The sequence below is a fragment of the Schistocerca piceifrons genome, chromosome 6 (genome assembly GCF_021461385.2).
Source record: "Schistocerca piceifrons isolate TAMUIC-IGC-003096 chromosome 6, iqSchPice1.1, whole genome shotgun sequence".
Classification (NCBI taxonomy): Eukaryota; Metazoa; Arthropoda; class Insecta; order Orthoptera; family Acrididae; genus Schistocerca; species Schistocerca piceifrons.
Genome location: NC_060143.1, coordinates 514427116 through 514571294, shown reverse-complemented (window position 1 = coordinate 514571294; position 144179 = coordinate 514427116).

Sequence of the window (144179 nt, the reverse complement as noted above, 5' to 3'; positions counted from 1 at the left end):
CGTTCACGCCTGTCGCGACACCACTGGAGGCGGGCTGCACGATGTTGGGGCGTGAGCGGAAGACGGCCTAACGGTGTGCGGGACCGTAGCCCAGCTTCATGGAGACGGTTGCGAATGGTCCTCGCCGATACCCCAGGAGCAACAGTGTCCCTAATTTGCTGGGAAGTGGGGGTGCGGTCCCCTACGGCACTGCGTAGGATCCTACGGTCTTGGCGTGCATCCGTGCGTCGCTGCGGTCCGGTCCCAGGTCGACGGGCACGTGCACCTTCCGCCGACCACTGGCGACAACATCGATGTACTGTGGAGACCTCACGCCCCACGTGTTGAGCAATTCGGCGGTACGTCCACCCGGCCTCCCGCATGCCCACTATACGCCCTCGCTCAAAGTCCGTCAACTGCACATACGGTTCACGTCCACGCTGTCGCGGCATGCTACCAGTGTTAAAGACTGCGATGGATCTCCGTATGCCACGGCAAACTGGCTGACACTGACGGCGGCGGTGCACAAATGCTGCGCAGCTAGCGCCATTCGACGGCCAACACCGCGGTTCCTGGTGTGTCCGCTGTGCCGTGCGTGTGATCATTGCTTGTACAGCCCTCTCGCAGTGTCCGGAGCAAGTATGGTGGGTCTGACACACCGGTGTCAATGTGTTCTTTTTTCCATTTCCAGGAGTATATATCAGCGCTATATTTTACACATTACTAGAGTAAAACAAATAATTAGTACCCTGATGTGACAAATGACGCTGGATTATAAAATGGAAATTGGGCTAGGATACATCTGTGACTAGCAGATAAGAAGCTAGAAAATGTAATTTTCAAGTAAGATAGCATATTGGCCACTATAGTTAAGGTTAAATAATAGGGAAATCCAGAGTGTGTGGGCACGGACCTCCCAAAAACTTTACTGCAGATTGATCAAGGAAAGACAAACACAGAGACAAAAATATTGACCTTCTTAGGGGACTGAAACAGAAGAATGGATATAAGTGGATTTTAATTGATGTTTACATAAATATACGTAATCCAAGCAATTTTCAATGCTAATATTACACTTGACGCCAGTATGGGATAAGTTCCAACCACTTGAGAAAAACCAGAAAAGAACTTTAGTGAAGGGCAGGACGCAAACTTCATACGTTTGTAGCATGTACTGGTGCTATGACAGAAGTATGTAATTGAATGAGGAGAAACAAATATATGTGGCAGCATGACAAGACTTCAGCTTTAGCGAACACTATTTTTAATAAATAGGTGTGATTAATGCAGCAAGCCACGAAAAGCGAGTTACCGTAAACCTAATGAACGTGGACGACAAACATAAGTGATACAGGTGTGTTAGTGGAGAACACAGACACGAGAATCTAGTGGGAGACTATCAAACGATACAGACTTACATGTAAAACTATCTACGTGAGGATGTCATTATTAAGAAAGAATAAAGAAAGGAAAGTTAAATAATCTTCAGTATTGTATATTTGTTTATTGTACAGTTTTTATTATTATTGATGTTGGTATTAAGATTTGAAACTACCAGTAGTAATTACAGTGAAGTTCCACTCTGGGTCATGTGAAAACGAAGTTCCCCCCGCCCCTCCCCCCACCCACAGTGATCTCGCGGTAAAAACAGTAATTAAAGTTTGAAATTTGAGAATGTTTCGGGTACTTGACGATGCTCCAAAATTTTGATGTAAAGTAACCAAACGGTAAAGCGCATTTACAATGAGGAACAAGGGTACTGTAACTTCACAAGGCGTGCTTTCCAGACGACCCGCGTATACACACGATTCACGTTTCGGTATGCTAGAAACACAAGGCAGTCTCAAGTAACACGCTTTTGTTTACGCCCTGTATAATAGTGAATGGGAGTAAAACAATAAATAATTGTACTGTAAATAAATCAGTATGCCGTTGCTGATGTTGTCAAACAAGTAAGGATTTGGCTCATGAGCGAGGGCAGTATGAAGGAAGGTGGTTATAAAGTTGAATTAAAAAATGACTATAAACAGATTGACTACATTCGGCTATCACAAATATAGTAGCACAAATACAGTGCAATGAAAACTTTGGTTTACGGAAGTTTTTTTACCGTTGTGTAGGAAAAGTTGTTACGGACTTGCAACGGTTGACAGTGAAAGTGTCTAAAGGTAGTATGGTGCATGCAGTGAAACATTAAGCTATGTTACCGGGATCTGGTAGTAACGAAGTGATTCTGGACTTCTTCAAGAACCTCGCTACTCATCCATGTAGTGTGGGTTCCGGTGTACGTAAAACCACTATGAAAGAAAGCATTCGGCAACCCACGCTCACAGCACAAGAACGGTTACGAAGTATGCTGCACTGCTCACCTGTTGTGGGTAAGAAAACCAGTTGCTACGATGTGTTACCGTACCCACTGTTGGGTAAGCAATCACGCACGCGCCAGCATTCTTGCTGTCCAACGGACATGCGAATTAGAAAATAAAAAACGAACTTCACTAATCTCACTAAAAGGTCATGAGTTAAGGCAAAAAGGAGAAATCTCAAGACACTCCACTCCGGATCTATGATTACCGAGAAAGAAATGATAATGTAAACAGCCGGCCGAAGTGGCCGCGCGGTTCTGGCGCTGCAGTCTGAAACCGCGAGACCGCTACGGTCGCAGGTTAGAATCCTGCCCCGGGCATGGATGTGTGTGATGTCCTTAGGTTAGTTAGGTTTAACTAGTTCTAAGTTCTAGGGGACTAATGACCTGAGCAGTTGAGTCCCATAGTGCTCAGAGCCATTTGAACCATTTTTTTTTTGATAATGTAATAAAATGGGACGTAGTATTTTTATGTATATGTATACGTTGTTGTTGTTGTGGTCTTCAGTCCAGAGACTGGTTTGATGCAGCTCTCCATGTTACTCTATCCTGTGCAAGCTTCTTCATCTCCCAGTACCTACTGCAACCTACATCCTTCTGAATCTGCTTAGTGTATTCATCTCTTGGTCTCCCTCTACGATTTTTACACTCCACACTGCCCTCCAGTACTAAATTGGTGATCTCTTGATGCCTCAGAACATGTCCTACCAACCGGTCCGTTCTTCTAGTCAAGTTGTGCCACAAACTCCTCTTCTCCCCAATTCTGTTCAATACTTCCTCATTAGTTTTGTGATCTACCCATCCAATCTTCAGCATTCTTCTGTAGCACCACATTTCGAAAGCTTCTATTCTCTTCTTGTCTAAAGTATTTACCGTCCATGTTTCACTTCCATACATGGCAACACTCCATACAAATACTTCCAGAACGACTTCCTGACACTTAAATCAATACTCGATGTTAACAAATTTCTCTTCTTCAAAAACGCTATCCTTGCCACTGCCAGTCTACATTTTATATCCTCTCTACTTCGACCATCATCAGTTATTTTACTCCCCAAATAGCAAAACTCCTTTACTACTTTACGTGTCTCATTTCCTAATCCAAATCCCTCAGAATCACTCGATTTAATTCGACTACATTCCATTATCCTCGTTTTGCTTTTGTTGATGTTCATCTTATATCCTCCTTTCAAGACAGTGTCCATTCCGTTCAACTGCTCTTGCAAGTCCTTTGCTGGCTCTGACAGAATTACAATGTCATCGGCGAACCTCAAAGCTTTTATTTCTTCTCCAATGAGTTTAATACCTTCTCCGAACTTTTCTTCTCTTTCCTTTACTGCTTGCTCAATATACAGATGGAAAATCATCGGGGATAGGCTACAACCCAGTCTCACTGTCTTCCCAACCACTGCTTCCCTTGTCCCTCGACTCTTATAAGTGCCATCGGCTTTCTGTACAAATTGTAAATAGGTTTTCGCTCCCTGTATTTTACCCCTGCCACCTTCAGAATTTGAAAGAGAGTATTCCAGTCAACATTGTCAAAAGCTTTCTCTATGTCTACAAATGCTAGAAACGTAGGTTCGCCTTTCCTTAATCTATCTTCTAAGATAAGTTATAGGGTCAGTATTGCCTCACGTGTTCCAATATTTCTACGGAATCCAAATTGATCTTCCCTGAGGTCGGCTTCTACTAGTTTTTCCATTCGTCTGTACAGAATTCGCGTTTGTATTTGGCAGCTGTGACTTATTAATCTGATAGTTCGTTAATTTTCACATCTGCCAACACCTGCCCTCTTTGGGATTGGAGTTATTATATTCTTCTTGAAGTCTGAGGGAATCTCGCCTGTCTCATACATCTTGCTCACGAGATGGTAGAGTTTTGTCAGGACTGGCTCTCCCATTTCATCTTCATCTACATCCTCTTCCGTTTCCATAATATTGTCCTCAAGAAGATCGCCCCTGTATTGACCGTCTATACACTCCTTCCACCCTTTCCCTTCTTTGCTTAGAACTGGGTTTACATCTGAGCTCTTGATATTCATGCAAGTGGTTCTCTTTTCTCCAAAGCTCTCTTTAATTTTCCTGTAGGCAGTACCTATCTTACCCCTCGTGAGATAAGCCTATACATCCTTACATTTGTTCTCTAGCCATCCCTGCTTGGCCATTTTGCACTTCATGTCGATATCATTTTTGAGGCGTTTGTGTTCCCTTTTTGCCTGCTACATTTACTGCATTTTTTGGTATTTTCTCCTTTCATCAATTAAATTCAGTATCTCTTCTGTTACCCAAGGATTTCTACTAGCCCTCATCTTTTTACCTACTTGATCCTCTGCTGCTTTCAGTATTTCATCCCTCAAAGCAACCCATTCTTCTTCTACTGTATTTCTTTCCCCCATTCCTGTCAATGGTTCCCTTATGCTCTCCCTGAAACTCTGTACAACCTCTGGTTCTTTCAGTTTATCCAGGTCCCATCTTCTTATACTCCCACCTTCTTGCAGTTTCTTCAGTTTTAATGTACAGTTCATAACCAATAGATTGTGGTCAGAGTCCACATCTGCCCCTGGAAATGTCTTACAATTTAAAACCTGGTTCCTAAATCTCTGTCTTACCATTATATAATCTATCTCTCAGTATCTCCAGGATTCTTCAATGTATACAACCTTCTTTCATGATTCTTGAACCAAGTGTTAGCTATGATTAAGTTATGCTCTGTGCAAAACTCTACCAGGCGGCTTCTCTTTCATTTCTAAGCCCCAATCCATATTCATCTACTATGTTTCCTTCTCTCTCTTCTCCTACTCTCGAATTCCAGTCACCCATGACTATTAAATTTTCTTCTCCCTACACTACCTGAATAATTTCTTTTATCTCATCATACATTTCTTCAATTTCTTCATCATCTGCAAAGCTAGTTGGCATATAAACTTGTACTACTGTAGTAGGCGTGGGCTTCGTTTCTATCTTGGCCACAATAATGCGTTCACTACGCTGTTTGTAGTACCTTACCCGCACTCCTATTTTTTATTCATTATTAAACCTACTCCTGCATTACCCCTATTTGATTTTGTGTTTATAACCCTGTATTCACCTGACGAAAAGACTTGTTCCTGCTGCCACTGAACTTCACTAATTCCCACTATGTCTAACTTTAACCTATCCATTTCCCTTGTATACATGTCTATATGTATGTAGAATGTTGTCTGATTTCTGTTAAACTATTTGTTGATGTGGATTGTCATTTGAGAAAGAGGTGGACACTCCTCGAAAGCCGGCCGCTGTGCCCAAGCGGTTCTAATCGCTTCAGTCTGGAGCCGCGCTGCTGCTATGGTCTCAGGTTCGAATCCTGCGTCGGGCATGGATGTGTGTGATATCTTTAGGTTAGTTAGATTTAAGTAGTTCTAAGTTCTAGAGGACTGATGACCTCCGATGTTATGTCCCATAGTGGTCAGAGCCATTTTTTTTTTTTTTTTTGAACTCCTCGAAAGCAACGGACACCAAGTAGGGTCTCTGGGACGAAACACCTACACTTTTAAGGCCTTTTCACGGATGGATCAAAGAGCAGTCCAAATACTTTAACATCCAACAAGTCACACGAACCGGTGTATGAATCTTGGCTTGTACCTTTTCTCGTTTGCGTTTCAAGTACTAGGAACTGTGACGACTACAGTGAGGTTCGTTCAATTCACTAGTGAGAAATCTCTTGCGGGATTTAAGTCTGCTACGTCCACATGAAGAACCATGCAGCGGGTGGCGCTCGTCGAAAATCTGTTTAAATTTTTCTGTATATTCGAGCGCAATTCTTCGGGATTCAGGAGATGAGAATCCAGCTGCTTTGTATATTTTCCCAATTGGAGTGGGTTTCATGCATCCTGTTGTTAGCCTGCATGTTTCATTGAGGACTGTTGTGACTTTTTTGGTATGTGTGGATCGAGACCATACAGGGCATGCATATTCTGCCGTGGAGATGCAAAGTGCTTGGGCAGTTGTTCGTAATACAGTCAGACTAGCTCCCCATTTACTATTCGTCAGTTTACTTAAAATATTGTTCCTGGCAGCAACTTTTTGGCAGGTTTTTTCACAGTGATATCTGTACGTCAGTGATCTATCCAGCACCGGCCGCGGTGGTCTAGCGGTTCTAGGCGCTCAGTCCGAAACCGCGCGACTGCTACATTCGCAGGTTCGAATCCTGCCTCGGGCATGGATGTGTGTGATGTCCTTAGGTTAGTTAGGTTTAAGTAGTTCTAAGTTCTAGGGGACTGATGACCACAGATGTTAAGTCCCATAGTGCTCAGAGCCAATTGAACCATTTTTTCTATCTATCCAGCAAAACACCAAGGTATGTTTGTTTCTGCGTATGGTCCAGTTTGTTGCCATTCCAGGTGACGTTCAGCTTCCTGTTTGCCTGTTTTGTGCGGAGGTGGAAAGCGCTAACCTGTGTCTTAGATGGATTTGGTTTGAGGGAGTTCTCTTTATAGTATTCAGACATTACGTGTAGCGAGCTTTCTAATTTCCCTTCTACTTCCTCAAAGCTATTTCCTTGCGCTGTAATGGGTAGATCATCGGCACACAAGAAATGGGTAGTGCGTTCCGGTGTTGGTTGATCATTGGTGTATAGGTTAAATAGTAGAGGGGCCAGCACACTGCCCTGGGCGGGACCGTTCTTTTGTCGACGCCATCGGCTTTTTTTCCGTCCAGCATTACATAGAACTGTCTGTTCACAATTTTTCACCTTGTTCTAGTTTCAACCAGTCACCTATTTGTCGCCTGTATTTATTGATATGAGATCTCCTAATTTTGTTTTTATCTTTTCTGTAGGCTACAGAGCGACATATTACGCTGCTGCCAGCCCCCCCCCCCCCCCCCCTCCTCTGACGGGGGTGGGGAGTGGGGATTCAAAATCCAATAAATGGAAAAAAAGGAGATCAGTTCTGTTCCGACTGCGCACTTGCGTTGTTCATCGAATGTATCGTTGTCCGTTCCTGATCCTGCCACTTTTAGGCTCTCGATTTGGTTCACTTTTCGGACTTCCATACCATCGTATCCGCCTGTAGCTATCATTGTTATCTTTGTTGTTGTCCATAACTGTTGTCTTCTTGTGGTCTTGGGTACTCATTGCCGGCCCCCTCGTCCTGTCAGCCTGCGTCTCCTGGTATTGTCGGATTCCGGGTATTAGAAGTGGCGACGAGGTAAAAGATTAACGGTGCATCATGGTCGCAAAACTTGTACAGTTTGTGGAACACTAACAGCTGCTCCTGCAGCAGCAATTGCAACAGCAATTCCAGCAGCCGTTCAAGCAACAAATGGACCTTTTTCGTCAGGAAATTCAGGTGCAGCCGTCTGTTCACAACCCGTCCCAACCGTGGTCACCGCGCATACTGAGTTCCATCCACCTTCGTTTAACAATACCAAGCAGGATTGGGACACGTATTTTCAGCGGCTGAAATAGCGTTTCGCCGCTTTTCGGGTTTCTGATGGCGCTCCCCAAAGGTCGGTCTTCCTGTCTTGCGATTTCACAGAGACATTTTTCTTGCTCGAGAAGTTGTCTCCTCTTTCAAACCTTGTTGCACTCACTTTCGAGGAATTGTGTTTGTTGCTGTCCGACCTATTATTCGCAATAGTTCCATGTGGTCTCATCGCGCCTCGAGTCAATCAGTACCACAAGCAAGTGGGCCAGTCGTATCGCTCGTGGGTGACGGATTTGCAAGTTATCAATCGTTGTGATTTTACCTGTGCCAAACAGTCTTGAAAAACCTCATATGCCGATTCCCTGGTCCGTCACGTAGTGGTCCAATTGGCTCTCCTTACAGAAGTTAGCACTGCAGACCTCAAGCTCGAGAATCCTTCCTTGAACGACATATTGAAAATCGCGCACTCTTTCGAGATCGCGCAGGCAGCAAATGAACATCTCATGGGCCTTCCCCAGATTGCTGCGGTTCAACCTCCGCAGAGGGGATGCAATTCTCGCAAGCCTTCTACCCGACGTCGGCATCGTGATGCATCACTTTCGAAAGTGTCAGTGGCCTCTGAACAGCCAGTCCTGCCACATCGGCGAATCTAGCGGAGTCTGCCTCCTTGTCCTGACTTTTGTGACGCCCTGGTCGTTGGCCGCACTGCACCTGTTGTGGCAAAGTGGGACATCTGCGAATTGTCTGTCGTCCGCCGAGGCATCACTCCAACCCCACGTCTAACTTCGTCACGGAACAGTGCACGAACTTCAGGCCACCATTCCCCACATCAATCCTTGCGCACCCAAGTTATTTATTGATCTCACGATTTATCGTCAGGACGTTCGTTTCCGACAGGGGAGCAACGGTTAGCCTGGTCAGTCTTCCGACATACGCTCGTCTGGGTTACCCTGCGACGGCCCCGCCCTCTCGTAACTTGATTGCATGTGGTGAAACCTCTATTTCCCTCAGAGGCCAATTCATCGCTACGGCCACATGCAATATTGTTACACTGCCACTAACGCTGCATGTTGTTAACAGTCATTCCGCTGGCAACATTTTCGACCTGGACGTTTTCTCGCTGTTTGGGTTCTCCATCAGAGACGAAGTCGCCTCCGACACGGTTCCCTTGCAGAAACTTTGTGATCTACGTAAATCATTGAGCCTGGCTTGGGGTGTGCCACAAATTTTGAGGCATATATTTCATTACGTCCAGGTGCTGTGCTCTGTTTCTGTCGATCACGTTCTCTCAAATCTCCTTAGGGACGGGCGTTAAGCTCGAACTCAATCGTCTTCACGATGCTGGGGTCACAGAACCGGTCAAAACTAGTGGTTGGCTGACACTCCTGGTCGTCGTTAAGAAACCTCAAGGTTTCCTGCAAACGGTGGAGATTTTAGGTCAATGGTCAATGCTAAGCTCTGATGGAAACCTACCCCATACCACGTCAAGATGACCTCCTCTCCAAGCCTGTTGGACGTGAACGTTTTTTGTAAAATAGACATTGCTGATGTTTACTTGCAGATTCCACTAGATGAGGATTTACAGAGCATTGTTGTCATCAGTTCGCCTTTTGGCCTACACAAATATAAGCATTTGCCTTTTGGGATTTCTTCTGCTTCAGCTATCTTCCAGCGATACCTGTAACAGTTAACCATGCCCATCCCAGCTTCTACCAATTACCTTGATGACTTAATTGTTATGGGAACTACACGCCAAGACATCCTGCATACCGTGCGTACTCTCTTTACTAGGAACAAGTGGACTGCCTTGGCCACTTGCTCACCAAGGAGGAGATTCAGCCCACTGATACTAATATTTCTGCTAATGACTCTCTGCCACATACCCAAAACCTCCAGGAGTTGCAGGGTTTTCTGGGGAAAGTAAATTATCATTCTAAGTTCCTTCTGGAGGCAGCACACATTACGCAACTAGCTGCGGAAGAAATTCAGTTTCAGTGGTCTACGACCTGTGAGTAGCCCTTCACACAGCTGAAGCGCATGTTACATTCGTCATCCTGCCTTACCCCCTTTCGCCATCCCGCCCCCTTGTTTTGGTGGCGGACGCTTGTTCCATATGGCATTGGTGCAGTACTGACACACCGTAATGACGATGGTACGGAGCAACCCATTGCCTGTTATCCAAAACACTGACACCTGCTCAACTCAATTACTCCCAGATCGAGAAAGAGGCACTGGCGATCATCTTTGCCGTGAAGGAATTCCATGTGTCCCTATTTGGGTCATGGTTTACCTTAGTTATAGACCATAAAACACTCGTAGCATTTTTTGGGTCACGCTCTCGGCTTCCAGAACGGACGGCCCAAAGCCTCCAGCGTTGGGCTATTTTCCTTAAAGCCTACAATTACACCATCTAGTACAAGCACATTGCACAACATGGAAATGGGGATACCCTCTCACATTTACCCTCAGGAGCAGGTCCGCCGTTTGACCACCTAGAGCTCTGCGTTTTCATTTCGACATGGAACGACAACACACCATGGATCGGGTTCCAATTACCGCTACCCATGTTGCACCGACTGACGCTTGTGTTGTTCATCACGTGAATCATTGTCGGTTCATGATCCTGCTACATCTAGGCTCTCGATTTCCTTCATTCTTTGATCTTGCATACTGCCGTATTCGTCTGTAGCTGTCGTTGTTGCCCATAGCTGTTGTCCTCATGTGGTTTTAGCGACTCACCGTCGGGCCCTCAGAGGGTCGGCCTGCAGGTCCCGGTCGCGTCGGATTCCGATTACTAGAGTAGCCTTTCAGAATTTAGCGTCATCCTTGTCAATGCTGTAGCAGTTACACTGGTCGGACAAGATGAACTCTTTTAGAGTGCTTCACAGAGCACCGACGGCACATTAAACATCACGATCTCGAAAAATTTGCTGTTGCTGAAGGCATTCTCATGAACAAACATATGGTTATGTTTGACGAAACAGAAATCTCGTCTTAGGCATAAAACTACATTCTGTCATCAAAGAAGCCGTTGAGATCACAATGGGCAACAATATCAACCGGAACATTGGTTATGCTCTTTGTGGTACATGGAAATGAGCGCTCAATGCTGACGGACTACGCACAAGCCCCATAGGACAAAAAATTAGTCACCCTAACCTAAACTAACATGCGTATCATTTAACAGCGTGTAATTCTGCTTTTGGATTTGATAACCGCCTGAATTCGTATAGGAAGTGAGTCTACAAGGTCGCATCGAGTTTTAAGCCACTCGCTGACGATTTCATCGCGCTATTACACCAAATTCTGGGATGCTGATGGCGTTTCAGAAGCTGTTCCAATATGCTCCATAGATTTTCTATGGGGTTCAAGTCAGGTGATTTTGCTGGCCAGTCGTGACGTAATAGGGAAGGAGAGTGTTCAGAAAACTAGCCACATCTTCTCCAGTCGAGTGACCTTTGCTTATGTCGGCTTCATGCGCCTATGTGAGGAATAGCTTATTGTGAGGTAACCTACTCCAAATGTTCATTGCATTCAGTTCCCGTCGCAATGTTCTCTCTCATTAATAGGTTGGGATGGACTTCATTCATGGCTTGTAGCAATTCCTGCCGGACATACGTTTGCCAGCCGGCCGCTGTGGCCTAGTGATTCTAGGCGCTTCAGTCTGGAACCGCGTGACCGCTACGGTCGCAGGTTCGAATCCTTCCTAGGCATAGATGTGTGTGATGTCCTTATGTTAGTTAGGTTTAAGTAGTTCTAAGTTCTATGGGACTGATGAGCTCAGACGTTAAGTCCCATAGTGCTCAGAGCCATTTGAACATTTTTTGAACACGTTTGCCTTGACGGGGCATCCTCAACTGTTTTCCATCTTCAATGATGAAATACAACAGTAAAAATTATTTATTTCTAAAAAGGAAGACACTAGCCGGTTTCAATTCATATGTCCCTTCACAGGTTCATTTTAAAATGTGAGTTCACAAAGCATGCATAACTAAGGTTAAAAATAGGAACCATGTATGACTCGCCTCTAAGCCTGGACATTGTCCTTCTCCACTTTCTGGCAGAGCTAGGTTTGAAGAGGATATTCTCTTGGGTGCCATGTACTAGAGATGCACTGTCTAGTTTCGAAGCGATTTATAACCAGAAGCAGTCAGGATCTTTTTCCGACCACAATTCTGACGTCGTGTTTCGTGGCCACATGTGTTACACCACTGCTCGCAGACACTTTGAACGGGTCCAGGAACTTCACAATCCGTACGGCGACGGGCACAGCCTTTCACGATTGCCCCCTTCGCGCCACTCTGTCACGTCCTTCCATTTAGCCATGTTTACGAACAACGTGCTCTTGAAACAATGTGTCACTGATCGCTACAGCCTTTTGCTCACGCAGAGGCAGTGGGGACGCTGTTGAGCACGTGACTCATTCGCTGCACCATCTGTAAATGCTTAACGATTCGTCTGTGCTCGAGCACTGAAGTGACAAATATTTTGTCCGTTTCAATTATCCAGTATGTAACAAATTCAGTAATGCTACCAGGATTTCTCCATCATAGAAATCGACATAATTTGTGGTAGTGCGAGAGTTGCTCAGAAAGCAATGTACCGCATTCATTTTCTCAGCCGAGAAGAAAGCTACGAATGCGAAACGTTAGGTATGCATTATCTGAAGTCTCCTGAGTGAGCGCACAAAGTTTCCGTCACTTCCGCCAGATAGCGTAGCGGCAGGACAGTTTCAAATTGATCTCTGTATATGATGTACGTTATAAGCAGCATGCTGTCAATGAATTTCTCACTGCAGAGAATGTCTATGGAGCATTTGCTGCGGACAGATGTGCAGTTAGTCGCTGGACACGGAGGATGAGATCATCAGAAGGCGGTTCGGCAGAGCTCCACGATTTGCAGCGGTCGGAAAGACCATCCACGGCTGTCGCACCTGACATGTTGCAGCGAGCTGATGTTGTCATTCCACTTGTTTAAAAGGTGCCATTCGTGGAAGACATATTGAGAACGATGAGGAGCTGAATCACACAGTGAAGCACTGGCTCCGCCACCAGGGCAAAAATTGGCACCAGCTTGGCATACACGTCCTTGTTTCGCGCTGGAGGAAGGCCATAGAACAGGATGGAAGTTATATGGAAAAATAGGGTGTGTAGATAAATCACCATTGTCTCATGTGTGTGTTCCTCATTATGCTCAATAAATGATTGTAGAAGGAAAAAAAAATGAGGTGCATTTCTTTCCGGGCAACCCTCGTATACGTAAGTTCCATAACTTCGCCATGCCTTCATGATACCACTGGATCAAAAAATAACAATAGGGCCTCCAGATATCTCCTGACAGAGCCTCCGAGGAAGCAATTAGTGCCGCTACGTTCTCAGATATGAACCTCTTAAGTTGTTGAGTGTATTGTCTTATGATACTTCCCTAACTTATGGCTTATTTACAATTTTCCAAAGCCTTTCGATTGCTAATCAAATTTTTAAAATTTTTATTGCTTGACGTCGCCGAGAAATAATTGCAAGGTGACGCGCAGCATGCCCCGTTCAGTTTGGAAGGAAAACAAGGCATAAAAAAACAAATCTGTGCTCTGTACTTGTCGCAGAGAAATAGCGAAGCATCGTAGACCAATTATGGAAGGAAAGGGACGAAACTAATTTGATTACAGACCCCTAAAGCTGGAATTCATCGCATCACTAAAGAATAAAGTGAGCTAACTATTATTGGCATTTTTTGAAAAGTCGGAACTTGGTACCGAGTCAGGACGCCACTCATTGTGGACAGTGATTTTCGTCCGAAGGCCGGTAGGTATAGATTTAACGTCCCATAGACGACGATATCTATACCAGGAGTAAGAACTATCTACATAAAGACCTTTAATCTCTTACCTTGGTCCCAAAAGAGTCCGTTATTCAGAACACACTTTTTCAATAAATTGCCAGCAACCATTAAAAACTTGGTTTTAGGTAAAGCACATTTTAAACAGATAGGCAACTTCTTCTAGGCTATAGATGAATATCTTAGCAATGATTGTTAGACCTGCTTAAGTAAAAATGTCTCTTAGATTTCAGTTTTAGCAGCAACAGTCAAGATTAAATATTTTGTTTACGTTAGATTTATTAAAAGTGCATAACTCTGCTTCATTCTCACAGTGTATTAATTCCGTAAATATTAGTAGTTCCAGTTTTCCGTAAAGTATTCACCTGTTTAGACAATATCTTGACAAACGACCAGGGCAATGAGAATTATAGTCAAACGTTTAATTCTTTTTTTATGTTTTATCTTTGACTTGTTCCACATCCACGAGAATCTGTCTGGAACGAAAACTGAATCTAATCTAATCTAACCTAATCTTATGTAAACAGCACAGTCCTGGGTCGCAGGTTCGAATCCTGCCTCGTTCATGGATGTGTGTGATGTCCTTAGGTTAGTTAGGTTTAAGCAGTTCTAAGGGGCTGATGACCTCAGATGTTAAGTCGCATAGTGCTTAGAGCCATTTGAACCATTTGATTGTACGAGGACGGGGAAGAAAATCGACTAGTCCGACATTTGCAGTATATAATTACGGAAAATCATGGAAATCCCAGATCTGAATGACCAGATGGGATTCGAAGATCAGTTCTTCAAGCTTTTTTACTTTTCATAGTGCACGTCTCTGTCTCACTAACGAATTGACATCTTTTCACTGACTCATTTCCAAAGCAATGTTCCGAGTTATAGTCCTCGTCACAGCCGAAAAGGACGAAAAACATCTGACTCAAATCTAACATTGTTTATCTAAGAAAATTACGAGTAGAGTGATCAAATGCGTTAAATAGATTGTAAGAAACAAGAATTGTTTTTGTTCTTCAATCGAAATTGCTAGACAGTAGAATTATTCAGGCAGCAGCTCATCCCTGTGCTCGTGAGGCTCTTAAAATTAATGGAAGAATTTTGCCCTTGTCAACACCAACATCCAGACTGCAGCAAAATTCATGCTCGAGCCGCTTCGGCTGGAGTGATTGCAGCCCCTTCGCTCTTTCATAGCAGCTCGGCGAGTAGTGGGGGAAAGCCGGAAGCATTTAACGACCGGCATCCGCGCCCATTACAGGTATTATCCGCCGGTTATCGGAACGCTGGGTTATCGCAGCGCTGCCCCAGAGCATTGCGAAGCGTCGTGCGCCCACGGGTAGACTACCCGCCGCGCGCCGTGCTCAGTGGTTCTACCGACAACGCTGTCCCTCGAGCTCGGCCAGAGCAATTTTCCGCGCCATTAAGCGGGCCCTGCGAGCACAGCCGTCTCTGCGATTCGCCGCTGCCACCTCCGCCCCTCTCTTGGATCTCTCTGAGCACCGCCGCCTCCCTGACGACGGACACCGACCCCCTTAATCACGGCCGCTCCCGGGGAGCCAGCTCAGAGCGCTCGGAAAACTGCATTAAGCCTCGCAAATGAAGCTCCCGGGACGGTGTTTTCGGCACTCATAAAAATCGACGGCCTCGCATTCAGAGGACGTAAACTACTCGACAAGCCAAAAGGGAAAAGATTAGTCTTTGGTCGACTGGCACGACCAGGTCAGGAAAAGCTATAGGCATCGATTCCACCTTATTTAATAAAACTGTAAACAGTTTAAAATGTCGTAATGATGGTGTGCGACAAGGACATAATTTTAGTCCTGCACTTTTTAATTTATTCACGACCCTTTTATTCAATGGATAACCGACGTCACCCAAGGCACTGGAAAAGGATCATGTAAGTGAATAAACACAATCGTTGTTGAGGACCAAATAATTTTACGAAAGGACAATATATTGTCTGGAGCATATAAGCTATACTAAAATTCCTCACAGAAAGACTAATATTAAAGCTTCCAAAGTAAAAGCCATATCAAATTCCAAAGCTGTGCTAAAGGTTAGTGTTTACGAGTCCACCGTTTCACCTTTTTAGAGCCTGACGTAAGCTACTAACAGAAAATCACGTAGAGAATAAATTAAATAAATATCAGTTGATGTGTTGAACAACACAGAAACATTCGGCAGAAAGGTGCTGAGAGAAACAAAACAAAATTTATTAATTAATGGGTACGTGTCTTTTAACATATTCTGGAGACTGTTTAAATAACGGAAACAAGACCAAACGCGTACACGAGGCACAGCAATGAAATATATACGACGTTCGAAATACAGAGATCTGGAAGATCAGGTAAGAAATAAATGCTTCAAAGTTGTGGTGGGATTTTATTCAGTTAACTGATTTATAATACAAAAGAGAGAAAAATGCCTAGAACGTATCGATAGGTTCATAGAAGTAAGACAACAAAAAACTGAACTGTTTCGGTATGAACCATAAGGAAAACGAAATTCCGCAAGATCATGGAAAAGATGGTCGAGATGGAAACAGGCGATGAGCCTACCCCTTGAAAGACAGAAAAAGAATGTATCAACAGAGATACAGAAAGAATAAATGTGTAAAAATTATGTAAGAAAGAAAGAAAATGTCGTATGGCGTTGTTGGCCGAGAGACCCCGAGAGTTAGCTTCGGCACACCATAGGGCTTTCTTGTAATATATCAAGCTGTCGTGGAGCAGTGATTAGTAGTGTGCTTCAGGACTTCACCTGAGATTGCTGCTCCATTTTCCTGAGCTGTATTTCGACGACCTACACAGTCATCTTCTTCAGGGACAGAAAAATTATGGAATCTATGGTAATCAAAATTTTCGAATATCTAATAAAGCGCAACGGAGTGATAGTGCTGCAAAACAGAGTACTAGAATATTGTTTTACGTAATTTAGTACTGTGAAAGTTCTCTGAGCTATAATCATGAATTTAAAGCGATGCATGTACGTTAGTCAGTCTTCTAGCTTGTACTGAAAAAGAGTCCTAATTTTAACATGGACTTAATAACTGTGAACAGTTCCCTGAATGTGATACGACCTGATTCGTTAATCTGCGAAATTACGTGCGATGTATGTCCTAGGTGCGCCTGTCCCGCACCTCCTGGTCTCGTGCAGCGACAGCTATCTTTTTGTATACATGTGCAGTACCTCTATGTGCAGTGTATTCACGTAAACAGAAGAATGAAGCTGTAATCTTGGGCATGACATGGTGTCGACGTCGGTTTTTTGGTAAGATTTTAGGAAAGTGTGGTTCACCTGTAAAGGCGACCGCGTGTAGAACACTAGTGCGACGCACTCTAGAGTAATCCTCGAGCGTTTGTAGTTCCCACCAGGTCGGTTAAAGGAAGACGAAGTAATTCAGAAGCGAGCTGTTACATTTGTTATCGGTAAATTACGTTGATGCTAGGGGAAAGACGATGTTCTTTTAGCGAAACACAGTGGAGAAAACTTAGAAGACTGGCACTTGAAGCTGAATGCCGAACGACTCTACTGCCGCCAACGTATATTTCGCATAAAGTCAACAAAGATAAACTGAAAGAAAATGGCTCTAAGCACTATGGGACTTAACATCTAACGTCATCAGTCCCCTAGACTTAGAACTACTAAAACCGAAGGACATCACACACATCCATGCCCGAGGCAGGATTCGAACCTGCGACCGTAACAGCAGCGCGGTTCCGTACTGAAGCGCCTAGAAACACTCGGCCACAGCGGCCGGCTAAACTGAGAGAAATTAAGGCTAATACGCAGGTACGTAGAGCATTATTTTTCTCTCTCTCTGTTTGCGAGTGGAACAGGAAATAAAATTATTACTAGTGTATAAGGTACTCTCCAGAATGGCTTCTGGACTATATGTGTAAATGTACATGAGGGGGGGAGGGAGAGAAAATTATTTACGATTGTGCAAAAACGTTACCAGCAATTGTTGTTCACATTTCATATTCAGGTGAAAAGGAACAGAAAAGGTTCTACTTGACATTAACGTAGGTACACCTGACCAATAGATGAAGGTAGACAATGCGTGACCATGCGTTACTAAACTGCAAGCTTCACAAACGTATACAACAGTCATGATTACAAGAGCACTGAGAAAATACATGCAACGTAGATGTGTGACTTTCTATGGAAAGAAGACGAGAAACAAGGCTGTTCACGTGGGCCTTAACAAGCGGTGGACTACCTGTCGGCAGTCAAGTTCAATCATATCCCCGATAGCCAACTATTTACAAACATGCAGTTACACAAAGCGTATGAGAAAAGTAATGAAACTGACAACACTGTGAGCGATATAGCAAAGCTGTGTCTTCATCCCTTCCAGATGGCCAGGACGAGTTTCAGCTTCGAGCAGCCATAACGTGATTTTTGAGGGCGCCCTCATTGAAGATGTGATTTTGGTGTCTGTTACAAAAATAGAACACTGTAATTTAGCTAACGTTATGCCATCAACTTTTATTTAATATTGGTGAATCCTCATGTGTGACCTTTAAAAAGATGAAACAGGCTTATGGGTAACATTTATTATCAAGAGTACAAGTTTCTCGCTGGCTCAAATCATTATTGCGAGACCGTGGTCACGTTGAAGATGAACCTCGCTCAGGGAGACCTTCAACTTGAGAAACAAATCTGATTACGATTTCGACAGTAAAGCATTTGTTCCTCCAGGATAAATTGTCAACCATGTGTTCTACAAAGGTATTCTTGAAAGACTATGACACCGACATTTAACAATAAGGATGACCGGTGACCTGTTAAGCACTTTCATCGTACGTCGAATTTTGTACACAGTATTGACAAGCGAAGGCTTTGTGTCAAAATGATGTCGAAAATCCTGACAACAAAGGCCAATCGAAGAAACGTATGCGTTCGTCTTCTTGAGACAATTGCCAATGGCCACAAATCGATCAGTCGTTGATCAAAGGTGATCAGTCCTGGATTCTTGAGTACGAACCTGAGAAAGAGCAGCAAAGTGAGGTGTGGCAGAATGAAACATCACCTCGACATGAGCAGTTCAAAGATAAAAACATCCTGAATAGCTTATTTGACGGTATGCATAAACAGCTTTTTCCTCTACGATTCGCTCTCATCCGAGTGTCTCACAAAGATGTTCTTAAAAGTCTCAGGAAGAGGGTGAATCGAGTGAGATCGGACATTGCAGACAAGTGGATGCTGAATCATGAGGACACCCCATGTCACACGACCACATCCATCATGGAATTTTTGACCTCAAAAGGCATTGCTGTTGTTTCACCGCACTACACCCCCCCCCCCCCCCTCACCCCTCATTCACCTCATCTGAGTCCTTGTGACATTTTTCATTATCCGAAATTGAAAAATATCTTTTAAGGACGACATTTTGGGACTCTGGAGAAAGTCAAAAGAATGTGATAGACTTTTTAAATGCCCTACCAGTTGAAGACTTTCAACGCTGCAATCAAAAGCGTGAACAACGACGCCGCCGTGTGTATCTGGCGAATGGAACTACTTTGGAAGGGACAATATTATTCTTTGAAAAAAAAAGCCTTCGACAGGTAAAAAATCAGTCTCATTGCTTGTCTCATTCACCACATAATTCAGTCATAATGTGACTTCAGTTTCACTCGATAATTAGCTCAAAGGATAAAGATTGTTGTGGAATGTACTGGGTCCGCAATACAGCCACACGCGCTCCTCTTCAGAGGTGGACAACAAAGCTTTAGTGCCCGTAAGTCAAACGAGAAGTACGTACTGTATGAAATGGTAATAAAAAATATCGTTACGCACTGCGCTGTTTGAGTCATGACCCATGTAATGCACTCGTGGATGGTTCCTTCCTATGCAGTGTCCAACATTAGAGCGCTTATTCACACAAAGACTTTACCAATGAATCTGTTAGTGGAGGATGACGTCGCACGTGTCTCCAGTCAAGTCCCAAGGACATCCCAGCTTTACGAAGATCGATTATGAGAGAAGCAAGAAAGGGTTTCATTTTTCAATAAGTGGCGTGAATTGAAGAGACTGGTGGTAAGTTTCGAACACACTGCCCACTTTCAAGAGTTCGCATTTTGAGATTCGCCAGCGACCTGGAACTGGAAAACGCTAAGAGACTGTGCGACTAAAGCAAAACACCAGGTTCCAGGAAGAACTCAAACAACTTAGTATCAATTGGATATCGGGCAGCTGGAGTCGAACTCGGCTATAAACAGTATCGCGAAACCGCCAATAATTCAGTCACATTGGAGTCCAGGCAGGAAGTACGCGTAATGACATAGGTTGCAGCACATGTAAAAGACAACTGAGTCGTTCTTCGAAATATTCTGAAAAATGTGAGCAACAGCTGCTAAACACCTGAGAGTACACCAATAATGGTTGTCTTTACTCTCACTCAATGGCCCATCTCTCATAGTACGAAAGGTTGCTTTCTCACTTTCGACTTCGTCGCGGCGATTCAGCCACGCGGTTCTAATGCTGCAGTGAACGACTAAAGCGCTTTTGAACCATATGTTTGTATCTTCACGCAAGTGAAGCAGAAGCTCTGTGGCAAGAGGTATCTGTGTGCTTGGGCGAGCCAGTTACGAAATGGATTCTGACGAGGAATTGTTGCTTTTCGCTTCATTTTTGAATAGGAAATACTGCCGCCACCGACGTCAACGATAGTACTGGATTCATCCTATGATAGTATTCGCGATAGTTTGTAAGAAACTGAGAGAAATCTTTGTAAAATTCTCTATCTACTTCACAATGATTGTGACATCTTTTGAAGAGCTATGTATTGTGCTAAGAGCTAATCTGACCGACAGAAAATACGCAAATGATAGTTTATCACCAGAGGAGACGCTAATGATTACTTTAAGGTAAATAAAATGATTATTTTACATATAAATTTATTTCTAAAGGAAAATTTTCCAAAAATTTGTTCCAATGTATTATATTAAAATACAATGAACCAATTTTCCAAATATTTACGCTACCCAGAATATATGTCAGTGATGTCTGATCAACCACATGATACACCTGAAAGTATGGCATGAATTGGATGGAATAACAGTTATGGGTGCATCTGAATATACAGGTTCCGGCATGCATGAAGCGAACTGCAAATTAGAATTTTGTAGTGACTTGTAAGAGCTGCTGTACTTTACCAAAAATTGCAATATTTCAAGTTTAGCGCCCGAAAAAAGAATGACAAAATAAAATGCTTATCAGGGTCATGTGCTTCAGGCTTTAATGTTGTTTTTCTATGATGTTTCCAGGAAGTACTTGAAACAGTCTCCTTCTCTTCCATACTTTGCCTCTTACGAGTCCTCCGGTAGAGATCTCTTCCGTAACAGTCACGAATGTTCTTTCACTTATTCTGTTACTGTGTTGCTGCAACAAAACAAAAGTCTCTTACTTGATGTACCTTACTGATGCTGCATTATTCCTTCAAATGTGATATTTCCATTAAATCTAAAATCGTGCAAGACACTTCTCAGGGGATATGGAATAACACACGAAGCATATGAATGTCACCTGCATCTGGAGGACAGCTGCATTAATATAGCAGAGAAGTTTTAAATGCTCGCTGATTTTCTTATCTTGCTACAAATTAACAGGAAGCTTGTAAGAATTGTTAAAACTGAGGACATGGCTCTTTATACCACAACTACAACCACCTTTATTCAGTGATGCTACTACCAGCTTGTCACAGAGACAGATTCATATGCAAAAAGTGGATACCTACAAAATTGCAAAAGTAATGACCTTTATAAAAGATCTAAAAATAGTATTTAAATTTACAAGAGCATCGACCTTTATCTGACTCAGGTGAGACTCTTCCATTCTGATTTTTTTTTAGATGAAGCAGCTGCTCTTGAAGACAACATGCAGCATCCAGACAGTGGAAAAAAAATTGCCAGAGAAACTAAAAGCTTACAAGTTATCGAGGGAACGCTGCTACTTACAGTGCACTTTTGAGATACTGTCCAAAAGTGGTGAATATTTCCTCGCACTTTAGATGTGAAGCCGCGTGGGACTAGCCGCGCGGTCTATGGCGCTGCAGTTATGACCTGTGCGGCTGGTCCCGGCGGAGGTTCGAGTCCTCCCTCGGGCATGGGTGTGTGTGCGTGTGTTTGTCCTTAGGATAATTTAGGTTAAGTAGTGTGTAAGCTTAGGGACTGATGACCTTAGCAGTTAAGACCCATAAGATTTCACACTTTTTTTTTTTTAATGTGAAGGACGACATCTGTGCACTAACAATTATAGCTTGTAGTTTAGGATAATTCTCATTTGTTGCAGAGTCTCAGTTGCATATTTTTAATTTGATTACATGTTTCGGTCCATTTGGATCATCTTCACATCTCATTAGTTGCATCAGTAACACGTATTGTCCACTCAGAGCCACATATCAAAGTATTAACTTGATATGAAGATGATCCAGAGGGATCTAAACGTGTAATCTAACTAAAATGTGCAGCTGTGGCGGAGTGATAAACGAGAATTATCTTAAATTTCAATACAGTTGTTGAAATATTTCAAACCAATTATCTTGGCTGTAGCGAGAACTTGTGTTCTGAGTAACTGTGTTCACAAAAGAGACATATGCAGGCTGGATGAAACTAGAAAGAATTGGTTTCGAAGACGTACGGAATAACGCACACACAAAAGGGCGTGATCGAGCATACACAAGCAACCGCTATGCCGCAAGTGCACAAGTTTGCAGTATATTTTGTTATCACTGATGGTGCTGCTCCTTGGCAAATGGGACAAGATACGGAATACAAATTATCGTAGGTAACAGACAAAATAATGGATACTATATTCGTTTTCCTCAGAGATAGCTTTATTTTCGAAGTCAGGAATAAGTGCTGTACACATCTCCTTCCGAATATTTCGTTTTTCGATCTTATGAGTGTAATCCTTATTTTCTGAATCCTAAATCACGGGACGACGTTCTACTTAAATAATGGAAAGTTCCGCCTCGAAAGTCATTTTTACAGCACAAAAGAAGACTTAAAATGAACGTGATTCAACAGTCATAAAGTGCTAACAAACGAGAAACTCAATACAACAACACGAGGCGGAAACTGCTCACCCCGAACTCCGCAAGCGCGCTGCTGGATCGCTACGTGTGAAACGATTGAACAACGACAAATCGCCGCGACCAGTCGTGAGGACCAAAGGGTGCAGAGCAGATCGCCCTGTCACATCACCAGACAAGTCGAGCTACCAAATTACCTGTGTTAAATTGGCATAAGAGTTGTGCCATAAGGGCGTCTGTTGATTGTAGGTTACCGTACCACGTTTGTGTTGGTGATGAGAGGACAGTGTGAAACCCATTGCCAGCACATAGCCTAGCCCTATCGGATTACTCCAGTGGGACCGCTATGATTGGTGTCCGAATCCGACGGTCGGATCAGCATCAAGAGTGTCACAGTTCCTCATTTCGAAAGACACTACGAAGAAGGTGCTGCAAACTGTACTAATTAGAAGCTGTAAGCCACGAGCAGCCCTCTTTTTGCTGGAACAGTACTAGCTTTGAATAGTTCTGCCTCGACCAAGATTCGAGCCATCTATTTACAAGTTGAGTCCACCTCAGCTCAAAAATGTGTACAACAAATAATAATTTACGGTAATGTAAATGAACGAAATCTGTTTGGAAATATCTTCGAAGGGATGTAAGATGAAATAGAGAAATTTAATAAGAGAAAAGCTTAAAGCAATAAGAGTATCATGTAGCAGAAAAAAATTAGGTAGATATCTAATTTCGCAGTTTAAGACACTACATGGCACATTAATTAGCAAGAATGAGGAAACTGAACAAAAATTATAAAAAAGAGACACACCTGGAATACGCTGTTTGAAATCCGGCAATTATCAGGGGTTGACGATTTAGTTTTTACAGATGACCTACACATATCGCTATTGACATGTGACATTATTATTTCTTTAAATTTTGTCATGTCTAACATAATAACTTCTCATAAATTGTCCGAGAAGTGAGCGTCTAAGTAATCAGATGCGCTAGAATGGAAACTTCGCGTTGAGGTAGTTGTTTGATAATTCCTTTACTATTTTCGCGAAGGCCTAACGGCCACAATAATACAACAATCTATTCACTCGAATTTTTGTCATCAATTAAATTCTGAAAAGATTGTTTACAGATACGTATACAGATATTCATCGTGATGGTATTTCAGTCAACGATGATTCACGTGAAGGCCCAGAGTCGGTTGTTGTAAAAGGGGACCAGTACTAAGCACAACATGATTAAAGAGAATCTGTATGTGAACTATTTTTGTCTTGATTCACTCTGAGGCATATCAAAGACTGTTACAATTTAATTTTGCATGGCACTTAGGTGTGCAAGAAACGTCAGATCCCAAACTATTTGATGTAAACTCGAAAACAAGGATCATGTCAATTGATGTAAGAGAGTGCTAAGAAAAAGGCGAGTGAGGAAACACAGAATAAGTGAGCAGCATTGTAACACGAGACGAAACATGTACATTTTAGTATGAGCAAATATTAAACAGCAATGACCTGGCTGGATGTTCCGAGATGAGTAAAAACCAGCGAAACTCGTTTGTTAATGCAGCACGTTTAAGAAAACAACCCCTTGTTTCTTTGTTTATCCACAATGTCAACGTAATTTCTTTAGAATATGGAAGAGAGGTTAATGCTGTATGGTATACAACATTCTGTTTGCCACAGGTCATAGCCGAAGCGAAGAAAAAAGAAATGTGCCTTCATTCTGCTTTCATGGCCAACTAGCTATAAGGTACGAATTTTGCAATTGATTTTAAACTAACGTCCCGATGAGCTAGAGACTATAAATATTAAACATACAGGTCATTCAGAATCAGATGACAACGCGGTATTAACTCGCTTTCTTGTCTGCTTACTCACCTAGGTCTCTCAGGTGTGGGAGTTGGATGAAATGTATTACAATGTCAAACATACAGGCTGCCCCGAGCGACTAACGTCTTGCGTGGTTTCTGCCAGAATACATTCAAGTCGACATTCGCGGAAGTCGGTAGTGGCCACTGGAGGGGACTCTACCCCTAAGTGCGCCAGTATCGCCTCTGCAGCGCTGACCTCACGGTGGTGCAGGGCCACGCCCACCTTTCGGGGCAATTAGTGGTTGGTTCTGAGCACTATGGGACTTAACATCTATGGTCATCAGTCCCCTAGAACTTAGAACTACTTAAACCTAACTAACCTAAGGACAGCACACAACACCCAGCCATCACGAGGCAGAGAAAATCCCTGACCCCGCCGGGAATCGAACCCGGGAACCCGGGCGTGGGAAGCGAGAACGCTACCGCACGACCACGAGATGCGGGCGCAATTAGTGGTGACGGCAGTATTAAAACCTAGTTCCGCCGCCGCTCTGCCTTCAGTCGTGTATTTGCAGCACTCTCGGACTGCTCTCATTACGCACCATAGGTTTAGACACAGATTTCGCTGTGCCTTTGCTTACCGCCATTGGATTACTCGCTTGAACATATGATTTTACAGTTTGGTCATCCACTGCTTGCATACCAGTACCGTACATTTTAGAAAGATTGTAAGACAATTTAAAAAGCTATTAATTCTTTTAAGGAATTTTTGGTAGCTGCGTTAGCTGTTAATAGTTATTTTAATACAGGATCATACAAGACCGATTTTGCCATGATTTAATCGCATGCATGAAACATATAAAGAAAGAAAAATGGTAATTACGCCAGAGTAATAAAGGAATACATATTCACACAACGAATTTAACATTGGGTCATTAAAAATAGATGATCCAAAAGCTTCAGATAGCATCAGAATTCTTACAAGCGCTCAAACTGGATGATTACAAAATGTAACATCCATACTCACATCTCCACCATGTGTCCATTGTTGACATCTGTTCAGTTTTCGTCACTGATCACCCTTTATGTAATTTACTGTTGAAATACAGGTTCATCCCGCATAGTTTTCTTGTGGGGTCTTATTAAAACTTTTTAGGTCCATACCCGAAGCTCCCAGTGCTCATGTACACCCCTGTGTCTGCCACCATCTGAATTTTGGGATGTTTACTTCTGTTACCATTCAGTTTAAACGCTTCTAATGATTCAAACGCTCCCCAAACGTTAGGAGACCATATGTATTTAACAACCCAATGTTAAATTAGTTATGTGAGGATTTGTTCCCATATCTTCCTGGTTTACTTTGTGGCCATTATTACAATTTCCAATTCTGTTCATATTTGTCATGGATGCGTACACCTGATGATGAGATTAAATCATCTTGAAACTCGCTTGTTTATGGTCCTGTGTCTTTAACCATATTCGACTAACTTATCGTCGGACAACGTCTCTTTGTACAACGCCAAATAGTTCCTTAGCGATACTACATGCTCGTTTCTTACGCGTAGACGTTTCACTTCGGTATAGGCAGATGGATTTACGAGGGTAATCCCAAAAGTAAGGTCTCCTATCTTTTTATAAGTACATAGACCTGTTTATTTCTACAATGGCTTACATCAGTTTACAGCTTGGACATTTAGCTATTTTTCGATGTAATCATCATTTCTGTCGATACATTTTTGTAGACGCTGTGGTAGTTTTTGTATGCCCATGTCATACCAGCTCGCCGCCATGCTGTTCAGAAAGTTATGAACCTCTTCTTTCTCAGGTGTAAATTGGTATGCCCAGGTTTCGTCATCCGTGAAAATGGAGTCCATAAAGTTGTCCCGTTCGGCTGCAAAGCGATGAAGAAATGCGCGGGAAGCATCAACTCGTTGCCGCATGTGGTCCTCAGTCAGCATGCGTGGCACCCATGTTGCGCACACCTTCCGGTAGTTCAATGTTTGTGTTAAAATTCTGTGAGAGGTGCTCCGGGAAACCTCAGGAACCAACGAGCAGAGATCATCCAGGGTGATCCGCCGATCTTCACGCATGCTTTGCTCAACCTTCAACACTGTCTCCTCAGAAAGTCACGGTCTCCCGCTCCTTTGTTCGTCGTGAATTTCGGTCCGACCAGCTGCAAACTCTCTACACCACTTATGAACATTTTTAACATCCATGCACGACTCACCATACACTTCCGTCAATTGGCGATGGATTTCAATCGGCGACAGTGCCCTTTGCGATCAAAAAGTGAATAACTGCGCGCAACCCGCACTTGGCGGTAACATCCAACGGGAGTTTTAATCTCAACGGCTGCCAAGCCAAGACTGAGTGCCTAAGCGCAGCGTGCCCATGTTTAGACACAGCGCGTGAAGCACTCTCCATAACAGTGTGACCAACTGCCACACAAACAGAGTTCTGTACTTCTAAAGAAATAGGAGACCTTACTTTTGGGATTACCCTCGTATATGTAGATAGATTGATAATGGAAAACTAAACAGCAGAGAGTTCATACTGCAGCTATTGGCAGTTTCAGTAGATGTCCAAGAGCCGTATCGCAATGGCGTCAGCCATGTTCTTCAGAAAACCTCTTTGCGACCAGGTAAAAGACGGGCTGTATGCAGCTTGCCTAATAGAGAGCCTTCTTCTAAATACACACAGCATATTAACCTTCAGAAAATAAACGTCTTCAGCAAATGCAGTCATTGATATCCTATTACCCTGAATTTTAATCCCAGTTTTGAACCTTCCTTTTACATTCTTCATCGTCTCTTCGATGTGTAGAATGAAAAGTAAGGGACATGGGCTATATCCTGGTCATACACTTAGAAAACTGAGCACTTCGTCTATGCTCTTCCATTCTTATTTTTTCTCTTCGTTCCATTTTTATTTTCAGAATTCTTCGGACTGGTTTGACGCAACATGCCATGAATTCTTCTCCTGTGCCAACCTTCTCATCTCAGAGCAGCACTTGCAACCTATGTCTTCAATTATTTGGTGCATGTATTCCAATCTGTGTCTTGCCTTAAGGTTACCTTCTATACCTCCCTCTACAACCAAGGAAGTTACTTCCCGATATCTTAACAGGTGTCTTCAGAAAATCTTATCATTGATATCCTTCCACACCGAATTTTATTCCCTCACTAGACTTCCGGCATAAGAAGTCAGCCTCATTCTGCCAACGGCCTTGTCAAAGAGGGCGGAGGAGCGGATAGAGGTTCAAGGCACTCTCTTGTCCTAGGGGTGGGAAATTGCCCCTAAATGCGGAAGTATCAGCAATGATCAACGACATGAGAATGCAGAAGGCAATGGAAACCACTGCATTAAAGACACGTAACGTGTATCCACAGGACATGTGGCCTGTAATTGAAGAAGTGTCATGATGATCTCTCCATTGGCAAAAGATTCCGGAATAGTCCCCCGTTCGGATCTCCGGGAGGGGACTGCCAAGGGGGAGGTTACCATGAGAAGGATGAATAATCTACGAAAGGATAACGTTCTACGAGTCGGGGCGTGGAATGTCAGAAGCTTGAACGTGGTAGGGAAACTAGAAAATCTGAAAAGGGAAATGCGAAGGCTCAATCTAGATATAGATATAGTCAGTGAAGTGAAGTGGAAGGAAGACAAGGATTTCTGGTCAGATGAGTATCGGGTAATATCAACAGCACCAGAAAATGGTATAACAGGTGCAGGATTCGTTATGAATAGGAAGGTAGGGCAGAGGGTGTGTTACTGTGAACAGTTCAGTGACTGGGTTGTTCTAATCAGAATCGACAGGAGACCAACACCGACAACGATATTTCAGGTATACATGCCGACGTCGCAAGCTGAAGATGAACAGATAGAGAAAGTGTATGATGATATTGAAAGGGTAATGCAGTAGGTAAAGGGGGACGAAAATGTAATAGTCATGGGCGATTGGAATGCAGTTGTAGGAGAAGGAGTAGAAGAAAAGGTTACAGGAGAATAGGGGCTTGGGACAAGGAATGAAAGAGGAGAAAGACTAATTGAGTTCTGTAACAAGTTTCAGCTAGTAATAGCGAATACCCTGTTCAAGAATCACAAGAGGAGGAGGTATACTTGGAAAAGGCCGGGAGATACGGGATGATTTCAATTAGATTACATCATGGTCAGACAGGGATTCCGAAATCAGATACTGGATTGTAAGGCATACCCAGGAGCAGATATAGACTCAGATCACAATATAGTAGTGATGAAGAGTAGGCTCAAGTTCAAGACATTAGTCAGGAAGAATCAATACGCAAAGAAGTGGGATACGGAAGAACTAAGGAATGACGAGATACGTCTCAAGTTCTCTAACGCTATAGATACAGCTATAAGGAATAGCGCAGTAGGCAGTACAGTGGAAGAGGAATGGACATCTCTAAAAAGGGCCATCACAGAAGTTGGGAAGGAAAACATAGGTACAAAGAAGGTAGCTGCGAAGAAACCATGGGTAACAGAAGAAATACTTCAGTTGATTGATGAAAGGAGGAAGTACAAACATGTTCCGCGAAAATCAGGAATACAGAAATACAAGTCGCTGCGGAATGAAATATATAGGAAGTGCAGGGAAGCTAAGACGAAATGGCTGCAGGAAAAATGTGAAGACATCGAAAAAGATATGATTGTCGGAAGGACAGACTCAGCATACAGGAAAGTCAAAACAACCTTTGGTGACATTAAAAGCAACGGTGGTAACATTAAGAGTGTAATGGGAATTCCACTGTTAAACGCAGAGGAGAGAGCAGATAGGTGGAAAGAATACATTGAAAGCCTCTATGAGGGTGAAGATTAGCCTGATGCGATAGAAGAAGAAACAGGAGTCGATTTAGAAGAGATAGGGGATCCAGTATTAGAATCGGAATTTAAAAGAGCTTTGGAGGACTTACGGTAAAATAAGGCAGAAAGGATAGATAACATTCCATCAGAATTTCTAAAGTTATTGGGGGAAGTGGCAACAAAACGACTATTCACGTTGGTGTGTAGAATATATGAGTCTGGCGATATACCATCTGACTTTCGGAAAAGCATTATCCACACAATTCCGAAGACGGCAAGAGCTGACAAGTGCGAGAATTATCGCAAAATCAGCTTAACAGCTCATGGATCGAAGCTGCTTACAAGAATAATATACAGAAGAATGGAAAAGAAAATTGAGAATGCGCTACGTGACGATCAGTTTGGCTTTAGGAGAAGTAAAGGGACGAGAGAGGCAATTCTGACGTTACGGCTTATAATGGAAGCAAGGCTAAAGAAAAATCACGACACTTTCATAGAGGATTTGTCGACCTGGAAAAAGCGTTCGTCCATATAAAATGGTGCAAGCTGTTCGAGATTCTGAAAAAAGTAGGGGTAAGCTATAGGGAGAGACGGGTCATATACAATATGTACAACAACCAAGAGGGAATAATAAGACTGGACGATCAAGAACGAAGTGCTCGTATTAAGAAGGGTGTAAGACAAGGCTGTAGCCTTTCACCCCTACTCTTCAATCTGTACATCGAGGAAGCAATGATGGAAATAAAAAAAAAGGTTCAGGAGTGGAATTAAAATACAAGGTGGAAGGATATCAATAATACGATTCGCTGATGACATTGCTATTCTGAGTGAAAGTGAAGAAGAATTAAATGATCTGCTGAACGGAATGAACAGTCTAATGAGTACACAGTATTGTTTCAGAGTAAATCTGAGGAAGACGAAGGTAATGAGAAGTAGTAGAAATGAGAACAGCGAGAAACTTAACATCAGGATTGATGGTCACGAAGTCAATGAAGTTAAGGAATTCTGCTACCTAGGCAGTAAAATAACCAATGACGGACGGAGCAAGGAGGACATCAAACGCAGACTCGCTATGGCAAAAAAGGCATTTCTGGCCAAGAGAAGTCTACTAATATCAAATACCGGCTTTAATTTGAGGAAGAAATTTCTGAGGATGTACGTCTGGAGTACAGCATTGTATGGTAGTGAAACATGGACTGTGGGAAAACCGGAACAGAAGAGAATCGAAGCATTTGAGATGTGGTGCTATAGACGAATGTTGAAAATTTGGTGGACTGATAAGGTAAGGAACGAGGAGGTTCTACGCAGAATCGGAGAGGAAAGGAATATGTGGAAAACACTGATAAGGAGAAGGGACAGGATGATAGGACATCTGCTAAGACATGAGGGAATGACTTCCATGGTACTAGAGGGAGCTGTAGAGGGCAAAAACTGTAGAGGAAGACAGAGATTGGAATACGTCAAGCAAATAATTGAGGACGTAGGTTGCAAGTGCTACTCTGTGTGAGATGAAGAGGTTAGCACAGGAAAGGAATTCGTGGCGGGCCGCATCACACCAGTCAGTAGATTGATGACAAAAAAAAAAAAACAATAAAAATCTTTGTTTTATTTCCGTCATAGCTTCTTCGATGTGTATATTGAACACAATTTTTTCTTCCGCTCTTATTGTTCCCTCTTGGTTCATGTACGTATTATTTACTACCCGTCATTCCCTATAGCGTACTCCTCAAAGAATTTCAAAACTCTTGCGTTATTTTGAATTGTCGAACACTTTTTCTAGGTCGACATATCATATGAACTTGTCTTAATTTTTTGTGTCGTGCTTACGACATCAATGGTAACATCACAAATGCCTCTCTGAAGCCTTTGCTTGTATTAAAGCCGAACTAATCATCATCTAACAAATACTTCGCTTGGTTTCTTCTCCACTCTCTCATACACTGAAGAGCCAAAGAAACTGGTACACCTACCTAATATCGTGTAGGACCCACGCGAGCACGCAGAAGTGCCGCAACCCGACGTGGCGCGGAAAATTTGGAAGTTTGTGATAAGTTCCTTAGGACTACTGAGCTCATTGGTCCCTAGGCTTACAGACTACTTAATCTAACTTAAACTAACTTACGCTAAGGACAACATACACATCCATGCCCGATGGAGGACGCGAACCAAAGCCGGGAGGGGGGGTGGGGGGGGGGGCGGGATGCCGCGCGAACCGCGGCAAGCCCCCCCCCCCCCCCCTCCAGACAGGGCGGCTACCCGGCGCAGCAGGACACAAGACATGGCATGGACCCGACTAATGTCTGAAGTAGTGCTGGAGGGAATTGACACCATGAATCCTACCAGGGATGTCCATAAATCTGTAAGAGTACGAGTGGGTAGAGATCTCTTCTGAACAGCACGTTACAAGGAATTCCAGATATTCTCAGTAACGTTCATATCTGGGGAGTTTGGTGGCCATCAGAAGTGTTTAAACTCAGAAGAGTGTTCCTGGAGCCACTCTGCAGCAATTCTAGAAGTTTAGGTTGTCGCATTGTACTGCTGTAATTGTCCAAGTACGTCGGAATGCACAATGGAAACGAATGGATGCAGGTGATCAGACAGGACGCTTCCGTACGTGTCACCTGTGAAAGTCGCACCTTCAAGCAACAGGGGTTCCGTTTCACTCCTACTACATACGCCCCACACCGTTACAGAAACTCCACCAGTTTTAACAGTCCCCTGCTGACATGCAGGGTCCGTGTATTCATGAGGTCCCCATACCTGCACACGTCTATCAGCTCGATACAATTTGAAACGAGACTCGTCCGACCAGGCAACATGTTTCGAGTCATCAACAGCTCAATGTCGGTGTTGACGGGCCCAAGCGCGGCTTAAGCATTGTGTTGTGCAGTCATCAAGGACACGCCAGTAGGCTTTCGGCTACGAAAGCCCATATCGATGATGTTTCGTTGAATGGTTCGTATGCTGACACTTTTTGATGACCTTGCACAGAAATATGCAGCAATTTGAGGAAGCGTTGCACTTCTGTTACGTTGAACGATTCTCTTCAGTCGTCGTTGGTCCCGTTCTTGCAGGATCTTTTTCCGGCCGCAGCGACGTCGGCGATTTGATGTTTTACCGGATTCCTGATATACACGGTACACTCGTGAAATGGTCATACGGGAAAATCAACACTTCATCGCTATCTCGGAGATGCTGTGCTCCATCGCTCGCGCGACGATTGTAATACCACGTTCAAACTAACCTAAATCTTGATTACCTGCCGTTGTAGCAGCAGTAACCGATCTAAGAACTGCGCCTGACAATTGTTGTCTTACATAGGCAGTGCCGACCGCAACGCCGTATTCTGCCTGGTTACAATTCTCTGTATATGAATACGCATACCTTTACCAGTTTCTTTGGCTCTTCATTGTATATTATTCTTGTCAACAACTTGGATCTGAGCTGTTAATTCTCGCACTCTTTGGGTCTTGCTATTTTTGGTATTGTGAATAGTCGTTTTGTTCCCACATCGAGCACTGATTTTAGCAATATCTGGGTAATGTTATCTATCCCTTCAGCCCTGTTTGAATATAAGTCCTCAAAGCTCTTTTAAATTTTGACTATAATACTGGATCCCCCGTCCCTTCCCTATAGACTCTTGTTCATTATTCTATCACTTCACCAGAAAGTTGGTTTTGGTATGTGTTTAATATTACCCATCCATACAGCATGCACCTATTTTCTTGAGACGTTTGAATATCTCGAACATCATGAATCACTTTTCACTGTCCGTTTTTCCTGTATCTGCAAATCCAGTAAAAGTGTCTTGACTTTTCTTCTACCTTCCACTGTGAAGTAGTGCATTGTGAGAACTGTAAATTGAATCGTCCTTTTCCATTCTTCTGTAAGTAAATATTGTCGGCAACTTGAATGCTTCAAATGTTAAACTTTTATTAGCGTGATTATTTTTTAACTTATCTGTCTTTGCTATATCTTTGATTGTGTAGATATTATTTTTCTGGAATGGTGTTTTTTTCTTCAAACTCACAGAGACAACGACTCAACTTTCAGAGTCGTATGGTTGCCACTTCCCTGATTTAAATATACCTGACTACGCCGAACTTCACAATTATCTATCTTTCAAGTGCTTCATCGTATCACCTTCAAGCTATTTCTCTACCGTTCCACTCTCGAACCGTGCGCGGGAGAATCCAACACTCAAATACCCTCATGTGAGTTATGATTTCTCTTATTTTATTAAAATGATCATTCCCTGTGTAGGTGGGCACCAATAAAATATTTTCGTATTCGGAAGAAAGTGTTGGTGACTTAAATTTCTTTAAAAGATTTACAGCAACGAAAAATACTTTTGATTTAATGATTGCCACCCCAACCCGTGTATCATATGTGTGACTCCTCTGGACCCTGTTTCGTGATAATACAGAAAGAGTTGCCCTTTTCTGGACTTTTTCGAAGACCTCTGTCAGTCTTATGTGATGGGGATCCCACGTCTCGCAGCAGTACTCCCGAAGGGGACGAACAAGCGTAGCATAGACAGTCTCTTTCGTAGACCAGTTGCATCTTCTAATTGTTCTGCCAATGATTTTACAAATTCCGATGGAATTATATCTATTCCTTACGCTTTATTTGACAGCAAATCTACCAAACTTTTGTTGGACTCTATATCGACTCCGATTTCTTCCTCTAACGCGTCATTAGTCATTTACTCCCCCTTGTATAGTTCTCCATGTACTCTTTTTACTTACGCTCTCTGTCCTCTTCGTTTGACACTGAAACTTCTTTTGCGCTCTTAGCGATGATGCTTTAGGTCTTTCATCAAATGAATTCGCAACTGCGAATAATGACTAACATCAGCTGTCGAATGGAATGATGACATTGAAAATTTGTGCCGGACCGGGATTCGAACCCGGATTTCCCGCTTATCGCGAGCGGTCACCTTCGGTTTTAATTTAATTGAGGGTTGTTTTGAATATCTGTATGCTGTATTACTTCATCTTACCCGAGTTTCTTCGCAGCTATCTTTCTTCTTCCTATATTTGCTGGCCCAAATTACGTGAACGCTGTTTTTAGTGATGTCCACTCTTCCATCTGAACTGCCTGATTCAAAAATCGTGTCACAGTATCTATTGCCATTGTGAACTTCAAAGGCAACTCATCAATCTTTAATCCCTCTGAACTCTTTCCACATTGATTCTTGAAAACAGTTCTTGTAAAATTCAGTCTACTCTTCATCATTACCAAATTTTGATCTCCTTTCGTGTAGGCTTACAGTGACATAACTGACTTCAGTTTCTCTCTCTGAGCCTGATGTGATCCGACTGTAATCTTGTCATGTCTCCAGGCCTTTTCCATAAATAAATATTTCAACTTGTGATTTTAAAACTATGTATCTGCTGGGATTAGGTGAATTTTACTGCAGATCTGAAGTACACTCACTACTCCCTTATTACTACTTAGTCTATATCCACCCGTGCTCTTTCATCTGTTCCTTCCCCTACTATTGCTTTTCCTCCTCCAATGACTGTTATCATCTTCTACATATTGAGGGTATTTTTAATCCGTCATTGCAACTACAAAGTATGTGATTTTTTCACCAGACGCGTTTCACTTTATTCATTCAAACCATCATCAAGTGGTCTGTAATTAGGTTATTTACATTTTGATTTGCTTTTTAGACAGAAAAACAGTTCGTTAAGAGTAGGTTGATTTTTGCTTACGGTGATTTTCGACTGATTTCCCACTTACATCGCGTAATCACCCGAAAAATCACTGTAAGTACAAATCAACCTATTCTTAACGAAGTGTATATCGATCTAAAAAGCAAGTCAAAACTTAAATAATTGCAGACCACTGATGATGCTTTACCTCAATAAAGCGAAACGCGTCTGGTGAAAAAAAATCATTCATTTTTGTAGTTGCAACGACGGATCACACAAATGAATAATCCTACGTACTGAATTACACGTTTAATATCCTCAAACACTTTTCTATCCTTTCATTTTCTGCTAGTGGCTTTGGCATGTACGCTATGTCATCAAACGCATCCATACTCCCCCAAAAACATGCGTTTTTCATATCAGGTGCATTGTGGTGCCACCCACGGCGAGGTACTCTATATTAGCAACCTCAGTAGTCATTACACATCAAGAGAGAGCAGAATGGGGTGCTCCAGGGAACTTACGGACTTCGAACCTGGTCAGGTGATTCTGTGTCACTTGTTTCACAATATGTACGCGAGATTTTCACACTCATAAACATCCCTAGGTCCACTGTTTCTGATGTGATAGTGAAGTGGAAACGTGAAGGGACACGTACAGCACAAAAGCGTACAGGCTGACCTCGTCTGTTGACTGACAGCGACCGCCGACATTTGAATAGTGTCGTAATGTATAATAGGCAGACATCTATCCAGACCATCACACAGGAATTCCAAACTGCATCAGGATCCACTGCAAGTACCATGACAATAAGGCGAGGGGTTAGAAAACTTGGATTTCGTGATCGAGCGGCTGCTCTTAGGTCACACATCACGCCAGTAAATGCCAAACGACGCCTTGCTTGGTGTAACGAGCGTAAACATAGGACGATTGAACAGTGGAAAAACGTTGTGTGGAGTGACGGATCACGGTACACAATGTGGCGATCAGATGGCAGGGTGTGGGTATGGCGAATGCCCGGTGAGCGTTATCTGGCAGAGTGTGCAGTGCCAACAATAAAATTCGGAGGCGGTAGTGTTATGGTGTGGTCGTGATTTTCATGGAGAGACTTACACCCTTTGTGGTTTTGCGTGGCTCTATCACAGCACAAGCCTACATTGATGTTTCAAGCACATTCTTGCTTCTCACCGCTGAAGGACAATTCGAGGACGTCGATTGCATCTTTCAACTCGATAGAGCACGTGTTCACAATGCACGGGCTGTGGCACGACAATAATATCCCTCTAGCGGAGTGGCCTGCACGGAGTCCTGACCTGAAACCTTTAGAACACCATTGGGATGTTTTGGAACGCCTATTTCGTGCCAGGCCTCACCGACAGACCTCGATACCTCTCCTAAGTACAGCCATTCCCCAAGAAACCTTCCAGCACGTGATTGAAAGTATGCCTGCGAGAGCGGAAGCTGTCATCAGAGCTAAGGGTGGGCCAACACCGCATTGAATTCCAGCATTACTGACAGAGGGTGCCACTAACTTCTAAGTCATTTTCAGCCAGGTGTCCGGATAATTTTGATCACATAGAGTTTATCGGAACTATTGCCATTGGCTTCGGTGTGCTGCCGATTTCGATGAGAATAATCCTGTTACTGCATTGTTCACAGGATGTCACTCTTTGCTTCATATTGCAATTCGTGACGAATCTTACTCCCGTTGCAACATTTTATGTCAATGCCGTATATTACCTTGACGAGAACTTTCCACTGCATTTCGCTGACCCCTTCACAATATATTAATTATGCCTTTGCTTTTACTTTTTCAACTTGCTTCTTTACCTAACGCATTCAGAAATACGGCATGCGACGATCCGACTAGTCGAATATTGCCCTTTCGTTGCTTGCTAATTCACTCTCTCTTAGTCGTCATGGTTCCTAATGAGGGAACTAATGGGGAACCAATTACGAAACCTTTGTCAATGGAGAAATCATCATCAAACTTTTTCAATCACTGCCACGTGTTCTGTGGATACATACAATATGTGATACAAAGTGTACTATTGGCTGACGTGCCGAATATTGACGACTTTATGGCTTGTTCGTTGTTACGCTTAAGGCTGTTGGGAGCCATCAAGGGCACTCCAAGATAGGAAGTCAGAGACACAGTGCAAGAGCAGGCAAAAGCGGAAGCGTTTAGGAAACCGGAGCTAAATAGTATTACTAGAGCCCAGCATACTGCAGACGCTCTGGGCAACTGTCCCATAGGAGTAGGTTCACTTCAGAGAACTGACTGCTAACTCCACACACCGCCTAGACACTGTTGTAAGGCGCCACAGTAGAAGATGGCCACGAAAAGGCACGTCTTAGTAGATGCAGCAAGCTTGATACGTACTCCTGAGAACTGAAACGTCAGTGGGTTTACGTAGATTAGAGTGCTTCTACAGCAGCTCCTATTCACTAAAGTACCTCCGACAGAACAAAGTGTTGCTTTCCATGATAGGAGTTCCAGCGACGTTTAGACTTCATCTGGACGCTGTCAGTACCAAACTTGGAGCTTATTAATGTAAAGTCTTGACGCATCCCTTCCTACCGAGCGGGAGAAGGGGGGAGTCTAAATGTGGTTGGTCCGAAGCGCCCTGGAGGTGCACGGCGACTCGGCAGACTGGCCGAAGCTTCATAATTGCCAGTGGATTGGTGGGTCGACTACAGGAAGGGAGAAAAATGAGCCCGGCAGATTCTTAAAAAATCTGTGTTGTTGTATTCAGAGGGAATTCTCAGTCAGATGGTTGGGGCGGCGACTCCGTATCTCTCATGACCAGCCTCGGTAAGCTTCTATATGTTTGTTTTTCTGACTTGGAGTGCTGCTCTCAAGTTTGTACTTCACATGCTGCTAGTGTTCACTATTATTGTTAGCGTTCAATCTCGTGGATTCAATCACTGACATCTGTTGTGCAACCAGTTGCCTCATTTGCTTTTTCTAATGTTTAGAACTATCCTTCAGTGTAGTACTTACACTTATCGCTAATAAATGACCCCAGAATTCCGTGAGTCTCGAGCTGCAAACATTCTGTCCAGCCCCAGAATCCGCGCCTCTCATACGTGCACTGTGTCAGTGTTTGGCGCTGACCCAAGTCATCAATCTGCCTTCACTGGGAGCTTCTCTCCGCGTTTGCTCCTCACCGCTAGGAAATTACAGACTGACTTTAAGCGCCATGTCTTCTCTGCATGCTGTGTTAGGACAGGACAAACGTTGATAAGGGTACGTACACACTTAGCGTTTATGCCAGCTTGAGCTCTTCTAGGGCACTTTCAATGAGATGACTGCATGTCTGTGGAGGAATGACGGCCCATTTTTCCCAGGAGCTGAAACGAGGGTGGACAGTGTTGTTGGACACTGGAGTCGACCTTGCAGCTCATACCAAGTGTTCCATTAGGTTCCGGTAGGGTGTCGCAGCAGGCCAGTCCATTTCACCAATAGTATAGTCCACCACAAACCAATGTCTCACTGATGCTGCTTTATGATAGGATGTATTGTCATGCTAATAACGTCATCCTCTCCAGTCTGCTCCTCCACTGTGCGCAGTACACAGTGCTGTAGTATGTTTTCACAGTCTTCCACATTTACTCTTTTCTTCCACATTCGACCCACTAACAGCACCTCCATGCCGTACCACCACCTCCTACGTACTTCACAGTTGGCACTAGAAATGATGGAAGGCATCGATCTCCCGGTATGCACCAAACCCAAACCCTTCTGTCGGATTGCCATAGTGTATAACCTTATTCATCACTCCAAATCACTTGTTTGCAATCATACACTCTAGCAGTGTGGAACTTACGATTGTTTCCTTCCTCTGACTTGATGTGATTTTTCACAACCAGCCTCTGCAATGTTCAATGGTCCTTGGGCTTCGTGGTGTTTGTCTCCGCTTCCACGTCACAATCTTATCTCCAAAAGTCCACTTGGGGAACTTAAGGAGCGTGAAAATCCCCTGTGAATAAATGACTCAGGTGACATCGAATGACTAATCTACATTCGAGGTAACTCAGTCCTCCTGACCAACTCATTCCACTGTTACTACCTGTCCGCTGACAACACAATACTCCACTCCTACATTTACACTGGCAGGTCCGATACTTTTCACCAGATGGTATACTAAGTACAAAGGTCATGCCACTCACAATTGCTGATTCTACAGCTATTTATGGACAGCTTCACACCCCAAGGGCAAGACAGTGTCCCGAACATGTGTGTAGTCCTCTCTCCTCTTTGACAAGCCGTGTATGGGTATCACTTATTTTACCGGAAGTCTTTGACTTCCATCGCTGATATTTGCTCAGTATTTAAGTTTTAGCTATGGTAGATCCCATGCCCCACAATGCCTTCGCGTAGTAATCAAAGGCGCTAACCCAAGACTATGTTTGTTGGTTGTTTGGTTTAGAAGAGGGGAGGGGGGGGGGACCAAACTGCTAGGTCATCGGTCCCTTGTTCCAAATAAAACAATGCCACAAGGGTGGGAATAAAACAAACAAGACTGACAACACAAAACAGAGAGAAAGGAAAAACCACAAGAACGACGGAAGGGCAACAAACACTTAAATGGACAAATGGGAGAATAAAACCACAGAAACAGAAGGAACAGGTAGAAGAGATCAAAAGGACAAAACAGATAACTATGGCTGGCTGACCATGAGAATAAAAAGTAGAAGACAACCACTCTGCAACACATTAGAACAGCCACCATGAAAGCACTGGGGTGGAGGACACAGAGAGACGAAGGACAAGCGCTAAAACTTTGATCAAATGATAAAACAGACCCTCACGAATAAAACATAAAACTAAACCACCCGACAAGACGTTGTCAGATAAAATTAGCGGAAACGAGTCCGGTGACCGAAGATTTCGTCGCAGGGCAGTCAAAGTGGTGCAGTGCACCAGAATGTGGGCCACTGTCAACCGGTAGCCGCACCGACACTGAGGCGGGTCTTCACGGCGCAGGAGGTGGCTGTGGGTCGCCCAAGCGTGGCCAATACGGAGCCGGCAGAGAACCACAGAGTCCCTGCGAGAGGTTTGCATGAAGAACTGCCACACATTCTTAGTCTCTTTAATGTCACGCTGTTTATCGTGCGCACTTAGACTATGCCATTCCGTCTCCCAAAGTCGAAAAAATGAACGCAGGTCAGTTATTGAACTGCCGATCTCCATAAGCTGTTTCCGTGTAGCGTGTCTAGCCAGCCTGTCAGAAAGTTCGTTGCTTTGGATTCCGACGTGTCCTGGGGTCCACACAAACACCACTGAACGCCCGGATGGTCGCTACCGAAGGAAGACTAGGGTAGCACTGGTCGATACCTTGTAGGCTACTCAAGGAGTCAGTACATAGAAGAAACGACTCCCCAAGGCATGAACGGATGTGCTCAAGAGCACGAGATATAGCCACCAGCTCTGCAGTGAAAACACTGCAGCCATCGGGCAGTGAATGCTGTTCAATATGTCCTCCATGGACATACGCGAAGCCGACGTGGCCATCAGCCATCGAGCCGTCGGTGTAAACCACTGCATGGCCTCGGTACATGTCAAGAATCTAGAGGAAGTGACAGCGGAGAGCAGCAGTGTTAACTGAGTCCTCTGGGCCAAGTGAAAGGTCCAGGCGAAGCCGCGACCTAGGTGTACACCATGGAGGTGTATGTGAATGGACCTCAAGTATAGCAGGTAATGGCAAGGACTCCAGATAGAAGGAATCGGACGCTAACTCTAATTGTAAGCCCTGACCTGGCCGGCGTTGCGGGAGATGAACCGCCGTGGATGGAAAAAAAAGACAGTATTTCGTATGCGCAGGAGAACTACGAATGTTTTTAACATAACTGGCGAGCAGTTGCGCACGCCTGACCAGCAATGGAGGGACTCCAGCCTCCGCCAGGACGCTGGTCACTGTCCTAAAAGCTCCCATCGCTAGTCGAACTCCACAGTGGTGCACACTGGGTAGAGTAAACGCAACGCTGAGGGCGCGGCCGAACCATAAACCCGACTCCCATAGTCAAGGCGAGATTGAACAAGGGCTCTGTAGAGCTGCAGCAGCGTAGAGCGATCTGCACTCCAGTTGGCGTTGCTCAGGCAGCGGAGGGCATTGAGGTGCTGCCAGCACTTCTGCTTAAGCTGACGAAGGTGAGGAAGCCACGTCAATCGGGCGTCGGAAACAAGTCCTAAAAATCGATATGTCTCCACTACAGTGATGGTATCGTCAGTGTGGTAAGGTTCTGGTTTCGGATGAACGGTACGACGCCGACATGACTTTTCAGTCGAAAACTGGAAACCATGGGCTAGAGCCCATGACTGTGTCTTGTGGATTCCCTGTGGCCGCCGCTCAGCAGCACCAGTACTGGTGGAGCAGTACGAAATGCAAAAGTCGTCTGTATACAGAGAGGGTGAGACGGAAGTCCTACAGCGTTAATGGCCACTAGAAAAAGAGATACACTCGACACAGAGTGCTGCGGGACCCCATTTTCCTGGTTATGGGGGGAACTATGGGAGGCACCAACTTGGGCGCGGAAAGTACGAAGCGACAGGAAATTCTGGAAAAAAATCGGGAGCGGGCCTCCGAGACACCACTTTTGCATAATTTGGCAAGGATGTCAACAGATGGTGGGTGTCATACGCTTTCCATTAAACAAAAAAGACGGCAATAGGGTGGTAGTGTCTGAAAAGGGCTGTTCGGATGGCAGACTCGAGGGACACAAGATTATCAGTGATAGAGCGACCTAGGCGGTAACCGCCCTGGCACGGAGCCAGTAAGCCACGTGACTCCAGGACACAACCCAACCGACCATTACGTTCCATCAGCTAACAAAGAACGTTGGTGAGGTTGATGGGCCGATAGCTATCCACAACAAGCGGTCTTTGCCGGGTTTGAGCATTAGTATGGTGGTGCTCTCTCGCAAGTGCGATGAAAAGACACCATCGCAGCAGATAAGGTTAAAGATCACGAGGACATGTCACTTATAGTCAGACGAGAGATGATTAATCATCCGACAGAGCATCCGATCTGGCCCGGGAGCTGTGTCGGGGCAGTGTGCAAAGGCACTGAGGAGCTACCACTATGAAAATGGTGCATTATAGGGTTCACTGTGGCGTGTAGCGAATAAGAGGATTTTCCCTTCCATCCGCCGCTTGAGATTGGGAAAGGCTGATGGGTAATTCTCCGACGCAGAAGGGCGAGCATAGTGCTCAGTAAAGTGCTCGGCAATCGCATTTGCGTCGATAGATAACACGCCATTTATGTTAACACGATTCAAAGGGGCGGTTTTGAAGCAAGACTTCAGAAAAATAAAGAGAAAGTATTTTTTGAAGCAGGATGATAAATCGATAGGTATATATACACTCCTGGAAATGGAAAAAAGAACACATTGACACCGGTGTGTCAGACCCACCATACTTGCTCCGGACACTGCGAGAGGGCTGTACAAGCAATGATCACACGCACGGCATAGCGGACACACCAGGAACCGCGGTGTTGGCCGTCGAATGGCGCTAGCTGCGCAGCATTTGTGCACCGCCGCCGTCAGTGTCTGCCAGTTTGCCGTGGCACACGGAGCTCCATCGCAGTCTTTAACACTGGTAGCATGCCGCGACAGCGTGGACGTGAACCATATGTGCAGTTGACGGACTTTGAGCGAGGGCGTATAGTGGGCATGCGGGAGGCCGGGTGGACGTACCGCCGAATTGCTCAACACGTGGGACGTGAGGTCTCCACAGTACATCGATGTTGTCGCCAGTGGTCGGCGGAAGGTGCACGTACCCGTCGACCTGGGACCGGACCGCAGCGACGCACGGATGCACGCCAAGACCGTAGGATCCTACGCAGTGCCGTAGGGGACCGCACCGCCACTTCCCAGCAAATTAGGGACACTGTTGCTCCTGGGGTATCGGCGAGGACCATTCGCAACCGTCTCCATGAAGCTGGGCAACGGTCCCGCACACCGTTAGGCCGTCTTCCGCTCACGCCCCAACATCGTGCAGCCCGCCTCCAGTGGTGTCGCGACAGGCGTGAATGGTGGGACAAATGGAGACGTGTCGTCTTCAGCGATGACAGTCGCTTCTGCCTTGGTGCCAATGATGGTCGTATGCGTGTTTGGGCCGTGCAGGTGAGCGCCACAATCAGGACTGCATACGACCGAGGCACACAGGGCCAACACCCGGCATCATGGTGTGGGGAGCGATCTCCTACACTGGCCGTACACCACTGGTGATCGTCGAGGGGACACTGAATAGTGCACGGTACATCCAAACCGTCATCGAACCCATCGTTCTACCATTCCTAGACCGGCAAGGGAACTTGCTGTTCCAACAGGACAATGCACGTCCGCATGTATCCCGTGCCACCCAACGTGCTCTAGAAGGTGTAAGTCAACTATCCTGGCCAGCAAGATCTCCCGATCTGTCCCCCCATTGAGCATGTTTGGGACTGGATGAAGCGTCGTCTCACGCGGTCTGCACGTCCAGCACGAACGCTGGTCCAACTGAGGCACCAGGTGGAAATGGCATGGCAAGCCGTTCCACAGGACTACATCCAGCATCTCTACGATCGTCTCCATGGGAGAATAGCAGCCTGCATTGCTGCGAAAGGTGGATATACACTGTACTAGTGCCGACATTGTGCATGCTCTGTTGCCTGTGTCTATGTGCCTGTGGTTCTGTCAGTGTGATCATGTGATGTATCTGACCCCAGGAATGTGTCAATAAAGTTTCCCCTTCCTGAAACAATGAATTCACGGTGTTCTTATTTCAATTTCCAGGAGTGTATTTCCATTCTGATCTTCTTTGGGTTGACAGTATTGCTTCGTACGTTCGCCAGTCGCCAGATGGTACCGTTTTGTTCACGTGAGACACGTTTCTACCTTGTAACAGTGGTTTGCTTTTCGCTCTTGTTAAGACGGCTGCTCCACTCTATGTTTGCATTAGTGAAGAAAAGAGTTTTTTGTTGTCTGAAGGTGGACCGGGTTCTGAGTTCCACAGAAGGCTTACGGCACAGTGTGGAGACAGTGTTTTAGAACGATGGAGTATTTACCATTAGACTGAACAACTCAGAATCCCCTGGACAAGCGGGAAGGACGAGGAAAAATCTGGCACACCCAATCACGTCTACTCGCACCTCTGCTGCCAACGTTAAACAAGTCCGTGACTTCAATCCAAATAAGCGATGAGTGAACGTTGATGAAATGACAAAATAATTCATATTGGTCGTGATTCTGTATATGATATAACAAATGGAAGACTTCAGCTTCCGAAAAGTCTTAGGATGATGGCTCCAACAACAGTTCAATGAAAAGCTCCAATACAATCATGTGAGAATGTGCCAGCAGCTCGTGAACTGTCATGCTAACGAAGGCGAAATGTTTTTCAAAGGAGGCATCACTGAAGCTGAAACATGAGTTCATTACTTCGAAGTGGACAGCATGGAATGTAAACAACTCGAATCTAATTCAAAAAGAAATTCAAGTGTCAGTTCTCTTCAGGAAAAGTGATACTCACGGTTTTTTCGGGACGCACAGGGGCCATCTCTGAACATTCTTTGGAATAGGCGTGAAAAGTTAACAGTCATCTATTCAAAGACACGTTTTGCAATCAACTAAGGCTGCTATTTGAAACCAACACCGAATCCATTGTCAAACGTCATTCTGTTCTTGCATGCCATCGCGTGTCCACATATCGCCGGCCCCACTATTCCAACTTTCCAGAAGACATAATTGAAGTTATTGGAGCAATCTGCGTATAAGTCCTCATCTCGTCCCGTCGGGTTTCCTTAAACTTGGTCCACCTGAAGAAGATCTGAGAGGCCATGGCATGATGCTACACGGTAGGCCAAATGTCCTTAAGAGATGGATAACTATTTATGGCTCTCCATCCTACTGCATGGACGAGGGACTTCAGTTGATGACATATATGAGAAAAAGTACCACCACATCTGTTGGAGACAACACGGTGTCGAGTAGAGACTCTGAGAAAAGCTACCCCACGTGTACTAGTAACAAGGGCTCCAGAATAAATGCGTCAAGGAAATCTAATACTCGTTTGGCTGCGGTGGGGCCTGAGGATGGCGGTAATGCGCCGCTGAAACTAGTCATGTGAGACGATAAAGACATTCTCAAGATACAGCTCTGGTGGTACTTTTTCTCATATGGATGACTAGTTGAAAACTGACGTCACCGTAAATTTTGAGCTATGGTAAAGAATTATACGTATTCTGCAGACAATTTTTGACTATCCTCGCAGGAACAGCGCTCAACAATCTAATGTGGCACGGTGTGATTAAATCCTCAGAAACGTAAGTAGGCACTATAGGGAAAGTCCAGTAAAATACAACACATAGAAAAATTAAGAAGAAACAACGAGACTGGACGGCCACGACAGCAAAGCTCGCATTAAGAACGGCGTAGGATAAATATGCTATCGTTTACGAGACATAACCAAGCACGGTAGGTGTGAGTCCATTATGTGATGAAAAGCCTGACACGCGAAAGCTACCGTGGCATGCCAAATGAAACCAGTCCTGGCTTAAGCTGGGAAAAAACTCATGAAAAATTGTAAATCTTTCACAGAGATAACAGTGGCCCTGGAACCTATGATGCAATGTAAACATTAAGCAGGATGCCTGTACTGTAGTGGTAAACTTCAAGTCTTAACCATTTGTGTGTTACACCAAGCCTATCTATACAGGGTGGTCCATTGACAGTGGCCGGGCCAAATATCTCACGAAATGGGCATCAAACGAAAAAACTACAATGAACGAAACTTGTCTAGCTTGAAGGGGGAAACCGGATGGCGCTATGGTTGGCCCGCTAGAAGGCGCTGCCATAGGTCAAATGGCTATCAGCTGCGTGTTTCTAAATATGAACCCCCATTTTTATTACGTATTCGTGTAGTACCTAAAGAAACATGAATGTTTTAGTTGATCCACTTTTTACGCTTTGTCATAGATGGCGCTGTAATAGTCACAAACGTATAAGTACTTGGTATCACGTAACATTCCGCCAGTGCAGACGGTATTTGCTTCGTGATACAGTAACCGTGTTAAAATGGACCGTTTCCCAATTGCGGAAAAGGTGTATATCGTGTTGATGTATGGATATTGATCAAAATGCCCAACGGGCGTGTGCTACGTATCCTGCTCGGTATCCTGGACGACATCATCCAATTGTCCGGACCGTTCGCCGGATAGTTACGTTATTTAAGGAAACAGGAAGTGAAACGTCAACTACGACCTGCAACAAATGATGGTGCCCAAGTAGGTGTTTTATCTGCTGTCGCGGCTAACCCGCACATCAGTAGCAGACAAATTGCGCGAGAATCGGGAATCGCAAAAACGTCGGTGTTGAGAATGCTACATCAACATCGATTGCACCTGTACCATATATCTATGCGCCAGGAATTGCATGGCGACGACTTTGAACGTAACAGTACAGTTCTGTCACTGTGCACAAGATAAATTATGGGGCGATGACAGATTTTTTGCACGCATTCTATTTAGCGACGAAGCGTAATTCACCAACAGCGGTCACGTAAACCGGCATGATATGCACTATTGGGCAACGGAAAATTCACGATGGCTGCGACAAGTGGAATATCAGCGACCTTGGCGGGTTAATGTATGGTGCGGCATTAAGGGTGGAAGGATAATTGCCTCCATTTTATCGATGGAAATCTAAATGGTGCAATGTATGCTGATTTACTACGTAACGTTCTACAGATGTTACTACAAGATGTTTCACTGCATGACAGAATGGCGATGTACTTCCAAAATGGTGGATTTCCTTCACATAGCTCTCGTGCGGGTTGAAGCGTTATTGAATATCATATTCATGACAGGTGGATTGGTCGTCGAAGCACCATACATACCATGGCACGCACGTTCACCGGATCTGACGTCCACGGATTTCTTTCTGTGAGGAAAGTTGAAGGATATTTTCCATCGTGATCCACCGACAACGCCTGACAACATAAGTCAGCGCATTGTCATTGCATATGCGAACATTACGGAAGGCGAACTACTCGCTGTTGAGAGGAATGTCGTTACATGTATTACCAAATGCATTGAGGTTGACGGACATCATTTTGAGCATTTATTGTATTAATGTGGTATGTACAGGTAATCACGCTGTAATAACATGCGTTCTCAGAAATGATAAGTTCACAAAGGTACATGTATCACATTGGAACAACCGAAATAAAATGTTCAAACGTACCTACGTTCTGTATTTTAATTTGAAAAAAAATACATGTTACCAACTGTCCGTCTAAAATTGTGAGCCATATGTTTGTGTCTATTATAGCGCCATCTTTCACAAAGCGAAAAAAGTGGCCCAACTAAAACATTCATACTTCTTTACGTACTACACGAATATGTAATAAAAATGTGAGCTCCTATTTACAAAAACGCAGTTGATATCAGTTTGACCTATGGCAGCACTATCTAGCGGGTCAACCGTAGAGCCATCTGGTTTCCCCCTTCCAGCTAGACCAGTTTTGTTCTTTGTAGTTTTTTCGTTTGACGCTTATTTCGTGAGATATTTGGCCCGGTCACTATCAATGGACCACTCTGTATATAAGGCAACATCGCGACTGACAGACTAACTCACTGATTCATAATTGCCCAGCCAAAACCACTACGGGTAGAAGCTTTAAATTCGCAGATGGTGTTTATCTTATACTGTAGACATCGATTAAGAAGGAGGCTGTTCGAGATTCCGCTCCAAAGTGTTTGAAATAGGGGATGAAAGGCTTTTGGAAAATATGTCGCTATTAAGATAATTTTGCAACTAGAATTACTGAAATTAGATTTTTGTTTCTGAGTTGGAGATAAAAAAATTACGTGTGGAAATTCAATTACTAGGGAGCATGGGGTGGGAAGTGGGGGGAAGGTAAAATATTGTGCGAAAGTTTTTTGTAAATAAATCATTACTAAATAACTATTAAAGCGGTTTTAAAGCTACATCTTGACTTCTCGGTTAGAGATAAAGAAACACATTTTTCAGTATATTTGGAAATTGAATCCTCTTAGAGAATGACACAGGGAATGAAAATAATTATGAAATTATTTCATTATAAAGCGTTTTCAAAGATGAAATATTTTTGTGGTATATCTGTTAGAAATAAAAAAAAATTGGCGTTTCTGTGTGGTCAAATAAGATACGAAATTTTTTAAGGAAACGTTTCTTAACATTAAAAAAAATTTTATGTGAACTCTATTAAAACTAACATTTCTTATCTAGCTTAAGTAAAAAGAAATATGTGTTAGGGCGCAGAGGTTTGTATGAAACTAGCACCGCAAGAATGCAAAAGGCATGAGAAACGAAAACCTATGACTCAAACAACCAGAATCGCATTTTGGTTGGAACTATATTCGGAAAAGACCACGCCTCTATGGGTTTAATTAGCGTCGAAAATTTATATGGTTCTACACTTTGTGAACAACATAAAAATATTATTTCAAGAATTCAAAAAAATAGAAAAACTCTTTACATACCATAGTCTACTCGAGTGAAACAGCCGCCGCTAAGGTAGTATAAAATAATGGTGGTATGATTTTACTCAGTTCAGCTCAAGGGCAAGACAACGACAATATGTAAGCGGTTCCCGCACCGACGGGAACCATTTCGCAGTATTTTGGCCTCTGAGGATTGTAGCGTTAGTCTGTGTTTTGTTTTGTACGTTTTTGGACTTTACATATTGCAGGCTTCTTCACCTTTGAAGGTATTTTCACAGAAACAAAGCTCATTTCTGAGAAAAAGCGAATAAATTTCAATTACATTATTACTCTGCAATTATCCGCTGTTCCCTTTTAACAAAACATGCAGAAGTGGTCCCTGAACAACCTCTAAAATTTGTGAGTGCAGTTCCATTTCACTGTGTATATAGTATAGGGTCCGCGCGTGGCACTAGACGTAAGTTCAGACCTTAATGTCACAAATCCTTCATTCAGAGTTTAAATCTTCCAGAAGACTTTACAGTAGCTCGTTGCTATGTGTATTACGTTCTCCATTCTTTTCTTTCTCCCTTGGTTGATAATGATCCACTTAAAAATCGGCAGCGATTTTTATTACCTCTGGGAGAAATTTAAGTAAGCTAACTACAGGAGGTTCAATTAGGTAAGTTGAAGGAATGTCTCGTCTTCATCTGAAAATCGTAAGAGAACTGCGATCGCGTCAAAATTATATTTGCTACATATTAATGGAAGTTTTAGGCAGAGCTGGTAGCAAGAGATACTGAACACACTGATTGATAGATAGCTTTTGTTCGTTTACGATCGTGGTATTACCTTGTTACGACACAACTGATCGTAATACTAGAAGTCCCCCCGATAGCTGAGTGATCAGCGTGACAGATTGCCGTCCTACGGGCCCGGGTTCGATTCCCGGCTGGGTCGGGAATTTTCTGCGCTTAGGGACTGGGTATTGTATTGCCTTCATCATCATTTCATCCGCCTCCGGTGCTCAGGTTGCCCAATGTGGCGTCCAATGTAATAAGACCTGCACCAAGGCGGCCGGACCTGCCCCGTAAGGGGCCTCCCGGCCAATGACGCCAAACGCTCATTTCTATTTCCATAATACGAGAACAAAAAGTCGTTAGATAATGTAGGTTATCAAGAGAATTTACAAGAATTTCAAACAGGGTATTTTTCCCGAAACTGCAGCAGTAGAATATTAAAAATTAACTAGCCTCATCTAATGTGCGTACTTGTCAATTTTCTCGTCTGTATAAACAAGTCGCACGTGAAACTTAACTTAATAGAGAGTGCAAACTAGAATTCGTTAATTCATTTAAAACGTAACTGGGTCTCTGTACAATATTCATTTCGCTTAATACGGTTTACGATGGAGTTATTTCCGTGCATTACTCACCTCAGTGTTTCACTACATTAGTTAAACAACGGTTTATCTCACTTGTGAAGCATCGTGTGAGGACATTAGCACCAAGTGTTGATTCTTCTGCAGAAGGGTCGATTCAGCACTTGGTAAATAATTTTATCACAAGAAATTACTTCGTAGTTAAATGCAGTGTCAAACATTTTTTTTAAATGAAGAGAAAATATTAACAGAAAGGACAAAGTGTTGACAATAAATACGGATAATTATCTGCCATACTCTTATGAAAGAAAAGTTGTGTGGCACTAGTGAAGCTGGTAGAATTACACTGTCCACCATTAAAAAACTAACAACGGAAGTAAAGCTAATACCGAAGTTTTATTTATAGTGCATATATGATCTGGTAGGAAGAAAAATTGTTAAATTTGAAGGTGATATGCGAAGACAAATGGTGTGAATTTTAGTAAGAGGAATTTCCTTCACCGCTAGCTTCAATGGTTCTAGCCTGGTAAGGCATAGAGTCGGACTGAGTTTGGATGACATAAGGCTACGAATTTCCACGCTGCTTCAACTCTATGCTCGATTTCATGAATCATAAAAGAAGAGAGAAGCATAATGGACAATAAAACTGAGGACGTATAAGAGGCCGATCAGGTCAGCTTTAGGAACGGTAAAGGCACCAAAGGGGCATTTTTGACATAGAGGTTGGTAATGGAAGTAAAACTCAAGAAAAGTCAAGACACTTTCACAGGGTTTGTCGACCTGTAAAAAGATTTAGACAATGTAAAATGGTGCAAGATGTTTAATATTCTTAGCAAAATAGGTGTGAGCTATAGAAAAAGACTGGTAATAGAAAATACGTACAAGAACCAAGACGGCACTATAAAAGTGAAGACCAAGAACGATGTGGTCGGGTTAGAAAGGAAGTAAGACAGTGATGTAATCTTCCGCGCCTACTGTTCAGTCTGTACATCGAATAAGCTGTGATGGAAATAAAAGATTGTTTCGTTTCAGTCGAATGGAATGAACAGCCTAATGAGTACAGAATACGAATCGAATAAACACGACACTAATGAGAAGTAGAAGAAAAGTGAAAACCGAAACGTAACATGAATTGGCGATCACAAAGCAGATGAAGTTTAAGTACCCTGCTAGCTAGGCTGAAAACAAGTACACGACGAACGGAGCAAGGAGGACATAGAAATCAGACTAGCGCTTGCAAGAAAGGCATTCTTGGCCAAGTGAAATCTACTAGTATCAAACATAGGCCTTAATTTTAGGAAGAAATTTATGAGAATATACGTTTGGAGCACAGCATTGTGTGGTAGTGAAACATGGACTATGAAAAATGGAAAAGAAGAGAATCGCAGCATGTTGAAACTTAGGTGGACTAGTAAGGTAAGAAATCAGTAAGTTCACCGTAGAATCTGCAAGGAAAGGAATAAATGGAAAACATTAACTAGAAGAAGAGACAGGATGATAGGACATATATTACGACTTCAGGGAATAACTTCCATGGTACTAGAGGCAGCTGTAGAGGGTAGAAACTGTGATGGAAGACAGACTGGAATACATCCAGCAATTAATTGAGGTCGTAGGTTAGTATTGCTGGTCTGAGATGAAACCGTTGACACAGAACGGCGTCTCGTGGCCGGCTGTTTCAGACTAGTCAGAACACTGATGACTTAGAAAAATATGCCTGTCCTCTGTTGGTGTGACGGTGTCTTAGCAAGCTCTGACTGGGTTTTTGAATGGCTGCGACCTCTTGAGAGAGAGTTGGGCAGGGCATCAGTCGACATTCCTCTGTATCGAGGTAGGTCACGACATTGTGCTGTGTTCTGATATCTCCTTCACACGAAAACCTCGAAGATAGAGCACATTCATCGACCACTGACCATAAAACGCAATGTTTGCTGTTTCAATCAACTGCTTGGCGAAACATATGGGAGCATACGGAAGAGAAAGCTAGATTACACAATAAATTAAAGTAAATATATGAAATAAAATTGCTATAATGAGGTTTCTAAGAAAAACCGCTGGCTGCGCAAGAAGAGACATTTTTAGAAACGGAGTTGTTAGAACAGAATAAAATGTTTTCGACAGGAATCAAAAAAATTCAAACATATTGCGAAGATTGGAGACAATACCTCATGAGAATGCCTAATCACAGAATTCGCAGAAGATACTGAGCTGCAATCGGTTGGAAAAGAGACATTGGAAGATCCCGAGAAAGGTGGGCATGATTTTTTTTGTGAGTTCGGAACAGGCAAATGCCTAATCCTTGATGGTGATGGTGATAATGATTGGAAGCAATCGTAATCACTTCACGTGCGACCTGGGAGCTTTAGTTCTCTTCGGAGCCCCCACGTAGGAACACGTCCATCGCGTACACAGAACCCGGATCCGTGTGATAAGATGACGTGGTGTCATGCTTGTGTCCTCTATTCTCGTTGCGAGCACCCCTGTTACCTCACGCCTTTTCGCTGCAGCGTCAAAAAAAAAAAAAAAAAAAAAAAAAAACGCCAACAGAGGTCTCTGCAGTCTAAAGCGCCTTAGACATAATTTCAATGTCTTCGTGCTCGATTCCCGGCGGGAGTTGGAGATTTTATCTGCTCGGGGATTGGGTATTGCATTTTTCTCATCATAATTTCATTATCATCGACGCGTAAGTCACCGAAATTACATCAAATAAAAATACTTGCACTGGGTGGCCGAAAGTCCCCAGAACGCATCTGCAGGTTAAAATGCCATACGCTCATTTCACAGTCCTTGTGTATAACTGTTTCGCAGCAAAAATCCCGACTCACGTACGTGACGAGGCTGTACGACCCTGCACGTTCGATCGGCGCTAGTTGAGTGGGGCAACTGAGATCCTGTACGGTGTTGAGTTTGACCATCCTGAACCTACTGATCACAATTCGCAAGAATTGGGGACAGCAGTATCGTGGGACGACGAACTGCAGCCTCAGTAGGCCGCCATCCTTTCGCTGTTGAACTCTGACACGTGCCGATTAGTCATTTCTCCTGTTTACACGAAGCACAATCCTGCCTTCGCACAAACAATACTGAAGTTCGATATCTGAATGAGAAATCCCCTGGTATAATTTTTATTATATGTTGGTAGCATTACTCTGACTGATTTGTTGTACTCCGAGACCGGCTTCTGCGCATTTGCTGAAACATTTATCATTTGTTTATCCAAGCACATAGTACGCTTCTCGCCGAGTTGTGGCTGCAAGAAATCTCACGGTCTTGCAATGTTGATGTCTGTAATTTTATAATGTTTATGGAAACATCAGTCAATGCATCAAGTTCAAAAGAAATTACTAGGTGCCATACGTACAGGGACTGGATACCAACGTGGAAAATCCCAAAAACGCAGCACATTACCATGCCTATACAAGGGTGTCCAGACTATGCTGTGTAGGGAGAGACTTAGACGTAGTGTTATGAAGTAATTTTAATAGTTTGGAAGACGAATGGCGACTTGCAAACATCCATAAAAAACGTTCCAGTCCCGAAGCTGTTAAAAAACTGCTCAATACCGACTCGTAAATCAGTTTCTTAAACAATAACTGCTAACTACACTACAATTTTTCCTTTCCCTGAGAGCTAGGGGGTGGCCGGTGGTACCACCTGCTCGTCCCCGGATATGGACACTTGTGCCTATACGATTTAGGAAAACCGTCCGTATTCGACGCAGCTTCCAGTCGTCTTCGAATGGATAAGTACAAGTAATGTATGGTTTTCAAACAACCATTCTTCCTATAAAATAGAGGCTAATCCCGGAACGGATGAGGGAGGTAGCAATTATCACGCACCTTTCTCTCCAAAGTAGACAACAGACGTTCAATAATATTGAGATCTGGTGACTATGGTGATCAAGGAACGTGCGACAATTCATTCTCGTGCTCACAAGAGCAGACCTAGGCCATGGAAGCTGTGAACATGGGCCCAGTCGTCTTGGAACACAGCGTCGCGAATGGAGAACAAACACTGCACCATAGGATGGAACCGATCGGCTAAAATGCTCACATAATCCCCAGCGCTACTGCAGAGTAACCATAGGGCCCATGGATTACACGATATGTCTGCTCAAATCGTCAGCGAACCCGGCCACATTTCACTCTTAGCAGCAAACAATCTGCGTCGTAGCACTGAAACGGCCTACGCCAGACATACATTCGGCCAGGAGTTATAAAGAATTTACAACAAGACTGATCCGATCAAATGACTTTCTTCAACTGCTCCATAGTCCACGTTTGGGGATTCGGCACCATTTTCTCTGAAAATGACACTTGTTTCAACGCTGTGAGGTTTTGGAATTCCAGTTGACCCTGTATTTCCCGACATATGGAGTTCCCCTAGTGTTGTTTCGTTGCAGGCAGGGTTCACGAGTACGACACACAGTTCTGCAGTGCATTTTGTGGCTCTCCGCTTCTTATATTTCGTTACAGTCCTCTTCAATGGCAGTCTGTCACGATCACTCAAATCTCCTTCCTTCCGCGTTGTGACGTAGCGGATACGTTGTTTCACTTTCCTTGTGTGAGACACAACTCTTCGGTATGATGCCCCTTGGAGCACTAAACCGTTCCGCTACCTTGGCTAAAGAAGCACCCACCACCCGAGAACCAACAATTTGTGCACATTCGAATTCACTTATTTCTGACATCATTCACTCATAATTACACACACCTCTTTTGACCACGATTGGCTCTTGCAACTTAATGAGGACATAGCACAGGTGCCGTTAGTGGGCAAATACAACAGCGCCGCTTGGCTAGCATCTGTAATTGTGTTCTCACAGTATTTCCATATTTTTGTTCAACCACTGTATGTAGCATCTGCTGTGCAAGTAATGAGGTATGGAAATTTTAATGAATGAAAACAAAGGTAATGGTATTTGAAGGAGCTGAGACAAACAGATGAAAACTTGTTATGAATAACAGAACAAGTGAACAAGTTAATATTCTTAATTACTTACGAACCCAAATAAATTACCAGACTAATAGAGACGTAAGCACTTTCTTTATTAAATTGTGGTATATATGTGGCACTTTTTAACACAGCGTTACAATTGGAGCTAGAAAGGTGACAGCAATAAAGTTTCATAAAACAATAAATGTTTAGAGAAAAACTGAATATTCGAAAGACAAACAACAGAAACAGGTGGAAAGAGCTTGTTAGTAGTATTCCATAAGAATGACTGACGAAGAAACTGCTGAGATCCAGACAGACAAGGGGGTGGGGGGGGGGGGAGGGGAAGGAGACCCTCCTAGGACCAAAATGAGATGGAATCAACAATAATTTTTATAAATTTTGAAGTTAGCCTTATTCCTAGAAGTGAAGATCACGTTCAACATCTACTTATAGCGCTGTCAACCAATTTTTTTATTTCGAAGAGAATTTCCAAGTGTCACGAGAAACATAACTATGGCAGTTACACGTAGGTTTATAAATTAGCATTTCTAGTTCAATATAACTAATACTCGGGTTTAATGTACGATGGATAATGAGGTCATTAACGATGTATCGCAAGCCCGAACTCCGACAAAGGGAAGGAACTCGACTGCGTCCTCATACAGCTGTCACCGCACGCTTTGCCTTAAGCGATATAGGAAAACCGTGAGAATCTATCTTGATCTCCGGACAAAGATTCTAAATGGCGTTTTCTTGAATGCGAGTCCATAATGATGACACTGAACCACCTCGCTAGGTTATTTCAATCCTGATAGAGCTTGATAATGTTGGGGATTATTCTTTTAGAATGGATAATGCTTTCTTGAAAATAACAAAATGATGATACTAAGCTGCCGTTTGTAGATTTACTAGAACACAGTTCGCTCGATAATTCAAGAATTGTGACAGTCATCACTCAACAGGTCGTTTATAATTAACAATGTATATATAACAAATTAACAGAACTCACCGTATTTAGGAACTACTGAAATTTACTCTCTCGAAACTGAAACGTTTAGAATCGCGGACATTAGGCACATAAGCACTGAAAAATATCTACCAGCTCCGGTGTAATGCTTTTGGTTAAAAATGACATTCGATGAAATTATCGCGAAACCCCGTGTGTGTAAATTAACTTAACTGGATCAAAATTAATCGCGGAAATGAACACACTTGAGACTCAGTGCTGAATTTGATGTACGCAATGTATTTACTAACGTTGTTCATTATATCGTTCCGTAGGAGTGGATCTTAAGATGGGGAACTGACATAATATCCATCGATGAAAAGGATGAAATGTAATAATAAATTCGAGATGGCTTATTACAGAAACATCTGGAATCATACAACATTTGAAATTATGATTTGGTTATCAGCTTTCCCATGACAACTGCAAAACTAAGACTATCAAACATTTAGGCAACACTGTCTGTGGAGCGCAGCGACGTGGTGCTATACTTTGGTTAAAATAACAGTCGATCGTGGTATCACGTGGAAAACCAATGAGCCAGCATCAGCGACAGGGGGCCCAAGAATTCTGAGGATGACTTTAACATAATCCGAAACCGATCACAATAAACAAATGTTATTTCGACCTCGAATGTTATTTTAACCAAAGTAAGACTATCAGTTGTGCAGCTAACTTGATGAGGTGGAGTTGCTTAGTAATCTAGGATTGAATGCTGTGAAATGCAGTACAATACGACAGTATGACTGTTACAGAGCTTGTCTGAATTAAGAACCGAAGAATATGAGACAGTGAGACAGGTCATGAATCGGAACTACAAATTATTGCTCCTAGTTTGCCAGAGCTTTAAGCTGTAGTATAATACAAGCAGAGTGAAGACACAATGCGTCGCTGCCATGAAGTTGGGTGCTACTATAGGTTGTTGTTGTTGTGGTCTTCAGTCCTGAGACTGGTTTGATGGAGCTCTCCATGCTACTCTATCCTGTGCAAGCTTCTTCATTTCCCAGAACCTACTGCAGCCTACATCCTTCTGAATCTGTTTAGTGTATTCAACTCTTGGTCTCCTCTACAATTTTTACCCTCCAATACTAAATTGGTGATCCCTTGATGCCTCAGAACATGTCCTACCAACCGATCCCTTCTTCTAGTCAAGTTGTGCCACAAACTCCTCTTCTCCCCAAGCCTATTCAGTACCTCCTCATTAGTTATGTGTTCCTCCCATCTAATCTTCAGCACTCTTCTGTAGCACCACATTTCGAAAGCTTCTATTCTCTTCTTGTCCAAACCATTTATCGTCCATGTTTCACTTCCATACAAGGCAACACTCCATACGAAAACTTTCAGAAACGACTTCCTGACACTTAAATCTATGCTCGGTGGTAACAAATTTCTCTTCTTCAGAAACGCTTTCCTTGCCATTGCCAGTCTACGTTTTATATCCTCTCTACTTCGACCATCATCAGTTATTTTGCTCCCCAAATAGGAAAACTCCTTTACTACTTTAAGTGTTTCATTTCCTAATCTAATTCCCTCAGCATCAACTTATTTAATTTGACTACATTCCATTATCCTCGTTTTGCTTTTGTTGATGTACACCTTATATCCTCCTTTCAAGACACGGTCCATTCCGTTCAACTGCTCTTCCAAGGCCTTTGCTGTCACCGACAGAATTACAATGTCATCGGCGAATCTCAAAGTTTTTATTTTTTCTCCATGGATTTTAATACCTACTCCAAATTTTTCTTTGGTTTCCTTTACTGCTTGCTCAATATACAGATTGAACAACATCGGGGAGACGCTACAACCCTGTCTCACTCCCTTCCCAACAACTGCTTCCCTTTCATGTCCCTTGACCCTTATAACTGCCATCTGCTTTCTGTACAAATTGTAAATAGCCTTTCGCTCTCTGTATTTTATCCCTGCCACCTTCAGAATTTGAAAGAGAGTATTCCAGTCAACATTGTCAAAAGCTTTCTCTAAGTCTACAAACGCTAGAAACGTAGGTTTGCCTTTTATTAATCTAGCTTCTAAAATAAGTCGTAGAGTCAGTATTGCCTCACGTGTTCCCATATTTCTACGGAATCAAAACTGATCTTCCCCGAGGTCAGCTTCTACCAGTTTTTCCATTCGTCTGTAAAGAATTCGCGTTAGTATTTTGCAGCCGCGAATTATTAAACTGATAGTTCGGTAATTTTCAGATCTGTCAACGCCTGCTTTCTTTGGGATTGGAATTATCATATTCTTCTTGAAGTCTGAGAGTATTTCGCCTGTCTCATACATCTTGCTCACCAGATGGTAGAGTTTTGTCAGAAGTAGCTCTCCCAAGGCTGTCAGTAGTTCTAATGGAATGTTGTCTCCTCCCGGAGCTTTGTTGCGACTCAGGTCTTTCAGTGCTCTATCAAACTCTTCACGCAGTATCATATCTCCCATTTCATCTTCATCGACATCCTCTTCCATTTCTATAACATTGCCTTCAAGTAAATCGCCCTTGTATAGACCCTCTATATACTCCTTCCACCTTTCTGCTTTCCCTTCTATGCTTAGAACTGGGTTTCCATCTGAGCTCTTGATATTCGTACAAGTGGTTCTCTTTTCTCCAAAGGTCTCTTTAATTTTCCTATTAGGCAGTATCTATTTTACCCCTAGTGAGATAAGCCTCTACATCCTTACATTTGTCCTCTAGCCATCCCTGCTTAGCCATTTTGCACTTCCTGTCGATCTCATTTTTGAGACGTTTGTATTCCATTTTGCCTGCTTCATTTACTGCATTTTTATATTTTCTCCTTTCATGAATTAAATTCAATATTTCTTCTGTCACCCAAGGATTTCTACCAGCCCTCGTCTATTTTCCTACTTGAACCTCTGCTGCCTTCACTATTTCATTCCTCAAAGCTACCCATTCTTCTTCTACTGTATTTCTTTCCCCCATCCCTGTCAATTGTTCCCTTATGCTCTCTCTGAAACTCTGTACAACCTCTGGTTCTTTCAGTTTATCCAGGTCCCATCCCCTTAAATTCCCACCTTTTTGCAGTTTCTTCAGTTTTAATCTACAGTTCATAACCAGTATATTGTGGTTAGAGTCCGCATCTGCCCCTGGAAATGTCTTACAATTTAAAACCTGGTCCCTAAATCTCTGTCTTACCATTATATAATCTATCTGAAACCATAGAGTATCACCAGGGTTCTTCCATGTATACAACCTCCTTTGTATTGGTAGGCTTAGAATTCGAACATTGGGCTCTAGACAGCTCCTACAGTTGAGAGCACAGCCTGAGAAGTGCTGATTACTTCATCTCCATGCCCCGTGATAAATTCTTTCTAGTAAGTCAAAAACAGCTTGCTCACTTCTTTCTGCCAACAAACCATGGTCACCATCCCTCTCAAGAAGTAGTACAGCCCTCTAATGGCGTAATTGTTTCTATAACATCTCCCGCCAAGAAAATGCGAAACGTCAGCTCGCCAAAGAATTGAATTTCTTCCTTCCTTCTCTAAAAACATACAGCCAAGTCTTATATCCTCCAGGCGTCATTCACACTGATCCGTGCTAGCACAGCCACCAGACAGACTCGCAATACAGATGCTGAGAAACGTTACAGATATCTGCCCACAAGGCCAGTCGCTGACTTCGATGCAATTTCAGATCCTGTAGTAGATCAGAGCTGTTTTCACGACTAGGTTCTTCATGATTTCGCTTAACATTTAACTTAACGATCCCACCTTTGGTACCTCAATCCTTTGCGCAAACTGTCACCTAGTATAAAAACAAATTAGACTGCACAACTGAATGTGTGACTAGAGACCGCAACGTATGTGAACCGTGATTTATTTTCAAAGAATATTCTTAAGAATTTATTTTATTTACTAGCGATTCATCAAGAACATTAACACATTTAATCACACTATGTAAGCATGGAAGTAGTTGCCAGAGAGTAACTGATGAAATCATAACCAAATTCCTTTTAACATATGGAAATTTTATTCATTTTAATAGTGCCTAAAAGCATTTTTTTTAAAAAAGAAATAGATTTAAAATTATAATCAAAAAGCACCCTCTAAATATCAAAGTTACAATTTATTCAGAGACAGAAAGAAACAAGTTTTGACTGTAGGAGCTTTTGGGCAGAGAACTTTGCCGCTCCCTTTTGACACGGCCATAGTTACGACAGCTCACAACAGCCTCTGAAAGACTACACAGGTGCAAATCTGCAACACACCAGATAACTTTAAACTAAGAGTCTTAACAATTTACACAAGCACACAAAGTAGCAAGCTGGGGACGAGAGACTGACCCATACTGACCGACTGGTGAGCTCATAGCGCCCCTTAAATGCACGTGAACAGGCAACCTTTCCCCTTTCCCACCAGAGAGAGACACCAAAGCTGCGATTGCCACAGCGGCGCCACCGCCAGAAACGGAGGGCGACTGCTTCACACTACGCGCTGTGGCGCGCTCTTCAAAACAGCAATTTTTACCGCGGCTCAGTATCTTATCTTTATTTCACTTCATATTTCACTAAGATTTTTGGTAATTATCGGAGCCCCACACGCATATTCAGTACATTTGTGTGCTGTATGTCAATAATGTCAATACACGTACGCTTTGCTCCTCTCACCTGATGAATGAAAAGCGTGAATGATAGTGTACAATATAGATTTCAGTATGTAGATCTGTGCGAGTAAAAGTAGTCTGCTAATGTGGCAGAATAGTCAGCCGTGTAAAGCACGTTCCAGGTAGCAAAGAGTTTTCACCATGTTTTTCGGAAAGCTAGGACATGTTTATATGCTGATCTCTTAACAAGATCCTTGTGCATACCACTTGCTGACAGAGTTCTAACAACTCGACTGAATATCTTGTCCTGGCCGTCTACAGTGGATCCATGCTATATAAACTGGACAATGGCACCTGTGCTAGCACACCGCTTGGTGCAGTGCCTTTGTCTGGGCTTTACTTGCTGATCTTCTTCCCCGCAGTTCTGGAAGAGCCTGGATGCCCTCGTTTCCCCAAACCATCATTTCGCTGAGCCTCGCTATGCCATCTGTCTCGTATTCATAACACTCTTCGCTTCCAAAGCTAGCCCACAAAAGCAAATTGATACAGCCAATACCACGTTAGATCAAAGTAGGATGAAAAGGGGAAATGAAATCAGCTCGTACAATGACTATCGTCTCATTAGTCTCGGGTTTTGAGTCTTCAGTCTTTTGATTGGTTCGATGTGGCCCACAATAAATTTTTCTCTGGCACCAACCTCTTCGTTTCAGAGTAGCACTTGCACCCTGCGTCGTTACTTATTTGCTGAATGTATTCCTACCTCTGTCCTCCACTACAGCTTTTACCATACGCAGCTCCTTCACCTATAATACAAGTTATTCCCTGATGCCTTACCACATGTTCTATCATCAACTCTCTTCTTCTTGCCATTCTACATGTTTCTTTATTTGACGATTCTGCAGAAAACCTCCTCATTACTTATCTTATCAGTCCACCTGATTTTCAACATTCTTCTACAGCACCACATCTGAAACGCTTTGATTCTGTTGTGTTCCTTTTTTCCCACTGTTGCGTTATTAAAGGTAAATAAATGAAAACGGACGAGCTGAAGAGCTCGCCGCTTTTCGCTATGTGCGAAAAAATAATGTTTCATTTCAACCAAATAGAACGCTTTGCTATTGAGGATAATCTCCTGTGTAGCCCATATCCAAGGACCAAGCAAAAGCCAACAGCCGTTGTAGCACCACCCCAGTAGCTCATGGCAGACGTCAACTAGAAACTAAATATAATAGCCTGTATAGTGGTAGGCAAAATACTTACAAAAAATGTTCGTTCCCTCTTTATCATGAAAAACTGCTAGGACTTCCTCCGTTTTATTTGTATTTTTTAATTTATTTATGAGAAAAAGGTAAGTGCTCTCACGACAACCAGCAATATTTTGTCAATGAGTGAGCTTGTATAATCATTGTTGCTGCATTCCTACATGATGCTACGTTTAACTATCTGTATACTTCTGCGACCGCACCCCTGGTGATCTTCACATGAACCGTGATATCTCCAGGTTTCCCCAATGCAGAGGTATAGCGTCATGCTAATCCTTAAGTGGTCAGCATGCAGTGGGACAAAAATGTGTTAACAGAAGACAGCAAGGATGACCATTTGACACACACTGATGAGTTTTATGTTATAGACTGGAAATGGTATGATGTAAATACTGACTGTGTGAATTACTAAGCTGTAACGGTATAACGCCTTTGTTTAATGACCGTCGTTCAATTACAATGGCCACTTACGATAAAAACCTGTTTTAATTATGTCATGTATAGATGTTGTAATTTTAAGAACGACATTAACGATGTGTGAAGCCGTAGTAGCACCAAAACAAACCAAGGATGTTCTCTGACCTGAAGATGGCTATATTGTTATCCTGAAGTAGTAATCAATCCAAAAACTTCATCTGCGATCTTGACTTCATGGGTTTTCAATCCCTAACATTAATAAGAACCTTGAACTGCTGACAAATGGTTGAATAGGAACTGAGTGCTGAGACAGTCCGTAAGTTAAAGTGTTCTGAACCACCGTATTGTTTCAGGGCCGACGTGATATACAGCCGCTGCATAAAACATCAATAAAGACACACAACACTAGTCCTCTGCGTTCCACCGACCGATTTTGTGACAACCACGCTATGGGCACTATTTAACACCAATTTACTAGTTTGTAGCTACACATATAAATCCATGCGAGAGCCCCATAGCAAAACAACAGAGTGCTTTTCACATTCATACCCGCTTTAGCAATGAGGTAAACTTTCATATAATTCAAACTCCATTCCAGCACTCAGACTTGCAGAGGACACATCAATTTAAATTCCAATCTCCTTCCTCCTAAAAGCAATTTCTACTGCCATTTATTCATTATACAACTTGTCCTGTGCATTAATAACAATTGTCCACATTTGAAATGAAGGTAATGGATAAGGCACATTTTAATGAAAGTAGTGAACTTGACAAACATCCAGCGTTTGGTAATATTAGATGATGTTTCTCGTTACATTGATTTTTTTGTGTGGTAAACATTCAAATAATGCAGACTGCACTGAAATAGTTAGTGTTGCACATGATCTGTAATCGGTAAAAAAGAACAGAAGCATAACTTGACATCTGAAACAGATTTCTGGCAGATAACATTTCTGCTCCGGACTAGTCATTGTAAGCTATTTAGACTCCATTACTAATAATTTCTCTTCTTTTGAAAGACGGTAATAAACTTTTAATAAAGAGAAGAATGTGATAACGTTTCAGTTTATGGTTTAGTATGTCATTTTCATTCTCATATTCATCATAGCGACGTAGTGTAATGCAATCAAATCAATAATATAATGAGAATCGTACGATACCAGTGGGTATCGCTCGATTTAGTTTCATAAAACTCATGGGTATATACAAGTTCATATAAATGAGTTATTCTGAACTTAAATATTTATATCCTATGTATTTCAAATCGTATAGAAGCAATTCACTTTATACTATGTAAGCCTATTTTATTAATTGTTCCATATATTACCAGCTATTACTATCGATGATGTTATGTATTATTTTACCTCTACGTATTTTACCTATGCGTACGTTACCTCTACGTGAGATAACGGTTCTTGTTCTTTCGGAGGGATAACGTTGTGGAATGGACACTCTTGGGCAGAAGAACTATTGCAAAAGGACTTGATGTTGATTTGCAGGACTGCTGAAAGCATGAGGGAATACCTTGTATTATGGGTGAAGGAGATGTATATGGTAATAGCTGTAGGAGAGAACAAAGGTAGGAATACATTCAGAAAATAGTTAAGGATGCAGGGTGCAAGGCTACTCTGAATCGAAGAGGTTGGCGCCAGGGAAGAATTTATTGTGGGCCACATCAACCCAATCAAAAGACTGAAGACTCAAAACACGAGAATTATCATATGTTATTGGGTCGAGTGTGAAATTACCGAAGAATACATCTATTTTAAGGTCCATGAACGGCGTTTATTGCAATTATCATCGCACGTTACCTGAATAACAATCTTTTGATCATTTTCGTCTTCTTGGTACAAGGAGGAAGACTTGTGGCCAGAAACATGGTCCAAGGAAGACAATAACTAACAAAAAAGATAAGTGCTAATTAAGTCTCTATAAGTGACGTGAGACTAAATTGCAAACTAATCTTCAACGCCATGTTTAAAGATGGATCATTGAACAGGCTTTATCGAAGAATCCATTAGAGTCGTAAGCCCTTAAAAAACGAAAACGTTATATCAGATACCTCTCAGTGATACCTTTCCATTTTCTCTTCTATGCGCAGGAATAGCTTCACAGCAGTGTTTGTGGTGAAGTTCGGCGAGGTTAGTCACCAAAATATATAAAATTCTCAATGCTATCATTAGAAATCGAAACAGAAAACTGAAAGGCCTTAGTACTAGAGAAAAGACGAGGTAAGTGAGGAAGTAGTAGTTTTACATCTTCAGATAACTGTGGAGATCGACACGACTCAGACACAAGTAATCATCTGCCTGCACTTAGCAATACCCAAAAACCCAAACACCTTCACACGTGCACACACTCACACAAGCACATACATGTGGACAGTACTTCTGACAGTAAATTACACAAACATGTCAGCTGTTCATCCTAACGGCACAGCATAATCTCTATAGGCTGGCGAAAATGGTCCAAAACCGGATACTAAAGTGAATCGTAAAATAACACTTATGAAGCCACGTTTGGTTTATTTATAATGAAAAGGTACTTGCAGCCGCTGTGCGACTGGTCACGGATCGCTTTCAGAGCAGATGAAATAAACAAAAAGACTTCATTATGTTATCCGACCCACCTACGACGTAAGCGAAACCATTTAGTATCAAAACTATATACTTGGTTCAACAACGAATGTTTACATGGAACTGTAACTCCAACATACGTAAAGACCTATTCGAGGTTTACTTCATAGCTACACTGAAGGTTCTCAACGTCTGCAACAAGGCGTGGATTAAAGATGAAATGCGAGATACGCATACAAACCGCGATGAAGTCCGTTTACCTCTAAACTTTGGCACATTTGTATTACGACCGTTACACCACGACGTGAGTTCGATAGTCTTGACACTAATGTGTGCGAAAGTACAATTATCCACCTAATATATTTGTGCCCCCAACAAATCAGTTCAATTTAGAAAGCATTAAAGGCTTTGAAGAATCCTCTAATCGTTCGTAAATCACCTGTGTAGATCAAAGACTGGAATAAACCAAGTACAGATCGTTGTAGAATACCATATTTAATGTTTTTCCAGTTCTAAATTAGTCTTATTCCAGTTGAATTATTTGTTAATAGTTTTGAGTCGTTAAGACTACTCCAACCATAGAAAGGGAATGCGTTTACTTCCATACCAATTTAAGGCCCTGAAAAAATCATACAAAATAGCAAAAGGGTAATGCATCTTCTTTCAGTCTACGAGAGATGAATTCGTGACATCAAATATTGTTGTTGAAAGACAGTTGTCAGAAAAGTTATTCAATACTCTGCTGCACACTACTCTCGTTTACTTACTACATGATGCCTTATATGTGCTCGATTCGAGACAGATCCGGTGATCCAGCAGGCCAAGGTAACGCGACGACACTCTGTAGTGAATGTTGTGTTACAACAGCACAATTTGAGTGAACGTTGTCTTGTGAAAACACCTCCTGGAATGCTGTTCATAAATTTCAGCACGACAAGTCGAATGACCAAACAGAGATGCATAAACACACAAATTTGCACTCAGGCTGCTCGGGATAACCACGAGAGCGTTCCAGTTGTCATACGAAATCTCAACCCAGACCATAACTACACGTGTAGATCCATTGTGTCTTGCTGGCAGACAAGTTGTTTGCAGGCCTTCAACTGGCTTTCTTACCACCAACAACTGGCAATCAGTGGCATGAGGAAGAACCTGCTTTCATCAGAAAACACAACAAACTTCCACCCTGTTCTCCAATGAGCTCTTGCTTCACACCAGTGAAACTGCAAATGACATGGTTTGGAGGCAGTGAAATTGCTCGGAGCTGGCCTTGAAGCAAGCTAACTTTAACAGTTCTTTGCATCAGTGTGCTGGCGACTGCTGCTCAAATTGCTGCTGCAGATGCAGTGCAATGCTCCATAGCCCCATGCCGAACACGATGGTCGTACCTCACGGTAGCGTCAAGTGCCGTCCAGAACCCGGTCTTCTTGCTACCGCTCATTCTCGTGAGTATTGCTGCACAGAAGACATGTACACGGGCTACATTCCTGCCAGACCTTTCTGTAGTATTGCAGAAGGAACATGGAGCTACTCGTAGCCCTATTACACGACGTCGTTCAGAGTGAGCTTCTGATAATGGTGTGTTCGTCGCCGTAAAGGCATTCATGACAAAAAAACGCACCACGTCTAATGAAAAAAATGGCTCTGAGCACTATGGGACTTAACCTAAGGACATCACACACATCCATGCCCGAGGCAGGATTTGAACCTGCGACCATAGTGGTCGCGCGGTTCCAGAACAAAGCGCCTAGAACCGCTCGGCCATTCCGGCCGGCCACGTCTGATCGCAAAGTAACTAAAGCTCACGACGATTACAGTTCGTCTTTGAACCAAACGTGACTTGCATCACCATAGTGGCGGTAATAGTGCCAGCCTTATGCGACTACCGTGAAATTTGAATAGAAGTCGTCTTTCAAATGTAGAAACATGCTTACCAACTTTCATTTATGTCTCACAACTTCTCGTCGGTGTTGCGTTTTTTGTTTTTTTTTTTCTTCATCAGGGTATTATGCCTACTCTAAAGAGGTAATTTCAACATCCATCTAGACGCATCTTTTCAGTTTCTGTGACTTGGCACATCTGTAGAAGTACTTTAAGATATTTTAGCATTTTCTGGCATAAAGAAAGTTCGTATGTGTTACTACCTTCAGCAATGAGAAAGCTGCCTTTCTTCTTCTAATTGCTGCTTTACTCTGAAACTCTGCTTCTTTCTTATCTTAAAGCGGCCTAGTTATAGGACTGAAGATGACAGGGACTGAACAGGCTGTGCTCTTCTATTCTGCTGAGTGATTCATGAAGCTCTGTATCTAAGTTTTCAGCTGGACATTTTATCCTGTGTTTGTTGTGTCGTTCAATGAGTGACTTCTGCTTAGTACACCGAGCATTGCTTCTGAAGTAATACTCGGTTATATAGTTAAGATCACGCTCCAAGCTATACGCGTCAGCACTCGTAATTGGAACTCGATTTTCTGTACTAAGATTCCTTTCTCTCAAAGAACCCAAATCACAGCTGATGTCGCTCATCACAACACTCAATTTACAGATACCTAACTACATGCTATTCACTTCCCAGCAGTTGCGTAATAACTCGGACTGCCAACGTCGTTTTGCTAGAAACTAGTCTTGAGAGGAACATATGCCATTACTTTCGTGAATGAAGTGAAACTGACTTACGATAATGAACTCCACACCAAGTCTTGCGACGTCACTTTCCACTTTCTTGTGTTAATACACGGAAGTTTTCTGCAGAGCTATCACTGATAATACTTTTATTGGGCTTATTCACTGTTATAATGTCAAAAACTGTAGAGGAGGACAGAGATTGGAATACGTCCAGCAAATAATTGAGGCCGCATCAAACCAGTCAGAAGACTGATGACAAAAAAAGAAAAGTCAGATAATCCAACAAGATCAGTGATACGTGAACATGATGATAGAAGAGTGATACTGTTGCGAGGGAGAAGGATCAATAAATTTAGCCCTAGTACAGGAGTCTCTTGTTATGGTTAACCGGATTTGGCGTGTTAATTTGAACGGGTGGCCAGATTCCCTTCCTGTCACCTCCCCGAACCACTCCGGGACAGAATGTGTGTACCCCAACTCTCTGCATCTAGTGTAATCCATGGAACAGTGCGAACATGTCGTGTAACCGAGGTGAAACGTGGGGACCAGCCCAGTATTCACCTAGCAGGATGTGGAAAACCGCCTAAAAACTACATCGAGGCTGGGCAGCATACCGACCCTCTTCGTTAGTCCGCTAGGCGGATTGTATCCAGGGCTTGGTCCAGGAAGCAGCGCGTTAGCACTCTCGGCTACCCTGGCGGGTAGCCCTATCACAGGATTAATAGGCTTTATTAAACACTCCATCATCTTTATCTTCTGACGTCCCTGTCTAACCTTATTTTTAATTATCGAGTTCATAAATACAAGCCCCTCCTTTTAACTGGCGACCCAGCGACCCACCCTATAATTTTCGTTTACTACAGCAACTGAAGAGTTACTTCTTAGAAGTGCACCCCCCCCCCCCCTATCTCCCTTCTTCCGCGTCCCCACCTTTTTCACGTGGCCACCTTTTCCATGTGGCGACACAGCATAACATAAAAAGCGTTGTAAAAATTTCTTATATAGAATCGCCTTTCAGCATTACTTTTGAAAGTAAGTTCTGTAGTATCAAACTGTACGTCGGTGTTTTTGGCCCCTCAAATTTTATTTAGCAATACGTTATTTTTTGTATGATCTAATCTGACTGCAAAGGAAAATATTAATGAAAAATCTGCTACAAGCAACATCGAATCTTGAACACTGAATCCCATGGTTTTTATATTAAAACGTACTGATCTGTCTGCTACACTTGACGCGGTGGTTTCCGGTGTATAACAGTAATGTGCTCTGTTTTACATGCTTCGCGACATAGAACACTGATTGGATACATCGTTCCTTTTATGGAACATCACTATAAATTTTCGCTGATATGGAAGAGATGGGTGAACCCAAGGAACTGAATCACCACCATCTGTTCTCACATTTATAGTCTTCGTTAAGATACAGCTGATTAATTTGCAGAGAATCCCCAAATTTCGCAGTTTTTTGAGTTATAAGTTATTATTGTTCACTTTTGTTCTTGGTAACAACGGCTAATACATAAAGCTACTATCTTGCCCAACTGTGATCAAACATGTTAGGCACTTTGTGGAACACTGAAGTAACTCCTGTACTTGTTTCATTGTTTTAGTTGTAATAGTAGTGCGTCTCCCACACTCTCGACAGTCTATTGCAAATATTAATTTTATCACTTCTTCGCATGCGCTCTAAGACATCGATTTCCAAATTTGTCGTCTCAGTGTTAACATCCCACTCACGCTGGATGCCTGTACATGGGTTCCACACTGTCAGGTGGCGTGCGGATTATGGATATATATGTAAATGTAGATAACATTAACATCATGAAGCAGTTGACAGCAACAAAGCATGCGCAATACTATTCTGAATAATTCGTCACCTTTATGATACTTTCATAACGGGTACATCAAAAGGGCGCTCATTATAGGGACAAATTCAGATATACATTTATTAACAAAGAATTATAATTACGTGTGCTCTAATACAAAAGTGTATCTTTCTCGTCTGTATCTCCTTATTCTTCTCTTTTATCAGCGACTATCAGATGACATCTTTCACAGTGGCTTGAGGATATCGGTAGATCGGCGAGGGATGTTAACAGATTTAGTCTCAAAGTTTCTGCCTTACACATTGTAAACACAGTCATCAGCGCAGATAGGGGTCAGCTTCTCTTAAGGAAGATCTTTAAATGTGAGAATAGATTGTGGTAATGCAGTTCCTTTACTTTAGTCATTTTTCCATTTGAATTTTGGGGCAAAAAGAATACTTAGTTGTGAAGGGGGCGTCTCAGAATAAAGCTTAAGAAACTCAGGACCGTATGTGATGCTGAATTGGAATGTTGGTTTGTCAAATCATGCTTCATAAAGGTTATGCGATGTCACACATCTGACTATGATGTCACAGTAATGCAAGGTCGCTACCATTTCAAGGGTAAATCTGGAAATATTACAGGCGGCTGGAGTAGCCAAGCGGTTCTAGGCGCTACAGTCTGGAACCGCGCGACCGCTACGGTCGCAGGTTCGAATCCTGCCTCGGGCATGGATGTGTGTGATGTCCTTAGGTTAGTTAGGTTTAAGTAGTTCTAAGTTCTAGGGGAATGATGACCTCAGAAGTTAAGTCGCATAGAGCTCAGAGCCATTTTTTTTTTTTTTTTTTTTTTTGTAAATATTGCAGCAGCCGCTGGTAGCTGACATGCAGCGTGTAGTCATACTGGCTATAGCAACCGAGTTTATGCATTATTGCGACATGGGTCAGGTCCACTCAGTGAAACCTGTCAGCATATAGGCAATGCATGGTTCTCGCACTCTAGACAAGGGGATTGCTACACCAGCAACTTTCAATGGTGTTCCCGAGTATGTGAAGAGAAGCGGCACTTTCGCATAATATGTCACTTTTGTAGCACTTTCGCTCGCAGCTCAACAATTTCAGTAGGACGTAGGGGCTATACCAGTTGAGAAGATTTGGAGCCGTCAGTCGATGTCAAGAGTTTGAGTGTCCGTCACAGTACCAGCTTTATGAACTTGTAAGTCCTCCTTGAGGACTTAGAACCATAGTGCAGTAGGCCCTCCCGGCTCACTCCAGACTGCCCTTGGGGCAGCTGGTTACATTCCATGCTTGGTAGACATGTTCTCTTACTTTACTTAACTCCGCCCGAACAGGCCATGAAGGCCCAACGGTACCGACCGGCAACCGTGTCATCCTCAGCCAAGAGGCGTCTCTGGATGCGGGTATGGAGGAGCATGTGGTAAGCACCGCTTTCCCGGCCGTTTTGTCAGTTCACTAGACTGGAGCGGCTACTTCTCAATCAAGTAGCTCCTCAGTTTGCCTCACTAGGGCTGAGTGCACCCCGCTTGCCTACAATAGCTCTCGGCAGATCGGATGGTAACCCACCCAAGTGCTAGCCCAGTCCGATAGTGCTTAACTTAGGTGTCACCACTGCGACAAAGCCGTTGGATCCTCTCTCATCACGGTGGTTGCATTCCGGGCTGTTTGCAAGGGCTGCCTGGGCCCTGTCATTCATCGCAGAATTGGCTTCCACTGCGAGATTTCTGTTCATCCCCGTGCGCCATAGACGCCTGGGGTTTGTGGCTCATGCAACAGAGTCGTGTGGCACGCACCGAGTGCTGGCATTATCAATCCGTGTTGTAGCCAGATGGGCGGCCGCTAGCTGTCACACTACCGGCCACCAGCCCTGTTCCCATGAAACTGGGGCTTTTTCGCATCCCCACATCAACGCAGAGCGCAAAATAATGCATTAATTTTGACAACGGTCTTCAATGGCCTGCTACAACGATTCAGTTCTCTTCAGTCTGCATTCCTGATATCATAACCACCCCCCCCCCCCCCTAGGGCGTCTGTTTGTGATTGTAACAGGTTGTGTAGCAAACTGATTTTTCAACAATTCTTAAAGGTCTAAATCATCCCCACCTCAAAATAATTAAGGAATTTTATTCTGTTATCATTTAGTTTTTTTTTCTAATAAAAGGCGATGGTGCAAAGTATAGCAATCTTTGGAAGAAAAATCGCAGCACCAAGAAACAATTAATGTAGAGTAATGAAATATTTAAGTGATTAACACTGCAAGTTCACAGGTTATATAAACGCGAGATAAGTCACTGCAAATGCGAAATGCTGGTACATTGATAACCAGTGTAACCACCAGAATGTTGAATGCAACCAAGCATACGTGCACGCTCTATGTTGTACCGCTACCTAATGTCACTTTTTCGGGTGTTGTTTCATACCCATTGTACTTGGTCGGTCAATAGATGGACTGTTAGCACTGGATGTGGATGATACTGAAGTTGTCGTCCGGTGAGGTCCCATTTGTGTTCGATTGGAGACGGATCTGGTGATCAAGCAGGCCAAGACAATATGTCGGCACTCAGTAGAGCAAGTTGGATTACGACACCGGTATGAGGACGAGCGTTATCCTTTTAGAAAACACCCACTGGAATTCTGTTCATGAATGGCAAAACAACAAGTCAAATCACCAGACTGACATACAAATTTGCAGTCAGCGTGCTTGGATTAGCCACGAGGTCAGCAACTCGAAGCAGTTAATTGCATGAATTATCTGGGAGTAAGCATGAGGAGTGATTTGAAAAGGAATGACCATATAAAATTAATCGCCGGTAAAGCAGATGTTAGGCTGAGAGTCATTGGAAGAATCCTAAGGAAATGAAGCCCGAAATCAAAGGAAGTAGGTTACAGTACACTTGTTCGCCCACTGCTTGAATAGTGCACACCAGTGTGGGATCCGTACCGGATAGGGCTGATAAAAGAAATAGAAAAATTCCAACGCAGAACAGCGCGCTTCGTTACAGGATCATTTAGTAATCGCGAAAGCGTTACGGAGATGATTGATAAACTCCAGTGGAAGACTGCAAGAGATCAGGAGCTCGGTATGGGCTTTTGTTGAAGTTTCAAGAACATACCTTCAACGAGGAGTCATGCAGTATATTGCTCCCTCCTAAGTATATCTCGCGAAAAGACCATGGGGATAAAATCAGAGAGATTAGAGCCCACACAGAGGAATACCGACAATCTTCCTTTCCACAAACAATACGAGACTGGAATAGAAGGGAGAACAGATAGAGTTACTAAAGGTACCCTCCGTCACACACCGTCAGGTGGCTTGCGGAGTATGGATGTAGATGTAGATGTAGAAGGCTCCTGCTGTTAAACGACATCGCACCCCAGACCGTAACGACAGGTGCGGGTCCAACTAGTCTACCCTAGTATGCTCTCGCTTGATATCACTGAGGTCGCAAACGTCGGTCGTTTGGGATCAGTGGAATGCTCGCTACAGAGTGTCTGAATCGGAGCTGTCCTTGAAGTAATCGATTTGTAACAGTTCGCAGTCACTGTGGTGCCAAATGCTGCTCAAATTGCTGCCGCAGATGCAGTACGATTTGCTGTCGCAGATGTAGTACGACGCGCCAGAGCCATACATCGAAAAACTATGGTCTTCCCCCTCGACAGTGCCACACGGCCGTCAGAGCCAGGTCTTCTTCCGAACATACTCGTACATTCCCATCAGTACTAATGCCAGCAATCATGTGCATTCACAACATTCCTGCCAAGTCTTTCTGCAGTACCGCAGAAGGAACAGTCAGCTTCTCGTAGCCCTATAACAGGAACTCGATCAAATTCAATGACGTGTTGTCAACGGCGTCTTTGTCGCCGTGAAGGAACTCTAACGTCATCTCACCAGGTGTAATCTCAAAGGTACGAGGGCAGTTCAATAAGTAATGCAACACTTTTTTTTTCTCGGCCAATTTTGGTTGAAAAGACCGGAAATTTCTTGCGGAATATTTTCAAACATTCCCGCTTCGTTTCGTATAGTTTCATTGACTTCCGACAGGTGGCAGCGCTGTACGGAGCTGTTAAAATGGCGTCTGTAACGGATGTGCGTTGCAAACAACGGGCAGTGATCGAGTTTCTTTTGGCGGAAAACCAGGGCATCTCAGATATTCATAGGCGCTTGCAGAATGTCCACGGTGATCTGGCAGTGGAGAAAAGCACGATGAGTCGTTGGGCAAAGCGTGTGTCATCATCGCCGCAAGGTCAAGCAAGACTGTCTGATCTCCCGCGTGCGGGCCGGCCGTGCACAGCTGTGACTCCTGCAATGGCGGAGCGTGCGAACACACTCGTTCGAGATGATCGGCGGATCACCATCAAACAACTCAGTGCTCAACTTGACATCTCTGTTGGTAGTGCTGTCACAATTGTTCACCAGTTGGGATATTCAAAGGTTTGTTCCCGCTGGCTCCCTCGTTGTCTAACCGAACACCATAAAGAGCAAACGAGAACCATCTGTGCGGAATTGCTTGCTCGTCATGTGGCTGAGGGTGACAATTTCTTGTCAAAGATTGTTACAGGCGATGAAACATGGGTTCATCACTTCGAACCTGAAACAAAACGGCAATCAATGGAGTGGCGCCACACCCACTCCCCTACCAAGAAAAAGTTTAAAGCCATACCCTCAGCCGGTAAAGTCATGGTTACAGTCTTCTGGGACGCTGAAGGGGTTATTCTGTTCGATGTCCTTCCCCATGGTCAAACGATCAACTCTGAAGTGTATTGTGCTACTCTTCATAAATTGAAGAAACGACTTCAGCGTGTTCGTAGGCACAAAAATCTGAACGAACTTCTCCTTCTTCATGACAACGCAAGACCTCACACAAGTCTTCGCACCCGAGAGGAGCTCACAAAACTTCAGTAGACTGTTCTTCCTCATGCATCCTACAGCCCCGATCTCGCACCGTCGGATTTCCATATGTTTGGCCCAATGAAGGACGCAATCCGTGGGAGGCACTACGCGGATGATGAAGAAGTTATTGATGCAGTACGACGTTGGCTCCGACATCGACCAGTGGAATGGTACCGTGCAGGCATTTCAAGGTGGCGTAAGGCCGTAGCATTGAATGGAGATTACGTTGAAAAATAGTGTTGTGTAGCTAAAAGATTGGGGAATAACCTGGTGTATTTCAATGCTGAATAAAACAACCCCTGGTTCAGAAAAAAAGTGTGTTGCATAATTTATTGAACTGCTCTCGTAACTAACGCTCACGATCGTTACAGAGTGTTTTAAATAAGTGGCGCTACTGTTACGTGCCTGGCGCAAAATTTCAATAGACATCCTGTATCAGATGTAGAGACACACCTATCACTTTCATTTACACTCAAGCGCCAGAGATACGTATAGTCATGCATTTTCATACAGAGATACGTAAACAAGCTGAATACGGTGCCGCAGGCGGCAACGCCTATCTAAGGACAGAATTATCTGGCGCAGTTGTTAGATCGGTTACTGCTGCTACAATGGCAGGTTATCAAGATTTAAGTGAGTCTGAACGTGGTGCCATAGTCGGCGCACGAGCGATGGGACACAGCGTCTCTGAGGTAGCTATGAAGTGGGTATTTTCCCGTACGACCATTTCAGGAGTGTACCGTGAATATCAGGAATCCTCACCTCACCGTAACTACGGACATGCTTTACAGTGCTGTTCGCAACATTATTCCTCGACTGCAGCTATTGTTGAGGAATGATGGTGGACATCATCTTTGCTTTGTCTTACTTTGTTATGCTAATTATTGCTATTCTGATCAGATGAAGCGCCATCTGTCGGACATTTTTTGAGCTTTTGTATGTTTTTGGTGGTAATAAAACTCGATGTCATTCCAAGCATGTGTGTCAATTTGTACCTCTCTGTCTACATTATTCCGTGATTTATACAGTTTTCAAATGTATACTGACTTTTTGATCACCCGGTATAATCAGTAAATTTGAGTGACTGAATGATCTTTTCTTCAATGACTACGTCCCTGAATTGTCTCAGAAAGTGATATTGGAGTCTGTAATTAACTTTCAGGCCGAGGACGCACTGCGTTAAACGTCCCATATTTAATGCGCAACTGGTTAATGCGTGACGGCGCCCGAGAGAACGCGCGAAACTGCGCAGCTGGGAAACGAAATAAATGTATTCGTGCAGTAATCCCCTCTGTATTAAACTGCAGAGGAAACAGAATATCATTTATTAATTTGTAGTCCTCATCCCGCACATAAATTCCTCGGACAATCGTTTCGCAATTTCGCCGAGCCGTAATGGCAGACGCAAGCCGTTGGCGGGTCGGCCTCTGGGTCCTCTTCCCTCTTTTGAGTCGCCGGGATTTGTGCGGGCGAGGGTCGGCGGGCTCTATAGAGGCGCCGGGGCGCCGGCAGCGCCCGCCGCGGGCGCCGCGCCAACTAACGCGGCGCGCCGCTCGTCGGCTGTTCGCGACCGCGCAGGCTGACCCGCCCGCTTGACACTGCGCAGTTCGCGATCGACGTCGACCGACGTAGGAAGCCCGCAGGCTGCTGCAGCCCATCCCGGAACGTTAGCACGCGCGCTGCTGAGCTGCCACGGGGCTTCCTCCCCTGCCGGCGTCGCTACTGCAGTCCTACACGGGCGTGTTCCGGGCCGGTTGCAGCCTCGCCTTGTGCTGCAGGGTGAGTAAGGAGCTTCTTTGCGCCACAATCGATCTTCTCCCTGGTTATTTTATTATTACAGACATCCGTGGCGCTCGTAAGCAACGAACGCTCGGATGTCTGTAGCATCCGTGTCACGACTGCTGTTTCAAATACGAGTCAATGACTCACGACAGTTATTATATAAAAGCTTTATCGAGAGAATGAAATACGATGTTTACTATTAGGCTAAAGGAAACACTGACGTCCTAAATTTTCATCGCCTTATGTATCGTCTTTTAAATCTACTGGCTGTATTGCTCTTTCAACAAATGTATGAGCTTCAATCTATTATTAATACATTATTTTCTGCCTGTGAAATCGCGTCGTTGTGTATTCTCTCAAAATGTTGGTAGCACAATTTGTTTATAAATGTTTTCCATCACTCTGTTTATTTGTATTAATATTCTTTTCCATTGTGTCCCAGTGTTTCGAGACGTTGAATGACGACATTTTAGAACTACCAAAAACTGCTATGGAAGAAAACCTTGTTCTGCTACAATGGTATACAAGTGTTTCTTCTCGTCTTTATTTGATAATGTAAACACCGAAATAAATTTAACCACATGCAAAAAATATTCTACATGGCTAAATATTAATTACAGTGATTTTACGTTAATGTCTGTGTTGACACTGGTGGAATTTGGGTGATAACTGTCAAATTCTGTATTAAGATTTAATTTTGCTCCTCAGATAGATATTGGGTGTCTCATGAGTTAATAATATTTTCGAATCGAATTTCAAAAATATCGCATGAACTCCCACTTTTAGGAACAATCCAAACATCGTTGTCTTAAAAGGTATCCTACCGACAAAAGTGTCATACTGACCATTAGACTTCGATTTAATGTAACATTAATATCTTTCACTTGTCATAAATTTCACTGTATTTGCCGTTAGCTTTTCATTCTTACAACAGTAATGGTTGCTGATGACACAGAACGAAATTCATCACAGATTTATTTAAATCTGACAACATTGTCATTATTATTGTGACTGTAAATTGGAACTTTTCCGCTTATTCAATATAGAAAGCCCTTTGATTTTTATACCCATTAGCAAATTGGCCATCATTGATGGAAAATGTATTTCACTCACAGGAACGGCAATAAGAGTATTATACAGCGTGCTTTCACGTCATTTTCCTCCATATATTATGAACAAAGCTACCTTTTCTCTGTATTGACACATTCGTTTGAAATGGGCCCTACTTTATGCTGATTCTAACCTACCAAGCATTAGACTGTTTGTACAGTAATAAAACAGCTCATTTTCAAACTTCATTTCATTCACTGATAAATCCGAAAGGCTTCGATGTGTGGAAATAACTTCTAACAAAAAACATGCTCATGAACACTGGAGTGTTACTATAAACCTGTTCACCAGCAGTTATAAATATTAAGTGTACTGTGTTATATGGTAAACTGCGCTGTCAGAAATCTCGAACCCTGATTCCAGTGTGCTATAGGTCTCATCGTAAATGACTGTACTGGCACAGAAAATCAGTAGAAAGTAATTCAGCCAACGGAGTGTATTCTGAGAGTTAGAAGCATAGCCTTAGGGACTCACAACTTGGAATATATCAGCACTAAGACTACACGCGGTTTACGCGTGTCACGGGCCATTGTTTCCATCGTTAATGTGAAATAAAACTGTCAATCAATTTTTTTTTCGATTATCAGTCTTGTGACTGGTTTGATGCGGCCCGTCACGTATTCTCTCCTGTGCCAACCTCTTCATCTCAGAGTACCACTTGCAACCAAGTTCCTCAATTACTTGCTAGATGTATTACAACTCTGTCTTGTTCTACAGTTTTTGCCCTCTACAGCTCCCTCTAATACCATGGAATTTATTCCCTGATGTCTTAACAGATGTCCTATCATTCTGTCCCTTCTCCTTGTCAGTGATTTCCATATATTCGTTTCCTCTCCGATTCTGCTCAGAACCTCCTTACCTTATCCTCTTTATCTTATCAGCCTACCTGATTTTCAACATTCGCCTGTACCACCCCATCTCAAGTGCTTCGATTCTCTTCTGTTCTGATTTTCCAACTGTCCATGTTTTACATCCATGAAATGCTGTGCTCCAGCAGTAATTTCTTCCTCGTATCAAGACCTGTGTTTGATACCAGTAGATCATGATACTTTTTCAACTACGCGCCACATATCCTATGGATACGCATTGCGTGTCATGTTAATGCAGTGGTTTCCATTGTGTTCTGCATTCTCATGCCGTTTCATTGCTAATTCTTCCACCGTTAGGGGCAATTTCCTACCCCAAGCACAAGAAAGTGCCTGGAATCTCTCAGCGTTCTTCCTCCCTCTTTGGCAAGGTCGTTGGCAGAATGAGGGTGACTCCTTATGTCGGAAGTCTTTGGCCGTCAATGCTCATTATTAATCAAAACTCGGACCAAGGACTTTTTGATTACTAATCAAAGACGCTACCCCTAGACCGTGGGGTTCAATTATATACTAAACCCAAATACTGCGCCTTTGTGTCATGGTAAAGAAAGTGATAAAAATCTCGGGTCTTAGGCAAGTACTATTGGAATAAATGACCAGAAATACGGAGTATTTATAATTCTAATAGAGAACTTGTGATGGACTTAAGTATTTTACATATTTTCTTCTACTGTAATTTTCACTCAGCATTTTTCCGACTCGTATCACGCTATCCACAATTTTGTACTATCTTAATCTGACCTTTTCATCCCCAAATGGCCGCTACACTCGGCAGCTCCTATAATCTGTTTTTTGCATTCTAGTATTGATTTTCAGTCTACTACGTCGAGCTTAACGTCAACATCCGACGGATGGATCACAGTTAACAGAATCACATTCGTTCAACTCTTGACAGGTTGTCGAGAGGTTTGAGCATTACTGTGGGTGTTTGTACAAAATAGCGTGAAAATAGCGGAAGAATTCGTTACTGAATTTAAAAATGCTACCTGCCGTATAGCTAGCAGAATTACTGAGCGAAGGGACTTATACATGACCAATTTCTGTAGTCATTGCTAATCGGCGCTTTAGATGGTATAGAGAGCGATGTCTTTGGGCAGTAGATGACTGCAAAGCTGTGACTTGGTGTGATGAATCAACGCTATACCCTGTAGAAATCCGACGGAAGGGTTTGGATTTGACGAATGCTTAGAGAACGTTACCCGCCATGTTCAAATAAGTTACTGGAATGCAGCCGGGTGTCCCAGACATCTACCGATATTTCGGCAGGAGCTCGCACTTCCATTTTCAAGGCAAAAGCTGCAAACCCAGTTGGCCAAACCAAAACACAATCATCACATTCGAACGAGCAGATTGAGAAATTCTGCGTTGCCGTCCTGAAGGTGGTTCGCCGTTATCTTCCTCCCATCTGTTATCATATTTCAAGCGTTTAAGTGTGTCCGGCGGATAAATATGATGAGTTCTTCGACAGTGTAGTGTAGAGTTTTGTTGCTGTGGATGAAGAAAATGAAGAGGGTGAATTTCGTTGCCGGGACACAGCCAACTTCTCTCGAAGAGCGCTGAGGGGCCATCGAGCTAAACGTCAACATCTGACGAATTGATCACAGTTAACAGAGTCACATGCGTTCACTTCTTGAGAGGGTGTGGATAAGTTTGGATCTTATCCAGCACGTTGGCGCTAAGGCTGACGGTGTGGAACTTCACTCCACTACTGCTACTCCGCTAGTCGGTAGAATACTGGCATAGAAAATTTCACACCTTCTGGGTTCTAATTGGCTTATTTGAGAGTCGTCACTGTACAGGTGTGCCTTAGCGACCTCCGCCACGGAGGTAGTTACTACACGCGGCTGCCTGATAAACAATGAGAAGCACTCACAAGGGGAGGCGCGATCGAAATGAAACATAAGCAGTCCGTGATTCCCTGCCATGGCACCAGCCCAAGCGCAGCTGTTTGTATCGAGCTGTTAACGGCAGTCTACGCAAGGGACGGTAATTCCCTGGTTCGGCTGCTAGTATGCGATCAATGGTGTGGTATGACACACAGTGTTGGATGGAGTCCACAACTTGTTCTCGGATGACAGGCGCTGATGTGAAGGGATTACATTGGGTATGGTGCACAACAGGGCGATCCGCCTTTGTGATGATCAGACGTGGTCAGCCGGAACCTTGACAAGTATGCCTGCGTTCACGGTCTCGTGCAGTCCAGCATCGGGCGACTCCCACATCCGAATACCCCACAGACCTGGATATCGCGCGATTCGACCAGCTGGCCAATTGAAAATCCACAATGAGGCCAGTTGCCAACTCTGCCAGGTGCTGGTAACACTGTCGCACATTAATCCATGGCATCTCCTTGTACTTCAGCGTAATCATTCAACATTCGGTGCTGTTCACAGTCTTTATATGCCCCACCAGGCAACAACAATAAACATGGACAGCAGTAATACACCCTGATGGGCACCTTATCTAACATAGATAATCACAGCATCATTCACTTACATAAACGCAGAGGGCGTGCACGACTACCAAGTTAGTTTGACATCCGGCCATGTCTTCTCGGTCCATTTTTTGTCAAGCAGCTTCATAAGTAATGGATCCCCAGACTTCAACACAAATGTTTACGAAGAACTAAATATAAAAATTGTTGGGAGCAGACAGCCTGCAGAAATCTACCTCAGGTGAAAATTGGAAACATTTGCCAGTTGCAGGATTCTCTGAGTGTTGAAACAAGGAATAAAGGGTTTAACGTCCGGTCGACATCGGGATCATTATAGATGGATTGTTTGAAGGGAATGAAATCGCCCGTGTCATTTCAAACGAGCCATCCCAGCTTTTTCCTGGAGCGATTTAGGGTAATCCCTGCATCTTGATAGCTGCGCCTTCGCTATTCTTTTATTATATGTTGTAAAAATACTGTTTCACCTGTGCATTGTATTATTAAGATAATTCATCTTTACCATCAAATTCTAATTTACAGAATGAAATTTTCACTCTGCAGCGGAGTGTGTGCTGATATGAAATTTCCTGGCAGTTTAAAACCACGTGCCGGACAGAGGCTCGAATTCGGGAGAGCACTTGCCTGCGAACGGCAAAGGTCCCGAGTTCGAGTCTCAGCCCGACACGCGGCTTTAATCTGCCAAGAAGTTTCAAATTCTAATTTGTTCTACGGGGATTTTAGCTTTCATTCTTTGCAGTATTTGAATTTTTTTTCAATATCTTCTATATAAAATTATTTATCGCACAAAGTAATACCCTGATGTCGGGGTTTCGCTTCGAATACTATAGTAATTCACGTTTCCCCCCCATTTGTCAAAACCACCATCTTCGATTCTATATATCCCCATTCCAAAGAAGTTTTGCCACAATATGAGTTACACATATTTCGTAACGAAAAGCTTAAAATGTGAAAATTTTGTCAGTTTCTGTTTATTAATTTGGAAGAGGAGCAGCGTAATGTGATGAACTACAATTACCCAAACTAAGAGTCCAGTCCAAAACTCACAAGGAGGGTTTTCCGTCAAGTCTCCTCCATAAATGTCATTAACATATATACGTGTATATCAGTAAAAAGTCAACAAAGTTAAACTGATGGAGCAGGTGGCTTTTCGAGTTTGTCCTGTCCCAGAACTATTTTACTTTTAGTGATTAGTTATATGAACAACAGGAAATGCCTAGCTGTGGGGAACAGTCCGTCATGAACACTCGCATATATTTTGATCTTCCATAATAGTGAATGGCGGGAACGCAGCCGTTTGATCATTTCCAGTTATAAGTAAACTAGCCCTTAGCCTTAAAGACGGTTTTTAATGTATTTAATACTTGATCGATGCACCCTGTAATACATATATAATCGATGTTAAGTATAACTTGTTTGGATTCTTAGTTGGCTGTCATCTCACCTCTGCAACCCATGCAAGACCATGTAACAAAACTACGCAAAATGACGTCCAAGCGGTCGGAAGCAGACTGCCATCGGTCCTGAAAGCCAGCTGTGATCTAGAAAAAATAAGAGTTAACATCGATTACGTACTTATGACAAAGTGCGCCTGAGGATGTCCCAAATCGATTAGAGGCTAAACAAAGAAAGAACAGACTGTAGTTGTTTAATACAAAAATAAGAGATAGAAACACATTGCGCAAGTCACTAGGTAGAGGAAGGTTCAAAGTTTTGACACAGCTGCGCTGTTTTATTTGTAGCAGCACGGCAACTACGCTACAAGTGAAATCATTTTCTTTGTGTTGAAATTAACTCAGACGTACAATGGGGTTGGGTTGTTTTGGGTGAAGAGACCAAACTACGAGGTCATCGGTCTCATGGGGTTAGGGAAGGACGGGGAAGGAAGTCGGCCGTACCCTTTCAAAGGAACCATCCCGGCATTTGCCTGGAGTGATTCAGGGCAATCACGGAAAAATTAGGATAGCCGGATGCGGAATTGAACGGTCGTCCTCCCGAATGCGAGTCCAGTGTTGAAATTAACAGTGTATTGAAAAGTGCAACGTACATCCCGCCGCCGCTTCAACAAGAGCGCATCTCTAAACAAGCAGATATATGGCAGGCATACAGATTTCTAGGAAGTTGGTTGTGAATGAAAATGGAAGAGCACTGGTCACAATGTGATGAAAATTAATTGGGCGGACAATAAAATCTTCTTCACTGATTTTGGTCTCCCAGGTCGCTAGACCTCACACTTTGCGAATTCTTTTCCGTGAGGGTGCATAAAAAAAGTAGTTGTTCCACTTACAGCAATTATTTATCAAGAGTTGAGAAATCGAATTGTTGAAGCTGTCGATTCGTGTGTGGAATAAAATGGACTACCCTTTAGACGTTTCCCGAGCAACGCATGGTGCTCATATTGAGTTTATTACATAGTGCCTATTCGAACATTAAACTTTGAACCTTCCAGGGCCATGCTCAATGTGTTTCTTTTATAGTTTTTCTGTAATAAATGATTGAGTTTTGTTCTTTCATTTGGATTGACGTTGTATATAAAACCTTGCCAACAAAAATCTAGAAACGTTTTTGACGGATTCACCTTAAAAGTTTACACGACACTTAGTAAATATTCGTAGGCTTTTAATATTTTTTGTGGGATCTGAAATTTAAAAACCTCTCTCACACCGGCCTGATTTAGCTTCACTGACCAGGATAGTAAAAAAACATGCGTATATTAAGGGAATTTTCATTCACAAAGCAGGCTTATCACATTAAGACAGTTCAATACTATTCTATCTGATTAAATTGAGCTTAACTTAAATTCCATAAGGCAGTGAAGCAATTGCGAAGTCTCGGTGCGACGAAAATTGACAGTCGATCTCCTAAAAACATTTGTGATAATTATTAACTTTCGGTGATCACATGGGGAAGACCGGAGATCTGCTGGTAAGACCGTGTTAGCCCATTTATTGAAAGCAATAACTGGATATCTTGAGCGTACAAAACGGCAGGTTCGTCCAGTGTAAATCAGACGTCCCCCACTGATCCCGTGCAACACAGCATAGTAAGCAGACACTGTCAATAATAATCACTTAAATAATACGCGAACACACTTACTTTCGTTTCGTTCATGTGTTAAATTCCTTCTCATACAGAATCTCATCAAGATGGCGACTAGCTCAACAATACATACATATACATCTTCGTTCTTTCACGGCTAGTCGGCAAGATCTGAATCTTTCTTTTCACAAGAGAAAAAATAGATAGCAGAGAAGCTATTCCATGGAGTAAATGCACGCTCCAAGGAATAATAGGGCTTGAAACTACTTTGCATTGATAATCTTAGTATATTAAAGTTTAGGAATCGGTAAGATAAGAAGAGATATTTCGAGATATGTACTGAGTTATATAATTTATAAAATTTCTGAAAATATCGCGGAGAGACCGCTGCAAGAGACATTACAGGCTGTGTGTGTTTTTGTGGTACAATGTACAATTTTCCTGCTAAAACCGACTCCAAGTTCGAAATGCCGTAGTGTGGTATGAAAATTTGCGGATTCGTTTCCTTTCTCGAAGTCGGCTTTAACTACGTTAGCAGGGCATTTCAACCACTAAACAAATTTTGTCAACCATATCTACATATTTTCCGATATATAAAGCCATAAGTCCGCTTCCATAGCTCAATGGCCAGCGACACGTCTGCAGTGCTGGGATCAGGGTTCGATACCCGGCACTGGCAATGATATTTTTTTGGTGGGTACTCAAGTCTTTTATTCATTGGCTTTCGGGACACGCCCAAACGGCTATCTCACTAGCGGAATATTAGCTATGACGATAAGAATGTGAGGACAACACACTACCCCGTCGCCGAGCAGAAAAAGTATCTGACCCGGCCAGGAATTGAACACCGGCTTCTTCAGTCAGCTATGTGGCGCGCTGACCGCGCAGCTACCGAGAACAGTCTTGTTATGCCAACACTCTGCGATATCTTGACCCAAATCTATAAAATTCCAGTATGCCTTACACGTTTCGACTTACATCATTATCAAAGACAAATACCTAACTTCATTATCCGATGCAATAGACACTTGTCCAAATGGATTCATAGCAACTAGTCAATACTTGTTATCAAGAGGCAGGTACAAAGTGCCGTCAAGGGTCAGAAAGGAGTAAAAACAAGAAGCTACTTGAATTACAAGTAGCACCTCAACGGTCTGGAAAGTCGGCATAATGGCCGAACACCGGTGTACTGACCACATACCCCCCAGACCGAGTTTGCATAACATCACAAAGCACAGGATGACACGGCGCCCGGTTGGCATCGCTTGGACATTCGGGGCCTGGACGAGGAACTAGCGATATACAATAAAAAAATTGTACACACAGAAACGTGCAGGTTTTGTTGTCGCCTCGCGTACGATTGTAACAGAAGAGCTCTGCATTTCGAAAACTGTTGTAGGGCGTGCTCTAAAGTAATGTAGAACATTTTATTTGACAACTATTAAAGTCTGCTCAATAAAACAAATTTTTTTAACATTGTACTTCTTTATTTTTTATGTCTGCATATTTATTTCTCAACAGAGTGACGGTGGCGATGAATACGCGTCTGCCAACTAGAGACTAGTTTGTTGATACTGTCAGGAGAGGATTTCTGTTCACGGAGCCACAACCTCTCCTCTTCTTGCACCGATTTTTCAGTACCAAAATGGAATCCTCGAGGGTGTTCTTTAAGTATGACTACGCAACATGAATCAACTGAAAATCTCTAATGCTACCCGTTCGCAGATTAAAACTATGCAAAAAAATCTCACTGAAGCTACTATCCTCCAGCAGCTGGAGGGGTCACTCCACATCTCATATGCCAAAGATGCCAACCGATTTATATAATCAAATTAAGGGAATCAGCGTTCCGTTTGAAGTAACTTTTAAGAGCACTGGGAGTCTACCATTTAAACAGTATTAAATAACCGGAAGATGCTGTTTAATTAGAAGTTTTGTAATTGTGTTGTGTCCTATAATTTAAAAAAAATCTTAAAAACGATGATACTATAATTACGAGTTCTATAGCTTCAAATTGAGTGAGGTCGCAACGAGGAACTTAAATTTGCGTCCTGGTGTATACTAAAGTAGGTCGTATATCCAGTTCCCACACACACATCTAATATTTACGAAGAATTGCTGCCTTCGCTAGTTTATTAGTAACTGCAAAAAAGTTTTGATCATGTACAAACTAGTTCCTTCTTGACCGTTGTGACGACCTGCCTGAAAATTACGTATACTGTCGCCATTGTGTTGAAACGTTCCCTTAGAAAAATTAATGAATTACTGGTCTGGAAAACCTCTTACGTAATTTACTTTTCAAACAGCTGAACAAAACTGAGTGTACTCAGTCATTACTCTCTTTACTTATTCTGATCAACACTAAAATGGCACACAATATTTTTAGCGCAATGCAATCTGACTTTCAAAAATCCCTACAAAAGAATGGCCCTTACTAACAATAACCTATAACTTTCATGAATCTCTTACCTCACAAAAATCTTCGTTACTCCAACTACTGCAGTACAGCGAGCGCCAATACTGCGAGCTAAATAAAAGATTCTAACTACTGACGGCACTAACTACTGATAGGCATAGTCAGCAAATGAAAGATTTTGATAGAGAACAAACAATGTATTTACCTTAATAGTGTTCAAAAGTCATAATATATATAGCAGTTCATGACATCCAGTCTTACAAATTGACTGTCTCTGATGGACACATGTCCAAATCATCCGCTCTCAAAATTCTGCCATCTCTCTCCCCACATCCACCACTGCTGGCGGCTCACCTCCAACTGCGCAACGCTACGCGCTGTTACCAGCCAACTGCCCAACGCTACAATAGCGACTATTGCAACAATGCCGACCAGCCTCAGACTGCACACAGCACAGCCAATGATTTTCATACAGAGCGCTGCGTGGCGTTAGCAACATAAAAACCTAAACAGCCTACTTACACCGTAAATGTCACAATAGCGGTTACTTCCATGCTGCTGCATCTGTCTCGGTCGGCCACTACTGCTTGACGACCTCACGTGACCTCATCTGAAGATGACAGCATTATTCACTCGAAATTAGTAATTGGAATAAAGTTCTTAAAGTCAAGCGAACTTGGCTATCACAGTATATATATATATATATATATATATACGGGATGGTGACCGGGCCAAATATCTCACGAAATAAGCGTCAAACGAAAAAACTACAAAGAACGTAACTTGTCTAGCTTGAACGGGGAAACCAGATGGCGCAATGGTTGGCCGGCTAGATGGCGCTGCCATAGGTCAAACGGATGAAAACTGGGATTTTTAAAAATAGGAACCCCCATTTTTATTACAACTTCGTGTAATACGTAAAGAAATATGAATGTTTTAGTTGGACCACTTTTTTCGCTTTGTGATAGATGAATGTTTTAGTTGGACCACTTTTTTCGCTTTGTGATAGATGGCGCTGTAATAGTCACAAACATATGGCTCTCACTTTTAGACGAACAGTTGGTAACAGCTAGGTTTTTTAAATTAAAATACAGAACGTAGGTACGTTATTTCGGTTGTTCCAATGTGATACGTGTACCTTTGCGAACTTTTCATTTCTGAGAACGCATAGTGTTACAGCGTGATTACCTGTAAATACCACATTAATGAAATAAATGCTCTAAATGATGTCCGTCAACTTCAATGCATTTGGCAATACATGTAACGACATTCCTCTCAACAGTGAGTAGTTCGCCTTCTGTAATGTTCGCACATGCATTGACAACGCGCTGAAGCATGTTCTCAGGCGTTGTCGGTGGATCACGATGGCAAATATCCTTCAACTTTCCCCACAGAAAGAAATCCGGGGACGTCAGATCCGGTGAACGTACGGGCGATGGTGTGGTGCTTCGTCTACCAATCCACCTGTCATGAAATATGCTATTCAATACCCCTTCAACCGCACGCGAGCTATGTGCTCGACATCCACCATGTTGGAAGTATATCGCCATTCGGTCATGCAGTGAAACATCTTGTAGTAACATTGGTAGAACATTACGTAGGAAATCAGCATACATTGCATCATTTAGATTTCCATCAATAAAATGGGGGCGAATTAGCCTTTCTCCCATAATGCCGCACCATACATTAACCCGCCAAGGTCGCTGATGTTCCACTTGTCGCAGCCATCGTGGATTTTCCGTTGCCCAATAGTGCATATTATGCCGGTTTACCTTACCGCTTTTGGTGAATGACGCATCGTCGCTAAATAGAACGTGTGCAGAAATCTGTCATCGTACCGTAATTTCTCTAGTGCTCAGTGGTAGAATTGTACACGACGTTCAAAGTCGTCGCCATGCAATTCCTGGTGCATAGAAATATCGTACGGTTGCAATCGATGTTGATGTAGCATTCTCAACGCCGACGTTTTTGAGATTCCCCTATTCTCGCGCAATTTGTCTGCTACTGACGTGCGGATTAGCCGCAACAGCAGCTAAAACACCTACTTTTGCATTATCATTTGTTGCAGGTCGTAGTTGACGTTTCACATGTGGCTAAACACTTCCTGTTTCCTTAAATAACGAGACTATCCGGCTAACGGTCCGGACACTTGGACGATGTCGTCCAGGATACCGAGCAGCATACATAGCACACGCCCGTTGGGTATTTTGATCACAATAGCCATACATCAACACCATATCGACCTTTTCCGCAATTGGTAAACGGTCCATTTTAACACGGGCAATGTATCACGAAGCAAATATCGTCCGCACGGGCGGAATGTTACGTGATACCACGTACTTATACGTTTGCGACTATTACAGCGCCATCTGTCACAAAGCGGAAAAAGTGGCCCAACTAAAACATTCATATTTCTTTACATACTACACCAATATTAGTAAAAATGGGGGTTCCTATTTAAAAAAAACGCAGTTGATATCCGTTTGACCTATGGCAGCGCCATCTAGCGGGCCAACCATAGCGCCATCTGGTTTCCCTCTTCCAGCTAGAATAGGCTCGTTCTTTGTAGTTTTTTCGTTTGATGCTTATTTTGTGAGATATTTGGGCCGGTCACTATCCATGGACCACCATATATATATATATATATATATATATATATATATATATATATATATATATATATATATATATATGAGAGAGAGAGAGAGAGAGAGAGAGAGAGAGAATGACCCAACAAAGTGTGTAAGTTTCTAGCAGTTATGTGGAAGCGACCGTGTCACAACACAAATAATGAGCAGATCTGCCTACCCAGGAGCGATCAGTGTTCAGCTGTGCCATCACATAACGCACACATCCTATGAATACGTCATTTCTGCTACGGTCGCAGGTTCGAATCCTGCCTCGTGCGTGGATGTGTGTGATATCCTTAGGTTAGTTAGGTTTAAGTAGTTCTAAGTTCTAGGGGTCTGATGACCTCAGATGTTAAGTCCCATACTGCTCAGAGCCATTTGAATACGTCTTTTCCTTTGTATTTCGTATATTTTGACACTCGTAAACTCACTCATCAAACCTAAAGGGTATTCCCCGTTGACCTTGGGTCATGAAATTTGCCAAGAAGCAGGTTTTACGGTACAAGTAAAGGAAAAATTCTAAGGACTGTAAATTTGTAATTATATTAGAGGAAAAATAATCGTCATTTTTCATCTGGCATTTAGTCCATCCATCTCTTAAGACATCTTTCGTCTATGATACTTTGGCGGTGTAATAAATGTAAGTTTCTTAGTCAATTGAAACAAAACAGACGACCTTTAATATCACATAATTTGTTAGTCACAAACTCATTTATTAAAAACTCTTTGATGTAGACTCATATAATATGGTACGAAAGGTTTCACAGCACAAGTAAAGGAAAAAATCAGAAAATTGTTAATTTGTAATGGCATCACACGAAAAGATTACTTTTTCGTCATTTATTACGCTACTTAAAAATTTTAATTAAGATATTCTCTGAAGTGTTGGGATCAAGGGGACCGATATCTTGCCAGTACCAATGCCCACAACAGGCAAAAATCCGTGATTGCCGAAATGGTTGAGCTCTCTGCTTACACAGTGTTGTAGGGAGCCGCCAGTGCTCGTGCCGTGCACGTGCCCCACCAACTTCGAGTACTGCGGTCGTTTGGTCCCTGGCAGACCATGCTGACGTTTGTTACACTAGCGCGGAGTCACACGGCTTCTAGACGTGAAAAGAGCATCACTCCTGTGAGTATGGGAGTCCTCATGTTTCTTCAAGTGTGCCTCATCCGTTTGGAGCCATTCACTGACGATCAGATTCCTTATAGTTACTAAACTGCGGGGGTTTAGGCTGCCACGTTCCACCCACTGTTCCAGTTAGATCGCGAGGTGCGGTAAGATGCCTCGTCAAACTAGAAAAGTACTCAGGCAGCTATTCGGGCATAGCTGTGAACAGGCTGTTGTCATTTGGAAAGAGTGGAGGAGTGTCCACAGTATCATCATCATCATGAATATGTAGATCAACATTTCAGATGCCTCGTCAAACTAGAAAAGTACTCAGGCAGCTATTCGGGCATAGCTGTGAACAGGCTGTTGTCATTTGGAAAGAGTGGAGGAGTGTCCACAGTATCATCATCATCATGAATATGTAGATCAACATTTCGTCACCCAAAATGTTGAAATAAATATCCTGTTCCACGTATACGATAACATGAGCGAGAGAGTTCAAGTCATGGTACTAATAACATCCAAAAAATTATACGAACATCTCTGGCCTATTGGATAGTTACTGCACTCGAAGCTTTATGACATTCTGAAAGTCGTAAAGTCATTGTCGGTTGGACCACAATGACAGCTTCAGTCCAGTTTCTGTTGCGTGACGCATTGCAGACATGCAATTTTATGTCCAACTGTGGGCAGTTGCCTTCTACAAGGCACCCGACTTTAACTTTCTCCAAGTCTCCATCTTACTACGCTGATTGCCTAAAACCGACTGGCACACAGAAAGCATTTCAAATGTGACCAGCATGATTTTTTGTAAGTGTTCAATAATAACGTCTCCAATTGGCTCACCTCTGTCTGTGTTAGCAGAGATACATAAATTGGTCACCATACAATAAAAGGCGAAATACGAGTGTTGCCCAGAAAGTAATGAACCGCATTTTTTTCGTCAACAATTCTTTACTGAACATAATGTGAATTACACACACGAAAGAATGATGTATTATCTACTCTCCTATTTTTCCACCTAATCTCCGTTCTATGGCCTCCCTCCAGGGCGAAACAAGGGCGAGTATGCCCTGTCTGTACCACTCCTTGTCCTGGTGGCGGAGCCTCACTTTGTAAATCATCTCCTCATTGTCCTCAAAATGTCTTCCACGAATGGCGTCCTTTAATGGCTCAAACAAGTGGAAGTTCGAGAGGGCTAGCTCAGGGCTGTCATGTCTGATAGCCGTGGGTGGTGTCCCCGACTGCTACAAATCGTAGAGCTCCGCCGAACTGCCTTCTGATGACATCACCCTTCATGCCCAGCGACTAGCCGTGCTTCTGTCGACTGCAGATGCTGCATAGACTTCGCACAAGCGTTTGTGAACATTCCCCACTGTTTCTTTCTCTGCAGTGAGAAATCCAATCACGGCACGTTACTTATAACGTACATCATCTACAGTCGCAATTTTTTGAAACTGTCCTGCAGCTACGCTATCTGTCGGAAGTGAGGAAACTTGGCGCACTCACTCACACATAATACATACGCAACGTTTCGCATTCGTAGTATTGTTTTCAACTGAGGAAAAAAACGCGGCATATTACTTTCTGGGTAACCCTCGTATGTTGCGGAAGAACTTTCCGTGTCACTTGTTGGCACTCTCAAGAAATTTCTGTACCCGAAGACGTCTTTCACCTCTAGATAATCCGAAAGGTTCTTTATTTGCACTAATGGCAACAATAAGCTTTATTTCCCAACGTCTTCTACCTCTCATTTTCTTTTCTTTCAGTGAAACCATCAAATTATCAGCTGCATCTTGGGGAAGCACGTTGAGACTTGGGTCTATTCCGAGTTATTAATCCGGAAGATTATTCAGAAGTACTGTTTCAAAACGAAGTTGCTGAATGGTTTTGCTGCTGAAGGTTCAGTGGTAAAAGTGAGCGATTTCCCCCTCTTGTGTGCCTTGGTAATACGGGTCTGAACAACTGGGCAGCGAATGCAAGCTGACAGTCAAAGGTGTAACAACTAATGTAATGATTATAAAAGTTTTATCAACAGGTTTAGTTAAGTCAAATGGCAGTAACGTGAATTCTGTTATCGTGCACAGTTCAGAACTGAAAATCACTGCAGTTTTTCAGACACGAGAATGAGCAGTTAGTAGATATTATTGGTATGTCATTGAAACACGTGAAATTAATTAAACAGCAGCCTAACTGAATCATTCCAAACTGCACTGACGTGAAAATTAATTTCAATCAGTAATTGTCCAACCGTGCGTGAATCCGCAATCGTTTTGCGAAGAGTATTTTGAGTATAATAAGTACCGTATCATTTTTCACGTGTGATGCCTCAGATAGTAATTTAAATTCACAATCGCGTAACAACCCACAGTTTCAAGCCTTTATTTAGCAAATGGACAGATACAGTGAAATTACTTGATTCGTATTAGGTAATTGAATGCATAAGTTAATTGTTAAAACAATTATATATATACACATTGAATTACATGATGACGTCATAGTGTCAACGGAAAATTCTGAATACGACAATCAACCCGTCTTTCAAACATGACTGGAATGGATTTTAAGACAGCATGAGATAAGACCAAGACAATATCATTCAATGGGAAATACCCAATACGAAAAAAAAATTGTATTGAAAATCGGATTTTGGAACACGTTTAGTTCTTCACCTACATGCATGTCTGAGTATATGTGGCACTGTAATCAGAAAAATTAAAAAAAACTCGAAGATACATAATAATGTAGTTCTGAAAGGTAACCCTGTTCTATTATATGGCAGTGAAGCGTGGGATTCAAATGAAAAAGATTATACCCGTGTTCAGTCGTCTGATGCGAAATTTTTACGTGTAGCGGACTACTGTAGCCCACGAAGTTGAACGGGATTACAACTAATAGGAACGTTAAAAAAGAAGATAAAATTTTTTGATGAAATGACAAAACCATGAGTATAAAGAAAACTCGAAGAAACGTATGGAACGAATTGAAGAAACAAAGAATTCAAAGATGGCCTTTGAAGAGAAGCGCGAAAGATGCAACGGAGGTCAGAACGGGCCAACAGGCTTAATGTGTGAGCGGCAGAAGAAGAAATAGAAGAATAATTTATTTATTTTATAGAGATTTTATCAATTTCCCGTTCCATTTGGGCCACTGGCCAATTTATAAGGGACGCCGTTAAATTTTAGTTATTTATTCACAATGTTTAAAAGTCGTTGTTCTTCCATACTACCTTCGCCTGTTTTTCATTCAGCTGCGTGTTTTATTCTAGCTGACCTTTGTCAACCCACAGCAGCGGTTGTACGCCCTGGAGTGGATGTAAGTGCCAGCGTGCAGAGTTATGGTTTCCCAATGCAAAGTAGTGTAAAGTTTCGATGACCTGACCCACTTGTGACATTCTGGCTGGCTTCTTGCTTCTGCATCTGTCTCTTGCATGATTTGATCTGCCTGTGGCGGTGTCAGTGAGTCTTAATAATTTTTTCTAGCAGTGGTAGGCAACGGGAAACCACCACTGGAATTACTTCCATAGACGCCCATGGGATGGACATCTTTGTGCAATATTCCGGAAGTAAAGCTTGCCTTCAATCGGATCTCCAGGAGTGGACTACAACGAGGACTCCAGAGATTAGGGCAAATGGAAAAGGAAGGTAGGAGAAGAAGAAGAGGGAAGACTTATTGAGGATTAGGACTTGGAATGTTTCAACCCTTCTCCAGGAAGGGAAATTAGAACATGCCAAACATAAAATGATAAAAAAAGGAAGGTAGGAGAAGAAGAAGAGGGAAGACTTATTGAGGATTAGGACTTGGAATGTTTCAACCCTTCTCCAGGAAGGGAAATTAGAACATGCCAAACATAAAATGATAAGAAACCAATTGCATGTACTCGGAATGTGTGAGGTGAGATGTGGTGGTTGTGGAGAATTAGGAAGTGCCGACTGCCGATAGTACTATTCAGGAGAAAATAAAAATGGAATGTATGGGGTTGGGATTTTTATAGGTGAAAGACTTAAGGACAAGGATATCACGCTGAATATCTTAGTGGAAGAATAATGATGATGTGACTGAAAGGAAAAAAAAACGGCTCAGTTATTATCCAGGTCTATATGCAAACAAGTAATCATTCAGATGAAGAGGTAGAAGAATGTTATGAGAAGGTAGAAAACTTAGCAGAGAGAGAAAAAAGAAATGCATGTATTGTTATAATGGGTGATTGGCCGAGAAGGAAAAGCTCTGGTAAAATTTGGACTGCGAGAAAGAAATGAGAGAGGGCAAAGATTGTCGGAATACTGCAATGAAACTTTTATGGTAGTTGGAAATACTCTATTTCATAACCACAAAAGACGACGGTATACCTGGATATCTTGATTTGACAACAAAAGATATCAAATTGATTACATAATGATATGTCAAAGATACCAAAATTGCCTAAAGATGTCAAAAGTTATGAAGGGGCTGATATTTATTCAGATCATATATTAGTAGTAGCTGAGGTTCTAGTTAAATTGAAAAGAACCTGGAAAGGAATGAAGAGAGAGCACATTAACTTTGAGAAACTGAAAGACAAAGGCAGTTGTGAAAAATTATAGAATGCATATTGTGAAATCATGATGCAAGGACAGGAAACGGAATGGACAGAAGGAAGATGTGAGCCTTTATAAAATGGGATCAAAAAGGCAGCTAAGGAAATGCTTGCAGTCAAGCAGAGGAAAAAAGTAAAGAAAGAATGGGTAACACCAGATATGATGACCAAGATGGATGATCGCAGGAAATGGAAAACTGTTAACATAAAAGAAGTGAAGCGCAATTACATGAGGTTAAATAATGAATTAAAAAGCGAAACAGAAGAAGGAAATGAGAAACGGCTGACAGGAAAGGGTGACAAGTTAGAGAAATTAGAGAAACAATGAAAATATGATTTGATGTACAAAGAAGCAATGGACTGTACGTTCAGGGAAAAGAGAAGTAACAATGGACTAAAAGAAGTAGAGGCAGTAGATGGTAAAATGATGAGTGAACCCCAAGAAATAATGTGAAATGGGAAGAATATATAGAATGGCTACATGCTGCAGACAGCCGAACAAAGTGAAGAAAACCTTGGGATAGAAAATAAAGTTGCAGATGATGACAAAGGAAATGCAATACTAACTAGTGAGGTTGAAGAATATATGAAGGAGATGGAAAATGGAAGGGCAATGGGAATCGATGAGATTCCTACAGAACTGTTAATGTCGTTGGAGAAAGAAGCGAAAAGGGAGTTGATTGAATTGTGTAATCAGAGTTACATGACACGAAAATGGCCAAAGGACTTTACAGAATGTATCTTCATACCTATAGAAAAGGAAAAGAACAGCAAAAAGTGTGAGGAACATAGAAGAGTTAGCCTGATATCGCATGCAGCCATATTCTTGCTGAGGACGCTCAACAGAAGGCTTTATGGAAACCTGAATTGCGTAATAGGGGATGAACAATTGGTTTCAGGCGAGGAGTAGGAACTAGATGGCACTGGGCTACTGAGAGTGGTATGAAAGGGGGATATGGAGATGAAAAGGAAGTTGTATGTTGTGTTCATCGATCTTGAGAAGGTTTTTGACTGTGTCAGATGGGGCAAACATGGAGCTGACTGGAGGGATAGACGGCTAGTTAGATATTTATATTTGAACCAGAGATCAGGAGTAAGAATAGGAAGTGTGATGAGTGAAGAAATTGAAATGGGAAGAGGTGTAAGACAATGTTGTTGTTCATCACCAACACCATTCAATATATATCTGGAGGAAATTATTAGTGAAAGTTTTGACGGAAGGAGAGGAGTTTGTATAAGGGGAGGGGGGCGGAGAGTGTAGTGTATAGGATTTGCAGACGACATTGTTGTGATGGCACAGAGTGCAAGAGAGATGGAACAAATGTTAGATGAAGTAAACACAAAATTAGATGATTGTGGAATAAGGATTAACTAGAAGAAAACGAAACACATGGTAATTGAAGGAAAGGGGAGAAAATGCCTATGAAATTAATGGGAGAGGAAATAAAACAAGTGATTAACCTCAGTTATTTTGGAAGTGTAAAAATGGATGATATGTAATGCCCAACAGAAATGAGGAAAAGAATTGCAATGGCAAAGGAAGATTCAAGAGGAAACAGAAATTACTTTGTGGACCACTAAACAAAGATCTGAGGAAGAGACTGGCAAAATATTACATCTGGAGCGTTGCACTCTATGGTGTGGAGACCAGGACATTGAGGAAGGGAGATGAAAGAAGATTGGAGGCAATAGAGATTTGGATATGGAGAAAAATGGAAAAAGTGAAATGAGAAGACCAAGTAAAGACTGAAGAAGTACTAAGAAGAGTTGGAGAAGCAAGAAACATGCTGAAAGTCATCAGAAAGAGAAAACGTAACTGGATTGGACGTTGTTTGAGGAGGGACTGTTTATTGAAGGAAGGACTAGACAACTACTACTACAACTACTACTACCCCTTATTATTCTGTGACCTGACATCGTCTTTAACTGCACAGTTATTAAAATATCCACTAATGCAATGTCTATCTTTCTGTCATACTCAAGTGGTTACAGGTGCTGAAAACATAGCAGTAATCAGTACTAGTCAAAAGACTGACCACTGTGTGTTCAGCACCAGTAATAACTTGAAAATGCTAATAATTGTTGAAGTCATTATGGAACGACAGTTATCCTATTTCACAACGTAAAATTTATTTTACTTTGTTTACATGTCACGTACCATAGAAGGAAATTGAGGAGGAGATCTCTAAGGTCATGGAACGTGTCAGCACACGAAATTACAATGTAAAATTAATAACAGATAAAAATAAAATGTTTATGAACCAGAAAAGTGTCAAGCCATAACATTAAGTAACTGCAATCAGCGATACAACAAGAATCAGCTAAATTTTTCAAGGAACTTCTAGACAGAATAGAAAGAATGACCAATGAGGAAACTCTTCAGTTTCAATTTTGAAAGCGCGTGGATTAGTGCTAAGATTTTTGAATTCTTGCGGTAGATTATTGAAAATGGTTGCAGCAGTATACTCTACACCTTTCTGCACAAGAGTTAAGGAAGTCCTATCCAAATGCAGGTTTGATTTCTGCCGAGTATTAACTGAGTGAAAGCTGCTTATTCTTGGGAATAAGGTAATATTATTTACAAGAAATGGCAGTAAGAAATATATATATATATATTGAGAGGCCACTGTCAAAATACCCAGGTTCGTGAACAAAGGTCGACAAGAGGTTTGTGAACTTGCACCTCTAATTGCCCGAACCGCACGTTTCTGAGCCAAAATATAATACCATACGACATAATAGAATGAAAATAAGCAAAGCAGACTAATTTATGTATCATCCACTTCCCATACCGTTTGAATAGTAAAAATGGCAGCATTAAGTCTTTGAACAAGATCCTGAACATGGGCTTTCCACTACGATTTTACTATCTGTCGGAACACCTAGAAATTTGAACTGTTCAGTTTCACTAATCATATGCCTTTCAGAGAAACTGAAACGTAAGGTATTGTTGAATTGTGTGTTAGAAACAGAGTCTCACTGTGCTTTAGGGTTAGTTTATTTTCTACCAGCCATGACTAATATCATAAACTGCACTATCTGAAACCGAGCCAATGTCGCACACAGCATCCTTTACTACAAGTTAGTTTCATTAGCAAACAAAAATATTTTACAGTTACCTGTAATACTAGAGGGCACATCATTTACATAAATAAGGAACCGGAGTGAACCCAACATTAATCCCTGGGGGCAACCCCCCCTCTTCCCCCATTTGACTGTACCCCACTCAGACCCCACATCAGTCACTCTCAATATTGTGGATAATGACGTTCTGCTGTCTGTTGCTAAAGTTAGAGGTGAACCAATTGTGAACTACTCCCTGTATTCCGTAATGGTCCCACTTATGGAGCTATATTTTGTGTTAGACACTATAAAACACCTTAGTTACGATAGCGTTCGGAACCTTTTGCTTATCCCATCCAGTACCTCACAGAGAAGAGAGAATATAGCATTTTCAGTTGTTAAACGACTTCTAAAGTCGAACAGCTCATTTGATAGCAAATCATGTGATATAAGATAATCAATTATCCATACATATACAGCACTTTCAATAACTTTAGCAAACACTGATGGCATAGAAATAGGTCTAAAATTGTCTACGGTATCCCTTTCTCCCTTTTTTATAGAACGGATTTAGTACTGAGTACTTTAATCGTTCAGGAAACTGACCATTCCTAAAGGAAAAATTACAAATATGGCTAAATACAGGGCTAACATATGCAGCACACTACTTTAGTATTCTGTTAAACACTCCATTATGTCCATGAAAGTCCTTAGTCATCAGTGACTTAATTATTGACTCAATCTCCCCCTTGTCTGTATCACAGAGGCGTATTTCAGACATCAGTCTCGGAAAGGCATTTGCCAAGAGAGTTATATGATTCCCTGTAGAAAGTAAATTTTCATTAAATTCACCAGCAATGCTTAGAAAATGATTGTTAAATACTGTACATATAACTGATTTATCAGTAACAGAAAAATATTTACTACGAACTGACATTATATCGTCGACCTTGTGCTACTGACCCGACACTTACTTCGAAACTGGCCATTTGGTTTTAAGTTTATCCCGTGAATTACCTATTGTATCTGTGTACCACATACTCTTCGCCTTCCTAATAACATTTTTAAGGACTTCACAGGACTATTTGTAACGTTCTACTGTAGCTTGATTGTGATTACTTCTAACATTTTGATATAATTCCTGCTTTGTTGTACATGACATCCTTATCTCACTAGCCAGCCACCTACGCTGTGTTTTACTGCTACTACCCCATTTAGAATATTAAATGGAAAGCAAATCTCAAAGAGCATGAGAAATGTGTTATGGAAATCACTATTTTTGTCGTCTGTGTTATCGAGACTATAAATATCCTGCCTCTCTTGTTCCATGACGAGGTTTAAAAAACTCTATTGCTGTCGGATGAACTTTCCTACATAGTTTGTAATTATATGTGACATTTGTTTGAGTACAAATGCCTTTTAATATTAAAATTTGTGCGTCGTGGTCTGAAAGGCCATCCACCCTTTTTTAAACCGAATGCCCATCTAGTAACGAAGAATGAATAAAAATATTGTCTATGGCTGTGCTACTGTTCCCCTGCAACCTAGTTGGAAATAACATTGACTGCATCAGATCATATGAATTTAAGATATCTACCAATCCTTTTTCTTGCGCCATCATATACAAAATTAATACTGAAGTGTCCACATATAACTAATTTCTGGTACTTCCTATAAAGTGAATCAAGTACCCTCTCTAGCTTGAGCAGAAATGCTCTGAAGTCAGAGTTAGGGGAGCTATAAACGACAACAATTAGAAGTTTAGTTTCACTAAATTCAACAGCCCCTGAACAACATTCAAATATCTGTGAAGTGCAGTGCTGTGATACGTCTATGGACTCTAATGGATTACTGGTTTTTACGTACATGGTCACTTCCCCACCCCGCAAGGAACTCCTTGAAAAACAGCAAGCTAATCTGTATCCTGGTAAAGGAAGCCTCTGAAGTGTCAAATTGTTTTAGTGGTGCTCCGATCTACCAATAATTTTAGTCTACACCAATAAACAATTCACCAACTTTATCTCTAATACCTGTCATATTTTGATGACATATGCTAATGCCTTCTCTACTTGGAAACAGGACGTCCTCTGAAGGCCAGCCCTTAGTTAGATGGACTACCATTAAGCAAGAATACCTATCAGCTCACCATTGTCTAAAAAAAGGTGCAGCTCTAACACCAACAACTACAGGAATTTTTGCATGAGTGACCCCACCACCCCCACCTATGCTGTCACCTATAAGCTTTGCCAGCCTCCCCTTCCCATACCTGCTGAGGTGCAGGCCATGCCTAGTGAAACCAGATCTACTTGTAGACCCAAATGGCACCACTGCCATGTGACCCATGCCCTCTGCCATCAGCGCCTTTTCCAGCTCAGTGATAAGGCGCCCAACAGCCGCATTAAGATGAGGCCGATCATGACCCTGAACCAGTTGTACGAAATGTACATTAGTGGCACCGGTTTGAGTAGCTGTCTTTACCAGGACACCACCTTCATCATATTCCCCGTCCCTATCAAGGCTGTTCCCTGCTCCACCAACTATCACTACATGATGCTCCTTCGTAAAATTCCTACATAACTCCCCTATGCTGTCAGTCACCTGAGCCAACCCTGCACTAGGGTTCACAATGCTGGTGACCTTGTACTCACTCCCCAACACTTCCTGCAACTGCTGGCACACACCTCTACCGCGTAAACTACCTAGCAGCAGAACCTTCTTCCTGTTAGACTTTGCAACTGACCTAGGCCTCCTAACTGCTAAGGACTGCTGCATGTTTCCTGTAGCTACAATTACAAGAGGCTCCTCTCCACTCAACTCTGACAGATGGTCAATCTATTACACATACGCAAAGTAAAACTGAATGCTTCCTCCTCCTCCTAGCTGTCTTCTTGCAAACTGCCAGTTCCCATTCCCCAGCACCCTTTACCCTCCTAAACCTATATAGTACCTCCATTGCGCGTTGTAAATGCACCTGAAGGGCACATGTCTTACGCTCCTGCTCCTCTATCAACATATGTCTACAACAGATTCTGCATTAACAAGTGAGGGTCTCACTATAACGCCTATTGGCTTCCCCACTGCATCCCCCCCCCACAGTGAAAATACAATACTTTGAACAAATCCCACACCATAACTGACACTCACAAATCTACGACAGAGCCCCCCCCCCCCCCCCCAACTTCTCATTCTTCGTAAAATTTTAGAGTTACTAAAACAACAATACGTCTACGTTTGCTAAGTTCAGTTACACCAGTAGAACTATTTATAGAGCTAACAACAGCGGTGTCGAAATTCTCTCTCTACTAAGAAAGCAACTACTTTTATTAATACTACTAAACCACAACTAACAACAATACCAACGAAACTTCACAGAGTCATTAGCTAAAATAAAAAATTCGAGCGCCCACTGGAACACTCAACAGAGAATAAAAATTTTACTGAAATATTTCACTAGAAACCATAACAATCCTCAGCTGAAAACTAAAGCACGAAATTTACTAAACGACTTCAACGCACAGAAAACTCAAAAAAAAAAAACCACAGCTAGTGAAAGTTTATTCAATCTTTATTCCGTCACAAATCAGCCCGAAACACCGTTTACAACAATAAAATTAAATGACTGTATAAGAGTGCACAAAAAACTTCGTGAGTACCTAGCTTTATAACCGCTACAGCTGCAACTGCACGCCGCGAAATGTAAACATTCGGTTCAGATCTCAAAATTTAGTTTACTCATCCTGGTAATCTGTTTCAGTCACAAATGACAGTCTTCAGACCAGTAGCTCCGAAATTAACAGAACTAGCCAACCATGACACAGTTATTTGCCTTAAGAACATATAAGAAACATTGCTACAAAATAAAATTAAGTATATTCATGTGATGACGGTAACACCACGTTAAGACTCACTTGAATCATGATAACCTGCCATTGTAGCAGCATTAACCGATCTAACGACTGCACCAGACACTTGTTGTCCTATACAAGTGCTGCCGTATTCTACATGGTTACATATCTCTGTATTTGAATACAGATGCCTACACCAGTTTCTTTCACGCTTCAGTATAACAGAAATCTCATATTCTATATGCAGCATAGAACCAAGTTAATTAAAATCGATAAATACATTTAAAACGTTAAAAAGCTTGATAGCCCGATAGTAGAGGCTAGAATGTAAAAACACTGACCTCTCTTGTGCATTAAATAGAACTGCTTCATTACGTACATGTTGCCAAGGAGTGTAACATAGAGGATACAAACAGTCAAGTGAAGATATGTAGTGCAGTACGTCACTGGTTGTCATGGGGACGCGTGCTGGCTAGTGCTGCCATCCCAGCGATATATATACCCTACAGGCGAGCTAGTAGAAAAATGGTTCAAATGGCTCTGAGCACAATGGGACTTAACATCTTAGGTCATTAGTCCCCCAGAACTTAGAACTACTTAAACCTAACCAACCTAAGGACATCACACACATCCATGCCCGAGGCAGGATTCGAACCTGCGACCGTAGCAGTCCCGCTGTTCCGGACTGCAGCGCCTAGAACCGCAAGACCACCGCGGCCGGCCAAAAATGGTTCAAGTGGCTCTGAGCACTATGGGACTTAACATCTGTGGTCATCAGTCCCCTAGAACTTAGAACTACTTAATCATAACTAACCTAAGGACATCACACAACACCCAGTCATCACGAGGCAGAGAAAATCCCTGACCCCGCCGGGAAGCTAGTGAACAACGAATGTCTCGCGTCATGGTCAGCGCTGTGTAAGGCTCATTTACGAAACTCCTACATCCTCCTAAATAAAGTCTATTAATTGTATATCATGAAAGTAGCTTTAGAGACAATTTTAAAATATCGAGATGGATCTTTAAAACTACGATTGGTCACGTGGTTACATAAACTATTTCGGTGGTATTCCCTTGCAGTTGTAACTGGCATGAAATATCTTTCAAATAAAGCATTTGATATGTTATGCAGGACTCAAATATTCGTCATGGGAAAAATAAAAAGTTCGTGCAGCTAGAATATATCCTTAAATGCCAGAACAGCGATGTGCAACGTCCAATAATTAGCGCTAGGCGAATCAGGGGCCACTGCACGGCCTGAAAAGTAATTTTAAGCCTATGTAGTAGTACGAAGATTTATAAAAATCATAAAATACGTAAATAAACCTGTTATCGTTCATTGTTTGACTCTGCCGTCCACGTGTGGAACGGTGGGAGAAGCTGTCTTTCATAATCCCTAGCGTTAACTAGTGAGCTGTCGCCGACTTGTAATTTGTCGTAGGGTAAAGAATCTAATTGCGTTATATTATAAGGCTTAATTTTATTTTGTAATTACAGTGATTTTAATCTTTAATATAAAAAGCTGTACGATGTTAGGTCCATTTTGTTAGATTCAGAGTTACTGCTCTGAATGAAGACACATTTAAACGAAACTGGTTACCAAGACCCATACATGTTATAAATATAGAGCTGTGCGTGTGTGTGTGTGTGTGTGTGTGTGTGTGTGTGTGTGTGTGTGTTTGTGGTTGGGGGTGTGTAGGTGTATGTATGTGTGTGTTCCACATCTCTTCCTAAACAACTGAACCGATTTCTACCAAACTTGGCACGCATATACGCTACTGTCAGGCGACAGGTGCCGTGGGGTGAAAACGACCTTCCTTTGAAAGGGGTGGAGGTAACAAAACAAGCCTATTCCACGACGCCTGAATTCCTGTAGGGAATTCATGCAAGGGGGAGGGGGGGGGAGGCAGTAGAAACCTGCAAACTCTGGCGGCACGGGATATGGCTTCTTGGCTGCTGCCACCCCTTCTTCCGCCCCCTCCCCGCCCCCAGTTCATTTTCAGTTTTATTTGATCTATAGGCAAAGCCTGTAAATAAACTCTGCTGCTGTCAAGAAATGTGGGATCAGCATTTTCGTAGACAGCGAATTTTTGACTGAAGTATCTTATAACACCCACTACTTTCTGTCCTCTCCCTTCGTCCCATTTTCAGCCTGTGACTCCTAATGGGGGACAGCCTCAGTATGCATTTGTAACAAATTCTGCATAGCACTTTCTAACAGTGTTTGACACTGGTCGGGCCCTCAGGGCTGGCTAAGTCGTATAGGCGAACTACAGAGTGTCCAGTGCGTCAAATTTGGGGCAGGAGCGCCAGACATAAGACAGAAATCTTCACTGTAAAAAATTAGTTTTGCTGCCCCTCTCCGTTGTTAATTTATCCTCTGCACCTCCACAACGATATACTGTTCAAAACAAGTATTGCCACCATCCTTATTACTTACTGTTCGGTTCCCCTTCAGCCTGGGTCCACAAACGTTCGCAGATCTGCGGGTGCGGGGTCTTGCCCACTCGTTGCTTATAGGGTACTTAGAGGATGTTGCGTTCTCGGACTAAGTAATGTCCCCACAGAAAATACTCTCTACCACGCACCAATTAATCATTGTCAATCAAATCATCCACATTCATTCACTTTGGAAAAGTATCTCATCTGATTTTCTCGTAACATATGCGGCGATAGCTCGACGACGCCAAAGTATTTTCTAGTGCGTTTATTCTTTGAAATAACAGAGATGCATATATGCATTCTCCATGGTTCTTAGAGTGGTAACTAGGACATCTTCTGGAATATCTGTTGAGGGATTGACGTGTTTCTGAGAGATACATATTTTGCTTTTCTTCTCGCTAAAGCGAGCCAATTAACATTTGTGCCGCTAGCGGTTTTTTTGAAGAGAAAGAGAGTGTAAACGGAAAATAATGAAGACGTGGAATCACCGGAGATCTGGACATGTAATGGAGATGGATTTAATACACAATTTCCTTCATAAATAAGGTTTGTGACTCTTTTTGTTCTGGAGTGAATGAACGAATGAGTTTTTTCTGTATCATTTGATGATCACGTTGGCCCTGTAATTAGTGGGGAAGTTTCAGCTGTGTCGAAGAGAGCCTGCAATCACTGAGTCTGTGTTAAATCGTCCAAAAAGGCTTCGTACACATCTGGAATTCGCAATCTTTCGTAAAAGGAACAAATTGTCCACACGATTGATTCTCCCGACTAAATGCAGTGTTTAACAGTAATAATAAATGTAAAGATCTCTTACAGCAAGCCAGCCGCTGATTACCAAGACGAAGGACTCCACCAAAGATTCTATTTGGCTGATTTCACGTAATGAAATATTATATTAAAAACTGTACATAGATAAAGGAGAGAAAGAGAGAGAGCGAATGAAAATAGAGATAATACTAATAATCCTCCATTAGTCTAACGTTTCGCCTGTCTTATAGATTTATGTGTGAAGGTGAAGGGATCGTAAAGGCAACAGATACACGTCTATACAGGCAAGACATTGCACAAAGTTAGCGGCTAGCTACATTCATCATATATTCTTAGATGAAGAGACGGCAACTTATCATCCTTAACATTGTAAAAAATGTTAAAACTGCTATACAACAATTCAGACAAATAACATTAGTAGCTTTATTTCTAGCAAGCAAATTGACAATACTTAACTTTTATTACAGCAAATGTCGCTAGCGGGAAGGGACATGGAAACAGTAACGTTCTTGCCATACACAAAGTCCAAGTGAGCGCTTGATACGGATCACGACAAACTGATAGCGTAGCACTAATCCTGTTGCAGACACGGCCGATCTGAGCCTCCGAGGGTAGCAGAAGCGACGCTTATATTCCCTTCTTCCAGGTGTCGCTATTGGAGCGGCGCGGTCCAGTTCCGCGCACCAGTAGCCGATGTTTCCTCACTGCCTTCTCTGTCCTTAAACCTCCGTCGCTCGCGCGGATGATACTCGTCATCCACATGACTTTCCTGCTCAATTTTTTCTGACGAGGCGGGACTGAGATCGCGCCATTTTCAGTATCTCTCTGTTAACTCTCCAGCATTTAGCTCCAGTCGTTGTTGGCTTTCAGTTACGAAACATACATCCTTTATGAAACGTTATTATAGTCTCGAGGACACCAGTCATCCGCGCGAGCTCTGCTGCCACAATCTGAAACAAAGTAAGTCTGTATTACTTTGCTGCTTTCCTGGATTCAATCGATCTTTCATGTGCGTAAATTTGGACTTATTGAAACTACTGCAGTTACCTTCCGTGTTACCTAGTATTCTCTTTATTTTTATATTGTGGAACAAATGTCAAAAGGAAAAAAAAACTTCGGGCAGAGTTTAGTAGAGATCCTTATGTATGGTTGGAATGGTTCAATGAGCTGAGCGATGAAGATGCTCACAGTGATAGCGCTGACTCAGAGGCTGAGGACTGTGTTCATGAAAGCGGTCATGATTCAGGAACAGAACAAGAAGTGCCAGAGAATGCTGAATATGAGTCACAGGAAGAAGTAACTTAAGAGAATGCATGTCTTTTAGGGAAAGATGGAATAACTAAACGGAGGAAAAATAAATATCCCACCATTGTTAGAAGCAGATCTTCTAATAGCATTTACCTGGACCAAAAACTCAAGCTCGTATAAAGAAGACAGAAATAGGAATTCTGAATTTGTTCTTGGATGAAAACATAACAAGCATTATCGCAAAATGCACTAATATAGCCATCATCGAAGTTCATGGTAATTTCTCTACGGAAAGGGAAGCTAAAGAAACGGATCCGACAGATATCAGAGCTTTCGTTGGTTTCTTATATCTTTGTAGATCTTTGAGGTGTTCTAGGAAGAGTATATCAAAATTGTGGGATAACCCAAAGAGAAACGGACTTGAATCGTGTTATTTACGCAAAAATGAAAACCGATTCAGGTTCCTGTTGAGAGCTACATCTACATACATACTCCGCAGTCCACCATACGGTACGTGGCGGAGGGTACCTCGTACCACAACTAGCATCTTCTCTCCCTGTTCCACTCCCAAACAGAACGAGGGAAAAATGACTGCCTATTTGCCTCTGTACGAGCCCTAATCTCTCTTATCTTATCTTTGTGGTCTTTCCGCGAAATGTAAGTTGGCGGCAGTAAAATTGTACTGCAGTCAGCCTCAAATGCTGGTTCTCTAAATTTCCTCAGTAGCGATTCACGAAAAGAACACCTCCTTTCCTCTAGAGACTCCCACCCGAGTTCCTGAAGCATTTCCGTAACACTCGCGTGACGATCAAACCTACCAGCAACAAATCTAGCAGCCCGCCTCTGAATTGCTTCTATGTCCTCCCTCAATCCGATTTGATACGGATCCCATACGCTCGAGCAGTACTCAAGAATAGGTCGTCTTAGTGTTTTATAAGCGGTCTCCTGTACAGATGAACCACATCTTCCCAAAATTTTACCAATGAACCGAAGACGACTATCCGCCTTCCCCACAACTGCCTTTACATGCTTGTCCCACTTCATATCGCTCTGCAATGTTACGCCCAAATATTTAATCGACCTGACTGTGTCAAGCACTACACTACTAATGGAGTATTAAAGCATCACATGATTCTTTTCCTATTCATCTGCATTAATTTATATTTATCTATAGTTAGAGTTGGGGTGCACTCAGCCTCGTGATGCCAATTGATGAGCTACTCGACCGAATAGTAGCGGCTCCGGTCAAAGAAAACCATCAAAACGACCGGGAGAGCGGTGTGCTGACCATACGCCCCTCCTATCCGCATCCTCAACTGAGGATGACACGGCGGTCGGATGGTCCCGATGGGCCACTTGTGGCCTGACGACGGAGTGCTTCTTTTTATATTTAGAGTTAGCTGCCATTCTTTACACAAACCACAACTCCTATCCAAGTCATCTTGTATCCTCCTACAGTCGCTCAACGACGACACCTTTCCGTACACCACAGCATCATCAGCAAACAGACGCACATTGCTATCCACCCTATCCAAAAGATCATTTATGTAGATATAATACAACAGCGGACCTACCAGACTTCACTGGGGCACTCCAGATGATACCCTCACCTCCGATGAACACTCACCATCGAGGACAATGTACTCGGTTCTATTACTTAAGAAGTAATCGAGCCACTCACATACTTGGGAACCAAACCCATATGCTCGTACCTTAGCTTGGAGTCTGCAGTGGGGCACCGAGTCAAACGCTTTCCGGAAGTCAAGGAATCTGGCATCCGTCTGATACCCTTCATCCATGGTTCGCAAGATATCATGTGAAAAAAGGGCGAGTTGCGTTTCGCAGGAGCGATGCTTTCTAAAGCCGTGCTCATGAATGGACAGCAACATCGAACTGAGAATATGTTCGAGAATCCTGCAACAAACCGATGTTAAGGATATTGGTCTGTAATTTTGAGGATCCGTCCTTCTACCCTTCTTATATACAGGCGTCGCCAGCACTTTTTTCCAGTCGCTCGGGACTTTACGTTGGGCAAGAGTTTCGCGATAAATGCAAGCTAAGTAAGAAGCCAATGCAGTAGAGTACACTCTTAGGTTTGATAATATCCGTGATAGACGTGTTCGCAGAGAGACTGACAAGTTGGCTCCTATCAGAGAGGTGCCTGGACCTTTCACAAACAATTGCCAAAAATGTTTTTCACCTAGTGCGTATCTTACTGTTGACGAACAGCTTTTGGCATTTAGAGGAAACTGCCCATTCCATTCAAGCAATATATCCCTAGCAAACCAGCAAAGTATGGGTTAAAAGTGTTTGCTTTGGTTGGTGTAAAAACAGCTTACACTTTGCATTTAGAACCGTACGTCGGTAAGCAATCAGAGGGGCCATGTAATGCCAGTAATTCAGCTGAAGATATTGTACTTCTAATGGTCGAACTGTTCCAAACGTTAGAATACATTATACTGCGTACGAATATCGAATGTATTATATTTAGATTTTTTAAAATTCATAAAATCGGTCATAAAGACCGTTCGAAGTATACAAATAGACCGCTTGCTTTTTGGATGACACCTGTCATCCGCGCGAGTGACCATCTCACGAATTTTCGCTCGAGTAACGGATGATTGAACGCATCTTCGTTCCGGCGCTTGTGGTTACGCCAGAACAGCAGGCGATGCAAAACTTTTTTGGTCGGTTTAGACTCGCGATCGCGCAGGCACAAGTTACGTGCGGTCTTGTCTAAAATGGAAAACACCAGCCAACAACGCTCAAACAGCAGTCGGTACGCCTGACTTGGCTGGTCGCTACGACAATGTCCGCCGCACTCTAAAGTCCAACCCTGGTAAGTTTAAATGACTCATTCAGGAAGTTATTCACCTCATCATTCTGATTCCGACAGTTTCAATATCGTCAGCATTCTCTGAAAGGTCATTCAGCGCCTTGAGACGACTTCAAAACTGCCCCAGCTCAACAATGACTCAGTCGACACTCACCAACCTACTCCTCCTCCATGTTCATCAAGTCAGAGCTGGAAAATCTGATCTTATCGATGTCATGAAAGAAAGGAAAACTACATTTGGAAATTGCACGTAATTCTTTTTCATTAAGATATAATGCACAGTGTCTGTAATATTGTAAGAACAACAAAAGTTTCTCTCCGGCCGATTGATATTGCAGGCAACAGTGAAAATGAACTCCTTTTCGTAAATGGTCTTAAAACAAAGTAGGACCAATGTCTTCCCAGATAAATGATGTATTTAAAAAAATTGAAGCAACGAATTTTTTTTTCAAGAGCACAAACTATAAAACTGAGTCCATATTCGTATTAATGAGTTGTTTCTCTCTGTGGAGCAACATAGTGCTGATAACCCAACACACCTTCCCACACTACTGGTATGCATGTATTCTTAACGGTATTGCTGAAAAACGAAGTCAGCAGATGGGTTTGATTGCCCCACCCTGTTAAAGAAATAGATGGTACGCCACTGTCCTACACCTTTATGAAACTTTTTCTCGCCAATAACACCTGGAAAATAATGAAAGGAAAAATTTTTGTCGCCTACTACTTTCCCACTGTACATTCCTTAAGAGTACCCCTTGAAGCATGACGTAATTTATTACTTCTTTACTACTAGCTGTACTTTCGACAAATTTGACAGACAGTACGCACTTATATCAGTGAACTTTTGGGCAAAATTATATCATTGTACGATACATTGTTCTGGAGATACATCATAAATAATGAGATGGGTGAAAAACTGCCGCATCATGCATGACGTTCAACTTTTTCTTTTTTTTATGAATTCTGTTCGGAATAAATTCAGCAGACAGATAGTTTGGATTAGATTAGAGTAGATTAATAATTCATTCCATAGACCCATAAAAGAGGGAATCCTCCTGGGTGTGGAACATTTTAGATAAACACGTTACAAAAATGTAATTAGAAAAACTTGATCTTCATTAATTTTAATGATCTTCAGTCAATAAACAGTAAAATTATGTACATGAATTAAATTTAAACTTCTAATATTTACAGGTTTATACTTACGTCTGCTTTCATTAAATCCATCGTTCAGACATTTGCTAGTTTCTTGGCTATTACAACCAAGATTCGTAAAAAAAAAAAAAAAAAACAAAAAAAAAAAAACAAAAAAAAAAAAAAAATACGATGTCACAAACAGTGAGATGCGTCAAAAAGTACAGTATCGTACATGATGTTTAAATTTATTTTTTCGTTGCTACTCACTGTATCCGCAAAACATTTTGAGACAGAACCTACACATGCCGCTGAATGTATCTATACAAATATGTGGTTGTACACATATAGTTCAGGATATATGAATTCGTAAACGTTAAGCACAAGGATAATCACTACCTAGATGCACAGCTACGGATAAATACCTGGGCAATACCAGGTTTCTCCTCTAGTCAATAAGTAAAATAACTGTTGCGATCTTAATTGACAGTTCTTGTTGTAGTTGAAAATGACCAAAAGGTCGAAATTATAACGTCGATTTTCTAATAAATGTACTCTCAGTGGCGAGTATGAAGTTACTTAACAAATTCTACTAGATTGTGAGCCCACAACAGGTACAACTGTGCGCTATGGATACCGATTTCGAAAAAGGTAAAATTGTCATTGTGGATCGCAAACAGCATGTAGAGGGTAGTCACGTGGAGGTGAAGATGGTGGTGTTCCAATGTACATCCAGTACAATCGAAGGAAGGCTTTACTCAGGACATTCGCATATTCAGATTCGAGCTTAATGTGTTTCATACGACGAGGACTGAGTTAATTGCACAGTGAGATGTCTACGTAAAGTGCGATTTCTACCGTAATGACGACTTCATTGAAGCAGCGGCTGACATGTAGTCCATACTAGCAAGTAACAGTGTTCTGTAAGTCATGATTTAATGTGGGAGAGATTTACGTCACGTGGAAATACAGATCCACGTTGGAATTTCGTTGGCATGTATAATGGCTATTGTCAGTGACGGTACAAACGGCACTGTCTGCCCCCCACCCCCTCTCGCCCCACAACACACACACACACACACACACTCACACAAACAGTGGTTGCCGGCACAGGTGGACGTGTCAGCTGTTCATTAACTGCGCTCCCCGAGAAGACCACACGCTGCGCTGTTGGCCGTCAACGCTGGACGCTGCTGGAAATTACAAAACGCTTGTGCAGAGAAGGCTGTTTAGCTGCACGCCACACTGTGCAGCACAATAATTGTGTCCCGAAAGGTAGCGCCAGCGGCACTGGCGCGCTGTAATTCGGCCATTTCCTTCCCACGTGGATGCGTGGGACTGAAATTACGCAACGACGCGTCGCACGTTACGAGTGTGCGCTCGCTGCTGGTGTTAACAAGTTGATATTCCACAGTCGGCGGCTAATGTTGACCGCTCTTCTAGCTGAACGGACTGTTTCTCCTGGAATTCGTTTCAAAACTGTGAATATTACTTGCCGGGCTACGTATACATAAGAATCGAGTTGTTCTGGACATGGGCAAGGTATTTCCGAAAATTTTCGGAATCGTTTTTATGGAATACATATGGAATAGCCACAAGGAGGATCACATGCCGCATGCGGCCTCGTTGACTTTGCGACGGTCTACACGTGCATCTGTTCATCGTCTTGACAATGTTCAACACGGCAGTTATATTTTTAGTACCCACATGTTATGCAGGTGGTTCTCAAAACTGTCAACAACTTCTGCTCAAATGGCAAAATACGAGTTCGACAACAGTCGAATAATGTATGGGAATAACTAACAATGGCGAGATTCCTGGTTTACTTGTTAATAAGGTGGCTGCCATTAAGCATGTTTAAGCAGATTGTTCCAGTTACTGCGAGGAAAAGGAAGCCTCTTGCTCAATTTGATGACCAACAGAGGTGTTAGATGTGATATTTACTACAGATATCATGCAACGCTTACTTATGCTGAACATACCATTTCAAGGGGGTGGTAAACCTATTTTTGATTCAACATAAACTGCATTTTGAGAATCTTTTGGAAAGACCTTCAGACAAAGACGCTGAGAATTATGTGTCTTATGTTAAATACCTGACGAAAACTACATCTCGAATTTCAGGGGGAAGTGGAAGGTAATCTGGGCAAAATCTCTAACCTCGCTGGAGAAGTAAACGACGGATTTAGAGATTTGAAGATACTTAAACCTTCATATTGCAACGTTCTTTAAAAAATTTGAAATACTTAAATGAATGCCAGACCTGGGAACGCATACAAAAGTGGAATTATCGTGCAGCGTGTTGTAACTGCAAGTGGCGTGCTTACTCTGTGTTATTGTTTGCTAAACGTAACTTTGTACGAACTGATTGGGCAATGCAACTCCCAATACCAATAAAGAAATACAGTCACTGCAAAACACATTCACTCCCTTGGGCACTGAATCCTCTCGCCCTGTTCAAAACTGATAACTTCGGTCCCTGAACACATAACAAAGAAATAAAATTGTCTTACCTCCAAAACAGCAACATGGATCGCGTTATATTCTGCTCTCTCACGATGAAGAATAAAATATACTAGCGGTGTGCAATGCTAGCCGTAATACTTTAAAATATACATGAAATGCTTTTGGCTGATAAATGAAAACAGTTAAGAAAAATTCATGTCTTTAAAAAATAAATGAGCTCGACAGAGAGGCGCTAGTGATTTGGGTGGATCACTAATACTGAATTTTTCAGTAGTGAAGTTGTATTCGAAGTTTTTTTTTTTTTTTGGCTTTTCAAAACATTGGCAATTGAAACTACATTACACAGAAAAATTACTAAATGAAAACCTTTCTTTGCTGCGTAGTCGCAAACAGTGAGATTTCTACATCAAGTATTATCTAACATCACTAAAAAGCATAAAGACAAATCTTCAAATTACGTATGCCTTTGTTAACGAATCTTAGAAACATTACAAAAGGGCAGTATCTAACCAGCCTATACGTCAAATCTCTTTATGTACATTCTGGGGTTACTCAACACAGAACTCACTGTTACCAATTATCAGCCAACTCATTTACACTAACGCGCTGGCAAAAGGAAAACAATAAAAAATTAATTTCTTTACCTTAACTGCCCCCCCCCCCCCCCCCCATGAACCATGGACCTTGCCGTTGGTGGGGAGGCTTGCGTGCCTCAGCGATACAGATAGCCGTACCGTAGGTGCAACCACAACGGAGGGGTATCTGTTGAGAGGCCAGACAAACGTGTGGTTCCTGAAGAGGGGCAGCAGCCTTTTCAGTAGTTGCAAGGGCAACAGTCTGGATGATTGACTGATCTGGCCTTGTAACAATAATCAAAACGGCCTTGCTGTGCTGGTACTGCGAACGGCTGAAAGCAAGGGGAAACTACAGCCGTAATTTTTCCCGAGTGCATGCAGCTTTACTGTATGATTACATGATGATGGCGTCCTCTTGGGTAAAATATTCCGGAGGTAAAATAGTCCCCCATTCGGATCTCCGGGCGGGGACTACTCAGGAGGATGTCGTTATCAGGAGAAAGAAAACTGGCGTTCTACGGATCGGAGCGTGGAATGTCAGATCCCTTAATCGGGCAGGTAGGTTAGAAAATTTAAAAAGGGAAATGGATACGTTGAAGTTAGATATAGTGGGAATTAGTGAAGTTCGGTGGCAGGAGGAACAAGACTTCTGGTCAGGTGACTACAGGGTTATAAACACAAAATCAAATAGGGGTAATGCAGGAGTAGGTTTAATAATGAATAGGAAAATAGGAATGCGGGTAAGCTACTACAAACAGCATAGTGAACGCATTATTGTGGCCAAGATAGATACGAAGCCCACACCTACTACAGTAGTACAAGTTTATATGCCAACTAGCTCTGCAGATGACGAAGAAATTGAAGAAATGTATGATCAAATAAAAGAAATTATTCAGATTGTGAAGGGAGACGAAAATTTAATAGTCATGGGTGACTGGAATTCGAGTGTAGGAAAAGGGAGAGAAGGAAACATAGTAGGTGAATATGGATTGGGGGACAGAAATGAAAGAGGAAGCCGCCTGGTAGAATTTTGCACAGAGCACAACATAATCATAACTAACACTTGGTTTAAGAATCATGAAAGAAGGTTGTATACATGGAAGAACCCTGGAGATACTAAAAGGTATCAGATAGATTATATAATGGTAAGACAGAGATTTAGGAACCAGGTTTTAAATTGTAAGACATTTCCAGGGGCAGATGTGGACTCTGACCACAATCTATTGGTTATGACCTGTAGATTAAAACTGAAGAAACTGCAAAAAGGTGGGAATTTAAGGAGATGGGACCTGGATAAACTAAAAGAACCAGAGGTTGTACAGAGATTCAGGGAGAGCATAAGGGAGCAATTGACAGGAATGGGGGAAATAAATACAGTAGAAGAAGAATGGGTAGCTTTGAGGGATGAAGTAGTGAAGGCAGCAGAGGATCAAGTAGGTATAAAGACGAGGGCTAGTAGAAATCCTTGGGTAACAGAAGAAATATTGAATTTAATTGATGAAAGGAGAAAATATAAAAATGCAGTAAGTGAAACAGGCAAAAAGGAATACAAACGTCTCAAAAATGAGATCGACAGGAAGTGCAAAATGGCTAAGCAGGAATGGCTAGAGGACAAATGTAAGGATGTAGAGGCCTATCTCACTAGGGGTAAGATAGATACCGCCTACAGGAAAATTAAAGAGACTTTTGGAGATAAGAGAACGACTTGTATGAATATCAAGAGTTCAGATGGAAACCCAGTTCTAAGCAAAGAAGGGAAAGCAGAAAGGTGGAAGGAGTATATAGAGGGTCTATACAAGGGCGATGTACTTGAGGACAATATTATGGAAATGGAAAAGGATGTAGATGAAGATCAAATTGGAGATACGATACTGCGTGAAGAGTTTGACAGAGCACTGAAAGACCTGAGTCGAAACAAGGCCCCCGGAGTAGACAATATTCCATTGGAACTACTGACGGCCGTGGGAGAGCCAGTCCTGACAAAACTCTACCATCTGGTGAGCAAGATGTATGAAACAGGCGAAATACCCTCAGACTTCAAGAAGAATATAATAATTCCAATCCCAAAGAAAGCAGGTGTTGACAGATGTGAAAATTACCGAACTATCAGCTTAATAAGTCACAGCTGCAAAATACTAACACGAATTCTTTACAGACGAATGGAAAAACTAGTAGAAGCCAACCTCGGGGAAGATCAGTTTGGATTCCGTAGAAACACTGGAACACGTGAGGCAATACTGACCTTACGACTTATCTTAGAAGAAAGATTAAGGAAAGGCAAACCTACGTTTCTAGCATTTGTAGACTTAGAGAAAGCTTTTGACAATGTTGACTGGAATACTCTCTTTCAAATTCTAAAGGTGTCAGGGGTAAAATACAGGGAGCGAAAAGCTATTTACAATTTGTACAGAAACCAGATGGCAGTTATAAGAGTCGAAGGACATGAAAGGGAAGCAGTGGTTGGGAAGGGAGTAAGACAGGGTTGTAGCCTGTCCCCGATGTTGTTCAATCTGTGTATTGAGCAAGCAGTAAAGGAAACAAAAGAAAAATTCGGAGTAGGTATTAAAATTCATGGAGAAGAAATAAAAACTTTGAGATTCGCCGATGACATTGTAATTCTGTCAGAGACAGCAAAGGACTTGGAAGAGCAGTTGAATGGAATGGACAGTGTCTTGAAAGGAGGATATAAGATGAACATCAACAAAAGCAAAACAAGGATAATGGAATGTAGTCTAATTAAGTCGGGTGATGCTGAGGGAATTAGATTAGGAAATGAGGCACTTAAAGTAGTAAAGGAGTTTTGCTATTTGGGGAGCAAAATAACTGATGATGGTCGAAGTAGAGAGGATATAAAATGTAGGCTGGCAATGGCAAGGAAAGCGTTTCTGAAGAAGAGAAATTTGTTAACATCCAGTATTGATTTAAGTGTCAGGAAGTCATTTCTGAAAGTATTCGTATGGAGTGTAGCCATGTGTGGAAGTGAAACATGGACGATAAATAGTTTGGACAAGAAGAGAATAGAAGCTTTCGAAATGTGGTGCTACAGAAGAATGCTGAAGATTAGATGGGTAGATCACATAACTAATGAGGAAGTATTGAGTAGGATTGGGGAGAAGAGAAGTTTGTGGCACAACTTGACCAGAAGAAGGGATCGGTTGGTAGGACATGTTCTGAGGCATCAAGGGATCACCAATTTAGTATTGGAGGGCAGCGTGGAGGGTAGAAATCGTAGAGGGAGACCAAGAGATGAATACACTAAGCAGATTCAGAAGGATGTAGGTTGCAGTAGGTACTGGGAGATGAAAAAGCTTGCACAGGATAGAGTAGCATGGAGAGCTGCATCAAACCAGTCTCAGGACTGAAGACCACAACAACACCTTAGCTGCGAGAAGACTTTCGCTTTCAACTTTATATTTCCAATAATACATCTACTCGTAAAGCTTACTTGTAATATCAGTCCAGTAATCCTTTCTTGTCACAATTAAATTTACATTTTTATCCTTTCTCTTTACATTCCATTATAAAATCACCCAACATTTTGAATTACAGATTTTACGTGCATTGTAACGGAAAATATTGGTACGAGTAAATCCCTGCCTTATAAATAACACTTGGTGGCTTTACAGGGTCACCATAAAAACTGCCTACTGCATCCCCTTTCGCTCGCCGACTGATTCACACACACGGCTGTACGCCAAGGGCTCTCTTACTCCAATACTACAATCTCATACCAGAAGCAGTATCTTTGGCTCTGTGGTCGTGCAGAGTCAGCGATCCGCTTTATAGAGTCCATCAGAGACATGCATCGTTTACAATATAACAGTTCCATTTTAGTTTACATTCGTACTATTACAGACTCGGGTGCTACATATAGATCTACCCCAGTAGACTCCTTTCAATATCAGTTCCTAGAAAGTACGTTTCCTTTTGATATTACAGCGAATGGACGTGACGTTTCGCTGAAACCACTAAAGAACTAGCGACCCACCCCTCCGTAATCAAGCTAGACGATTTGCCTGGCACAGCGATAATTTTGTTGATAGGTCACTGAGTAGAGATGCGACAAAACTTACGAAAATCACGTTAGCACGGGAATAAGACAGCCAACCAGTTGCAATAAATAGTGGTTTTCAGTTAACCTGGGTTTCAACAGATTTAAACCTGTCGTCGTCAGAAGAACAAGAAACGAATTTCACATCAGCAGACAGTCGGTAAGTAAAGCGATCTAACATCTCCACCTGAAGTATGTCGGCAACGATCTGTTCGTCCATTTGTAAAAGTTGAGGCCCCTAAAATTAATCGCTGTCACATCGGTAAAATCAATCACGTGAAATGCTAGACCATGTTACGGAGCTACATGCCGACCCATGTGACCTGTTCTGTTGGCGACTGATTTACGCGGATCACATACGTGTTCTGTGAAGACGAGCATTATCCTGTTGAAAACTAGCACCACGTTATTGTCGCATTAGAGGTAAGAAGTGAGGACGTAGGATATCTGTGGTGTACTTTTGAGCTGTCAGGTTCTCTCAATTACTACCAGCCATCCATTAACGCCAGAAGTTAAACTGCTATGCCTCTCCAATGCAATAGTGTATTGTAACCTCTCCTCAGGTCGTTACGATGCTTGCAGACGACTGTCATTCGGAGTAGTCCTGTCACATTTTTACCAAGGTGTAGGATGAAAGAGACTATTGAAGGCAGCCCGTTACTTGTTGTGGGATGGCAGGAGCAGAAGTCAAGAGCCTTGTGACCAATGAAACGGTCCTCCCTTGTGCTGATCATCCGTGATCAACTGGAACCTTCACGACTAGTATGCCTGCCTCACGCTCACATATAGTCCAACGTCGGGCCATTGCCACAACGGAATACCCCAAAAAATTTGGATACTCACAATGAGCGCTTTTCAAACTCTGTGACAAGCTATAACGCCCTCTCACACGAGTATAAGGCGCAGCAGTATCTTTCACAGTTATCACTCGGTATCCACCGCTGTTCACGCCCTCTTATTAGTCGTACCCGTCTCGGTAACAACACTAAATATGAACAACACTAATGCACTCTACAGCCCTTTCTACCTTGCCACAGAGAATTGTAACTAACCATTTACATACTCACCAATGGTGTGTACGTGCACGAAGTCACATTGACATGCGACGGTGCCTTATGTGTGTTTCAGTTCTTTTTATTGAAAGTGTATACGTCCCCGGAAATGTGTCGCTGATAGACTAATTCGTTGTAAGTTCAAATTTTAAGGTGCGCCGCCATATTTTGCACAAGCTGTTGAAGACCGTGTTGACTCAGGTTCCAGGGATACCTCGTGATGAGCTGTTTTGGAAAGTGTCACGGAAAACACATTGTGTAGATACCTCTATGACGCTTCAGTTTATTTCATGGCAGCCACGGTACCTACTGTAACCGGTACCAAGAGATTTAAGTACACAGAAAATTTAGTATTAAAATACTCGCAAGTCATCTCTGTATGTGTATATAACTGTGCAAACAGCATGTGAAAGTGACGTCATTCTGATTTATTATACTTCAACGATCAGCAAACTTCTCAGATACGCGTTTGTGGCGTGATGACATCTTGATGAAGGTCTGTACGTAATAACTGAAGCTGTTACTTCGAAAAGCGCATTGACGAACTAGAAACGCTATTGAAATGCTAGTAAAAGTAATTAATTACTATGCTTCCAACTATTTGTTTGACTCTTTGTTTCCATATTCACGAGGACCGCGGAATGTCGTGGAATTAGGATCTCTTGCGGCGAATGGGGCAAAGTGGTTCCCAGTCTGGGGATATTTTGGGGGAGATTTATAGTTCGGACATTCTTGCGAAGGGAAACTTTCCGTGGAGGATCAGAACTGTTCCCAGGTTTTCCTGTTAATGGTCTACGAACTTTTAGCGTTGTTCTCGATGATGGCGTAAAAGTCGATGCCTAGATAGCATAGAAAAAAGGGTAATATACAGTGAATGAGCCGTGGTAAAAAAATTGCTGTTTTGAAGAGCGCGCCACAGCGCGTTGTGTGAAGCAGTCGCCCTCCGTATCTGGCGGTGGCGCCGCTGTGGCAATCGCAGCTTTGGTGTCTCCTTATGGTGGAAAAGGGGAAAGGTAGCCTGTTCACGTGCATTTAAGGGGCGCTATGAGCTCTGTAGAGGAGTCTGTGAGTCTGTCAGTCGAAGCGAGTCTGGGTAGTTGGTTAGTCGGATGAAGTCAGTCTGAGTCAGTCAGTCTGAGTCTAGTCAGTTAGTCAGCCGGCTCAGTGTGGGGTAGTCAGTGTCTGTCTGTCGCTCTGCCGTACGTTAAGGTGGTCAGTCGGAGTGAGGCTAGGTCAGTCTCGCGTCATCAGTTGCTGGTCTGTCTCCCGTTCGCATTTGTGCGGCAGTAGTGTCTGTTTGTCGTCCGGAGTGCTAGTATGTGTTAGGCCGCCAGTCTGCTCGAGTTTGTTTAAGCAATGGTCATTGGCGGTTGGATCGGTCGGCTGCTCGGTCGCGCACCGGAACACAAGATGACTGTCCGTCTTGAGCGTCGGCGTATGTGGCGTCGCCACGTCAGTCCAGTGGGCCGCGCCGTATAGCGAGGGGTAGTGGCTTCGCGGCCGATACGAGAGCAGGAGGAGCCAACCTACGGCATCGGTATGGCCGGTGCGAGCTGCGACGCCGTGAGACGGGAGATCGGGGCGTCTCCCGCGTCCGTTGAAGCGGCTGGCAGCGGACGGTTCGGGAGAGCGTTTTGTGGGTCCTGCGCCAGGTCTTCGCCAGACATCGCTGTTCTTAAAAATGGGTCAAATGGCTCTGAGCACTATGGGACTGTGGTCATAAGTCCCCTAGAACTTAGAACTACTTAAACCTAACTAACCTAAGGACATCACACACATCCATGCCCGAGGTAGGATTCGAACCTGCGACCGTAGCGGTCGTGCGGTTCCAGACTGTAGCGCCTTTAACCGCTCGGCCACTCCAGCCGGCTCCTCGCAGTTCTTAGAAGTTAAGTGATTTGTGTTGTTTCATATACTTGTTAAATTCTACTTGTTTTCTTGGTTAGTCTCTCGTCCCCAGCTTGCTCGTTTGTCTCGCGTCCACATTTGTTAGGCAGTTAGTGTCTGTCTGTCTGTCGGTCTGCCATACGTTACTCGCTGCCTCTGTCATGTTTGTCGGATTCGGTGTTAACTAATTTATAAAATTAAGGTAAAGGCCGCATTCCTGAATTATGTTTTTATCTAGCCTATCATCTTGCGAGGTGGTATAAGTGTAATGTAGAGCATGTTGTACATTTTATGTAAGTCAGCATTTCATAGGTTTTATTTAAATAGTCATTTTAGTTTATAAGTTGCCACCCTTCCGTCGTAAGAGTCCTTTTAAAAACAAATTGCACTTTCATTGGCAAATAATTTTTTATAATGTGAGTGTTTGTACCATTTCCACCCCTCACGGGGTGCATAGTTTATGTGTTTGTGTGAGTTGTTAGAAAACTTTTTTAGTTTAAGCTGGTGTGTAGCAGATTTGCACCAGTGTACTCTTTCAGAGGTTGTTGTGAGCGGCCATGACTACGGCCGTGTTGAAAGGGGGCGGAAGCTTCTCAGCCCGAAGGCTCCTACTGAAAAAATATTAAATCAATAAATAAATGTAAAAAAAATTGTTATTCACCCTCTTAAATTCTGATTTGATATTTCGAGGGTGCCTTTGTCCTTATAAATTTTAAATCTATTTTTGAAAAGGCTTATGAATAAAATTTCCATTGGTTGAAATTTAATTTGTTTCCATCAGTTACTACTTCCACGCTCACATTGTGTGTTAATGTTCTTGATGAATCGCTAGTAAATAAATTCTTTAAGAAAAGATTTTGAAAGTAAATTTTTACGGTTCAGTGAAATGCCGGTTGATTATTTCAAAAATAAAAGTTCTCAATTTATGTTTTGGAAGGAGTTGTCCATTGCTCCACAAAAACATGAAATACTGTGTGTGTGTGTGTGTGTGTGTGTGTGTGTGTGTGTCTCGACGTGCAGCACAATTTCGGTGTGCAGCGACAGTAACTTCAATCATTACGGCTTCCTTGATAATGCCGACAGTACATCAGCGGCCAGCACGGCGCTTTAATTTCCGACGTTGATGTGACGCTTCACAAGTCGGTAACTCCGCCTTTTGCTTCGCGAAGTGCTACACAGAATTCCATTCGAAAAAGAGCGGTGTTTGCGAAATGCGACGGCGAATGCAGCTTCGCTTTGATGGCAGCCACAACCGTCACATGAGGGCCATTACAAGAGCGACACTAATAACTGCCTCGCTCGTCCCTGAAAACGGTGACGTATTGCCTCTCTCCTTTCGCGCAGTACCGTGTCCGTATGTGAATGCCAGGGCCATTCCCAGCGTTCGTTTCGTTTGAAATGAAATGTGCTGTATTGTATGGAGATTCTAATATTGCCGTGTTCCTTTCAGCTACAAAACGTGTGAGCAACAGAAATCGTAGGCGTTTTCAAAAACATCGTTATTTCGCTGTATCCACACAAACAAAGTTATGAAGCGTGTTTCTAAAATAGAGGGGATACTTTCAGCTATGTATTCCCGATAGATAGTAAGCAAGGGCTAATGTAACATGTGTCAAAAAACTTTCGTTTCTGGGTTACGACCTTCAAAGCAGTGTTATTCAAAGAAAGGCTATTCTTCTCGCAGGTAGTTGCCTTTACGTAAGATGTTCGAGACGCCAATATCTTGCACGAATACTGGCCCCGCATCTATGTTTCATTGCCTAAGAACGTGATGCCCAATTCCAGGAGTGTTGCGTATATCCTCATATCATACCACAATTCGATTCTGAATGGATTTCGTACCAGGAAGCGGAGACGACTTCACCAATAATTGTAAATGGCCTCTCAAATAAAAATGCTTCATTATTCGAGAAAAAACGAAGCCAGGCAAGTTCGGAGTTGTAGCACACTGCTGCAAGAACCACAAGCAGAGCATAACACGTAATCAGCTGGTGACGAGGGCTGTACACGTTTCAAATGATATGGATACGATTGCAACTGTCGCTTTCGCAACAAGTCTCCAGACAGCGGTATGAGGAACATTCATTTGCATCGCTAAACTTAATGTGGTTACCGAAGACGTGGTGTGCACAGAAACCAGATTCTCTGCATGTGCAGTTGCAGGTATAGGTCGTCCGCTCTCCAAACCAGGAGGCCTAAGCCACTCACGAGCGCACAGACAGCGACAGAGGCGTTAAAATGTTTCCCAGTCTGGACTTCTTCACCGTTCGAGAACTTTTAACGTTGTAGCGCGTCAGCAATAGCGAATAATTTAAAGAATATAAAGAATCCGCCTCGATTGCAAGTAGAACCCGGATGTTCACCTAGGTTTCGGCGCGGATAACCACGCTTTCTTCGGAACACACTAAAACTACAAACTGCCTAAAGAGGCATGGTCCGACATTAATACAGAACGCCCAAAAGTGCAAAAGACTCGCATAAAATGTAAAATAAACGGTACGTGTGTACCATGTCAATAGCTGTACTTAGCTCAAACGTCAGAAGTGTGCTTCCTCACCCCAGCCAACGTTCGGTGGGCCGCGGGCTCTCAGGTAAACTGATTTCATGTACAACGCCAAAAAGAACATTCGATGTTCATTTCGTTTCGAAAGTAATAGTCTTGCCTTTACCGTGAAGAGTAACAACGGGTTCCATGGAACACCACGATATGGTTGTCCAAATCGTCGAACTCAAGCCATATTTAGGTTTTCCGTGGTTTCCCTAAATCGCTCCAGGCAAATGCCGGGATGGTTCCTTTGAAAGGGCACGGCCGACTTCCTTACTCATCCTTCCCTAATCCTATGAGACCGATAACCTCGCTGTTTGGTCTCTTCCCCCAAACAACCAACCAACCATCAAGCCATATTTCACCCTGGGTCAGAAATTGGAAAAAGAGTGAAACAAAACTTGTCACCAAATGACAGTCTTCCATTGCTCCATAGGCTTCCGCTCTACGACATTTGCATTACTGAGTTGTTTTGTAATTCCAGCTAGACCCGCAGTTCCTTGCTTATGGAGACCCCTTCGTGTTGTTTTTGTGCAGACAGAATTCACGAGTGCGACATTCAGTTATGCAGTGACTTTTTCAGCTGTCGTCCTCTTATTTTGCGGCACAATCCTCTTCAGTGAACATCTGGCTTGATCACTCAGCACACACTTTTGTTGGCGTTGTAAGTTAGCGGGTGATGGTTTTCCGGTTTCCCTGTCCGTTGTACACACCTTCGATAAGACGCCTCTTTAAACACCAGTCATTTGCCCACGGTGTAATTCACTTAGCTTCGAGATAATGCTCTTCTAACTAGACGGAACACTGCTCTGACCGCAACTCACTCTTGCAGTGTACTGAGGAAACTGCATAGATGCCGTTTGCGGTCAAATACAACATGGCAACCTGCAGGCTTCATTAGCATGTGCGTGTATATTTCCATATTTTTGTCAAACACCCGTATCTGAAATATATGAGAAGCCTTGATCGGACTTGTCCTTTGGATTGTCAGTGTTGTCTGAGTATCTGTTCTAATGAAGTTCAAATACCGTCTCCCAGTCTGTAAACGTCTTGATCCACCTTTCCTTCTTCATTCGGTTACCATCTGCTCATGGATTAAGTATCACTATACCAATATCCCACTCCTCCTCGCCCTACCTACGCTATTCACAAACTACTCCAATAACACTACTGTTGCACATTTCACCTCCAATCCTATTAGACTGCTACTGCCTTGCCGACACATCCTATGAACTCTACTCTTTCAAACACACACACACACACACACGCACGCACATACATAAGCTCCATGCCATTTTCCAACGACCCTTTCTACTACCATCTACACTGACCTCCCACCGACTCTTTATCTCCAATTTACAACCCAATTTACTACTTTGTTTATACTGATGTTCTGTGTCACTGTCATCCCCCTGCAGCACAGGTCCTTCCAGCTTCCAGTTTTATTTAACGCACCATGCCTGTTCGTAAAAACTAGCTTTCCTATGCCATTTTTATTTGTTTGGCCTACTAAGGAGCACATGAAATAACTTACGTATTCATTCTTTTCTCCTTTCTGTCTTTCCAGTAATTGTTCATTCTTTTCCTATGTTTTTCTTTCTTCTCTCTATATTGCTCATGTCTTATTCTTTGCACTCCTGGAAGCGCTTGAAACTTTTACTCTTGCTCTGACCCTTCCTCTTTCTACTATTTCTTCCTCCATTAATTCCGTTTCCCTTAGATCTTCAACTCCTTCTACCCGCGTAACTGATGTTTAGCGGTTTCTGCCAAAGAAGCTATAAATTCCTTCTGTTATTTCTTTATCTGACCTTTTTAGGTACCCATAGAATGTAATTCTTCTCTTCCTCATCATGTCTGATATTCGATCCATTTCTTCATAAACTTCTTCATTACTTTTTATTTTTCATTTCCCATTCTCATATTTTGGTTCCAATATTTTCCTGATTATTTTCCTCTCCTTCTCTTCTATTTCACCTCATTGTTTGTCTGTGTTTTACGAAAGTCATACCAATGCACAAATCCATTCTTGATTAATGACCGTATTGTAGTGGCGTTGTGTTGCATTTATGGAAATATTTGTAGATTTCTTGTTATGCAGGTTTTGTTAGTTGAAAAACCACCTTCATTTTCTTTGCCCATGATAGGTTAGCTTCTTTGTCTAAAGCATTTGGTTGTATTATTTCACCTCGATATTTAAGTTCAGCAGTCTTCCTTATTCTTTCATAATCAGTTTCCAGGTATTTCGGTACCTGCTTCAAATCTGTCATGTATTGTGTTTCATCCAAAGATATATTTAGGCTTGATTTTAAAGCTATCTTCAGTAGCAGATTTATATTCATTGTTGCATCCACTATAGATTCAGCAAAGATGACAAGATCATCTGCAAAATCCAGACAATCAAAACTCAAACTATCCCATTTTTTCCAAATTGTGGTTCTTCTAATTACTCCTCCTCTTCTTTTCATTCCCTGATTAACCTTTCTACGTCATTATTTTTATTTAAAAACGTAGATATGGCAACTTGTTATTTTTTTATACCACGATGAAAAGTATGTTTTCATTCATTCCAATAAAGCGCGTAAATCTTCTGGTTGTTCACAGTATCGAAATTACGTATTTCAACACAAGTTGAAGAAATGAATTGCTGTTTTCTCTTACGTGTCTGCAGTAACCACATGGCCCAGACACATTAACGCAACCACCACCAATGCACGGCGTTAACGTGCAATAACCACTCACAGACGGCAAAACTAGCAGCGGATAAGTTGCGCAATCGAAAACTGGATGCGACGTGTCTGTAGTGTCCCTCTGGTCATGGATCACTATGGTGACTGACCTCTGCGGAGATGGGTACAGGGAATAGAGGTGCAACTGTTGAGCAACTGACCACCCAAATGAACAATGAACGGTCGTTGAAGTACTGTCTTCCATAGCAAGCGCCCGGCTCATGTACCCATGCTGACTGCTGTTCATAGGCGCCAATATCTCAACTGTATGTCTATCGAATCGCGAAGGTGGCCGTTTCTGATGAATATTGTTTCATGCCCAACGGCCGACATCCTGCAACAATCGTCGGAAGGTTCCAGACCGAAGATGGGTGCATTATGGCCTCAGGAATGTTATGTGGAATTCCCTGGGTGATCTCGTCATTCTGGCAGGCACAGTGCATCAAAGCAGGTATACATCTATACTAAGGGACCGTATACACCCGTTCATTCAGTTTGTTTCTCCTTGGCACGATGCCGTGTACCGGCACCATTATACAACGTGTCACACAGCTCGTAGTCTACGTGTATGATTCGAAAAGCACCAGGTTGAGTTTACTGTGCTCCCCTTGCCACCAGTCTCTACAGATTTAAAGCCAATCGGGAATATGTGGAACCAACCCGATCGGGCTGTTCGTGCCGTGGACCCTCAACCCAGATACCTGGCGCAGCTGACAAAGTCTCTGGGGTCGGCATGGCTTTACCTCGCTCTTGGTACCGGTTAAGCGAAGCGAATAAGGAAAGAATAGGTACTTTATTTCAGTTTCTATAATAAAATGCTAGATCACCTGTCTCTTTAATTTTTTCACATCTTCCTTGTCCTTTAAACCATACAGACACGGACTCAGTCTCATTTATTTTACGATGGTTTCTTGTCCTCACAACAAATGGCTTTTTTGACGTGGAATACGAAATATCAGTGTCCCTATCGAACACGTCGGCTTCCTGAAAGGTGCGATAAGCAAAAAATGTATCCAATTAAATGCCTCCAGACCTACGACGGGCTTCACTGCATCTCCTGGATAACAAACTATTGCAGCAGTCACCCAACCATTACCATGATGATGTCTGTCATTCTGCTCCAGTTAAAGTTAAGAACACATCCGCAAAACACGGACGGCCCTTGCAGAATAGCTTGCGCTGCAACATTACTACTCAAGGTCATTTTTGTACCGTCAGTGGCCGTATACACCGTCTGTCGGGAACGCCTAAATGTTTCACGCTGGAATATTTCACGTCAAATATGACATTTGTTACGAGAACAAGGAATCATCGTAAAATAAATGAGACTTCGGCGATCCCGCCAGCGGTATGTAAGGCCACTGACGATATAAAAGTGAACTTGAGTAGCAATGTTGGAGAGCAACTTATTCTAAAAGGGTTGACCGTGTTTTGGGGATGTGTTCTTAACTTTACACTTCAGATGAATGATAAAAATCATCATGGTAATGGTTCAGTGACTGCTGCAATTGTTAATTATTCAGGAGTTACAGTGAAAGCCATCGCAGGCTGGAGGCATTAAATTGCAGAGATGTTATTACTTATCGCACCTTTCAAGAACCCGACGTGTTCAACATGAACATTGGTACGTCATATTTCACGTCAAATATCCCATTTGTTGTGAGGAAAAGAAATCACAGTATAATAAATGAGACTGAGTTCGAGTCTGTATGGTTTAAAGGACAAGGAAGACGAGCAAAAATTAAAGTGGCAGCTGATCTAACATTTTATTATAGAAACTGAAAAAATGTACATATCCTTTCTAGAATGACATTTTCACTCTGCAGCGGAGTGTGCGCTGTTAAGAAACTTCCTGGCAGATTAAAACTGTGTGCCGGACCGAGACTCGAAATCGGGACCTTTGTCATCCGCGGGCAAGTGCTCTACCATCTGAGCTACCCAAGCAATCTTCCAGGAAGTTTCATAAGAGCACACACTCCGCTGCACAGAGAAAATCTCATTGTGGAAACATCCCCCAGGCTGTGGCTAAGCCATGTCTCCGCATTATCCTTTCATCCAGGAGTGCTAGTTCTTCAGTGTTCGCAGAGAAGCTTCTGTCAAGTTTGGAACGTAGGAGACGAGGTGCTGGCAGAATTGATGCTGTAAGGACGGGTCGTGAGTCGTGCTTGGGTAGCTCAGACAGTGGAGCACTTGCCCGCGAAAGGGAAAGGTCCCGAGTTAGAGTCTCGGTCCGCCACTCAGTTTTAATCTGCCAGGAAATTACATATCCTTTCCTTATCCCCCAACTGGTTTTTAAAAATAAAAAACTACACATTGATCTTGCCAAAAGCGGAGAAGCGATTTTTCTTGGTCTTGTAGCTCTCAGGGGCACTCAGGGATGCTCTCTAAGTGAGGCACCTCTGGGCATATGTGAGACTGGTAGCCGCACCCTGCCGGAAGTCTGAGAGAGACCGCCGCGGACGTGCCCTAATTTTGCTAGGCATGGCCCTCGAAAAAATTCGCTTAACCTCACTGAATTTCTTCCTGCACGTCTCTCAGCGGTCCGAGCTGCAAAAGCTGGTTATTTAGGATTCTGACAGGTTGTCACATTAATGTGACTGAACTGTGTAGTTGGATGTTGATATATAAACAGCTTTCCTGAAACAAATACCAACCAGCTAGAGCAAAGTCTTGCCACAGCTACGAACATTAGAGGACCCGTGTCGTCAGAACTGTGGCTCACTTTAAAGGACCTTCCATAGATTCACTTCACGGTTACCGAGATTATGATCAAAAACGATACACCCACATGAAGTGGTGTGGTAAATAGCTATCGATTTAATGGTATCAAGTTGGGAATATTTTAAATTTTACGGTGTAATGTACATGCGCAAAAATGTTCATAAATAAACTGAAAAAAATCTTTCAGTTCATGTGGCTTGTATATCAAGTGAAAGCCGAGACCAAATTTCACGTAATGATGTCTCGCAGGAGGCTATACAACACTAGGTAAAAAAGAACTAACCGGTTCTCAGACGCCCCACTGTTAGTGAAGACTCTCTAACTACGCTGCAGAACTCTTCCCTAGTTACTGAATAAGTAACAGAGCAAGAGAAAGCTCTTGTGAAAAAGCCAGAACGCGGTTGGATGATTGGCGACCTTTACTAGCTACGCGTTGCTACTTTTCTCCCAAGTTCCACTTGCCTCCGTACATTTTATTCAGTCTAGTCACCATCGATAACTCTGCAGCGACAACGCGTTCAACCTTCGCAGTTGGAGCTGTCTGTAAGGCAAGGCCACGACGGACGTCCGTATCTCTCGCATCAGTTCCGTCCTCTTCGATGAGGAAATAGGGCTCCGAAGATGAGGAAGTGCCCTGCCGAACAATCCTCGCTTTTGTGGTGGAGAGAGGATGGGTGGGGGCGGTGTGGGAGGGGCAGTATGGGGGGGAGGGGAGGTGACGGCCACGACGACCACTATGGCCGCAGTTTCGAGTAATCGATAGTCGAACAGTTGCTGCGCACTGTGGCCCAAGGTATTACTATTGGCTGGTGAAAGTCTCTCCTTCTTTGAGGGTGGCTGTTCCTTTAATGCTCGAGGGCTAACAACGGCAAAGTGTAACGCTATTTCTCAATTCATAGTTCCGATGCATTTTATTTTTATCATCAGACAGTGACTATTTTAAATAAAAATAATAGGCATAGGAAATATTTCTGCAACAATGTATTTTCATATTAAGTTTGAAGGTATTTTATTACAATTTTAGTTATTTTTCATATAACCGCAACAGCAATGTGTAGGCGTAAATTTGTAAATGTTGACACTAACTTCATCAACCAGTCATCATGCATGCGTATCTCCATCGTTTGCGCCAGTTCACCTTCCCCTACCATAGCCTCCGCATGCGGGATTGCGTTATCAACCGAGTGGCCTAAAAGTAGAGCCTGTAACCATATTTTTTGACATTGAACGAAGACGATATGGGATATCAGTAACTGAATTACGCCACTGCTACTTTAGTTTGCTGAGTGGAATAGTCTACCACACCCATTCTAAAAGAGAAAAAAAAACATGAGGCAAGGACTAGGCGACGCTTTTAGGAATATACGACCAAATATAAGCACTAGGAAAGCAGATTCCACTTCATCTGTGTCTTACTTTTTCTACTCTCTGTTCTGGTAGGTATATCCTACCTACTGGAAATGGCTCTGAGCACTATGGGACTCAACATCTCAGGTCATAAGTCCCCTAGAACTTAGAACTACTTAAACCTAACTAACCTAAGGACATCACACACACACATGCCCGAGGCAGGATTCGAACCTGCGACCGTAGCAGTCCCGCGGTTGCTGACTGCAGCGCCAGAACCGCACGGCCACCACGGCCGGCCCTACCTACTGGGCAAAGTGGTCATTTTTCATTCACTTGAACCAACGTTTACACCACGGAGGATTTGAGTAACAATGCAACTGTTTTATATTTACAGAATATATGCAATTTGTACAGATATAGCTCTTATGTTTATCTAAGACACCGTAATATGCATACGTTTCAGATCTCGATCAAAGTAACTTGTGCTTCATACCAGAATCCAAGAACATTTCCCGGGAAATATTAATTAACAATAATCTTCTTCTCAGTCTATTATTTAAGAATTTATGAAACCTGTGGGAAATAATGCACAACGGCAACCGTGAAATACTCGCTTGTACAGACATGTGCTAAAATATGTGTGCCACGAGAGACTTCACTTATAAAATGCCAGTCTACTGAAACCCTGATTTGACACCATATAAAAACAGAATCCAACGGTTCTGTCACGTTTCAGTTACGCAATTGCAACCAGATAACCGTCAGTTAATGTCGAAAGGGTGAAAATTATTTAAACCAACTAATTCTGGAAGGCTGCGAGGGACACCAAAACAAACATTTTTCTCCCTTGTCACCATAACGTCTGATTTTTATTTTTTTAATTCATTACATGGTGTAATCGCTCTCAGGCCTTGTGCGATTGTACACAACGTGGGAACATTTCACAGGAGTGTGTGAAAAGTCTTTCATCAGCTATTATTACTCCATTACAGTGCGTGCACTATCTGGAATCAGATGATTATCCATTGAGAGCACAGGTTTCGCAGCGGTATCTGGAACAGTGTTAGATGCACCCTACATTCCTGTCTTCTGTGCTGCTTACAGATGAAGCAATGTTGGGATGTGAAGGGGTCTTAAACATCCACAGTTCGCATGTTATGCGCCACATTTAATAGCGCTCATCAATTGCTCGCTTTTATCACTTGCTGTTATACGTGAATGTGTGGACAGTTGTTGTTGTTGATCGACATAGGCCATTAAATGACTGGCGTTATTACAGTTTCGTCGCCATAGCACTGTTAGAGTTGCTGGATGATGTGTGATGCACTACAAGAAAGCTCATGTGACTCCAGCATAACGGTGTGCTGGCACATTTCAGTCGTTCTGTGGGTCAATTCTTGAACAGACAGTTTCAAGAAAAGTGGATTGGCAGTAGTGGCCCTGCATCACTTCCTGCACGATTCCCTGTTTGACAGTTTTGGACTTCTTTGTATGAAGAGAGATGTGCAACCTTGCTTGCAACAACCCTAATGAACTGGAAGAAGATGTGGTTGTTCGGAGAGCAGCAGCAGCAGTAGGAATTAAGTGCACTTCTGCAGTCTTTAACCGTGTTAGACAGAACATGCCCCACCGGTGTAACTTCTATTTACAAGTAAATGGCATTTTTCAACCTCTACTGTAATTGAAGTAATTGTGTTAATAATGTTGTCTCTTGGTAATAAAACAACAAAACTTTGTTTGTGTCCCATGCAACCTCCCATAGTGCATTCAATTAATTTTCATCCCGTCAGCACTTCTTCTCTCGGTATAAAAAATCTTTAAAGGAAACTGACATTAGAGAACAATATTTGTTTCGGTGTCCCATGCTACCTACCACAGTCTGTCGGTTTAAATAATTTTCGCCCTGTACGGAATACTGGGAAAAATAGCGTAGCGAGGTAGCGAGAATACCCCAACTTAGTATCACAACAGCAAGGGAAGAACCAGAGGTTTGGTGCAACCTGCCTTAATCATTATGTACTCACGTCTAAGCTTGAAAGTAGCGTTGCCATGAAAGTCAATCATACGTTCGAAGATGAAAAAGTCAGTTGTACGCCAATTGGCATTTTTCACTCGTCAAATACAGTCAAAAGATCTATTACAGACTATTTCACCAGTAAGATCAGACCACCACTGGCGACATAATCTGCTCTCGTTCGAAACGCGTCACGACCCCTTCTATAAAAGGGGCTGCTATCGCTATCAATAATGGTTCATATGGCTCTGAGCACTATGGGACTTAACATCTGAGGTCATAAGTCCCCTAGACCTTAGAACTACTTAAACCTAGCTAACCCAAGGACATCACACACATCCATGCCCGAGGCAGGATTCGAACCTGCGACCGTAGCGGTCGCGCGATTCCAAACTCGAGCGCCTAGAACCACTCGGCTACATCGGCCGGCGCTACCACTATCAATAAACTGTCTACTGTCCGTGTGATTATGCACATCAGTTCTCATAGGCTACGTAGCATAAACACTTTTACTAGTACAAAATATGATGAATGCCTATTTCCACTCGAATCGATCAGTATGAAAATTTTATTATGTCTACCTGTCTTCCAAATATTACAGTTCTTGAAAAAAAAATTATCCTTCTCAGTTCAGGAAAACGGAAGAGTCAACCAGGTACCAAATGGCGTACTGCATCAGGATTACGCGAGGCTCCACATAGCAACCCACATTACAAACGGTATGAGCGTATCGAATCCTGACTGCTTTGCGTAGCCCCAAAATTTACCACCAAAACTGCCTGCTTGAAAAGCGTGCAGACCCGTGTGCTTTCATAACAGCATCCAACCAGCCAGGATTCTTCCATCAGGAGACTGTTCGTTTCCATGTCACAACGAATGCATGAGCGTATCTGTGCCGCTGAGGGTCACTCCTGGTACTGAAGTTAATAATTAACATCAATCACAAGTGGAGTGTACGTTTAGTTACTTAACACCTAATAAGTCTGATAAACATCGGACAGGTACTTTATGACATAATAGTGTCTATTTCCATTTGTGTATTAAGACGTATTGCAAACTCGCAGCTTATCGAAAAAGTGTTTCGAAATTTTATGAACAATATAGTGTTTCCTTTGAATTTTCATGAGGATATCTTCAGTATGACTGACGGATTGGAACCTCATTTCCGACTTACGCGGCATATATTCTCGAAAAATAATTCACAGCGGCTGTAGTTTACAGCGAGCTCGCGGCTCTCCGTTAAAGGCTCCCATAACAGTCCCTGCAGTATGCGGTACTGCAGACTATGACCATATCGTCGGCTTCATTCCGCAGAGCTCGCTGCGGACTTTCTGCTAGCAATAACCTCCTGTTTCCTCTTTCTTCTCTCTTCCCTTCCACGCAACTCGGCATATGCCTGGTTTCACTCTCTTTTTCTTACTCGCCTTCTGCCATTTCTCTGCCTGCTTTGTCTGCGCATCACACATAATCTCTGTTCCCGTATAACTTCCTCTTTTGCACCCATATGTTTTAATAGAAGTGCCAGAGCTACTGTAACTCATGCCTGTATTTACTATATATACAACCATATCTCTGTTACTTCTAGTTCTGCAAGTTCTACACTTTCTGCAGGACCTGACCATCATTTTTAAGGCTTACATCCAGTCACTCACTGATCAGTCTGGCCTGGCAACGGAAGACAGCAAAACGAAAGCTGAAATTTTAAATTTAGCATTTGAGAAATCCTTCACGCAGGAGGATCGTACAAACATACCGCCTTTCTAGTCTCGTACTGATTCCTGCACGGAGGACATAGTGATAGACATCACTGGGGTTGTTGTGCAGCTGAATGGGTTGAAAATAAATAAATCGCCAGGTCCTGATGGGATTACAATTCAGTTTTGCAGAGAGTACTCTACTGCATTGGCTCCTTACTTAGCTTACATTTATCGCGAATCTGTTGCCCAACGTAAAGTTCCCAGCGACTGGAAAAAATTGCTGGTGACGCCTGTATATAAGAAGGGTGGAAGGACGGATCCTCAAATTTACAGACCAATATATTTAACATCGGTTTGTTGCAGGATTCTCGAACATATTCTCAGTTAGAATATATTGAATTTCCTTGCGACAGAGAAGTTGTTGTCCATGCATCAGCACAGCTTTAGAAAGCATCGTTCCTGCGAAACGGAACTCGCTCTTTTTTCACGCGATATCTTGCGAACCATGGATGAAGGGTATCAGACGGATGCCATTTTCCTAGACTTCCGGAAAGCGTTTGACTCGGCGCCTCACTGCAGACTCCTACCTAAGGTACGAGCATATGGGATTGGTTCCCAAATATGTGAGTGGCTCGAAGACTTCTTAAGTAATAAAACCCAGTACGTTGTCCTCGATGGTGACTGTTCATCGGAGGTGAGGGTATCATCTGGAGTGCCCCAGGGAAGTGTGGTAGGTCCGCTGTTGTTTTCTATCTTCATAAATGATCTTTTGGATAGGGTGGATAGCAATGTGCGGCTGTTTGCTGATGATGCTGTGGTGTACGAGAAGGTGTCGTCGTTGAGTGACTGTAGGAGGATACAAGATGACTTGGACAGGATTTTTGATTGGTGTAAAGAATGGCAGCTAATTCTAAATATAGATAAATGTAAATAATGCAGATTAATAGGAAAAAGAATCCCGTAATGTTTGAATACTCTATTAGTAGAGTAGCGCTTGACACAGTCACGTCGATTAAGTATTTGGGCGTAACATTGCAGAGCGATATGAAGTGGGACAAGCATGTAATGGCAGTTGTGGGGAAGGCGGATAGTCGTCTTCGGTTCATTGGTAGAATTTTGGAAAGATGTGGTGCATCTCTAAAGGAGACCGCTTATAAAACACTAATATGACCTATTCTTGAGTACTGCTCGAGCGTATGGGATCCGTATTATGTCGGATTGAGGGAGGACTTAGAAGCAATTCAGAGTCGGGCTGCTAGATTAGTTACTGGTAGGTTTGATCACGCGAGTGTTACGGAAATGCTTCACGAACTCGGGTGGGAGTGTCTAGAGGAAAGGAGGCGTTCTTTTCGTGAATCACTACTGAGGAAATTTAGTGAACCAGCATTTGAGGCTGACTTCAGTACAATTTTACTGACACCAACTTACATTTCGCGGAAAGCCCACAAAGATAAGAGAGATTAGGGCTCGTACAGAGGCGTATAGGCAGTCGTTTTTCCCTCGTTCTGTTTGGGAGTGGAACACGGAGAGAAGATGCTTGTTGTGGTACGAGGTACCCTCCGCCACGCACCGTATGGTGGATTGCGTAGTATTTAAGTAGATGTAGATTTCGCAGGACAGTGCTCAAGCACATACAGTGCAACCTGTTACTTATTTGTTTGACTGATGGGGTTGCTAAGTGCTGTACCACCTACTGCACTCACCTTACTGAAGAGTTCGTGAGTTCAACTCTGTTTCGAAACTGAAGAAAACACTTCACGGCATTCGCTTCATAGCTGCTACAAATTCGTCGGGCAATGGACCGCGCTGCTCGAGCTGTCAACACAACTGGTATTGCTAAGAGTATCCTATGAGTTCCACATCGCTGGCATCGTGATATACACAATGCTTGTAACTACTGTGAATGTCAGTAAGACTGCGAATCACGTATATATTTTGTACGATCTGTAAATAAATAGCTGCTACTACTAAAGTTCCAAGCATCGTATAATCAATCTAAAACTTCTCTACAGTAATGGACTGGTTTGTCTTGCCTGGTTCCAGCAACGGTACGTTTGTCTGTATGGTTGACGCACGCAAGCCTCCCCACCAACAGCAAGGTCCATGGTTACATTTTGCAATGTTGCATGTAAGGATCATATCCTAATTTTCTACGTCTACTTCTGCATACATACTACGCAAGCCACCGCAACTTTCACTGCCCAGGGAACCATGTACCCTTACCAGTGACTCCCTCTACTGTTCATTGGCATATAAAGCGAGGGAAAGACGACGATCTAAAAGCCTCCGAAAGAACCCTAATCTCTCTCGTCTTTTATTGGTCTTTACACGAAATGTGAGTTTTTGGCAGTGGAATGTCCATTCATTGCCTAAGTGGGATGCTAACATCTGCTTATCTGATTTTGCTAGCGCAACACTCTCCTGGCCTTCTCGACGAAATTACTAATTTTAGTAACCACTTTTGCTGTGATGACATCATGATTACTAATCCTTGTATCTACACAGACACTGTCGTTAAGATCTGGCCTGCTTGTAGCTACAATTTTTCCATTGCGTTTTTACTGTGTAAGTAGTTGTTCAAGGCATCGTACAATGGTCATATTTAATGAATGACCGGAAATACGTCAAATGTAGTAAAATATAAAAAGACCATAGCCAAAGACGCAATTTAATTTTCTTTTTCAATTCAAATGATGTTAACAAGTCCGTATTCATGCACCACGTGACTAACCTGTGTCAGGATGAAAGAAACTGGGTCAGTTTCAGAGCAGCGCATACGGCGGTGAAGCAGGTCGGCACGTGACTGAAACAGATACTGTATGCATCGCGGGGCTCCGCAATATGACGGAGAGCCTACCTGGCGCGAGACTCCCAGCAGGTGGCGGTGCGGGCACTTAGCGAGATTGCACTGGCGCAGTCCCAGCCAGCAGAGGGCAACTTTTCCAGCAATCTCGGATCCCAATTTAAAAATTCCACACGGTAGTAACCTCGATATTAAGGTTCGTAAATAACGGTAAAACCCTGAAACAGCCCTCTCGGTCCCAGAGGTGGGAATGACCAGACATTGTCCAGGGGAAGCCTATCCCTAAGGCGCAACGAAGTAAACACCGCCGAATGAGTTGTTTGCGTCTGGCAGCGAATGCTGCACCGTGTAACAGTCTGTTCTGTAAGCTAGGAAGGGGTGCTATACTAGAAGCCCCATCACTGATTACAGAATGTTCACATCAAATTCCTTAGTAAAAATCTCGCCATTGTATTGATGTTTTAAATTCCGCGTGTATCAGTTTATTCCGTATATCTGTCTACGTAACACGTAACTAGTCTTTTTTTAAGCATCACAGCTTTCTCTCATTCTCTCACAGTGAGTTGGCTAATAAGTTTATTTGGTCATTTTCACTGTAGAAACTTTAATAAAATTTTGATTGCCTTTTCGGATGTTTGACCAGTTTCAAGTGGAGTACAGCAGATATTTTGTGCTTCATCGCACTTTAGATCTAACATTCATGTGTGCCGTCATCTCGCTCATAGGTTATTTAACTTAATTTACGCAACGACATTAAGCGAGGACAAGACTTTCTACATAAAAAAAGTAGTGTAAGCTATACGCAGTTTTATGGTTTAGGAAAGTTTTCGGTGATTGCCTGCATAGTCTAGTTCTCGCTTTATGTAGCAGAATTCTTTCAGATACATATTTACTCTGTAGACTTTCCAGTGTCTTTCAAAAACAATTACATGACTTTGAACCCCAGCTACGAAAATATATGAAAAACATTCATGTTTACTCACTATTAAATCGGTAAATAACGAGTAACTGTCTATAATATTTGTTCCTGTTCTGCACAGCCAATTTCAAGTTTAAATAGAACAACGATTCCTACAAAGTGCTTACAGGCTTTTAGGACGAGTTGTTCTCTTTAAACGAGAAGAAAAACATTGTGAATTTTCCACTACATCAAATTAGAGGTCTTCCATCCGTATTATAATGATAACATCGTAGGGCGGAAGCGGGATAACTAAAATTAATAGTATAGAACTCTCACTGTGTTGTAACTGACGATTCTGATTATGAAACTGTTTTACCAAGCAGTGAGCAATGAACCAGTGAATAAGAACCTGTCTGCCTTATGTTTCCATTTGAATTTATAGTTGTGTCCTAAAGCCTTTATTGTTGTTTGGTTTAAAATATAGAATTTTTTTTCGGTCCTCTGTTGGCGTATGTTTGTGATGCCATGAACTAAAAATTTATTATGATTGAAGCATAACTTACCTTGCACAAGGCAGAGTCAAAACAGATCGTCTTCTATCATTTCTTTTTCTTCGAGTGAACACCTTTCTCATTTTCTCATTTTCTCCTTATCGCCTCGTAGATTAGTCGGTTCTAAATATACACGATATTTATTAATCAATCGTGCAGTGATACACGTTTGTATCTATTCTTGTTTTCTGTGTTATTTAACCGAGTCGAATTTATTGATTGGCGACTCCATGGAGTGTCCTGTGCACCACGACCAGATAATGGAATTTTCTCAAAAGTTCATTGCACTTCTGTATCATGTACATGATATAAAATTTCATTTAGTTTTCTTTACTAATCACCTAATAACACAGAAATTGCTGTCTTTGATTGCAAAGTAATTTTAATCAACAGAATCCCTAGGATGTTTTTGTCTGAAAGACATATTTTTCCACTAATACTCTCAGATCATTTCAAATTAGTCTTTCTCGCATTCTCGCCTGCAACATAATTTCATCTATGATAAATATTTTTTATGTGTCTCATGTATCAGTGTGAAATATAACGTCTTAAACGTTTATGTACGCTTCAAAGATATCAAACGTTTCCTCGCCTTACCTACAGTGTGTGTACCTCAACTGAGAACACTGCATTCTAATGCAGTTTCGGTTTTCTTTAGTCGAATCGCAACATCCCAAAAAGTTATAAAATGAAGCAATATAATCACGGGTTGAAATTATTTTTCGTTCCCGTTCTATGTACAATGCTTCGCCATAGCTGACTGCTGCAGCTTCCCTAGTTTTGTATAATATATTAATTCAGCTTCCATTCATCGACAGAGCCGATAATTTGACCCACTTACATACAGCCATAATCAAAGAGAGAACCAAACAGACGCCAAATTCAGAGACACAAACTATTTCATAAGAGCATGTTTTTTTATACCTCTCGCATCATTGGAGTGCGTAGGAACAACAGCGTCTCGAGTTGCGCATACTGTTTCAGTACTCACAGCGCCGCTATACTGAAGAAATGATGTTTGATTGCCTTCTTCTGACGAGTCACGAAGCGTCTTCGGTTAGCAGTACCGCCCTTTGCAGTGGTTTCTTTGATAACGTGATTTAGAAGGTCGAGGTCAATCTGAAAATGGTCCTCTTCGAAAATGAAATGACCCTTGAGCGATAAAGTGTTACACATACTTAGAGGACACCATAATAAAAACTAATCACTTAAGTGTTCACTCCATGCACTGAGGCAATGAGCAGCCCTTTTTCTGTTTGACCAACATAACTAAAATGTCTGTGCATCATCATAAATGAAAATGTATGTCTAACTGGGATGCGATATGTACCTCCTACTTATCGAAAGCAACAATGATTCCATTTTGTTTCTTCCACCAACACGTGCGATAAGCTAAAGTTATTTCATTGAGGATCATAGCTGTTGTGTACATACTTCCACGTAGTCAGGGCGTACACAACTTTCCCAATAGAGCGCGCCCCGCTAGGCACAACAGTGCATGCGCAGCGCTCGTCCGTCTCCGCACTACGAGATGGCGCTGTTTTAGAGACGGACCAAATTCTGCTTCCACTGATCCGCGTAGTAATATGTCACGCAGCCAATGAGATTGCTGCTGACGTAGAACCATTTCTCCTCGCGGATCACACTCACGCAGTGATACCTGAAGGCGCGAAGTATTACAACAAGTGTACAGACCTCCAATTAGTCAGTCTGCATTAGTCTGCATTAGTCTACATCAGTCTGCATCAGTCTATAGTCAAGTTGCAGTCTGCACCTAATAAGATTATCATATTCCTGTACATAGCCATGAAGATAAATGAATACACACTTTGTCAAGTATCAGAGATATATGAGAATAAGATTAACTTACCAAGACCAAAGGAACTTCAGATTGTCAATTGTAAATAGCATCCAGAATCAAGTTGAATAAGGTTTATGATTTTTATTATTTTAATAAATGTGTGTGAAAATTAATCAAGTTCTGTTTAAAGTTGGTCACCGTCAATCTGCTACTCTAAGCATGCAAGTGGCATTTCTATCGTCTGACTTAACGGCAGAAGATAAACACGCCACGATAAGACCACGAGACATATTGCTGACACTCGCCTACTTCGCTAGAGTGACAAGTCAAATAATCAGATGGTGTGTGTACCGAAGGTCTTACAGTACCCACACCACAGTAGCCTACGTAGGTGGACGTACGCCAGTCGAATTAAATTCCCTTAGATGAACTAAATACGACCAGTGGGGATTAAATCAGCAAAATGATAAAATTTCGGAAACGTTGAACGAGGAAAACACTGACATCAATAATTATGTTTGGTTCGGCAACCTTACTCGACTGGGCTAAATGTTCAAGGTAGTTCCTATTTGGCACAAAGGTTCATTTTTCACATATTCACTGCTACGCTTGTCCCAAATTTCTAAATGGATTTCACCAATAATATTTTAAGGCATTGCTTTTCTTTAATTTTTCCGCCTCAAATAAAGTTTTTATTTTTATTTCTGTGAATTTAACTTGTTTTCCATCCAAGAAAAATACCTAGCCATCCCTTTTCACCTTGGTAGTAAATAAGAACGAGTAAAATTCATTTGGTCCTTGAAGAGCTGCAATTTGTGAGGAGAAAATGATCTAGTCGAATCACTGCGAAACTGAATGAATGTTCCTGAACATACCCTATTATAAATTCGCCATTGCCAGAAAAATATGGATTCCAATATTGTGCCATCTCAACCTTCGTAAAATATGTTGTAGTACAGGAATATGTTTTCATTTGCGTGTGGTGGGGAGAGCTTACCATTACTAGGCGGGAATTTATTATTAAAATGTTTGCAGTATCTTTTAATAGTATCCTCGTAATCAGTGACACCTCATCCAGTCCAAACAACATCTTGAAGGTCTCACAAAAGATGGCGATTCACCAACTAGTCGTTCCTAGGTTACCACGTTGGAAGCCGTGCACCATGCAACTTCTTCTCAGTGACGGCAGCTGAAAGCACTGGAAGCAATTCTAATCAAATGTGGAGAAAGTATTCGTATAGAAATAGTAAGGTGCGATCTCCACGTGCCTAATCTGCTCGCTTAGTTACGGGCTCCTGTTCTAGCAACAGCATGTCATCCTATAATCAACTAACGGCTCAGCGTTGAAAAAAGGACATACTATCAAATCAGTGACATGAAACTCTGATAAGGTTTTCCATTGAGACCAGAAAACATACTCAAAATCTTGGCTACATTGTTCGCAGCCCATAGCTATCCTTACAGGGTAAACCTGAACTCAACCTACAAACTTTCAAAGTTTGGTCAGGGATACTTCCCGAATGTGGCAGTACAAAGACTCACGGTCTCTGATGACTCACTAATGAAATATTACATTTCATTTGTATTTTTCTTGTTATCTGTACTGCACAGAAAGTAGTGCACTACAGTACAAGTGTCGACGGTATGCGCTTTTTGTCTCTCTTCCATTCGCTCACGTTAACTGCTGTTGACAATAGTAGTAACTACCTTGCCTCGTTGGCATTGTTTGCTTTCGGTACCGCTCGGACCTGTCAAGTGCAGGACCGTCCAAGAATTAGGCTCACGAATGGCTCCCAAGGTCGAATGCCATAGCACCGAGTACGGCTGGACACTTCTTCCATCACTATGCCCGATGTCTGAGCGTGAGGAGGGGAAAGAGGGCGAAGCTGTGAACACATCGTATTTAGATGACAGTGCAATTGCACTGCAAACCACTCGGTTAAATAAATCACATTTCCCAAGAACATAGGTCACAAACTAAACAAATGTTCAGTATTGGTTCATTATTTTTGGTGCACTGAAGACATAATTTTTTCTGCTAGAAACTGCTGGTACACAAAAATAAATATTTTCTTACTGAAGGTGAGACATAATCGTGACTTATTTAATTTCGGAAAAAGGTCTTTCTCACACGTAGGATAATCTAAATATTTTGTTACTTTTGTAATCTCATTATGGGGTCGTGGAACCGCTACATGAGGATAATAATATAGACGTCTTGGGTAGCTTTAACGTAAAAGCGTTTGTCTTTAAATGCGGACAACAATGCAGTTCAACCAGTTCAATCAGCACATGCACAGCGGCGCTTTCACCTGAAGTGGCATGTGGTTTCAGAAACAGCTCGGAAAGAGTTGAAGGACTTCCATTTTTTTTTTCAAAACGTTTAGAAAACTACCCTTTTAATTCTTTCCCGTGCACAGTACATTCTTCAGACTTCGTATTTAACACCAATGCTTTTAGCGAACTGGATTGTTTGTCAGAATTTGTCACTTCTACAAAGCAGTTTTCTTTTTACCTGCATCCCCATCAAATCAGAAATAACTTTTTTTTATCTCGCAGTACTAAGGGTAGTGTGCAGACAAGTACACGTAAAATGCGAAGCCTGCAATCGATTCTAGATCTCATAATTTTCGCTCCTGTACTCCTTTTTGCATCATAAATTGAATAATAGAGAGTTTTAAAACTATACATTCTTCCAGGGGTTTCCATTAACTTAACAAACGTACTTTGCAGTAATATATAAAGTCTCCACACTCTTCATTCAATTCCACCGAAAACGGCTGCAAATGTGAGTGTAATAATGCATGCGACTTCAGAAATTTTGCTGTTCGTGTCACCAAGTCCTTCACGTGTTCCATGTCTGCAAATTTAGCACAAAGTGCTCCTTCACATACAGTACAAGGAGTCCATCCCTCGAACACTGTAATTTTTTGCTCTTTCTTTGTTAACTAAAACTTTAAATTCCTTCTCCAAGGTATTATAATGTCATCTCACAGCAAATCTGCGGTACCCTTTGATTATGCAACACCATAATAGACACAGAGACTTCACATCCCTCTCTTCTCTCGTTCCCGTTGATTTTTAAAAGCTTGTGGTAGCATCTCTCTAGCTGCCTCTTTTTCTGCAGCTTTCGAGAGGGACCGAGCAAAATCGAGACAGGCTCGCCCTCTGGCCTTAAGTGACGCCGAGAAAGTGAATTCCAATAGTATACACGATCCCACCAGGGTCCAACATATATGAACTGGCTTATGTAGAATACTGTAACAGTGATGTTGTGTCTGCAACCATAAACTACAACCTCTGATTGAAATACAATAAAATAAAATCAAAACGACGGCTGCCGGTATTTCATTTTATTACTATGAACAAAAATTTGCTGTGAATGCGTGTGCTGGTATTCTCTACGATTTTGTGGCTGTACGTTACGCACTACCTGATACACTGAAAAGAAGAGCGCAAAAAAACCTGCATCAAGTCCTCTCACAGTATGTAGAAGTTGTGCCGTTAGGTATTCGTCACGGAGTGCCGCACTAAGGTGAGGGAGGTATCGATGTCGGTCGGTGAGGCCTGGCACGAAGTCACCGTTCCAAAACATCGCAAAGGTGTTCTGTGGGATTCAGGACAGAACGCTGTGCAGGCTATTCCAATATAGGGATGTTATTGTCGAGTAACCACCCCGCCACAGGCCGTACATTATGAACAGGTGTTCGATAGTGTTGAAAGGTTCAGTCGCCGTCCCCGAATTGCTCTTCAACAGTGGAAAGCAAAAAGGTGTTTAAAACATCAATGTAGACCTGTGCTGTGGTAGTGCCACGCAAAACAACAAGGTATGCAAGCTCCCTCCATAAAAAAAAAACAAGACCACACCATAACACCGCCGCCTCCGAATTTTACTGTTGGCACTACACAAGCTGGCAGAAGACGTTCATCGGGAATTCACCAGACCCGCACCCTGCCTTCGGATCACCGCGAATCCTCACTCCACACGACGTTCTACCACTCTTCAATCGTCCAATGTTTACGCTCATTACACCAAGCGAGGCGTCTTTAGGCATTTACAGGAGTGATGTGTGGCTTAGGAGCAGCCGCTCGAACATAAAATCTAAGTTTCCTCACCTCCTGCCTAACTTTCACAGTACTTGCAGTGTATCCTGATGCAGTTTGGAATTCCTGTGTGATAGTCTGGATAGATGTTTGCCTATTACACATTACCACACTCTTCAACTGTCAGCGATCTCTGTAAGTTCAAAAAAGGTTCAAATGGCTCTGAGCACTATGGGACTTAACATCTGTGGTCATCAGTCCTCTAGAACTTAGAACTACTTAAACCTAACTAACCTAAGGACAACACACACATCCATGCCCGAGGCAGGATTCGAGCCTGCGACCGTTCCAGACAGAAGCGCCTAGAACCGCACGGCCACACCGGCCGGCTTCTCTGTAAGTCAACAGACGAGGTCGGCCTGTACGCTTTTGTGCTGTACGTGTCCCTTCACGTTTCCACTTCACTATCACATCGGAAACAGTGGACCTACGGTTGTTTAGGTGTGTGGAAATCTCGCGTACAGACGTATGACACATGTAACACCCAATCACCTTACCAGTTCGAAGCCCTTGGGTTCCGCGGAGCGCCCCATTCTGCTCTCGCACGATGTATAATGACTACTGAGGTTGCTGATATGGAGTACCTGGCAATAGGTGGTAGCACAATGCATCTAATATGAAAAACGTATGTTTTTTGGGGCGTCCGCATACTTTTGATCACGTAATGTATCCTTGAACAATCTTTGAATTTTTTCACTGGAGTTCTGGTTCACACTGTAAGTGGTTTTGCAACTAGTAATTATTTTTCTCCCTGATATTCATAATCACACAGTTGTCGTATGCATATTTGAAGACCGGTGACACACCCGAACAACAGGGACTTACATGCATTGAAAATAGCGCATTGAGAATCGCTAGCTACTAGCCGAAATCTGGATTTGCATAATAAAATCTAAAATGGACGACTGATTGTTGCACTCTATAATTTATAAGTCACATACAGTAGCTCAGTGCATCCAGTTTCCGAATGGAAGGTAACCTGATGAACTTATTATTTCGTTAAATTCTGACAGCAGTTCTTGTGACTACGCAGATAGTAGTGGAAGTAATTTGTATTTGACTGGCGTCTGTCCCTTAGTGGTACAGGGTGTCCCACCACCAAAAATTCAGTAGTACTCACCCCTTACAAATTTCTTTGCTTATTTAGAAAATCAGTTAGTTTGGGATATGTGTGTAACTGAACACTCGTCTTACTGTCGTTACCCATCCACAAAGTATGATCACGGAATCTTATGCACTGGTGTACCTTCAACAGCAGCGACCCCCACCACTGCCATCGTCCTATCTACAGAGAAATTGGCAACAGTCGGCAAGTAGCCGACTTGCTTCTTTCTTGGTACGCTAGCAGCTATCGTTCGCATGATAAGCAAGGGTTTCATTTGTACGAGCCGGCAACTCAGCTTCCCACCATTACAATCTGTCAGTCGCAAATAAATTTTAATCGCATTATAACCCGCCCGAGTCGTGAGCGCATATGAAGACTCAAGATTTTATAAACGTAGCTTATTCGAGGGTCACTCCAAAAGAAATGCACACAATGTTTTTAAAATCCATCTTTTATTCTACATGTCTCAAAGTTTTACATTGTGTAGATGCATCCTTTATGAACAATATTTTCATTTCTCCACACAATTTCCATCCCTCTCAACTGCCTTACGCCATCTTGGAACCAGCGCCTGTATACCCGCGAGGTAAAATTCTGGGCCATCCTGTTGGAGCCACTGTTTGGCAGCGTGCACAAGGGAGTCATCATCTTCAAATCTTGTTCCACGAAAAGAGTCTTTCAGTTTCCCAAAGAGATGATAGTCAC